This window comes from Rhinatrema bivittatum, chromosome 17, assembly GCF_901001135.1.
Source record: "Rhinatrema bivittatum chromosome 17, aRhiBiv1.1, whole genome shotgun sequence".
In the NCBI taxonomy this organism is placed as follows: domain Eukaryota; kingdom Metazoa; phylum Chordata; class Amphibia; order Gymnophiona; family Rhinatrematidae; genus Rhinatrema; species Rhinatrema bivittatum.
Genome location: NC_042631.1, coordinates 5,930,849 through 6,075,027, shown reverse-complemented (window position 1 = coordinate 6,075,027; position 144,179 = coordinate 5,930,849).

Genomic DNA, 144,179 nt, shown 5'->3' with positions numbered 1-144,179 from the left:
CTAACTCATAACATGGAATCTAAAATCATGTTGGGTTTTTTTTGTAAAATTTTGCATAGTTAAATTTTTTGAGCTATTTTTCTACCTGGCTCATTTTCATGGGCAAGAAATAGGATACAAAATTCCTTCATAGTGCATGCAGGTCGGCATTCTTTGGACCGTCATTGGTTGGCAACCTTGGGATTATCAAATAAAGTCATCCCTGGATCTTTCCCTTTCTCAATCCTCATGACATGTTCCTACACCTCAACTTTCTATTTATTTATTTATTTATTTATTTTCAATTTTATTAGACGCCTCTCCCAAACAAGCTACATTGTGGTGTAGGCGTTCTTTTTATATTTCGTCTATGCTGCTATCCTCAAATCTGCATATCAAGCTTTCTTAAATTCCTAAAAGAAAGAATTGCCATGAGGAAATGGCAGAGCAATCACATAAATATCCACTATTACATTTTTTCAAATCTACGGCCCCTCAATAAAAGATTGCAACAGAGCCTAAAATAAAATTAAAAGGAATAACTATAGAAACACAAATTTAACAAATAATTAGAATGATCGAATCCAGAGTTAGAGCAACTAGCACTCCTGCTGAAACAATTTATTTAGGCACAAGCAGTAATGTTGCTGTACTTCAGTCTTGAAACATTAATTAGACATGATAAATCAATAGAAAGACTGCATGAGCTGATCCATACTGACATACCTCCTTCAGCTTAATGTTATAACTACTGCATATTGATTATTCTTCTCTGCCATATATTGTGTATTACAAGAATTCCATTTACAATTTGAAATTAAACTATTTTAAGCATTTTCCAAGTTTAATTTATGATATGAGAAAATAAAATTAATAATGTTCCTAGTTCTATGACTATTTTACCATAGAGTCTGGGTGGATTGTCATAGCATTTACACATTTTTAATTAAGAAGCCTTCAATAAATGATATTGATTCCTGTTTAGGCATGCCTACGTCAGGCTTGCTCCTCAGCACCTAGTATTAGTCATGAGTTTAACATGAGCTTTCTCTTAAAATGTTTGTATATGAGTCTTATCCCAATGAAAAGTTCACGAAATTTTTGCTAGAGGTTTTAAAAATATTCTCATCAATATATCTCTCACAGCCTGATTAAAAAAAAATATATATGTAACTGGCATCATATAATTGTGACATAATACTAGGCTTCATCAGATCTTGTTCCAATATTTACAGGTAAACACAATCACCTTATATATAATCATTGGTCATAGTGTTATGAATGTCTTAAGCAATCTTTGTTTTTTTTTGCAAATAAAATGAAACTATATGACTTATCTCCACACTGTTATCTATCTCTTCTTAAATCCACAACTTTTTCATGAAAGGAAATCCAAAATAATTTGCATTGATTTTAAAGTCCCAGACGAGAGATACCACAAAGTACCAACAGGGGTCTGCGTTTTAACTGCTAATTCTTCCTCAGGGGACACTTAAAATTACCCAACACTCTTCTTACTGAAATTACAGTGACCATGTGAATATCAAACAAACTCAAAATAGACAGCCCAGTAAATGTCAGTAATGTACCCCATTCTTAAAAAAACCCCCCAAAAACCTAAAACACTTCAACCTTTTGGCTGCAACGCACATTTTTTGTGCTTCTTGAACCAGCAATTCATCTCTATATCAAACTTCTGTTTTTATACTGTCAGTGGCAGAACATTTTGAAAAACAATGAAAAGAGCTCATTTAAAGGACCTATCAATGTCAGAATTCAATCTGTGTGGAGATAGCGTATTTGCTTTGTATATCCAAAGTAACTCTCTTACATTCAGTCTCACTTGGTGGTCACCTCCCTGAGGCAATACTTGTTATATGCTCCATAAGGCACCACTTCAGTTGCTGGAACAAATGTCCATAATCCATGAAGAGTTGGACAATAAGTGCCTATTTTTTTTTGTAGTAAGGTAACTTTGATGCATCTATTAATCATAGGTGGCATATATGAAGAAATTGTTTCATTCTGCCTACGTAAACTTTTGCACATGGACAGACATACTATCAAATAAATAATAAACGTGGATAAGCAATTAGTTGATCCATGCAATTTATATCCCGTACTGGTGACTGGATCCTGCTAAGCTGCACCGGACATCACTTGGATTACTTAAGGAGCAATTTCAAGTTGATATTGTATTTATGACTGGAGGTAAATAAGATTTCACTCCATAATCTCTCTGTTATAGAAACCTTCCTATTATAGGAACATCACACAACATCTAATGCAATTTTAAACAGTCCAACATTTAAAAATCAGAGCAGCCACTGCTGCTGACTTATTGGAATAATGTAAAACACAAAACAGATGTGACGTACCTTCATGATCATTGTCTATTAAGAGCCATTCTCTGCATGCATAAAGAGCCCTTACATATGCTTTATTTATGATTTTAAATGCATAGCTTCACACTAAAAGACATCCAAATAAAGCTTGTGATTGTAATTTTAAATCTTCCTTGTTAGAATATAGGTGGCATATACGAAGAAATTGTCCCACAGGTAAATTAGATTTTAAAATTACACAGATGGAAACTTTCAAAATGCTGTAGGTTATTTCTGTCACTGGGGTTTCTAGACACAGAGGTTTTTAATCTATGTTCACACTTGCTAATGGATAATATGCAAAAAGGATATGACCTCATAATCATAGATCATTGAAAATTCTAAATTTGCATCCAATGAACTTAACCATTCAATAAACTCATGTAATTGTGACAAAGTAGACTTCTGTAAAGGAAAGCTTGTTAGATCCTCCTTAAAAGTCCAGGACTAGGCATTTAGCCTGGTCCACCTTAAGAGAGCCACAAGGGAATCCTGGTTGCAGGGCCTTTCCCATGGGGAAGGGATGAGACGCCAGGGCCCAGAGGGAAAGGGAGGCCCCAGAGAAGAAGAGAAGACGTTTGGTCAGTATCTAACTTTTGATAGTATGCAGTGTTAGCTGTGATCTTATTTCCTGAATGTATTGGCCATAGTTTTGTCCACAATGGCACCACCTTTTTCTGCTGGTTCTATAATCAAGTTACTATTCTGACTTAATGATAGTATAACTTAGTTAAATTAAAAGACAATTTTCTTGATTGAACTTCTATCATGTCCAAATCTCATAATACCAAATCCATAAATGTTTTAATATGTTGATCTATAAGTCCCAATGGACAAAATCAGGGCTTTACCCGAGCAAGTAATCATTTTTTTTGAGAGTATGTTTATAAATTAGAGATTAATTTTCAAAGAACTCTGCACGGCCCTATATGTGTGCATATATGACTTCACAGAGATCTACTGCAGTATTTTATAACCTGCAGGGCTGGTGCTAGTTTTTTTATTGCCCTGTGCTGCTCCTCCCCCCGGTTCATTCAGTGCCTGTCCCCGGCCCATCAAATAAAAACTGACAAGCCGCCCACCCAGATACCATGGATAAGGAAGGGTATTAGGGTGGCGTGTGTGCAAACCTTACAGCCTTGCACACACGCCACCCTTCCCCCACCCTTCCCCTTCGGAGTGAGGAAACTCACTCCAAGATGAAATTTGGGCAAGGCTCTCTCAACCTAGCTTGATGGACTCTCTACCTGGGTAACATCAAGCTAGGTTGAGAGAACCTTGCCCAAATCTCATCTTTGAATGAGTTTCCTCACTCCGAAGGCCATCAAATCTTCACAAGAGACCACTGTTCTGTTCGTAGGTATCAAGTAGAATGTCAAAGTGGCCCCTAACCCCCTACACTCTTACCTAATCCCCACCTCGAGTTACTAGGTGGGCCTACCATAGGGATACAAATACCTACCTATGGGCCATGACATTATGGCCAGGCATGCTCTCTCTCTCTCTCTCTCTCTCTCTCTCTCTCTCTCTCTCTCTCTCTCTCTCTCTCTCTCTCTCTCTCTCTTCCCCCCCCCCCCCCCCATGTCTGGGACCATTAACAATGGTCCCCCAGTGGTTGAATGCAGGAAATACAACAGGTCTGGCACTTATCACAGAATCTGAAAATGGTATCACAATTTGCACTAACTTAGCTCTTCACACAGGTAATTAGCACAAATTGCAATAAATGCTATATTAGCATAAAACACAACCCTTTTGCTATCGCATGCGGTACTTACCGCATTTTGATAAATCCAGGCCTATGAGGAATAGGAGTTCAAAATGCCAGAATCTCTTCTCTTGTTTTAGAAACTTGAAAATAGATTGTTGTGATTGGGCAGATCACATAAAATTCAACTTACTGTGTGCATCTCTGAGATTCTCTGCCTTGTCTCTTATAAAACAGCAAGATTCTCCCTATGACTCATAGAAGCACTAGATTCTGCTTCTCCGGTTGTGGCTTACTGTTTAACCATTTGGAGGGTAATTTTCAAAGGCATTTTTGTGGATACAATAGTGCTTTATCGGTGGAAATGGTGTGTTATTAAATTGTCTGCACAATGTAGTGGTGACTTTCATAGTGATGCGTGTGTGCATATGTGCACGCATTTGCCAGCGCGTGCACATGGACACACCAATTTAATATGCGCATATTTATGTGTGCATGTTATAAAATGGCTACCCATTCATACATGTGCGTGAGCTGGAAAACATGTGCATATATGCGCACGTGCATCACTTTGAAAGTTACCGCTACACTGTCACGCAAGTCACGCACATATCTCCTGGTTTTGCTGCGCATAACCCTTTTAAAATCTATATCTGTATGACTAAGCTTAACAAGATGATATCCTTTATGTGTGTAAGTTTAGCTGGACTGAGCAGAGACGTTACCAGGATTTTGCACTTCTGTGCATATTTTTTCATTTTCAAAAATATGTGTTTAAATGTTCTTGACAAATTCCCATGTACACAATAGCAGGTATAATTTTGTGTGGGTAAATTTGGTGGGATAATTTTCCAGGCTTAGACAAAATGTCACATTGAAGCATTATAAGCCCACTCGAGAGCCAGTCAGAAAAACACATGTTTTCACTGCACAGCTTAGAATGTAAGAAAATAAGCCATAAACGTATGCCTTTTCTATACCCCCCTCCTGCTCAAAACAGAAATCAATCTATAGATGTCTACCAGAGAGAGATGATTATGTGTCTGAGATGTGCTGTTGGCGTAATGAATGATGATTTTTCTGCAGTAAAGAACCAGAATCCCTCATGTAAAAAAATAAATCTAGAACCTTCAGATTCAAAGAGAGCATCTTTCTCGCAGTTTCCTAGCATTTATCTTCTCTATTGTGCAAGGTTTTTATATTTTTAGAATAGATTTTGGTGACACATTCTCAAGAAATTCAAGAAATTAATTCTTCAGCTATTGTTCATGAGGATCCCACTGGAAGAAATAACTGACATTGTAATTTTGTGAAATATCACTTTGAACATATTTTTAGAAAATGGTAGAAAGACTTGAGAAATCAAAGCATTTTTTTTCTAGATAGAGGCTTTAGTTCTGGTTATTGACGCAATGTTTTTACAGACTTATTTTTGTCAATTGTTACTGTGGAAGTCCCACAAATCATGACTACGATGATTATTGTTTTGACTTATAAACTGCCTTTCTGCAGGCATGCGCTCAAGGCGGGGAACAACAACTGGCAATTTTGTTTGTACTCACAGGAAAGCATTTCTTTTCTTTCTGCAGCTAGAGATTTTAGTTCTGGGATTGGATGCACCATGGATGTAAGCACTGCAGTGCATTCTGTCACCATCAGGACCTTCTATAGCTTTCTGGAGCAGCCCTCGATAGTCTTCGCAGCTGGCCATACCTGTGCCAGTGATCACCTGATACCGTTAAACAGTTGGCAATTTCCATACAGTATTCATTCGATATATGTGCTGCCCATTCACAGCTCAAGGCAGCTTACAGTGCTTACCTACATAATGTCAGTTAAAAGTAGCACATTTAAGACTAATCGGAGAAAATTCTTTTTCACTCAACGCACAATAAAGCTCTGGAATTTGTTGCCAGAGGATGTGGTTAGTGCAGTTAGTGTAGCTGGGTTCAAAAAAGGATTGGATAAGTTCTTTTAGGAGAAGTCCATTAACTGCTGTTAATCAAGTTGACTTAGGGAATAGCCACTGCTATTAATTGCATCAGTAGCATAGGATCTTCTTAGTGTTTGGGTAATTGCCAGGTTCTTGTGGCCTGGTTTGGCCACTGTTGGATGCTGGGCTTGATGAACCCTTGGTTTGACCCAGTATGGCAATTACTTATGTTCTTAAAACAAAACAATAAAAGAATAGATGACACAATGGACGAAATCTTTGTGTATCAAAAATAGTATGAAATATTGAAAGCTATTCTAGTCTCTCGGCTATTAAATAGATAGCTAAGTAACAAAGGCCAGATGGAAAAGATGCGTCTTCAACATCTATTTAAAGGTTAGAGTGCACTCAAGGAATTCCACAACGTAGGGCTGAAAACAAAAAGTAGTCTCTTCTCAATATCAGTGAGCTGAACTTGACAGAACGACAGAATCTGAAGTAGGCCTCTGAGCGCTCGCATTGGATAATACATATGCAATTGCTGAATAATCCAGGGAAAAGAATCAATTTTTTGCAACTTGTGAATCAGATATCCAACTTTGAATATACTCATGGACACGCAGCCAATGGAGTTCCTGGAGTACCGGGGTGATATGTACAGATCTTGGCAAACCAAAGATCAGACTTGCCAGAGTTTTGTAATACCTGCACAGCTCTCATCATGGACTTAGGTAAACCAAGGAGCAGGGCATTGCTATAGTCCAGCATGGGAAGCAACATCACCAGGACCACTGAATGAAAATCAGACGGTTCAAGCAGAAAGCGTAAATGTCTGATTAGATACAGTTTAAAATACCCTGATCTTATAACGGCTTTCAGATGACCTGACGTCCTTAGATTGGGATTGAGTGGTACAATCAGGCTCCTGATACTCGAGGTGATCGGGATCGACTGGTCCTTGAACTTGAAGGATGATGGGATGGATAACTTCTCTATCTTCTGCTGTACCATGACCTCCGTTTTGCTCATATTTCATGTTACAGCTCAGCCAACGGTAAATAGCAGAAAGGTAAATAGAAACTATAACAAATGTTTCTGACCAAGAGGAGGATACAGAAATGAAAAACTGGATATTGTTGACATTAGCTTGTCACCCTGCTGTATGCCTACCAACATTTACAAATGTGTGAGAAGGAAGAATTGTCTTCATTTCCTATTGAAATGGATTTTATTAAGGGAGCTTATTTTTGTGAACTCTTTAGCTCCAATCCCACCTCCCCTCACCGATTCCCAGAATATCAGTATTCTTTTGCCAAGAAACTTGGCATCTCCTCGCAAAAAAAAAAAAAAAAAGGATAGTTAAGAATTATGAAAATAGTAATATCCAGGCACAGCTGTTAATATTTTTTTCTAATTACATGATTTTGCCACGACTGCAAACAGATGATGAGGGCAATGGTAAGAGAGAGAGAGAAGAGCAAAAAGTAGCATGGGAGTTGCTAAAATACTATTCTATTTAAAGTCAAAAAAGAGGAGGCTGGCTGGGCAGCTTGTAAACCATTATCACAGAACAAAGGTGCAGTTCCTGTTCCATAGGACTCACTGTCTTACCCCTAGGACACTCTCTACCTGTGGAGAAAGGATGCAGTCTGCCTTACCCTTCAGCTCTTCTCTCCTTCCCTTATTCTTCTTTTAACAATAGAAGATTTCAAACCCTTCTATCTTTATTTATACATTTCCAGTCCACCTTTCTCAATAATATTGCACAAGACGGATTACATTCCAAAACATAAAACATCAAAGCAAATTGCCCAAAATCAACAGACAATTGTTCATGGTCATTTAAGCACAGTTACGTGAAAACGTATGTATAAGCCTATGAATCTGTCTTCTGACTATGAACCTATGATGAGAGGCCTGACTGGAGGACGATATTAGAAAAACAAGAATATGTCTTGAACAGAAGTAAAGGTTTAACAAAAGACACATCTGTTCATTGGTCATTTATTTCCTCATGGATGCGGTTCATTGACAACATTTTCTCATTTGGTTGGGGACTGAAGAAAACCTTAATCTGTTTACTTCTTGGTTCAATACAAGAAACCCAAATCTACAGTTTACAATTCATTATCATCTTAGTAAAATATTCTTCTTGGATGTGATGGTGCACAAACAGGAAGACGGCCAGTCACCATCATTTTCTCCAAGACAACAGACAAACACCCTCCTCCACTTTAACAGTTACAACCCTCACAACCTCCGATCTAATATTCCGGTGGGGCAATTTGTAAGGTTTAGACGCCTGTGCGAATCAAAGAAAGAATACAAACACAGTCTCGACACACGTACAGTAAATTTGTAGTAAGAGTGTGCCAACAGAGACCTCTTGCTCAATACACAGGCAACCCTCTCCTGATCAACCAGTGTGTATTCTGCCTTTCTCAAACAAGTCCACTTCTATTCAGAAGATCTAAGCATTGTCATGTTCTATCGCTACATCAGATTTTTAAGAACCCTCCTCTGTTTGCTCACATGCATGACTGCAACCTCCATGATAAACTAATTTCCACATTACCTTGCTTGAATAATCAGGATACCCAGAACAACAACGGCCAGTTTACCTGCACTAAATATGTGGTTTGTGAAAACATACTTCAGTTGAGAGTTATTTTTTAACATCCTGATTTGCTGATAAGACATACATTGAATGGCCATTTTGACTGTAACACCTCTCAGGTGATTTATGCAAGTCAGTGTCCCTGCTATAAATTATACATTGGCCACACAAAATTAACCATCAAAACACAGATTATGCAGCATAAGAGCTGTATCCGAACCAACAAAGTGGATTCTCCTTTAGTAAAGCACTGGCAGGAATTCAATCACTCTCTAATGCAACTGAAATTCTTTGTTATACAGCATCTCATACAACAGAGGGGAGGAAATAACTCACTACAAATGCAGCATAGAGAACAATTCTTTATTTATTCTTGAAACGCAGTTGCTCCACATGGCTTAGACTCGATGGTAGAATGGGAGGCATTTCTGTAAGAAAATCAGCTGTTCCATGTTGATTTTAAATCAGATGATGTCATTATGAATTGGCATGCATTCATTTTCGTCAGCTGCACAGCGGGGATAAAAAATACTTCATGTATCCTGTGATTTTCAGCCTTGATGTAAATTCTGAAAGTTTAAGCAGGAAGGAAGGCTGTAGTAACTCTGTGCAGATGGTGCTATATTTTAAATCACTTTATGATGATTATATACATTATTAGTTTTTATATCATGAGTTTAAGGGTTTGATTTCCATACAAGCCTTTTAAAAACATTATTTTTAATTTCCATTTTTAGGTTTCTAAAATGTTTATGGTTGTATCCATTAACATAAGTTTTCACATTGTGACACATCTGTTGCTTTCTGGACACTGTAAGTATGTCTCACTGCAACAGTAGGTAATGTGGACTATATTGTTAGTGAGTGGACAAACTTTTTATACATTCAGTCATTTTGTATTACTTTTAGAACTGAGGGGTTTCCGTGATATAAACTCTTCCTCCTGATGAAGCCAGTACCAGGTGAAATAGGGGCCTTTGTAGAGGAATGAATGGACCTTGCAGTACAACTCTCTTGACCCCATTTTTGTGATATTTCTTCAGACTTTTAAAGGGATTGATTGTTTTCCAGCTCCGAAATCATTGAGTTCTACTACTTTTGGAGAACATTGTTTTAGGGCATTGCTTAATATTGGATTTGAACACACTCTTCAGCTGCATTGGATGCATACATTTTAATAGTTCAATAGTGTGTTATGGAAATGTTTTGTTTTCTATAAAAATGTGGGAATAAATGTTTAAACTAATTAACACCTGAGCATCTTCATGCGTGAGTGTTCACTTTGTTTATCTGTATATTTTTTGTGCACAAACACTTAAACGATATCTGCCTTAGCTTACTTTGTACTCTCTATATCTATATAGATATATGTGTGACAGGTGATACCTTGTCATTGTATTCAAACATTTTTTTGAGTAGATTTCAGGAGCTGACACTCCCTTCCTCAGGTCCCAAACAAGAATGAGGAAAAGCTGACAATTGCTAGGAAATTCAAGTGGATCATAAAATGCTTTCCAGTGATGATGATGTGAAGGGACAAAGGGGTAAGGGGAAGGTGGCAACCCAGGTCTCTAGAGCTCCGAGGTGTGTGATCCGTGTTCCTGGATTGTTTAGAATTTGTATTGTTCTGAAATTCTCGGTGACATGTGATCTTGTGTCTGTGTAAGTTAATTCTTGTCTTTAACTTCTGGCCTGTTCCTGCATTAGAGGAGGAAGGGCGGGAATAGGATCTGCTTGTGTTGACTCTCCCGTGTGGGTAACTGTGGGGGTCCTGTGACTTGGGCTGGCAGAGTTGGTAGCAGAAAGCTGGGCCATCACTTCATTTCCTTACAATCCAGTCGCTCTTTTTTTTTTTATTGGGGGGGGGGAGTTGCCCTAAAATTTCCTAACATAACACTAGGGATGTGCATTCATTTGCATTTCAGATTTTTTTAAAACTGTTTATTTTAACAAGGGCAACATAGCACAAGAGCGAGAGCAGTCGTACAGTGCATGCATCACTGCCGCCTAACTGATTACAAACACTCTCTCAGCACATTAGACAACGAAGAAAGACATTGTACGTATCAAATATTTAGGATCCTTTGTTTTCAGTTTAAACCTATTTTCACCCGTAATTTTCTGGATTTTCCCAAAAGTGAATCAGATTAAACTGATTTTCACCTTAATTTTAAGCTGATTTAATGAGAAACTCCAGAGCAACTGCTGGAAGCCAGTGCAGCGTTTCAAATCCCACCCCCAACCAGCAAAAATGCTGACGTGGCATTTCAAGCCCTGCCTCTGCCTCCCCCTCCCCACCAGGGGCGGATTGGCCTATCGGGGGATCGCTCCAGTCACGTGGTCTGCCGTGCGCGGCCGTGACAGAGCCGCGCTCGGCAGACCACGTGACGTGGCCTGGGCGGCGAATACCCCGGGCCGGTCTTCCTCGGGAATCCGCCGCTGCTCCCCACCCAAGCAGCCAAAGTGACTGCAGCATTCGAAGTGGGCCACCCCCACCAGAAACACTTCCTGGCCCTGCAAAAAGGAAGCATCCTATCTGTAGGGCACAGCAGGGGAGCCTCAGCAAGCTGCTGCCACAGGAGAGAGGAGAACCCCAGAGCCACCCCTAGTAAGGAGGAGGAGGAATGCTGTAGCGATGGGGGGATGGGGGAGAGAAAGGGTCATGCTAGGCAGGAGAAGGGGGTTAGAGCTGCTGAGAGGGCAAATCTGCTTAATATTGCTTTATTCTCCTGGCTTCTGTCCGCCAAAATAAACTCTGATACTTTCCCAGAAAAACACCAAGTCTCTTTTCCCCACTGATTTTCTCCTGTTTTTGTTCTTGTCCTAATAAACCCTGATAAATCTCCTTGAAAAGAAAAAAATGAAAACCCAAACTGAAGGTTCCTATGAATATTTCAGTGCATTTTTAAAAGAAGGTGAAAGGAAATGAAAAAGGTAATTTATTCTTTGTGTTGGGTGCACTCCCGGGTGACGAAATCCTCAGTGCTGCCAAAGAAAGCTGGCACCGCCAAGCTCCCTGCACATGTGCTTCCTTGGCCCTCCCCCCAGGCCACAGCTTACTCCGTCCATGGATCTTCCAGGGCAGGAGCGCCCTCAGCCGACTGGCTTTTATTTTATTTTTCTTTGCCTGGGTCTACCTTTTTTTAATTTTCATTTGTTTAGTTGTTTAATTTGAAATAAATAAATAAAGCAAAATAACAAATGAAAGGGGAAAAAAAGCAAAAACATAAAAATGTAATTTAATGCCACCTAGGAACAGCAAGAGACTTTCATCCAGTTGCCATTAAACAGGTTCTCCACAATTACAAGTTGAAGCCTTGTTGATATTTTACTGGAAAAGGGGATGTGCAGTAGATGAGGTGCTGCAGTAGATGACCTTTGGAGACCACGCATGACCTTCCTTCCGATGTCATGATGTCTGCATCTGAAGAAGGGACTGAGATGTGGTCTTAAAGAAACCGTAGTGAATGAACGTTCATCCCTGGTTCTCTGAAAGGCTCCTCAACTTACACAAATTCTAGGATTTTCTTCAGGGCCAAGAGGGTTGCAAGAAGTCTGCAGTACCAGAAAAGTCCGGGCTTGCCCCTGTGTGCTGGTGCATCCCGGGCAGGACTGAGGGAGCATGAATCAGTGGGTTCTGCAGCATATATTGTCATTATCTGTAAATAAACAAAGAGCTTCGGTTTCTGCTGCTAAGCAACTTTTGTGAGCACAAAATTTACCAAGGGTTGCATGAAAAAGAAAACACTGGACAATGTCACTTGAATAAGACAGGAAACGTATCATGCTTCCGAGCAGAGGTAATTAAGGAATGATAACGTCAGAGAGCCCAGCTTATGCATGAGGTCTCATTGGCCAAGGCAGCAGACTTTACTTGTAGACCTGTATGGTCTATCGTCCACTGGCAAATTAAAATCAGACGACTCTGTCTGTACTGCAACCAGCAAATTGTTCTCTCCTACACCCGTTACTAATAAAATTGCCAAATCCACCTAGATGACATTTAAGATAAATCTGCCAGTGACAGCAATCTCTTATTACGCAGTTGAATCATACAATAGAAATCAATCATTTTTTTTTCTTTTACAGAGTTTAAAATAAATCTGCAAAGCCTGAGTGACTTTTTAAAATGCAATGGAAAGGGATCATTTACTTAATTAATTTCCAAACTCCATTCCCTTTGTATTTCTTTTTCACAAGGAGCAAAATTTCAATATTTTATTTTTTTTAAGGTAGCATTGCAAAATAGCATTTTACCTTATCATTCCTCCTTTTCTACCCTGTTCACTGATACAGAGTGTTTTATGGGGCATTATTTTGGTAAACGCCATTCTGTTGTACTGCTGAATTATCAAGTGTCCTTGCATATTTGACTTTGAGACAAGGATGGCAACATCCTTAATATTTATTTATTTTTTTTTACAATACCTAGCAAAGGTGCTAAGATTTTTGGCTCGGTGCTGTAAGCTGTTCAGTTTAACTGGATTTACTGCTTCACCTAGTGACATCATGTGAAGATTTCCAGCTACGGTAATAGAATTACCCATCACGTGAGAACCTTCCTAAGACGACTGAGATATATTTGATTCACTTTATTGTACTGGACAGAAAATTAGAGGCCAAAATGATATCCTCTAGTTTTCTTTCCTGCATCACTTAGAAGTAAACCTTAGAAGAATCACAAAGTCTTTGATTTACATCTCAAAGTTTGTATTCAAGAAAGGCAGTTTTTTTCCTCCTCTACAACTGACGATTAGGAAACAATGGATCAGGAAAACAACATAAAGCAGAAACAAGCAATCATTTTTTAAATGGATTTCAATTCAGTGTTTTTAAAGAGATGACAAGTTGCATTCCAGCATGAAGGTTTTTCGTGCATCAAGTGTTTTTACCAATGCAATTTGGACTACCAAATTCTAAAATCCATTCCAGGAGGAGCACCGGTGATAAGGTTACTGTTGTTTTCCTTTTCATTAAGCAGACATTGGAAATGCTTAGCAGAAGTCTGTCTGTCCATCTCTAACCTGTTGGCGATCCGTCATTATCCTGCTGGCTTGTTGCAGGTTGCCAAGGCAACCCCGTGCACTGCATGGTCTTCGCTGAAGCTGATCATGGGTTGCCGTGGCAACTCCTGGTTTAGCGCAAAATGTCTTAGATTGCTGGCACATTAACACGCCAGCTTGCTATCTGTCATAGTTGGGGTTAGTCCTGATGTAGCAGGATGCATCACAACAACCCAAAGAGACTCGGGCTCATGTTTTGTTTTTATTTTGAACCCAGTTTGTTGGCCAAGGGGGCTTCATAATTTGACACTCAGATGACATCGAACAGTTGTAAAGATTGCGGTGAAATGTCCTAGATTAGGTGTGAGGGTGGTTTAAGTTATGGGAGAGTTTCCTGCTCACTCTTCCCTTTTGGTAAATCTACACCAGTTTACTTTAAAATCGAAGCTGGCCAGGAGCAAGTTAGAGGCAATCAGCTTTGTCTGGAAATTTTGGATTTTAACCTGAATTAGATTACATTCAACTCAGAAGAAAACCTTGAACTGAAGTAGTCTAATACAAACTTGCATCAAAGCTGGGTCACAGCTAGTGCAAGCTTTGCTGAAGGAAATGGATATGTACATCTTAAACTTCAGGTCTGACAACCATGAGATTATGACAAGGAATTAAAAATAAACTGCATTTATTCATAATGCACAGAGCAAAAGTGGAAAGAGGGAAAAAAAATGCATGCCTCCGGACTCAGGTCAAGTTTGACCAACTAGAAAAATCCTAGATTTCTTAAATTCCCATCATAATGAGAACTGCAGTCCTGCTTTTTAATGGGAAAGTTCCTGGAGTGGGGTTAAAAAGAAATCAAGAATGAATTAGCCTGTCAAGCTTGACATAGCATTGGTGAGACCGCTGAGATGAAAATGCACCTATTTTGTGAGAGTCTGAAACCTTTGCAAGTGTATGAAAAGCAGTTTTAGAACAGGAAGCAATCCTCAGCAAGAACAAATTGACAATGGCTCTTTGAAGGCTCTCTGCATGATTTTTTTTTTTAATCGGTCATATTTAATGGGATGAAATTGAGGAAAATAAAATATGCAGTTCTGTTGCCAAAGGCTACATGGAGTTTTGTCATATTCAAGACAAAAAAAAAAATGCAGTGCGTAGTCCAATTCTTTTTAAGAGATAATTAGATGAGAATAAAACAACTCTTTTGTGATAACTATATACTTTTAAATAGTTGATAATGTAATAATATTTTAATGGAAAACCCTATGGTAAAATACAATATAATCTTAGGTCTGTCATAAAATAGTTTAGCTTAAAGGGAATCTAAACTGTAGCATACTTTATAGCTCATGAAATGTTGCAAAGTGGTCTAATTAAGGTTATTTCAGTAAAGTGCCATTATGTAAGAAAAGAAATGCAGTAATTCCGGTCCCTCTACAACAAACAGAGTGAAAGTCAACGAAATTGTTACAAAGACAATTTGTTATGGTGGCAATTGACTTCCTTAACAAATACCATAAACATTAAAAAAAAAACAAAAAAAAAACTATAGCACTCCGACTGAGGGGAAAAGACTTCAACTTACTTATAAAGGGAGTCACTATTAAGTGGACCCACCATGCATATGTACTGTCCATCCATGCTGACTAATATTTTGCATGGGAGGAAGTGGCCTGTCTCCTTCATCAAAATATCAACACTATAGGACAGGCAGACCTGGATTTGTCAATAGGCATACATTAGGCCTGTGCCTAATGTATGCCTATTGACAGTCTGCTGCCCCTAAATGTATGCATTTAGGGGCAGCAGACTGGGTGAAGATTTGCTACCTTCCAGATCTGCTGGAAGGTGCCCTGAAACAGCCCTTTCGGGGGGTGGGGGGTGGAGCCTAGGGCAAAATCCTAAATCCATCGCTGAGAACAGGATTGTATAAGGATTGCAAGAACCTAACTTCCCTACAATGAGGTTTGCACTTCTGCAAAACTTTATGATCATCCCTTATTTGTTGATGGTGCAAATGGAGATGCAGTTCTTCTGTACCTAGGACCATTCCCCGTTTATATGGAGGCGAAACCCAGTTTATGAGACTGGGGGATCATCATCCTTTTAATAAAATACTTGTTGCAAAGCATGGCCCATGTTGAGAGGCCATTCCTAAAGCCAAAGACTTTAAGATATATAAACATTTCTGTTCATCATCATCATCAGGTTCTATCTTCAATACCAAGGATGGTAATGATGGTATCTGCAGTCTCAGCTTTCCTTTTTCTTCCATTCATGCAAAAAAATTAAAATTCCTGGCTTTCAGCCCACATAAGGCCTATTGCATTGTGAATCTCATAGTCTTTCAGAGTCTTCTGTACTTCTGTTTCTGTCCCCTTTTCTTTCTATCTCTGAAAATTACTGTTGACCTCAGTGATGCATGAGAAAGGCTGATGCTGGGAAACTTGGGTCTCTGTCTTTGGGATTAAGTGGGATGCAAAGTTGACTCTTCCCAAAAAGGATCCAAAGGTCAGAAATGCTCATACTACTCCCTACAGAACAGAGAAAAACAGAAAAAATCCATAGCTTTGTTTCTTAGTTTCCAGTAATGAATCTGGGATTGAAATAACATAAAATGATGAAAAGTGGTCTAATGTACTGACCTATGAGCAAGAATGCAAATTTAAATCCCTTTGCCACTGATTCTCTTCATGACCTTCTGAAAGTTACTTTATCTTCTCTTGCCTCAATTTACCCAACTATAATGAAGTAATAATAACATCATTTCTCCTTTCACCCCTTTGGAAGTTTTTGTGCATTCTGGGATTAAAAGTGCTATGCAATTCCAAATTAATATTTATAAAAAAAAAAAATGTAGGCCAGCTTGAAACATGATGAGAAGTTGCATGTTGAGGTTTAGAATCCCCTTGAGCATGATCAGTATGCTATATAGTTGGAATGAGATTTTTTTTAAATCTCTAAGTTCTTCGAATGCCATGCCCCCTTGCTGTGCTGTTGTCCATGAACCAAATGTCTTATTTTCAAAGGTTAATCTCTATAGAAATGAAGTCATCAAGAAGGATTTGTATAAGCTTTTAAGTGACTAGTTTAATTAATCTGGCAAGGGCTAAATGTGAAAGGCGAGGCAGATGGGACTTAGACACGCATTTCTTTCTGCACACTCATATTCCGGCTTGAGATCATCTTAGCAGGGTGTCAGGGTATTAGCCTGCCTTTATCTCTTGCCATTGAAGATTTCACATTGTATAACAGCCTTTTCATTGCAAGCTTGATGAAGGCCACTGCTCTGTTTATGTTGTCATTTTGTTATGTTGTTATATTGTCATTTGTAGTTTTACAAACTATTGTCTTATTGAACAATTGGGCTGACTAATAGGGTAGGAGTGACTTCAGCTTTGGAAAAGATCCAATTCAACCACAGTAGCATTCACTACATTTTCATGAATGTGTGAATTGTTCCTCATTATCTCTTTTTTCAAAGTTTTAACAAATTTCATTTACAGTTTTATACCAGTGATGTCCCCTTGTGTGTGTGTGTGTGTGTGTGAGGAGAAAGAAAGGGTAGTTCAGGTTTTATTCCTTTGTGTGAGGAAGAGGAAAAGTGAGAGTAAGAGGTAAGGTGAATGAAAGAGGAAGGGGTTGGGTTGGGAGGAAGGGAAGTATGGGGAAGGGGGCTGGCATAATCGTATTCTCCAGTTCAGAGAGAGTAAGCAGTAGCTACTACTTGGAACAGGGTGAGGTGGTAGCAGGTCATGGAGGGCTGGCAGAAAAACAGCAGGGACTGGCATGGGATTGGATGAACAAGGAGGAGGAGTCTAGTGAAGAGAGCAATAGGAGATGAAGGGAGAGGGAGAAGAGAAAAAGGAGTAGAGGGGAAGTTGGAGGGGAAGGAAATAAAGGAAGGGAGAGAAAGAGACAGAATTAGAAAGTGAGAGGGGCCCAGGGGAGGATGAAGATAAGGAAGGGAGAAAAAGTTATTAATATATTTCTAGTGTAACTGTCTTTTCCAGAAACTGCTAGAAATAGCAAGGGGCATAACAAAGCCATAAGACCCAAGGGGATTATGCATACAGTCTTTCAAAATAGAAGGGCCACTGCTGGGTGTAGCTCAAAAACAAATATTCATTACTGAAGTGAAAAAAAAAACCACACAAAAAAATCAGGTACAAAAATAGGCAAAAGACAAAATTCAGACTAAAGCCCCAAAATAAAGTTTCTTGTGCTTCTTGAGTCAATTAGTAGGAAACTGGGTCTTCTTCCTCTATCTTTCAATGGGATATATTCCATCTTCACAGCTCTCAGAGCCTGCAGAATCCTCCTTTTCCACTTGGAAAGTGTTAAGTGCCACGCCATTTTTTATGATGCTTATGGCCAGGGAGACAAGAACACTTAGATTTTGGTAGAAAGCATAATTTTTTATTGAACAATATAAGTATTGGGAGATGCTGATGCCATGCCTCTGACAAACTGACTACCAGCATCTCATCATATACAAGAAGTGATCCTTCTTTTATAGATAACATTCAATATTGTACAAGGGTGGAAGATTCTAGAGTGTGTGACTGCCTTAGAGAATAATTTACATTGGTTGTCATGTCAACAGCATGATAAGATCATCCCTAGCTACTCCTGAGTATTTCTCCAAGGTGGGGCCCATTTACCATCACTCTTTGGATAGTCTTTTGTTCTGTTAGAATCTTGCTGGCCAGGGTAATTAACACATCTGTGGCTGTGTTTATAGAAACCCCTGCAAAAGAGTGCCTCTATTGTGACAGGGTAGCCTGAAGGTCCATCCGTTGGCTTCTGCTTTATGTGATCCTATGATTAAGTGTCATAGGTGGAACCAGCTTGACTGCCTATCCAGATGTCCTAGGAATTCTGCAAGTCATTCTCAATAAGTCACTTAGAGTTCATACAGCTAAGGCAGGCTAAGAAAACCAAGGATTCTGGGGCATTTTCCTTTCTCCATGTTGGTTTTCTGTTCAGGCACACTCATCAAAAGTTTGTCAATACTGGTTGATGTCTTCAGAGAAGCTGTCATGCCCTTGAGTCCCAGGGATATAAGAACATAAGAAGTGACATGCTGATGCCATTGAGCCCCAATAGTTGATCTGTTTTCTTATATCTCACTCTCAGGGATAAGCGCTGGCTTTTCCAACTCTACCTTGCTAATAACTAGTTATGGACTTTTCCTTAAGGAACTGGTCCAACAAATGCCTTCCAGAACCCTCCTACTGGAATCCCTCCAACTGCTTCTAGAGAGAGAGAGAGTCTAATCCCCTCCTGCAGCTAAGGAGAGCCACAGCCTTACTGCTGTTTCCATGATCTCTTCATCAATAATCTCCCCCTAGTGACTTGAGAAGTCCCCTTTATAAATTGTAAATAAAGTCCCACCCTGTTAGTTATGGACCTTACTCCATTCAATCCTTCAAGTTACATCCTTGAAACCTCCCATTCCTGGAAATTTCCACATTCTAAAGGTTAATTAAGCCTAATCATCCTTATACTAATTTGTTCTCCGGAGAGACAGGGATCATCTTATATTTGAGGTCATCTCATATTCGGAGAATAGGATGTAACCTTTCTTCAGACATCATCTTAAAATTATGGAATAAAATAGAATTGGGTAAGTAATTTCAGATTAAATCTAGATCCATTCTTGCTTGCTCTATGGGGGTTGAGATTGGGCTTGATAGTGGAACAAAACCTATTCTGGATGTGACTAAGCTATAAGATGGGAACTTAATTTGTCTCACTGTGTATTTGCAAATTGGTTATATTTCAGTGGGAAAAGGTTGAACAGTGACCATTTATCTTGGTAACTTCACCAATGTTTTGTATAGAATCTCAGGGTAAATGGGATAAACTATATGTTTTACATACATGTATGTATGTTTAATGTATTTATGGATGTATAATTGGAATCCGCATTATAAGAAAAGTAATGCCATGCTAGGTCAGACCAAGATCCATCAAGCTCAGCATCCTGCCTCAAACAGTGGCCAGACCAGGTAGGAGGTACTTGGCACATCCCATGAAATAGACCAATTTCCTGTTACTCCCTGGGATAGCAATAGCTTTCTTTAGTCAACCGCACTAATCATGCTTTATAGACTTTTCCGTTGAAATATTGTATAGGATTTTGTGGAATAGAATTAACATAAATAACATTTTAAGGGATTGGTAGTAACCATTTAATCTTATGGCTCCTGATTTATCAAGATCCATAAATCTCTTGCATCAAGTGAAATCAATGTCATTTAATTCATTTATTGAAAATGTTTGTGTTTATTTCCATGAATGGGTCACTTGGTTTTCATAAAGCAGAGAGAGGAAAAACTGAAGGATGACTTTAAAAATATAAGACAAGAAAAGATGGGTTAAGAGTTGTCAGTATCAGCTAGCAAAACATAATGTTAAATGATTTATATTGTATAACTTTTTATGAGTTTGAGTCAGCGAGTACTACTCATGGAGTATTTCAAGATCACTATAAAAGAGAGAGACAACATCTAGAATGCTGGTATTTGACATTGTTAGAACATTTTTGGCCTTCTTATCTTTGAAATGATTGTGGATGACTGACATTTTGGGAATGCAGCTTTCTAGATGTTTTCTTGAAAAAAGAAGTGTGTAGCCAGGTGCAACAGAAATAAATGTTTTCCTACAAGTAGACCACTAGGGAAATCCTATTGAAATGAAGGCCAACTTTGAATTAGAATCGAGGACCTTCTCAAAATTTGATTTGGGCATATTTCGATCTTTATCCCATCCCTTCAGGACATCCCTTCAAGGTAGGTTAGAGTTAAATATAAAATGGTCAACATGTAACAGGAGTAGACTCACAAGTCATAACATCCAACAATATATCAATGAATATCAAACAGCAGTAAATAAGATTTTATTTCATGACTCATTTATTCTAGATAATAGAGGGCTCAGGCTTGGAAAAGAATGAATAATTGGTCTCAATGGACAGAAAGCCATTAGCAATGTTTGAAAAGGAGAATAAGAGACAAGAATAGATGAGAACAGTCAGGAAAAAGGAGTTACCACTGGTTAAAATATTTAAATATATGTTGACCTTCAGCCTATGGAAATTTAGTGAGCATTAAAGCTGCAGTACCATACAGTACCGTTATTCTGTAGAAAAATTGGCTCCCTTCCACCTGAGTTTGAACTTTTAAAAGAGACGGGTAACTGCTGTCTCAGGAGCTTCTGGTTCACATTTGCCATGGGACCAATCTAATTGTCCCTAGGGGTGTGCATTCGTTTGCAACGTATTGGCAATCCGCACCGTATATGCCATATTCGTTGTATTCGTGGGGATCACGAAACGTATGGCGAACCCCCACGAATACAACATATCACTAACGAATAAACCCCCATCCTCCTGACCCCCCCAAGACTTGCCAAAAGTCCCTGGTGGTCCAGTGGGGGTCCTAGAGTGATCTCCTGCACGCGGGCTGTTGGCTGCCAATATTCAAAATGGCGCCGATAGCCTTTGCCCTTACTATGTCACAAGCCTTCAAAAAACAACTCAAAACCTGGCTCTTCAGAAAAGCATTCCCCCCTGACACATAACCCTCATGGATCCACCTGGTCTCCTCCCCGATACCCTTCACTCGTCCTAACTATTATGATCTTCAACTGAAATGTTCCTGATACATCCATTTGATAAAGTGCCTCATTTTAATTATTACTGTTTTTTACTAAATTGTCTCATCACAAGCAAATGCATTTTCTCATGTATTTCCCGTAATGTATAATTTCTACCTACAACGTTTCCTCTCATTATACACCCTATTCCTCAATCATTATGTAAGTCACCATGTACAATGTAAATTACCTAGATACCTAGTAAGTTACCTAGTTACCATGTAAGTTGCCATGTTATAATGTTGCCATGTTATAATGTACCATGTAAGTTGCCATGTTATAATGTAAGTTACCTTGTTTCAATGTAAAATAAGCAGTCCTCCTGCCTTATTAGTTTATTGTTCCATGTGAACCGATATGATATCTCGATCGAATGTCGGTATATAAAAACAGTTAAATAAAAAAAATAAAGGGGCCACTTGTCTAATAATGTCACAGGGGCTACCTGTCTAAAAAAAACCCCATCTCAACCCTTTAAATCTTGTGCTCCTACCATGTGACAGGGGCCGACCAATGGCACCGGTAGCCCCTGTGACATAGTAAGGGCAAAGGCTATCGGCACCATTTTGAATACTGGCAGCCGATGGCCTGAGTGCAGGAGATCGCTCCAGGACCCCCGCTGGACCACCAGGGACTTTTGGCAAGTCTTGGGAGGGGGGGGAGGGGTCAGGAGGGTGGGGGGGTTGTAGTTAATTAAATTTAAAGGGTTGGGATGGGGGTTTTTTTTGGGGAAATGAATACATATGTAACTAATGAATGGATCGGGGTCCTCTGAGAACAGATGCAATGGATTTGGGTCCCGATGAATATGAATACCGAATGGGACAAATCCGTCCCTGCTGCACATCCCTAATGGTCCCTTGTCTTCTGCTAATCAGAAGTCTTCCTGAACAACCAGTGAGTAAAATCAGCAGAGGAAGGTTATTCTGTACAAGTTTTGGGGCTGGTGGAAGCGTAGCAGGTTACTTTCTGATTGAGTCTGGTTTTGTTGGCTGGTCATCTATGAGTCAGGGGTTGCATTGAAGCAGTGGTTGTATGGGGAAGCTCTGGGTAAAGGAAGGGAGCTAGAAGCATTTAAACAGCAGCAGCAGCAGCAGCATGAAGCTATAGAGCTGGGTGCCAGTAATGCTCAATGACTTGGAGAGATAGGACTGAACCAGTGTTTCTCAACCCAGTCTTCTGGAAAGTCGAATATACATGAGATAGATTTGCATTCACTAGGTCTTCAATGTATCTAAATTTATCTCATGCATATTCATTACTGGTATCCAATTAGGACAGGGTTAGAAATCACTGGTCTTGCCTATTCATCACAAAAGCTGTACACAAGCAAAGAGATGTGCAAAAAAATATATATAGTGTAACGTCGAATACAGGGTGTGTGAGCCCTTAGTGTTGCAGCGCAGTTGATGCAGCCTCGAGGGCAAGCCCTCAGCCAGCAGCTGGTGACTGTGCCCTGTAGTGGGACAGTCTGGAGCTTCACCTTTACCAGCTACCTTCTCTGCAGGTTGGGGCCTTGGATTCTGGCGGCAGGCAGGATTTAGGTGGGTCCCTAGTGCAGCGGTGGTAGCTAGAGTCCAGAGACACACCAGAGACAAGGTAGATGGCAGGCTTACAAGAGTCAGAGGAGAGCCAGGGTTGGAGCAGGCAGCGAGCAAGAGTAGTCAGGTTCAGGCTAGAGATCAGGTCCAGGCGGCAAGCAATGTAGTCAGGTCTGGAGCAGCAAGCTGAGGGAGACATGGACACACAGGAGACACTGAGGACACTGAGGCTGGGCTGGAAGACAAGACGAAGTTGGGATAGAAGACAAGATAAGGCTGGAACAGGAACACTGATAACACGCACTGCAGGGAATGCACGAGACTCGTTGCTGAGGCGAGGTCTGGATGTCTGAAAGACCCTTTTACGGGCTGAAGCTTATGATGTCATCCAAGGGTGCCGCAGTCTGTCTGGGTGGCCAGCGCATGCCTAGGAATGGCAGCGTCCGAACCGTGTGAGTGAGGCCTTCTTTTGTGAGTTCGCCAGCTCATGGGGACATCCTGTAAGCCAGCAAACATAACATGTAGAGCCTACTTGCGAGGCCCTAAGTCTGTACAGTCAGAGCTGGAAAAAAGTTTGATTCATCCCAATAGCACTTCATACTGACAGTTCTTTCCCCACATGAAAATGTACATTAATACACAGTACCAGCAGGTCAGGACATCCACATTCTTTCCTAGTCTGTCTGACCATGAGTGGGCTGTACCTGTAATAAAAGCTGTAGGATTTTACCTGCACATGGTTTTATTTCCTTTCCTGTGATTAAAAATCTGGATAATGTGAAGAAACCAGTGGCAGAATTCACGGACATAGAATTCTATATGTTTGGCCACTAGAGTATATTGTAGTGTAGTTTGTCTTAAAATGGAGAATCTTCCAGCCTGGAGGGTTCACTAAAAGTTCAGTGGTGTCCTGAAGTGTGCGCTGTCTTCCAGCTCAGGAGGTGCAAGGAGTGAATAGGTAATTTACTGGACTACAAGGTGGTCCTCCCCCCAAAGGGAATGGAATGAATGAATAGGGGAGTGTAAAGCGCCTGCTATGAGGCACTGGGAGGATTTTGCAGGCGTTTTTGGAGTTTTGGCAGAAAGATGGTGTGTAGTCCTTTGGAGCTGATGTTCTCATGAGCACCTGGGTTGGAGTTGGACTGAAGATTCGATCTGGTAGAGATCTGTGTAGCATGAAGACCTGGAAGGATGGGAGGCCGGCCGACCAGGTGAGGTTCTCCTTACCTTCCTTGCCAGGTATGGGATAGTTCTTGGAAGAAAAAGAAACCAGTTTCTGGATTGTCTGAAATCTGCTCCTGGGAAATGGGTCACTAGGAGAGAATGGGAGGATTTCTGCAGGTTCATCTACTGAAATGTGACTACTGTGTTCAAGAGCAAGAGAGTGTAACGTTTACTGGGGCAGCCAAAGACTGGGGAAGAAAGAGCAGAGGGCAACCTCGGGAGATGTGAATTCTGAAGCCATAAAGACTGGGGAAGAAAGAGCAGACGGCAACCTCGGGAGATGTGAATTCTGAAGCCATAAAGACTGGGGAAGAAAGAGCAGAGGGCAACCTCGGGAGATGTGAATTCTGAAGCCATAAAGACTGGGGAAGAAAGAGCAGAGGGCAACCTCGGGAGATGTGAATTCTGAAGCCATAAAGACTGGGGAAGAAAGAGCAGAGGGCAACCTCGGGAGATGTGAATTCTGAAGCCATAAAGACTGGGGAAGAAAGAGCAGAGGGCAACCTCGGGAGATGTGAATTCTGAAGCCATAAAGACTGGGGAAGAAAGAGCAGAGGGCAACCTCGGGAGATGTGAATTCTGAAGCCATAAAGACTGGGGAAGAAAGAGCAGAGGGCAACCTCGGGAGATGTGAATTCTGAAGCCATAAAGACTGGGGAAAAAAGAGCAGACGGCAACCTCGGGAGATGTGAATTCTGAAGCCATAAAGACTGGGGAAGAAAGAGCAGAGGGCAACCTCGGGAGATGTGAATTCTGAAGCCATAAAGACTGGGGAAGAAAGAGCAGAGGGCAACCTCGGGAGATGTGAATTCTGAAGCCATAAAGACTGGGGAAGAAAGAGCAGAGGGCAACCTCGGGAGATGTGAATTCTGAAGCCATAAAGACTGGGGAAGAAAGAGCAGAGGGCAACCTCGGGAGATGTGAATTCTGAAGCCATAAAGACTGGGGAAGAAAGAGCAGAGGGCAACCTCGGGAGATGTGAATTCGAAGCCATAAAGACTGGGGAAGAAAGAGCAGACGGCAACCTCGGGAGATGTGAATTCTGAAGCCATAAAGACTGGGGAAGAAAGAGCAGACGGTAACCTCGGGAGATCTGAATTCTTGTTGTTTGTCATTCTGAAGGCGTAATTTGAAGGAAGGGTGAAATTCTGTACTTTTCTAGTGCTTTGCTGTGGACTTTGATTGTTGTGGTTGCTGAACTGGTTATTTTTTCCAAGTAAACTCTTTTCTATTTGGAGCACGAAACTCTGTGTGGATTGTATTTTATTTTTGGAGAGTAATCTTTGCCCAGTTTGGTTTTGCAGAAGTGCCTGCCTCCATTTCATAGGACCCTGAGATTTTATTCCCCTACCCTGGTTTTGTGAATCCAGTGCTCTCTGGGGCTGGGAAGGTGATGCCCGGCCGAAGAGGAGGGAGGTGCTAGATAAATAACTCTTCTTTCTGCCAATGTTTCTGTGTAGGGATCCATTCTCTTGCTTTAACTATTAAATTAGCTTTCTAGGTGAATCTACAGCAAATTTACCAAAGTCCTGTCACTCGCTTTTATTATGGAAAAATCCCACCGCATCCCCCAAATACTGGCACTTACCAGGCTTTTCGTATAAAAACTTTCCCTTTGGTTAACATTTTGGTTCAGTATATTTTGACCACATATGCATGGACACAGCATATTCAGTGACTGGAGTCATTCCATGAATTTGTTATCCTCAACTTGAGCTCTAGGCAAGCAGGTCAAGCTGGCACCTGGGACTGGAAAAGAAGAATTTCAGTGCAAGTTAATGTTAACAGAATATGGAGCTAAAAACCTGTTGGCAGCATAGATTACTTTGGATAGATTTATTGCAGCAGCTCAGCCACTGAATTCTGGTTTACTAATTGGCAATGTTTATTTGAAATGTGGATCAAGGGATTTTTAGAAATACAGCTGGCATTTTGTTGTACACAGAAATTTTGTTTTATACTGTACTTGTAGCTGGAAAAGAGTTTAGCTCCTTTTGGTGTGGGAATTTGAGCCTAATAACAGTCATTTTACAGCTTGACAGACAAGCAAATTAGGGACTAGTCGTGAGTGATAGCTACATTGTCAGTCAGGCGGTAGGAAAATTTTCCAGGCACTGCAGAGCTGGTGTCTTCATATACATTAATCTGTCTTGTGCTCTTTGTTCAATCTCTGAAAGCATTTGTTTAGAACAGATATGTCTTTCTCCTAATCTATATTCACACCACTGGGCATAGACCACTCATGGAAGAACAGATTCATTCCATATTGAAGTGGGTATCCAACTTTTATATTCTTAGATAAAATAGAATGCACTTAAAAAAATAAATCTGTAATTCATTGTGCATGGATAGGTATTGAAAAGTGATGAGTGCCTAACTTTCCCTCATTGAGTCTGAAAAGGAATCTATTTAAGTTTCGAAAGCACCAGAGTTTGAAACTCGAATGGGATGTATTTCGCGTTTATTCAGCGAAGACTGGAGTCAACGAACTTGCTGAGTATTGCCTTAGGGCAGTGTTTCTCAAGCCGTGTGCCATGACACACTGCTGGGCCTTCAGACCTGATCAGATGTGCTATGGAAAAAAGTCACCACTGCCCGAGGCACGGATCCAGAGCAGCACCCGGACTCTACTCTCAGCACCTCACAGCAACAAGAGTGAGCAGCGGTGGCTCTTAAACATGCAGGCAGGCATCTCCTTCCTAGCCATGGCATGAGCCACCAGCATGCAGTGCATAGGGAGCCGGGCGCCAGTTTGTTCGGCGCACAGGGACGGTAACTTCTCAAACAGACGCGCGTGCGCACATTTGCATGCGTACACGTTGGCTCTTGCCCAGGAACGCGGTCATTTTATAACAATGCGGTAATGTTATAACATAGCTTGGCTGCGTGCACATGTGGGCGTGTGCATGTCTGCACAAATCCCGCATCTACTGCGTAAATTGGGGGAGTTTAAAAGGGGCGTGCCGATGCCATTCCCAGTTTGCCCAGTTAAGGGAGGTCCCCCAACCCCTCCTGGTTTGATAGCCTTCAGGCCACCAAGTTAGTTCCAACCCTTAAAGCCCTGCAGAACTACCTACTTCTCTTTAAACTTTAGCTCACATGGTATCCATAGCGTGGCAGAGGGACTCGGTGTGCCGGGTTGCGTCAGATCACACCCATGCCCCACCCCTTTTGAGATGTGCATACTGTGGGAGATACGCGGGTATCTCAGTGGCTTTTAAAATCTGCGTGTTGCACTCAAGCCTGACTTCTTCACACGTCCCCTAATTAATGTGTGTGTCAGGCTTTTAACATTCACTTCACAGTGTGCACACCACCTTCTCTTCTTTCCCGTCCTGAGCTTCCTCTTTTGAGTCCCTCCAGCCTTTCTGTTATTTCTAGGGTGAGTGAGACAGGAAGAGTATGTACTGGGCACTGGATGTGACTCATTTTGGTTGGGAGCAGCAGCGGTCTGTCAGCCAAATACTGCAGCCAACGTAAGTACCCAAGATGGCTGTCCACATCATACCACTTGTATATAGAGGCAACTGCATGTTCTGATGGGTTCATGTGTGTGTCTGCTTTAACCTTTGGACGAGAGACTGTGGGGTTTTCAGTGCTTCCCTAGCTCTTCTTTTGACCATAGGAGTCTTCTCCGTGTCTGCGCTGCCTGCCCCATGGAGGCTGGTGTGCCACACACAACAATTTTGTTCATGTAGATGTGCCTTGGGCTTGAACATGTTGGGAAACACTGCTGTTTTTCTTCACTCATTCTTATGCATGCATTTAGTCAAGATGGAGCACACAACCATGCATAAGGACTTCTTGTCCCAGCATTGGAACACTTTCTGTGACTTTGGGCAAGTTGCTTGCTATCTTCATGACGTTTGCAAATCTACAATGCTATGTGCGCAGTGTTAGGCATCTCTAGGGGTTCCCACAGGCCTTCATAGACAGTCAGCCTATGCCGTTTATTCTTAGTGTGGCTGTCCACCGCCCAACAACAGATGCCCAGGTAGCTAATAATAAGCTTTGAAAATTTGCAGGTTCTGCCGGCACATGCATAGCACATACGTGCATAGTGCTTAGGTGTGTAAATGCTTTCGCCATCCCCCCGGAATGTCTCTTTCTAGTGTGGGTAAAAGTGCCTGCATAAACCCCTAAGTGATTTTCAAGGTGCCGCTTCCGTGCATAAAACAGGTTTTTATTTGTGTAAATCACTTTGAAAATCAAGCTCTGGGTGCTACCAGGTGTTTTCAGAGTAACCAGCAAATGACTGATAGTAAATGCAAATGATGCTAGGAAGCACAGGTGCAAATGAGAAACGCTTTGCTAGCTATAGAAAGACCAACCTGTTTATGGGATTTCCATTGCGTCTGGTGGAGGAGGAGACTTTTCTGTTTGCTCCAGACTGAAAGCCCCCTCCTTCCTCCCTCCCTCCAAAGGTGTTTCAAATGATTTTAAGACGCTCAGTTTCTCTGGCACGGATTCAAGGCTCTCAGGAACTCCAGGCGGCCTCTGCAAGCCAGGAGCACTCTGGATGCCAATGTAAAATGATAGGGCTCTTCCATTTTAATTTATTTTAATTGCATTTACTTATGTTTGGGGAACACTCTTCACTGGTAGCTGGGGGCAAGTGCAGCAGGAATCGTTCCTGTTCCCAGAGAATACCAGACTGCTTGAACCTGAAGAGGAACCGAGAAGGGAAGGAGTTCTTCTTCTTTAATCTCACAGCTCGTGGTGAACAGAACCTTCAGGGCCAAGATTTCCATCCCAAGGCTTGGGACCTACGGTACAAATTCATGGAAGGCTTTCATAAAGAGTAATTTTCAAAAAATCGTTTCCTCAGGTCTTTTATTTTAATTTTTTTTTTTTTTTAGATTGCTTGCCCGGTATCAGATAAACTTAAAAACATGTATCCTGTTCACATGTAAGCTTAGGCGGACTGAGCAAAGGCGTTCCTGGGGGAGGGACTGAGGACAGATTGGGTCTCACACACACACTTTTGCATGTACACTTTCTTACAAAATTTCTGCCTGCATTTTAGCGGGTCTAAGTGCCTGCAGGTAGATTTTGGAGGCTAATTTTTAAAGCAAACGTGCACGTAAGCGCAGTAGTTATAACTTGTGCTAACTCATTTCCCCCTTCAATGAGAAGTCTTCTAGCATTTGTTTGAGAGGCAGATTATGTGACTGAGAACAGTGCTGAGGTTTAATTTCTCAGAGGTTTTTAACGTGCTAGCGAGAAAACACCATTAAAAAGACATCTAAAATAGTAAATGGAGAGTGAGGGAGCCAATTTAGCTTGAAATCCTTGAAGACCAATTTGGACCCCTGAATCAAAAATCTTTGTAATGATGACATAAAGGACGTAGTGCTGATTTCTTTAGCAGCTGTGTCTCTGGGAAGCAGCAGATAAAGAGACCCAGTGGGGCATACACCAGCAATAAAGCCTTGCAGCTTGAGGTCTGCGCATGGATATGTAAATCTGCAACATTATTAATATAGATGGATAATAAAGTTAGGGCCTCATTGCTGAAAAGTAAGCAGCCGTGCCCTGCAGTTATGAATGTTTAAAGGGCGCTACCTGTGCTGGCCCAGCATGCCTTTTGGCTACTTTGAAATAAGCTCCTTCCCGGGCAGCGTAATCCCATTAGAAGTTGTGGACCAGCCTGCGAGTGGAAATGCGGCAAGTGTTAAGATTTTCTAATCTAGGGTTTTGTTTTGTTTTTTTTTTTGTGAGAAGATTCTTAAAGGACCCCTAGGTCCCTATCTTCCTTCTCTTTGAAAGAAAAATGGGAATTCTGCATTTTTTTGTTTTTCACTTTTTAAGCTACGTTGCACATTTTGTTTGCCTAACAAATGATTTTTGTTTGGGTCTATGATATGTGCCATGTGCCCATTAGCTGTGCATTCAGCATGTAAAAGCCCATTTATATGTGGTTATCCATTTATGTATGGATGGTTCTTTACCTGCTCAAGTAATTTGGGACAGATGTCCGCAGTGTTGGCAAAGTAGACCCTTGAGCTGAGGGGGAGTTGGTGCTTCCTGTGGGGAAGAGCCCCACAGGTCCCCACCATCGGCAGGCAGAGCTAACTGAGGAGGTGGCCCAACTGGAACTTCGCCAGTACCAGCCCATGTTCCCCTTAGGTTGAGCCCTCGGGTGTTGGGGCCGAGTGGTCTTAGATTCAGGCTTCTGATGCAACAAAGGTATAGCAGACAATGACAGATGTCGATGGTCCAGCCAGGCAGAGGTGCTCCAGGCAAAGGATCAGTGTCGGTGTTCAAGCAATGGTCAGAAGGCAGGCGGAAGTCAGTAGCATCAGGTCCAAGCAGAGGGTCAAGCCAGAAGTCCAGAGCAGGACACAGGAGGAGAGGGACACGGACAGACAAGGGAAAGGAGCAGGAACACAGGAGCACAAAGACTGGAACACAGGAGCAGGAGTTGGAACACAGGAACACGGAAGGCAATTAGTACTACCAGGAAGGATAAATGACCTATTGCCAAAGCACCGGAGAGAGATTGAAGAGCCTTAAATAGAGCCTTAAATACAGCAGTTTCTGCTGCTAGCCCTCTAAGAAGGCCAAGATGGGCATGCGCATGCCTAGGGCGGTACAGGTAGCGTTGGATGCAACTGGAGGACTTGGTGCAGAGGCTGGACTTCGGTCTGAGGCCATGGTAGTTGCAGGCTGAAGACAGGGGCTAACTGTGGCCTGAGTGCAGGGCCTTCCCCAGTGTTGGGTGGTCTTGGGAGCCGGGCAAGGCAAGAGGTGATTGTGATAACTGGTGGGCGGGGACGCCACCAGTCGGTGTGCATAATCCGCAGTCCATGCTAAATTTGAATTGAGTGGTTTTTGTATCTGTGTTGCATGCTTCCTGCCATTGTTGCCTTGCTTCATATAAAAAGTAACACGCACAAGAAATGTACCAAATATTAAAAAATGTATTTGCAGAAAAATAAACTGGAAACCAAAGTTCTTGGCTGTTTGGCTTCAGGTTGTTCCTCAGGGTCATGATGTGCAGTTTGTAATGTGCCTGTCATGTGTTGTGTGTTTCGTAGGGCATTGAACGTTGACAATGGCTCTATCGTGTGAGGCAGATGTTCACACCTTTACCCATCCCTCTAACTTTCTCTGTTAGTCACTTTTGAGTTTTCGGGGCATCCTAGCTTAGGAGAAGAAAAAGCAAAAAACTGACATGGAGTTGAGAAGGGATTATTCCTCCCTCATATACAGCAAGGGTAAGACAAAATGGGCAAAGAATATGAGACTGTTTAGTCTAATCCTTCCTATTTATCTATCTACAAGTCTTCCTTAGGTCCTCTCTAGCATTCTCTTTAATTTTCTTCTCATTATACCATCAGGAATAAGTGCTTTTTATATTCCTATTTCCTCTGTTAATTCAAATGATGATGTTGGGCCACCAACATGGTTTTCATCATATTTTATTGGCTTAATGTGGTGCTTGAAGTAAGCAATTTTGGTTTCCTTGATCTTAGCTGAAGCTGACATCATGGCAGGAGCTGCTAAGCGGGTGGCCCTGTGCTTAATTCCAGGTGGTGGGGGCATCGGGCAGAGTGACTGCATATCTGAAAAGGGATAAAGAGGATCGTGCATATTGAGGCCGCTGTCATGAGATGCATCATACTTAATGCAGCTGATTACTTCTTGCTTTTAGTTCTGAATTTTTTGTGCACTAGAATTCTGGTATAGGAAGGATTTTCACACAAGAAAAGTGTAAACTAGGAAGTAAAGGAATGAGCTCGTTTTAGTGACCTGCGTATGGAATTTCCTCCAGTGCAGGAAAATGCGTTGAAAAGGAATGTAGTTATTTACTTTCTGTTTAGTGCTGAAACTTTACTTCAAACCCAGAGGGGAAGACAAGGTTTAACCTCCCATTGACTTTATTGGAAAGTTAATGTGGAAGTTAATATCAGTCACCTAAAACACGTGATCCTCAAGTTGGGGATTCCTGCAGATAGGATTCCCAATTTGGGGATCCTCTGAGCCCCTGACACATTTTGTACACAACTGAATGTATATTAAAAAAGAAAAAAAAAAAAGAGTGGGGCACAATTCAGTATGATCTCCCTCCCTCTCCCTCCCTCTCACTTCCCCAACAAAACAAAAAACCATTAGCCAGTCTGAGTGGGCAAACGCCTTCCCTTCATCCACCCATATAAGTTAAAAAATAAATAAGTGGCTGAGCCCTAAATCTCCCCACATTCCAAAGGTGTAATTTGTGGGGCACATAATTCCCAACCCCCTCTCACCCCCCAAGCTCCCAAATGTTGCAGGAAGTCCCAGCAGAAGGAGGAGAGGGTCTTGCAGGGCTGCTGTTGGCTGCACTGGCATTTAATATTAAATTATTTCACCGATCACTGGTTCATCCCTTCGCTGACAATGAAAGAACCAATCTCCTTCTGTACAGCTGTCAGGGAAGGGGCAGATCATGGCCAATGAAGAGGAGATGCTGTACCGGTACTGACAGCAGCCCTGTGAAAAGATATGAGATCCTCTCCTCCTCCTGCTGGGGTTTCCTACAACATTTGGGAATTTGGGGGGTGAGGGAGGGTTGGGAGTTAAGTATCCCAGAAAGTCTAACTATGTAATGTGCAAAGACTGAGGGCTTGGCCAGTTTTTTTTTTAACTTGGGAAGGTGGAAGGGAGGGAGTTCACATAGAAACATAACGGCAGAAAAAGACCATATGGACCAATCAGTCTGCCCAGCCATCCAATTCATTTAGCATTATAATTCCCATCACTTCCTTAGAGATCCCAGGCTTTCTTGACTTCAGATACTGTTTTAGTCTCCACCACTTCCACTGGGAGGCTGTTCCTCACAACCGCCAAATATTTCCCAAGATTATTCCTTCCACTACCCCTTTTCAACCTCATCTCATGACCCCTAATTCTAGAGCCTCCTTTCAATTGAAAAAAGCTCCCCTCCTGTGCATGGAAACCTTTGAGATATTTGAATGTCTCTATCATATCTCTCCTATCTCGCCTTTCCTCTGTGTCTATCCCCATATTCTTTAGAACAGTAGTTCCCAATCCTGTCCTGGGGATCCCCCAGCCAATCAGGTTTTCAGGATATCCACAATGAATATGCATGAGAGAAAATTTGCTTGTTATGGAGGCAGTGCTTTAGAATGAAGACCACTGACCATTTTAGTAGCCTCCCTCTGGACCGACTCCATCCTGTTTATATCCTTTTGAAGGTGCAGGCTCCAGAATTGTACAGAGTATTCCACGTGAGGTCTCATCAGGGACCTATACAGGGGCAATATCACCTCCCTTTTTCTGCACCATTCCTCTCCCTTTGCATCCAAGCATCTTTCTGGCTTTTACCATTGCTTTATCTACCTGTATGGCCACCCCAGATCCCACTCTTTCCTTGTGCTTAGAAGAATTTCTCTTCCAATACTGAACCTCTCCCTTGGGCTTTTGCACCCTAAATGCATTACTCTGCATTTTTTAGCATGAAATCTTAGCTGCCAGACATTAGACCATTCCTCAAGCTTTGCTAGTTCCCTCCTCATGTTTTCCTGGCTGTCCACCTTGCTACAGATTTTTACATGCTCAGTCCAGATATATTTTTTTAACAGATGGAAGGAATAGGTTTCGTTTCTTTTGCATGCATAGGTGCTGAATTTATGCTCAAAAATCAGTTTGAGACATCCTTTTTCCAGTTAAAAATGTGCAATCAGCCTTTGCAAAAGACTAGCACACATTTTCACCTTGTGACACATTTTTGTGTTGGTGCATCTTTGTTTAACTTCCAATGCATTATCACAGAGTTTCTAACCTTCTCCTGGAGACACACATAACCATTAAGCTTTGCAGGATATTCATGATGACTGTGCATGAGACAGATCTGCATACATTGGACATCCATTGTATGCAAATTTATCTCATGCATATTCATTATGGCAGTCCTGACTGGATGGGTGTGCCTCCAGGAAAGGGTTGGTAGTTATTTTTAGTGAGTGTGTTATGAAACTGTGCACTGAATTTCAGCCCACAGTCTTAATGCACAATGCACTTCATCTGATATAATGTATAATACAATTCTGAGGGAGTGCAGGCCTATCATATCTCATAAAAGGGCTCCGCTCATTTTCTCCAAGACATGCAAGGCCTTCGGGCTGTGATTTTTAAACACAGGATCTGGTTGTTTTTATTTGCTGAAGTCTCCAAATTCCTTTCTGATGGAAATTTTTGCTAAGCCCTGAATTTGGATGAATTGAGCCCAGCATGCTTAACCCTAGGTCATATTTCATAACGTTTTATTATTCTGAAAAAGTGAAACAAATCTATGACAAAGAATGCAACTTGAAACAGTGTTTCCCCAACCCACTCTTGGACACATATCTAGTCAGTTGGGTTTTCAGGATTGCCACAATGAATATGATGAGATAGATTTGTATGCATTGGAAACCCAGGGCATGCAAATCTATTTCATGCATATTTGTTATTGATATACTGAAAACCTGACCGTTTAGATGTGCCTTCAGGAGAAGGTTGGGATACACTGACTTAAAATATAGCATTTGGATCTTCCCTTTTGAAGTATCCTCATGGCTGATGGTCACCTATAACTTGCAAGTAAAACGAAAACAATGTAATAAATAATTTTGGTTGCACACTTTATCATAAGAAGGCATGGTGTGGTGAAATGTTGGTAGTAGTAGGTACCTTGTGTGTCGCAGATAGGCGATCATAGACTCTCCAGCACGACACTGACATTTGCAGCAGGATATAGTAGTGTTTGGCTGTTGACTTCTGCAGACCACATCACCTGATTGTCCCTGGTGATCTTCCATCCAGGTACGCTGCTTAACGTCTAAGATCATAGCAGCTCAGGTTCTGCCAGGGCACTGTTACTAGGAAGAGAGGAAGGAGAGAGGGGTAAAGAATAATAAAGAAAACCAATTCCTTGTGAACTGATGTGCTTTTCCTGACTTGAGTATCAGATATATCACAAGAAAATTGAGCTATTTATTTATTATTTATTTAAAATGTTTATATTCCTCTGGTTTCCAAATGTGTGATTATGGTGCAATCAACCATACATATCTTTGCCAGCAATTTAAAAAAACAAAAACAAAACATCGTCATATAATTTATACTTCCACTACAAGAAATACAACCTAATTTTTAATTTTGTGATAGAAAAGAAATGAACAATAAAATGTCACTGTACCCAAGCTTCCCTATACAGGATGGGACCCTCCCCAAATCCCAGGAGTCTGGACTGATCTGGATATGTACAGGAAAGGAAAATTGGTTCTTACCTGCTAATTTTTGTTCCTGTAGTACCACAGATCAGTCCGGAGCCCCTCTCACTGGAGGAGTCCAGTGAGAGGGGCTCCAGATATTGAATGTAGAATGCAGAGTTGTTGAGGGATTCAGTGATGTGTTTTTCACAGAGTGACTATTGAAAAGGGAAAGAGTTAATATTTTGCAAAATGCCCGACCCTGAAGGAATGGACTTGAAATCAGCCCCCAGAGACCTGAAGGAGCATTCCATGAACACAAGTGTCAGTGTGGTGTTAGTACCATGGAGCCACAAACGTGTGCATTAAGGAAAGTAAAGCCAAGTAAGTTAGGAAAGACAAATCAGTGAACCCTGCACGCCAGTTGTACATAGAGATGTAGGGTTATCTTTAGGGGTGTGGATTCTTGGACTGAGGTGGAGCACCGTTGGCTGGCAGAGGCCCAACTGGAGCTTCACCTATACCAACCCATGTTCCCCTTAGGTTGAGCCCTTGGCTGCCGGGGCTGGCAGGTCTTAGGTGCAGGCCTCTGCTGATGAGGTGAAAATCTGTCGAGAAGGTAGTGTTGCAGGCCAGGGTCTAGAGCAGATAGAATACAAGCAGAGTCAGAGTCAGGGAGTGGTCAGGGCAGGCAGCAATCAATCACGGTCTAGGTTCAGGCTCTGATCAGTGGCAGGCAGAGTCCAATCAGACTCGGGATCCAGGCAGAGGTCAGAGCAGACAAAGAGCAGTCAGAGTTAGAGCCCAAGCCGGGGGTCAAGCAGAGATCCATCTGAGGGCAGGAAGGGATGGAGAGGCAGGCAGGGAGGCAAAGACAGCACAGGCGGGCAACGACACTGAAGACTGGAGATGAAGAACAGAGGACTGACCAGAGAGGAGCCAAGGAGCTGAAGACTGATCATCAAGAAGATAAGGACAAGAACTCAGGAACACAGGCCAGACTGCCAACAGAAGAACCAGGAACAGAAGACAAAGAAGGCAGGAGCTCAGGAACTAGGATCAGGGACACAGAATCCACAATCAGGAACATGCAGAGGTAAAGAACCTTCTACCGGAGGCCATTTATAAGGCTGAAGAGATGATGTCATCAGGGGATGCCTCCAGATGATTCCTGTCACTGGTCCTTTAAATTCAGGAGGATTGGCACGAGCGTGCCCTAAGGAGAGCAGGGCCCAGCAGTGTCGGTGATGTCCCGCCACATGCGATGAGAGAGGTGTCCTGCAGGAAGAGAGGGGCAACGGGGTCTTGGTAGCCCAGGTAAGCGTGGCGGTTTGTGGGAGGAGCCTGTGAGCCGCTGAACACAACAGTTATTGAATGTGGACCCTGAAGCTCACAGTGTCCAGCCCCACAAAACATTTGTGCTGTGGAAATCCTTAAACAAAGAGGATATTTCTGACCTGAACTGGCACATCTTGGCAACACGCCCTTTTATGTATGGCCGGACTTATTGCTTAGAAACTGGCATGAATATCATTTCATCTATCTTCCCACAAAGCACGATTAAAAAGACCTGAAAGGGCACCCACTAATTTGGTTTTTGTGCTTCGTTGTTCCTGAGACATAACCAGGTGTCAGTGCTATTTTAAGTATTCATGAGCACGGTAATAGAAAGGGCTGTGGATTATTTATAACCTTTAATGCTGCTTTGGATACTCTGAGGCAGCCAATTGTTTAGATTGTATTTGGGCTGATTTTACTTTAGCTTTTGGTTTTCCTGCCCCTTTTATTCGCAAGAAGGATTCTTTCCAGGCAGTGGTTTGAAGCATAGGGAGCATGCCGCTTGTACAGCCGGTTTTGAAGATGACCCATTTGTGCTACTCTTGCACAGACTGGAGTGATGCAGGCATGGTGTTGCTTCTCTTACGTGTGTCCACACAGAAACTGCAAAAAAAAAAAGAGATGTGGTGCTCACAAACCTACCTGAGATATTTTTGCCAGTATATAAAGGTTAAGTGAATAGCAATAGCAGAAAGGGGCGGTCTTATTTTAAACATGACAAAGAGCAAGTGGCCATCATGACTGAAAGCTCTGTCCTGTACCCTAGTTGACTCTCCTCTACAGTGCTCTTTCCTGGCTTGATTCTAGATATCTGGGTACTGTGTTATCTGCCTTCTTGATAGTCCAGGAAGCTAGAACAGTATATTTAGTGCAAGGCTTCTCAAACCTTTAGCCAATGTAATCCCATTTTAGCTTTTGAAAATTCACATGACTCCAGAGGATGACCAAATTGGCAGGGGTATGGTCCCCCACCAACAATCACTCCGTTCTGACCCTAACCACATTCCTGATCTCCTCTCTCAACCTCCACCTTCTCTAGTCAATTCTTTCTCTCAACTTCCTCCACCTCCTTCAATCTCCACCTCCCCTCCAGCATAACCCCTCACTCAGCCTCTGCCCCTCTAGCTGATATTCTCTTATCTCCCCTAGCAAATCTTACCTCTCCAGATCACTCCCTCTCAACTTCTTCAGCTTTTTTTGTATCCCCAGCTGATCCTCTCTCATTCTTATGCCTTTCTTATAACCCCCAACTTGATCCTGTCATCATTTCCCTCTCACCCCATCCTCTGTCCCCTCTCTCTCACCTCCAACCCTTCTCTCACCCCTCTACAGGTCCTCTAATACATCATCAGTCAATCTTTCATCCTCCTTCACAACCAGTCGCTTTCCAGCTGATCCAACTCTCAGATCTCTCCTCCAACTGATCCCTTCCTTCAAACAGCCCCTTCTCTAAACACCCCCCTGGGTCCTGGCCCAAAGGTGGATGAAAAATGGTTAGGCTGATGACAGGGCAACCATTTTTCTCAATGGTTGGTGAGAAGAGAGGAGCCATGACAATCTCCACTGGCCACTCAGTTCTTTCCTGTCCTTATGGCCGGTCCTAAACCCAACAGTGATCTGCAAGCAACAGCAGCAGCATTAGTAAAGAAAGTCAGCACAGAGCTTGTGAGCCAGTGCAAGCACACAGGCCTCGTAGTGGCCCTGATCCCTCCTTGTGCAAGACTGCAGTGGGAAGAGGGTTTAAAATGGAGGGAGCAGTGAAAACACAAAATGGTTCTTTTACATTTTTAAACATTGTCTTGGTTCATTGGAGGAGTCAACTATATATTGAAACCAGTTTTATGGTTTGAGTTTTACATTCTCCATTTTCATGGTCCCACAAGAGATTAGTTAACCTTTCATTTAAAGATCAAGACATGGCTCTTCCCTAACCTATAGAGTCAGAAGTATGTGTATTACATGCTGATAGGGTGCATTGTAAATTATGTCTTTGTGAAAGTTTGGGTGGGATAAGAGAGCTCTAGTTTGTTAATTTGATTTGTTTTATGTGAATTATGCATGGGGTTATTTTGTATGCTGCCTTGGGCGACTCTTTGGAACCAGGGAGGCAGTCAACCACAAATTTAAAATAAAATAAATAAATAAACAAGAGGAATAATTTTGTAAACATTCAAAGAGTAGGAGATTTGCAATGCAAATGTGCTGCTCAAGGCAAGATGGCTTTAAGTACCTTATCTAGAAGTATTTCTCTATATAGTTGGTGATTGAGAGGGGGAAAAAGGAAGAACTATTGCCTTTTCTATTCAGAATTATTTTCTGTTTTCTGCCTCATAACTTTATTGATGTGTGGATAAGAAGTCCTTATGATGAAGGCACTGTAGTCACTTTTTGTGGGGCCTGATTCATCAAAGTATTTTCCCATAGACACAGAATGGGAGAAAAATCTTAGTGAATCAGGCAGTTGGTTAGATGATGGCCTTGGTTTGAATTAATATATTTAAATATTTAAATTTTCTATCACGCTTCAGAGGCTGCACTATTCTAACTAATCTGCTCCATATCAAAATCTAACAAGTCTTTTTTAAAGGGCATTCGCTAGCCCAGTGTGTAGGAAGATGCATGCAGCCACTTCTGAGACGGAAAGGTTGTACTGCTTTTTATAGTATTTGCACCCCATGGGCAGTTCTGGGACCAGAGATGGATTGGGGGAGGGAAAATATATTCTAATCTATGGGCAACATTTCAAATGTGCAAGCAGCAGGTTTACAGACAGGACGGAAAGTTGCATGAGCAATTTTGTGCTTGTGTATCTTATAACAAATTTCCAAAGAGAAGCTACCCGGGCAGTGTCTATGAAAATCAGATATGAGGAATCTCGGGGGCAAAGGATAGCCATGGACCTGTCACCCAGGCGAGCAAATAGACATAAATGATGTGATTGTAATGTATCTCATAAGAGGGGGCACAGCTTGTATCTGCTGTGTGCATTTTGCTTTTGATATTTGCAAATTTTTGGTTTTGGCTATGTTAGGCTCTTGACTGTTCCTACGTAGAGGGTCTCAGCTTTGTTTGCTGAGTGCAGCAAGCCGGTGTGGTTTTCAAGGTGATTTGAAATTTGTTTTGCCGTTATTTGCAATCTGTCTTAACTAGGCTCTATGATAAGGTGGAAAATCAAGTTTAATATAAAATAAATATGCAAACTTGTTTCCTTCACACACCATGGGTATGCAAATAAATCTGATGAGTATTCATTGTGGATAGCCTGGAAAAAAGAGACCTGGTCTAGGGCTTTCACCGTTATGTGATGAAGTCCTGTCTACACTGGTCAGACTTCTACATAAGGCAGGGAAGGAAACATCCCCAAAGGTATCTCAGAAGCAGAAGACCCGTGAGCATTTCTGCGAGTTCCTGATTTCGGAATGAGTCAAATAGTAAAGCTTCATGGACTCTTTGTAGCGGTTGCAGCTGGAACATTGCTGTAATTGCCCTTGACTCTGGGTCTCTTAAGTCAGCTTTGAGTTCTGATAAAGTCAGAATCCCATTATATAAGCGTCCTCGCTCGGGGAGCACAAGTTGGTTCCTTCACTTCTGTTAAGGGGCCAACCACAAAGATAGATCCACCTCAAATTGGGTTACCAGGCTTTTCATTATTTTAAATCTGTCACAGCAATTTGTAGGTGAAGGGAATGAAGTAGTGTATAGAGAACTGGTTTCCAGATCTACGCCAGAGAATGAGGATCGTCTTAATCAATTATGTTAAAATAATGCATTGGTTTGCGGAATGGCTGTCTCCTTCTCCTACCTGCCATCTTACCCTTTTTTGGCACTGTCACCAGGGTGTTCTCAGTTTGGGGTTATTGGAGTCTAAAGGGGTAAGTGACTTTAGGAGATCCTCAACGTACAACTCTTATGAGTTTTGGGGCATACAAAAATCAGCAGGATGACCTTGTAATTCCAGACTGATCTAGATCTGATTTTGCCCCATTGCATACTGGGAGATGTAGTTCTGCTTTTAAAACTTATGCATTCATTTTATTCTTGTTAGAAAAATCAGAGTTATTACTCCATGATGCTATTGGGTAAAGGCAGGACTGGATTAGTCTGTCCCTTGTGACATGTGCTATTTGATCACCCCTATAAACATATTTATTAAATATATTTTTGTAAATTAAACATAATTTTTTTACTGCCCCACCCACAACAACACTGAGATGCAGAATTCAAGCTGTGGAGATTCCAGTTTCACTTGGATCTGAGTTGGACAGTGGAAGGGACTATAGTTCTTGGGTCCCCAAAATCTGGAACTCAGGGACTGCAATCTGATTGGGTTGTCAGGATTTCTACAATGAATATGCATGAGGCAGTGCATGCAAATAAATCTCATGTATGTTCATTGTGAAAATCCTGAAAACCAGACTGGTTTGTGTCCCCTGGTTTGTGTCAGATTTGGGGATGTCTTCTTTAGTTCAAAACAAGTGTATCACCCAGCTTTGTTATCCTGCTATATGAAACTACACTTCAGTGTGCTGAACAAATGAAGTGATTATAAAAATCCATTTCTCTAGGAGATTACAGTGTAAGGGACCACTAAGCATTTTCACATAAACCCAAAATGGGAAACACTCTTTGGCACATCAGGCCCTTTTTAAGTCTGAAAATAAGCAGGTTAGGTATCCTGGTCCAGTGCTTCTCAACTCCGTCACTTGGGACATACCCAGCCAGTCTGATTTTCAGGATATCTACCATCAAGAGATAGATCTGCATGCTCTGACTCCATGGCATGCAAATGTATCCCATGCATATTCATTGTGCAGGCTCTGAAAACCTGACTGGCTGTCTGTATATGCTGAGGACTCGGTTAATGTCATGCAGCATATGGCAAGGATTAGATTTGAACCTGCATCTCTAGCCATCACAGTTTTCAATGTTCCAAGCATAGATGGACGACTCACACAAATTCCATGCACACATTTGAAACTCAAAGGGAATGGACTTGAAAGCTCCTTTGTCTGCAGGTTAAAGGAAGGAAGGAAGCAAGGCTGCTCAGGGAATGCTTTATCCTGCTAAAAGGCATCACTGCAGGCTAAAAGACTTTGGAGGGATTTCACTGCAAAAGTGATTTTGGTTAGAAGAATGTAGTTGCATCCCTGACCTTTGCTTATCTCCCTTCATCTTCATTTATAATCGCCCTCTAGATAGTTAAAAACCAGGTTTTATGCAGTCTTCATTTCCACTGAGTGCACTTGCAGGGCTTAAGGGCATTTGATGATTTCTGATGTCTCTCTTAAATGGTAAAAGACCTTGAGTCTCATTAATACCATTTTAATTTTGTATCTCTCTCTCTCTGTTTGTCTTTCTGTTTCTCCCTCTCTCTCTATCAGTCTGCCTATGCCCACCTGTCAATCTAGCAGTAACCGTTTCAACTCTATCCCTAATCACTGGAGAACAAACACGTTTGAAAAACAATCATGGTGGGCTGAGCCGTTTCAAAACGGTTAAATTATAATATTTATTGTTTATAGAATACTAACTGCATGCGACCTCTACAACGTGCACAGGCAGGTAACCAAGCGACTTCCGAAAGTTGTTATAAATATCAAGCTCAAATATTGAAGATGATGATTATAATCGCTGCATTAAATGGGGAGGCGTATTTCATGCACGTCTCTTATTGAGACAGTTGAATACTTGGAAAGGTCCATTGCCAATCAAAGCGACCCGATTAAAAAAATATCTTTCTTTCCTTAACTCATGGAAAAATCTAATTTCCGGCCTGGTGTTTTATTCCATGTAAATCACTCACTCACACACCGCTGCCTCCCCCCCCCCTATCCCACATCAATTCTCATGCCCATGTTATTATGCCAGAAATATCCCTGATATGCCATAACCGAAATAGATTAATGTTATTAATATAAAAGAAAATAATTCATACCCCCCGAAGGCTTGATCAAGGTTAGGACAACGGAAGCTTGAAAAAAATTTCTGATGAAATCTGCTAATGAGAGTTGCCAAGGAGAAATGTTTTACATATCAAATTATCTTTAAAATGTGGATAATGAAACAGAAGATTTCCAGGAATGAGGTTTTATTACTAATAGGGTGGTTTTTTTGTTTTTTTTTTTCAGGCATCAGCTCTTTCTTCATGCTCCTTCAGGTTTCAGGCTCAGTTGAAACCAACGTCTGTCGTGAGCAAACCTACAGTAAGGTTTATTTACAACTAGCCAGGGTGATATCCTCATTTTTAACCCTGTGTTAGTAGGGATGGATTTACAGCTTGGCACTCAGCGCCAGTAGTGTGACCCTCACAGTGCAGGGAGTGAGCCTGCTCTCACAGGCTCCACCTTCCTCACATAGGTCCAGAGGGGAACAGGGTCTGTGAACGCAGGTTTCATCCCCACGCTTACTGAACTGTGAGGACTGCATTGCCAGAGCAGAGGTCTGGGGGGAAGGAGCAGTGGCATTGGCAGCAGGGGGAGTGCCTTTGGAGGTCCAGGGCAGGATTACGGTGCAGTGGGGAGGGGGCAGGAATTTTGCCATCTCACCCCCAAATCTTTCCACCCTGTGCGTAAATCTAGGTCTGTCCTCAACCAGGGGTAATAGAGGGTCTTTCTCTTCCTGTGCACCCCGAGTCTGGCCATTAGCTGTAAACGCTGCTGCCGCTGCAGCATTACCAGCCCCAGCTGGCCCAAAGAGTAGAAGAGGGGTCTGGGACGTGAACCCAGATCTCCTCAGGGCAGCTCATAGCCCTGGCATTGAATTGAGCTAATAAGATGTCTTACTGTTGGGAACTTCTGCAGGAAAGCTGACAGCTTATGAAAATACTGCATATATGCAAAAGATATCACACGTTCCTGTTTCCAGTGAATAAAATGAACAAATGGAATATACATAAAAACATGCCAGGAAGACAGAAACCAGATTTCCAGATTACAGAAATCCAAAAATTAGCAACAAAACAGAGAAAAGTGCAATCTGCCCCCTCGTGTATAGTGAGCATTAGTTCCTTATGAGAGGTTTCTTTGCATTCTCCCCAAAATATATAAATCTTCGGTGGCTCTCCCTTGCAGACATAGTCACTGGAATAGCTTCAGTTTCAGAACTACTTTTGGCGTTTATTGACAAAGTTTTACAACCGTTTGTAACGAAGGCACTGTCTTAAGATTCTTTTTGCAATTAATTTTTCCAGCAGATACTTGGGATAGCAGTGAGGGCCACGATGTCTATATGTTCGAGGAGAAATGGATTCATTTGTTTGGATTATTGTTGGATGATTGTCACCTGGTTACGATACATCAATGATGTGTTTTTGGTACGGTGAGGGTCTTGGGATGAGTTTGTTTCTTTTTTTGGGTGCCTTAATACTTGTGGCTCTCATTTACATTTCACATACAATCTGAGCGAATCACAAGTTTCATTTCCTGATATGTGGGTTGAGTTTAAACTTGGACATTTTTCCAGTTCTATTTTTAGGAAAACATCTGTCTGTAATAGTTTATTGCAATTTGACAGCTGTCACCTGGGTCAATGGGTCAATGTTTCCAGTTAAGGAGAATTTGTTCTTCTATTTATAAATACAAAAGACATGCCACCAAAATAATTCAATGTTTTTTAACAAGGGGCTATCCCTCGTTTGCTGGTTCATCAGGCTTTTAAGTGGAGTCTATGTATAAATCATGATATCCTCTTTATGACTCAGAACCCAGAGCAGTTTTCTCAGTTAGTATGAATTTTACCTTATTTCTATCAGGCTGGGGGAGATTTTGAAGATTATTAAAAAGTATTGGTATTTGATGCAAGATTTTGTGGGTTTACAACAGCCATCCATTTTTTCTTTTAAATGTTCTCGTAACATCAGGGATTTTTTTTTATATCGTTGGCTTTTCAATCTGCTGTACCTAATTCGAACACTTTGATTAATTTGCTCAATTTGTTTTTTCTCGAAGAATATCTTGAGTTTTTTGCACCCTCTTTTTGGTAAACGTATTTACTTGAAGTCTTGCAGTACATGTGATACTTAATCCATGGTTTATATGATTCGCTCTCCTTGTAACCTGCTATATGAAGCTAAGACAATATGAAAGATCAAGGTGAGGATTATTGAACATTGTAGCAAGTTTCATGGAGGTTATTTGGATGCCTCACTTGTTCTACATTGGATTCAGAAGGATCATTCAGTTGATGACCTTCGGTTTTTTTGTTATACAACTTGTTAACAATAGTCAGGGTGGAAACATGAATCAGTTATTTCTCTGTACCGAGCAAAGATGGATTTTTAAAATCTTATTACAGTGTCACTGCATAGCTGACTTAAAAAAATTGATTGGGCAGTATGTCTTTAAATGCTAAGTGTCTCCATTTTGTAAATATTTATATAAGTACTGTTAGGAATGGTGGATTAGATCACATGTTCCTCTTGGAGATAATGGCATCTAACTATTTGGTGGTTTTGCGATAAGTGTAAGATGCTGTGGGGTAAGCTTTTGTATTTACAGCCTATATTTCTTGATTTTGTTTTTTTGCTATTTTGCTTTGGATTGTATTTTTGTATGTATATGTTCATGTATATTATTATGATTTGATATAGATTTGATACAATGCAAGTGAGTTCGACATTGCCTATGTATGATTAAATAGGAACACGCTTTTTGGAACATTTCCATCTTTGGTGACTTGAGGTCCCTGTTTTGGGCTTTATATAAGTCTGAGGATTTTGAAACTTCATTTATTTTATTTATTTAAAATCTTTTCTATACCGTCATTAAGTTATTTACCATCATAACGGTTTACAGGCTGGCACAAATAGGCAAAACAAATGTTAGTACTTTAACAGAGGTGCCAATAGCTAACCGGTAACATATAATTTCATACAATATCTATTTGAATCATGTCCTATAATGTCCTTTGAATATATGTTTCGTGGTTAGTGTACATGTAATTCATTCTTGTACTTTCAGGTTAAATCTACTTTTATCAGTGAGAGTTTAAAAATAGTTGCCAGTGGCAAGTGTAACTAGTCGTAACGCCAGCTTTTCTTTACTTACTTTCTCTGTTCTCTTTGTAAAAGGCCTGTTGAAAAGCCGTGTTTTCACACTTATTTTGAATAGTTTGAAATTTCCCTGTAATCTTACTTCCAGGGGGATAGTATTCCATAAGATGGGTCCAGCCAGTGACAGTGCTCGTTCTCTGACCTGGGTTAGCCCTGCTGTTTTAACTGACAGGATGGTTAGGAGGGCTTTGTTTGCTGATCTGAGATTTCTATGTGATACATGTACCCGAAGTGCTGTGTTTAGCCAAGTCCAGTGCTGTGCTTTGAAGCAATTTTTGTGGAATATGGCTAATACTGCTATTTGATCTTCATATGATATTTGGCACCTTCCCCTGAAGCAGCTGGTCAAGTGAGAAATTTGGGAATGGTTGCAGATGATCCTTATGACAGGGGTGGCTAATTCTAGTCCTCGAGAGCCACAAACAGGCCAGTTTTCAGGATATACACAATGAATATGCAAGAGATAGTTTTTCATACAGTGCAGGCAGTGCATGCAAATTTCTCTCATGCACACTCATTGTGGATATTCTGAAAACCTGATCATTTTGTGGTCGTAAAAGACCACAGTTGGCCACCCTTGCTTTATGGTTTTCTTTGAAGTTTTGGAGTTTTTTAGGTTTGCGTTTTTGTGTGTTTGTATATTCGTGATGTCTATGTGTCTTGTATTGATTATATGACTATTTTTGTATTATACAAGAAGGAATTATTTATTAAAATTGTAATTTTTTGTTGGAATGTTTTTAACTTCTTGATATATCATTCCTTTGCTATGAATGTTTCAGTTTGAATGATCTAATTGATTGCCAGATTATATTTTGGAGCATTTGATCCTACAAAATTGGGAGGGATGACCATAGAAAGCATCCCTATCTCTCTCTCCTTAGTAGAAAGCCCAACTAGTTTCACCAATTTCCCTACTTCTTCTGTAGCCAGGAAGTTATGTTGAGGCCTTTATCCAAAAGCCATTTAGATGGACAATGTAATAGTTATCCATCTAAATGGATTACCCAGATATATTCGGTCTGTAGCCAGGTAACTGGATAAGTCAGGGGCATTCAAGGGGTGGGTGGAAGATGTTCCAGGAAGGAGCGGAGTTAGCCAGACAAATCTGATATTCAGAGTTAGTTGGTTAACGTATCTGGCTAACTCTGGTTGGGCAGAGTATCCGACTAACTCTAAGATAGCTGGGCATGTTTAGAAGTGTGGCTATGCTGCTGAATATACACCTCTAGTTAACCAGTTATATATAACCGGCTAACTAGCATAGCTCAGCCGTGAGGCGACGGAATATGGAACTCATGATACTTAATTCCTAATGGGTTCAACAATGCACACAGAATGACAGAAACTCTTCTCAAAATACTATTTATGGAGAATGACTAAGAAGATTCCCTGCAATCCCTGCTCCCAACCCTTCTTTTCATGCCTGTGGGAAGACCTTTGTCCTTGGAGTTTTTACTCTACCGTTGAGTTCTCCCTTCTTGTGTCTCTGTCTTAGGAAGCGCACAATAAAGATCCCTTTCTGAAAATGTTGTGGGTCTATGTGCTCTTCCTGCCTTCGCTACGAGTGAATGTAACTTGCCTTTTTCACTTCGTTTTAGGGAAAAAAAAATCTCCCCCGTGTTGTTGTACCACATGCTTTATTTAGGATGAGCAAATTGTCGCAAGACAATGCATCAAGTGTATCCATGGAGACCTTCTTAGATCTTGCATGAATTTTTACAAGCCAGAAGGACCTGTGCAATCACCTGTTACCCATGCTGTCAGGGGCATTTTATTCTGAAAGTGTCAACTCCTACTGAATTAGTCATGAAAAGCTGCAGTAACTGATTCTGACCTTTGCTTACTGACATTGTTTTCTGTTTCCCTCTCCTGTCATGTCCCAAAATGGTAATAAGAATATATTTTTTTTTACAAATTGTTTATCTCCAGGAGAAAAGCACTCGGCAATGATTCCTGTTTTAGACCTTAGGGTCAGGAGGTTTTTTTTTTTTTTATGTGTTATCGGAGGTGATTTAAGAATCTTTCATATCGCTGAAACGCTGAAATACCCACAGGAAGAAAATATCTTTCATCTGTAAATCCAAAGCTATTTACGGCTATCAAAACAGATCATTACAAGAAGGGGAAAAAAGACTGCAGAGACCGTACCAGCTAACAAATACATTCATTATTCATTAACTCTTTTTCTGCTAACTTTCTGGGAAAAAAATGTTGAGAAAGAAATGTTCTTCTCTTTTGGAAGGTGCCTAGAAGCTTGCATTTAGATTAGTCTATTAACAAGATCATTAAGCAGGTAGTGGAGCAGTGCTCCAGACACCATGTTCCTCGGCAAGTTTTTGAAAAAAAAAATAATAGTATTAATAACTCTTTCATGGTGATCAGGAATCCTCTAATTTGTTCCCGCTACTTCCAGAGAGCCATGACATAAGGAAGAGAAGTAATATAGGTGGGTGCAGCCATGGAAAAAGTCTGTCGATGACAATGCGAACCTGACTGTTGTCTTAGATGGCTGGAGACAGAATGCTTGTACCTGATCTACTGTAACTTAATTTTCATTGGAAGCGGAAAAAGGAACTCTCTTGTAATAAGCACAAGAAGTTAGGGGAGTTCAGAGTGATGGAGATAGGTTAAATTACAGAAAGCCACTCCAGAGCAATGGGAAGTTTCAGAAGATGGCATTATGAAATGGTAGCATGCACATGACAGTTCAAAGAAGAACTATTAGGAATGTAATTTGTTTGCATTCTGCGGTAACTGACCAGGTGACAGAAACGAGTGTCGGATGGTGAATTGAGCAGAGTGTAGGGCCTACAACACACATCCTACACACAGAGAAGCTGAAAGTACTCAAAATGCAACATAGTAATATAGATGAAGTTGTCACATAAGGACCATTTGGCTCATTGTGTCTGGTTGACCCTGCTTACACTGCTCTTGTTAAGGATATCTCCCAACTGGCAGCAGTACAAGCTTATCCACCTACAGGTCTCCAGCTCTGGGTATCATCCTTTCTTGCCTATAGGCAGACTGGATGGACCAAGTGGTGATTATCTGCCACCACCTAAGTTTCTACCACAGTGCTAAGGGCACCTCTCAGTAGTCAAGCATAGAAGGCTAACCCTGCTGCTCATTATCCATTATTGCCTTAATAGAGAAGCATGGCCAAGTCAGTCTGCTGCCCATGCTAGGCAACCTGCCCCCTCCCTAGTTATATCCGAGAATGTACCAAAGCTCTGCCCCTGCTGCATGGCCGTTAATCTTGTCTGCTGATTTCGGGAGCTTGATGCAGCCATCTTATCGTTCTGTGCAAGTTGGGGTCTTTTTGGCCCTCTGACATTTCAGGTACATGAATATTTGTGGCCGTGCCTAGACCAATACCCAGGCATCCATTTTTATCCCTACCTCTCTCCCTCATCTCCTTTTTGTATCCGCTCCAGGAATGACTAAATTATGTACAGGCCTGCTTATTAACCCCTTTTCTAGTAGGTTATTCAGTGCATTTACTACTCTCTCAGTAAAAACATCTTTTGTTATATTTACTTTGTCTCCATTCATCCAACTTCATATCATACCCCCTCTCCTTGAATTGATCTTCCTCTTGAAAGTCTTCAAAATAATTGAATATTTCTATTCCATCCCTCGTTTCCTTCTTTCATTTAGTGAGTGCGTTTTGAGTGGCTTAGTCCAGTCTGTGGAGGGCTTATGTTGCATCATTTAGGGACATGCTGTCATTTTAAAATGGAAACAACAGTAATATTTGTTGTACCAGTCCGTGTCATTTCGCATCAGAAATGACACAAAAAACTATCATTTATGTCTCTTCCTTTCTATTAATACCGAGAGGGGAAGCAGCGTGTGATATACATTTGCCTATAACATTGTGGTTTTCCATCCAAATTTTATGAAACTTGCAGAGCAGCATCAACAGGGCAGGGGCAACAGTGTCCCAAGCCGCAGGTAAAGGGGCAGGGCAGCACCAGCAGGTGGCATTAATGCTCCAAGCTGCCATGAGAGGGGCAAGGGCAGGAACAGAGGTAACAGCACCGAGAGAGGGGCAGTGCAGGAGAGAGCGTCCCGAGGTCCTGAGAAAAGGGTAGGAGAGCAGCAGACGTGGCCTCGGGGCGATGCTTGAGGACCTTCATCCTTCTGGGGTCCTCCCATTAGCAAGAGGGCACTGCCGTAAGGAAAGTGCCGGTGCTGACAGGGAGGAAGTTCATGCTTTGCTGAGAAGAGAAATCTCTGCAGAGGGGGCATGCACACAGACATTTTATTTCTTTTTAATGTTTCCTTCGTTTCATTTCTTTAAAAGAAAAAAAAACATAAACCAACAAGAAAGAAAATTCAAAATATAAGAAGAGTATCTTGAGTCTAGAGTCAAAGAAAAAGAGCACCACCCAGTCCTCCCCCATTTCTTTCCCTGTGGTTGAAAATGTCTTCATGTGACAGGAGCCGCTGCTGCTCCATTCTTAAATTTTCTGTACAAAATGGCACTGGCTAGGCTCAGGCTGGTGCCACTTTGTCCTCGGGCACTGCAGCCATTTCTGATAGTAGCAGTGACGGGGCAGGAGTGACCGGGGATCTCCTCTGCCCTATGAAGAAATATTTAACTACAAAGTGAGAAATGCCAGGATGGGGGACTGGAGTTTCAAATCAATGCACATCCCTAGTAATTTTGAAGGTCCTTTTTGTTGGTAGATGAGAATTGCTTGTTTATGAAATTGCCCACCAGACGAGCCGGTAAATTTACGTGTGCATGTTCTGTACACGCAGAGAGGAGGTGTTCCCAGGGGTGTTGGACTTAGATGCTCATGTTTATATTTTCAGGTTTTGTGAGTACATTTTCTTGAAAATGTCCTGGTGCACAAATAGTTTTGATTGGATAATTTTCAAAGCAAAAAATACACACGTAAATTTGAAAATTGATCTAACGTGTTTGCTGCCTTCTTTTTTTGGGGGCTGCTATAATATTACTCCCATAATATATACAAGGCTGAAACTACTGCATCTTGATGCACCTTTGTAAGTCGCTTGAGTGTGAAACACGTTGTGGCTGAACATCTCCCTTCATTAAAATTTCCACCGTGCTCAAGCAGCCCTTGCATATTATGTGCAGGCTTTTCTGCTGCGGCATAGTGATAGCTTCTCAACAAAATTTGTACAAGAACATCCTTTGTTTTCACTGCCAGGAGTCTATTTATTTATTTAACATATTTATATACCGTTTTACCAATCAAAGATTGAACAAAGCGGTTTACAGCCATAAAAATAAAATCAAATGATAATAAATTCAAATAAAAATAAAAATGTAAAGATAGAATAAAAATACAAATAATGTTTTGCCTATTCTGTTGTGGTGCATTCGTGTTATAAAATGAATAAAAATTGTCAAATTCAAAAAAAAAAATACAAATAATATCTTGATCAATAAAATTAAAATCACTAAAAGAATAGGACTAACTATTGCATTATAAAAACAAGGAAAGAGAACTTGAAGAATTAACATAAGAAGCCTAAAATGGATAAATACTACAAATGGCAGAATTCCCTAAGTTGATCCACTATTGTACCTGTTCTAAACTCCCAAAAGAACAGGAGTTTCACCCTAGACCTGCTTTTTGTGGTCTCCTTTCACACCGAACTTTGGGGTCACTTCAGAACTTGCCTCATATAAGAAAATAACACAGAAAACAGTGCACTCTCTTTACATCATGTTTGAAATGTTTCAGAGACTAAATAGTGGAGACTACTGGTGTGATAACAAACTACCCATTCATTTTCACACAAAATAAGAGCTTGCAAATGTATCTTTCTTTTCAATTGCATAAAACTGAATGAAGGGAATCCGAGGGATTTTAGAAACCTTCAGAGGAAAGGGTTAAACTTACATCCAAAATTCAGAGCCACAAGTGCATTCAGCTCTGGCTCTTTCAAAGACAATATTAATTAGATCACCGTATCATCCCTAAATAATTTTAGCAGGTGGAAACGTGGGAATACTTGGTGATGATCCATTGAAGGGCTGCTTTTATTTAATCAGAGGTCATTAGGAAAAAAGAATATTAAACGAAGAGTGTAGCAATTGTGCAAAGTCTTTTGGGGACAGAAGTATCCACTCAGCTTCAATAGTAATTTAACTGACATGAGCACTGAAATATATCTCTGTATCTGTAATATATAATCTTGGCATCAGAGGGGTGTCATCAAGGAAGAAAATCAATGAGCTGGCATGTTCTTTTCTGAGAGCCTGCGTTGATTAAAAGATAACAGGTAATTAGGGGGCCTACATTGGGCAGACATTTTTTTTTAACTTAGCATCAAGCCAGTTAAAGAACAAACATCACTGTAAATGTAACACAGTAACAGCAGAAAAGGACCAAATGGTCCGTCCAGTCCCAGCAAGCTTCCCATGGTGGTAACTGCCGCTCCGTGCAGGTTACCCCAAATTTCTCTTAAGGGTAGCAACTGCCGCTCCGTGCAGTTATCCCCAAGCCTTATGATAGCTCATAAAAAAATGACTGCTAGCCACATTTTTACTGGCTGATGAGCCTTCCTGATAACTCGGACACTGCTGCTTGATGTGCTTGCTTATGACTTGGCCATAGAAGCAGCCCTGTGCTTTCCTCTTATTTCTGCATAACAGTACCCCAGGTTGTAAAAGTCAGGGCCCATGTTGGTTATCACCTGATTTCAATTCCTCATCCCCCACCCCCACTGTCAAAGAGGGCAGTGATGGTGCAGTTGCATCAAGAGCATCAAGGCTTACTGGTTAAGGTTAGTAATCCCATGCCTGCTGCCCTGTGCGGGTTACCCCCATGCAGATCAGTTCCCTGGACCTTAAAAGTCAGGGCCCTCGTTGGTTGGTTGTCTAAATCCAATTCCCCTTTTCCCCTGCTGCTGAAGCGATAACTTCCAGAAATTACGGGGCCAATTTTCAAAGAGTTTAGGCCCCTAACTTTTGTAATTAGTCCCTAAATTGGACTTTTTGAAAATTTACTAGGGCTGAGTCCCTAAATTGTGTACAGTGAAATCCCCTACTTTACTCTAATTCTGAGGAATAGGACTCCAGTATGCACAGGATCCGAGGTGGCATGCTTTTACCAGAGGTAAGTTCAGTCAGACAAATTTAATCAGTTTCCTTGACTGGGTGACCAGAGAGCTGGATCAGGGAGAGTACTAGATGTAGTGTATTTGGATTTTAGTAAGGCCTTTGAAATGGTTATGCATAGGCAACTTATAAATAAATTGAGTGCCCTTGGTATGGGCATTAAAGTGACTGGCTGGGTTAAAAACTGGTTGGGGGTTAATTGAATTCACTCCAAGGATAGGGGCATTACTAGCATTGTGCTAATGTCACATTGTGGAAAGATTGTCAGGAAAGGTTTATTTATTTACGATACTTATATTCCACTTAAATCAATATTAAGTGGATTACATGAAATACATAAACCTTAAATTGTACAAAAAAACAAAACAAAAGCAAAATACAAAATATAATAGTAAATGAAAATAAAAACCTACAACAATTTACCAAAGGTCTTTTTAAATCAGAAAGGCTTTAGTTGTTTACAAAACATTAATAATCTTGAAATAATTGCCTTTCATCTGGCAATGAATTCCATGTCACAGGACCAATGATTGTCTTTATGTGAATGATACCAAACTCTCCAACAGAAGAGACAGCCAGGAAGTTAGGAAACATGAGGATGGATCTAGTAAAACTTGAGGAATGGTCTAGTCTGGCAGCTAAGATTTAATACATTTGGTGCAAAACACCAAGGGAGTGGTGGTATATGGGTGAAATTCTTCTAAGCATGACAGAATGGGATCTGCAGTGGGACTGCTTGTATCTAATGATCTTATCAAGTGGATAAAGCGATGGCAAAAAATTGAAAGTTGCTTGGCTGTATAGGAAGAGGAATGGTCAGCAGAAAAGTGGAGCTTATTTTGCCCCATATAAGTCCCTGGTGAGACCTAATTTTGAATACCATGCACAGTTCTGGAGATCACATCTTCAAAATTATATAAACCACTTGGAGTTTGTCCAGAGTACGCTATTAGAATGGTCATTGGTCTACATTCTAAAGCATGCGGGGACAGACTTTAAGATCTAAATATGTACACCCTAGAGGAAAGGTGAGATAGGGAAGATATGATAGAGACAGTTACACAAGGTTTCCAAGCAGAGAGGTGAGTCTCTTTCAACAGAAAGGAAGCACTGAAATGAGGGGTCATAGGATGAGGGTGAAAGGAAGTAGACTTGTGACTAATGTAAAGAAATAGTTCTTCACAGAGAAGGTAGTTGATGCATGGAACACCCTCCCTGTTGAGGTGGTGAAGACAAGGACAGTGTGGGATAACATGGGGAGGTCAATATTCAAAAGCTATTTAGACAGACAATATAGAAACATAGAAGTGATGGCAGAAAAGGACCTTACGGCCCATAAGGTCTGCCCAGCAAGCTCCCATAGTTATCAGTTACTCAGATCGCCGAGGTCAGGGCTCTTGTTGGTTACTGTTTGAGTCCAATTTCCTCCCCCCCCCCCCCCCGCCGTTGAAGCAGAGGGCAATGTTGGAGTTGCATCAGTAGTATCAGGCTTTTTGGTTAAGGGTAATACCCACCACATCAAGCAAGTTATCCTCATGCTCATGTGTTTTCCCAGACTGTACAGTTCAATGTCTTTGTTGGTTGTTGTCTGAATCCAATTCCTCTTTTCCCCCTACTGTTGAAGCAGCGAGCATTGATGGAGTTGCTTCAACAGTATGAAGACTTATTGGTTAAGGGTAGTATCCACCACACCAGCAAGTTATGTCATGCCTCTTACTTAATTCCCTTCCCTTTGCCTTTAGGGATCCACAGTGTATCCCATGCCCTTTTGAAATCTTGCACCATTTTTGTCTTCACCACCTCCTCCGGCAGGGCACTCCAGATATCCACCACCCTTTCCGTGAAGAAATATTTCCTGACACTGATTCTGAGTCGTCCTCCCCGGAGTTTCACTTTGTGAGAAGAGACTGAAAGCACGGGTTGGACTGTCTTATCAGTAGGACATAGCCGAGGAGGAATCCAATTACCTTCCACAGGCTTTACCATTTCAAAGATCCTTAAACTCACAGGGAAATCAGGGGAAGGTATCCACTAAGACTGCTTTGAAAGTGTCAGTCTCTTTCGAAACAAAGATCTCAGTAGGCTGTGTGGCCGAGCTTCAGAGTGTGACACCCTCCCTAGGCACTTCAGTTCCACATTCTGTACTCACGTGAAAGTTTTAATGATTTGTAGGAGGTCAGTGGTATTATGGGGCAAACAAGGCCAGCAAGCTGAGGTTCTAATTGACAGACGGTGATCCTGGGATTTACTATAATCTGCTTTTTCCAGTCCTGAAGTGATTACTACAAAGGAATGATTGAGGCCACAGCAATTTGAAGAAGGTTGAATTTGACAGACTGCATATCATTTTCTTTCTTTCCACTGATTATTTCTTAAAGGTTTATTTTATTTTTCTTTAAATAAAATGTAGAGTTTTAACTTTTTCACGTTAAATAGACCTCGTGGGGCCCCCAGCTAGCTGAAGAAAATATCAAATGTCCGGCTAACGTGAATTGCAGTGGTAATTGTTGCGTCATTGCATGCACAGATGGTCTTTGAATTCATACATAAATAAATGTGGTAAATAATCTATATTGCAGTAGGCACTGTTACCACAGCAGCCATATCAGGCTTTCCCCCACAGTTTTGTGCTAGTAAATTAAATGTTATGGTTTTACTAGAAGTGGACAGCCTGGAAAATTAGTTAACAATAATGCAGGGGTGGCCAACTCAAGTCCTGAAGAGCTGCAAGCAATGTTTTCAGGATATCCACAATGAACATGCATGAAAGAAATTTGCGTGCACCACCTCCATTGTATGTAAATCTATCTCATGCATGTTCATTGTGGAAAACCAGGCCCTTTTTTTATGGCTCTCGAGGACCGGAGTTGGCCACCCCTGCCATACCAGGACCGGATTTAAATGTCATCTGCCGCTAGACACCCTCTTCCTCCATCCCCCTCGGATGCAATCCTCTGTTCCTTGGTACAGTCCTTAACCTCCCCTCCCCCCATGGCAGGAGGAGAGCAGCACCACTTTTACAGATCCCCACATCGTTCAGGCTTCAGGTGGAAGCTGGCAGAGGAGGAGGCAGATGCAGGTAAGAAGCGCTGGTCTCCATGGCGCCCTGAGGGGGGGTGGGGGGGGTGCAGGTGATCACAGGTAAAATGGAAAAATCCAGCTCTGCCCAAGCTTTCTATGCAGGGAACATTTTAAACTGGGCTTACCATCTAACGCCGCGCCAGCAGGGAGCGGCTGGGCCACTTCCGTGCACGCGGAGGAAAGATGTTTGGAGCGGGGAAGCTTCCGGTGCAGCTTAGCCTGTAAGGGTAAAAGATGCTGACAGCTTGTTCAAACTGCCCCCTAAAGTTTAATTGTAACTTTTTGGTTTGGAGGATGGGAATGGTGGGGAGCTCCCTGCTTTACATTCTGGCCCAGACGTAGGCGTGAACTTATTCACTGAAGACATTTTTTCTGTAGGTCCCACCGAGTACAAAGCAACAATTCAGAGTCACACATTTTTAATGATTGTTCTTTTCTAGTAACGTAAAAGGCACTTTGGGCTTTATTCAGTATTTTTTTTCCCATAGTCACAGAATGGGGAAAAGGCCTTTTTTGTATCTTTTATAATCCGTTTCCTAAAAGCACAGAAAGTTTTAATATTCCTGCCATTACTTTTTCCTGGCTGGAGAAATTCTTAGCATGTTTGCGTGAGGTGGACATTTGCCGGGGGGAGGATTTACAAACCTGCTAATAGTAATTCTCCGGAACTGAAGGTTAACAAATGGTTTTCCTGTTCTCTGAGTAGGACGGGCGTCCCTTTCTCTTGTTAGGCTCACGGAGAGACGGATTGAAAATATCTTAATAATAAAAAAGAGCAGAAAGACTGGAAAATGTCTGCGGGCATTGAGTGACCCAGCGCGAAAAGATGGACGGGAATAAACTCAAAAAGTCATCCACGTGACAAAGGATGGAACTGGGGGCAGAAAAGCTTCATTTATTCTTCTTTGTCTGGATAAACCATTGTTTAGTGCATGTGCAATGTCCTTTGCTAATCCCATGAAAGCCCGGAGGGGGCAGCTGAGCTCTCTTGCCTGTCAGGATCTCAACATTTCAGGGAGCATTGGTCGGGGGGGGGGGGGGGGGGGGGGGGAAGGGGGCAGCGGTGTTGGCAGCAGCAGCAGGGTGGGGAGGGAGAGGGCACCGGGGAATTTTCTCCCCGTCCAATTTTGCCACCCTAGGCACAGGCCCAGTTAGCCTGTGCAGAAAGCCTGGCCTGGTGCTCTGGGAGGTAAATCCACCCCAGAAATATCAGGCCCAACGACCAGGGGTGGTTTTAGTGATTCTGGGGCAAAGGTCAAGGATGGGGCCCCCTTTATTCCCACCCAAACCACTCCAGAGAAGAATAAAGTGCTCAGTTTTCAGAATGCGTTGTCCCTTCAATAATGCATAGCAGTTTGCATTATGAGGCCCTAACACAGCACCTCCAGCAACCCCCGCCCCCGCCGCCCACCGAACAAAAGTGCCACCACCATTAGTAGTAGGAAGGGTGTTTTTCTGTGGTGGTCAGAGGTCCAAACACAACATCTCCTGTCCTGCTTTACAGAACAACAACAGAGGTTTGGTGGCCCCAACACACTTCCTCCCTCCACCACCGCCATCAAAAATTGTTTCCTTCCTGTGGCTGTCTCCGCATCTCTCCCTCATGCAGAGGGGAAAACAGCTTCAGCGGTGTTGGTGGGCTCCCAGATAGGCATTCAGCAGAGCCCAGTTTCAGTGGCTGTAGTGCTAGTGTTGGTAGACGGTAGGGGTGTGCATTCGTTTGCAATGTATTGGCAATCCGCAACGTATATGCCATGTTCGTTGTATTTGTGGGGGTCATGAAACGTTTGGCGAACCCCCACGAATACAACAAATCACTAACGAATAAACCCCCACCCTCCTGACCCCCCCCCCAAGACTTGCCAAAAGTCTCTGGTGGTCCAGCGGGGGTCCTGGAGCAATCTCCTGCACTTGGGCCATCAGCTGCTGGTATTAAAAATGGCGCTGATAGCCTTTGCCCTTACTATGTCACAGGGGCTATCGGCGCCGGCCGTCCATTGCTCTACCATGTGACAGGGGCCAACCAATGGCACCGGTAGCCCCTATGACATGGTAAGGGCAAAGGTTATTGGCGCCATTTTGAACACCTGCAGCCGACGGTCCGAGTGCAGGAGATCGCTCCAGGACTGCCGCTGGACCACTGCCGCCGGGGGCGGGGGGGGGGGGGGTGTCAGGAGGGTGGGGGGGTTATAGTAAATTAAATATAAAGGGTTGGGTTGGGGGTTTTTTTTGGAAACGAATACATGTAACTAATGAATGGATCGGGGTCCCCCGAGAACGGATGCAACGGATTTGGGTCCCTACGAATACCGAATGGGACGAATCCATCCCTGCTGCACATCCTTAGTAGACGAGCTCCTAGGTGAGCAGCCTGTGGCTTTGGTGGGGACTGGGGATCTGAACTACTTAGCAGTCAAGCACAAACCTCAGTCACTGTGGGAGCTGGGGTGGCTCCCAGGCAGTCAGGCAAGCTGTGGTGATGGCGGAGGCTCCCAAGACACATACAGGCAGGTAATGGTGGTAGGAAGTTCCCAACTAGGAGGCTGTAATGGGAGCTCAGGGGTAAAACAGTAGTGGTAGATGGCAGCAGGAGCTCTGAGGAAGATAGAATAGCTTCAGAAGCTCGCACAACAGAGCCTCCTGCACGTACGTCCTGTGTCTTGTGGCAGGGGCATCTCTGTGCCTGCATCTCTACCTGCTGCCACTAGAGAATGGCTGCTCACTTCAGCCAGAGCTAGTGCTCTGGAGGAGGGAGGGGACTGTCACTGTCACTGCTTACTGCAGCCAGAGCTAGTGCTCCGGAGGAGGGAAGGGGCTGTCACTGTCGCTGCTTACTGCAGCCAGAGCTAGTGCTGTGGAGGAGGGAGGGGAAATGCTACTGTCACTGCTTTCTGCAGCCAGAGCTAGTGCTCCGGAGGAGGGAGGGGAAATGCTACTGTCACTGCTTACTGCAGCCAGAGCTAGTGCTCCGGAGGAGGGAGGGGACTGTCACTGTCACTGCTAACTGCAGCCAGAGCTAGTGCTCCGGAGGAGGGAGGGGAAATGCCACTGTCACTGCTAACTGCAGCCAGAGCTAGTGCTCCGGAGGAGGGAGGGGAAATGCCACTGTCACTGCTTATTGCAGCCAGAGCTAGTGCTCCGGAGGAGGGAAGGGACTGTCACTGTTGCTGCTTACTGCAGCCAGAGCTAGTGCTCCGGAGGAGGGAGGGGACTGTCACTGTTGCTGCTTACTGCAGCCAGAGCTAGTGCTCCGGAGGAGGGAAGGGACTGTCACTGTTGCTGCTTACTGCAGCCAGAGCTAGTGCTCCGGAGGAGGGAAGGGACTGTCACTGTTGCTGCTTACTGCAGCTGGGGAGAGTTTGCCAGAAGAGGGTGAGCAATGCTGCCCCTGTGCTCCCCAATCCCAGACTCTTTTACCCCAGAAATATGGGTAGCTCTTAGCTGAGGAAGCAATCTGTCAGGATGTAATTAATAGACCCTTTAATAGCGCCTATAATTTATTATTGCATCTGCTCTTGTGCATCTCCCCCTTTCAGTGTGTGGCTCTGGGCAATAGTCCGGGCTGACCCATGGATCACCACTGATCCGGGTAGTTTGTGTTATGAAAGTACAGAATACCTGCATATTTTGCACACTGTGTGGGTTTTGGGATGTTGCCCCCTTTATAAGCTTTGGTGATGCTGAACCAGTAGATATGTTTGCTTTAATAAATATCTCTGTTAATGGCATGCCCGCTGGCTGGTTTACTCTAACCATTGCTCTTCATAAGTTCCTGGCGAAGATAATTGTCAGGAAGAAGTCTGTGTATTTTATGCACTTGTGCTGGAAGCCAGAACTGTTTTGAATTTTAAAAGCATTGATGGGCCACTGGAGATCCCTGTTTACAGCTTCAGCCAGTCAGAGGGATTCCCGGACTTGCCAGAAATGTATATATATATTTTTTTTTTATGTGTGTGCTGAGTTACAAGATGGCTTGCATAAACCCCAAGATGCTTCCTGCAAGCTGGTTCAGATCTCTGAGGCGAGGGGGATAGAACAACCCTGGGGGAATTTTTTCTTAATTTGGGGGTACAGGTTTGGGTTTTAGTATGTGCTACTGTAAAATAGCCTCCATGAAAACAAAACAAAACAGGAACAAAATGACCCCCTTCCTCCCAATACATCCATAATGCGGGTATTTTATATCTAAAAAAAAAAAAAAGGATTTATACAGGCTGAAAAGTATTTGCATACTTTGAAAATTAGATTTCCTATTGAAATGTTCCTTTGTCTGTCTTCTTTTATGTTTAAATCTGCTAGTGAGGTTTCCCATTATGACCTATTTGGAGTTTTACTCTGACCCATAAATTCAGATCCAGGATAGATTTCAGTACTAGCTAGACCCATTAACTAGCAATCAGCTGCTAAAGCATTTGTCTTAAGTAAGTGTTAACTGATGATAAGCTCATTACTGCACAGCTAGAGTGGGTTAAGTCTGGTAATACAAAATGGTTTAGGAAGTACTACTAACTAGTATTTAACAGTCCTCCTGGTGTAACGCTCTTATTCAACAGCTAAAATGATGCTTGCTAATAAACATTCAGTTTACATTGCAGAGGCTGTCTGCAGCTTTGCAAGGTACTTAAAATGCAATAGGCTGTTAATAACTTGGAGAATATTATCAGTCTATCACTTTTTAAGTGACTGCGTGGACTCAATTTGCTTAGCACCAAGGAGAGAGCTTTCTGGAGACCCTGAACAATTCCAGCTCCTCCCACATTTTGGAATCCAGCAGTCTGTCAGCTCTCACGACCGTTTGCAGAAAGAGAAGCTAGAAAGATGTATTCCTGGGCGTTGCTTGTGCTCTAGTCTTGCATCATCATCATGCAGTCCATCGTTTAGGAAAGTGGGCAGAATGTGTTGGAAAGACCAAATGTTTTCAGTAATAGGACCCAGGCTCTGGATCCACCTTCCAGTCACCAGAGACTTAAAACACAACACAGCTTAACACATTTCTTTTCTCTAAGAATTGAGCAGTCCATATCCACTGCTGAATCTTTAGTTTCATTGTGGGTTTTTAAGGCATGGGGCTGAAGTTTTAGATTATTAGTACATTCTTTTTACTTTATTACTTTCTGTATTTTTTTTTTTTTACTGGCTGAGTGCCTCTCTGAACACCCTTCCTTCTAAAGGATGGGGAGGCAGTAAATAAATATTTAAATAAAAACACAAATCTTCAAGATTCAGAAACCAGGGGTAAAACAAGACAGCAAGTGAGACCGGCATAAAAGTGGTCAAACTGTGTTGGAATTGAGGACCTGGTACTTGATTGATTTAAATCTTTTATTTATGCAAATTTAGAACCTAGAGGCAGAAATAAAGTCAGCATAGCATAGAATTAGGGAAGATAATTTACCAGAGATATTTCTGTGAGTAAAACACTGCTTTACCTTTAGCAATGAGCTTTGTGAAACTTGTTCCTCTGATCCGATTTACTAAGGCTCTGCTCCCATTCTGTGACCATGGTAAGTGAGGTCCTATGTGTGGGTAAACTTTCATGCATAGCACCGCTACACCCAGAACCTCACCCACAGTGCAGACAGCCATTCCTGGGGACAGGATCGGGAAGGGGTTGGAATTTTCATAAGAACGCATGCTTTTTTGCTCAGGAAAGCAACCTGTACAAATTAGCAGTGTACCTGGATTTCAGTAAGGCTTTGACATGATTCCACATAAGTGACTGACTTATAAATAAACTAAGCACCCTTAATGTTAGGCCTATAGTGACTGACTGGGTTAGAAACTGGTTCAGTGGGAAGTGACAGAGTTCACTCCAAGGAGAGGGGTGTTACTAGTGGTGTGCCTCAGGGATCAGTTCTTGGACTGGTTCTTTCCATCATTTTCATAGGTGATATTGCGGCAAGACGATTGGGAATAGTTTGCCTTTTTGTGGATGATAAAATCTGCAACAGGATAGACACCTAGGAAGATCTAGCAAAGGACCATGAGGAATGATCTAGAGCCTGGCAGCTAAGATTTAGTGCTAAAAAATACAGAGTTATGAATTAGGCTACACAATCCTAAGTTCAGTATAGGGGGTGAAATTCTTCTAAGCACAAAACAAGAGCAATTGTATCTGATTGGACGGTGGCCAAACAGGTCAATAAGTCAACAGCAAAATTCAAAAAGATGTTGAGAACATAAAGAAAGGAATGATCAGCAGAAAAGAGGAAGCGATATTGCCTCTGTTTAAGTCCCTGGTGAGAACTCATTTGGAACAGTTCTGAAGACCATGCTTTTGAAACGATAGAAATCAGATGGAGTCAGGTCAGAGGGGGTCTAGTAAAGTGGCCAATGGTCTTCATTAGGAAGCATATGGGAACAGATTTAAAGATCTAAACCTTGCAGGAAAGGCGGAAAAGGGTAGGTGCGAAAGAGATATTTAAATACCTCTAAGGAATAAAAGCTCGGGAGTCGGGCCTCTTTAAATGGAAAGGAGGCTCTGCTATGAAGGGTCAGAGGAAGAGGGTGAAAGGAAGTAGAATCAGGACTAATCTAAGGAAGTATTCTTTACAGAAAGTGTGATGGCTGAATGGAGGTGGTGGAGATGAGGACAGATAAGCACAGGGGATCTCTGCGGGATATAAAGCTGAGCAGGAGATGTGGATGGGCAGACTGGATGGATTGTGTGCTCTTTATCTGTCATCATGTGCTGTGTTTCAATCGCCTATATGGAGCTTGGTGCGGTTTCTGTTAGCATCTGGAAAACCCCCTCTGCTTTTCCTTTTATAGACTAAAATAATTAAGCATTAGAATTTAAGAGTTTATTGCTTGCAGCATGGTCATTGGGACTTGGGGGTTCAATTTTGTGAAAAGATTTTGTAAGTTTTCAGGGGTGGGATAAATAGACCTAGACTGAATAAAAAAGTGGTGTGTGCTCCATTAATAAAGCACATGAGAAGTAGGGGGTAAGAGCAGAGGAATGAATTGCTAAAAGCTAGCAAGCTGTACAGTGCTACTTGTTTACCATTAGGGAGTTCCTGTTGAATATTTAAACTGATGGGAGCTGAGCCATGAAGGGAGTTTGTTAAAAATCTAAAAAAGACCTTAGGAGAGAGCGGAAACTCTGTAAGGACTGCTCCTTGTGTTTCTACAGCACGGTGCATTTTTCTAAACAGGAGGGGAAAAAGGGCACTGGCTTTCTAGTGGCACAGCCTGTAGCCTGAAAGCTTGAGAAGGAGAAAGACGAGGCAAGCATAAGCATTGAACCATGGACAGAGAGTGAATGAGCGAAAGGGAGAAGGAGAAATGAAGGGAGTAAGCTAGATACTACAAAAAAAGACACAGAGGGAAGAAAAGAGAAAAGAGAAAAGAGAGGGGATTTAAAGCAATGGAAAACGTGGAGGGTTTGATAGAAAAGAAAAGAGATTGGTGTGCATGAAGGCAAGGGCCCCTATTAAAAGAGTGTAAAAACCCCAACCCTCAGTTGCAGGGGTGTTTATTTAAGGCATGTTATAGTACTGATGTTAATGTGGGATTCACTAAAATGCATTAATCCTTCTAGAAAACTGCATTCAGCATTTAGCATGGCTGGTAATGCATGGATATTTCTGGCAGCGGGAATGCTAGCCATCCATGCCAGTCTCCTTAAAGAGCTGTCGGTGATCTGAAGTATCTCTTCCCCCACCCAAGGAGCATCAGTCCCACCCCCCTGGCATGTGTCAAAGTCCTTTTCCTTGGAAGAATACCCCACCACTTGACCATCACAACCACTCACCCCAGGAGCAAAACTCACCCTCCTTCCTGGCAGAACTTTCCCTTGACACCATTTTGATGATATCTTAAAAAAATTGGTATTTAAAATAAGATTCATTGCTATTTCCATACTTGTGACTCAGATTGACTGGAGACAGGATGCTGGCTGAGCTCGATGGACTTTGGTCTGACCCAGCATGACCTTTCTTATGTCCTTATGACTTCCAAATCAGGCAGTCTTCACTGGACTACAACTGAAACGGCAATCAAGGCTGCCAGACTTGGAGGTCATAAGGACATAAGAAAGGTCATGCTGGGTCAGAGCAGAAGCACTCTCCCTGGACAGAGGAATAGAGACCTCTCTTCCTTGAGATGACCTCTGTGACGTCTCTCCTTCTGATGCATCTCTGGCGTGGATCTTCAGGAAACTTGGGAATCTTCCTTCAGACCCTTCATCAGCAACTCTCTAGTCCTAAAGATCTGGATATCCAGTCACCTCCTCCAGGACAAGAGGCAGGTGGTCCTTTCTCCATTGGAGGGAGATCCGCCTCCACCAACAGCTCTTTTAGCCAGGATCTCAGCACAAAGAATGACCCTCTCCCCTTAGAGGGAAAGATCTGAAGAACCTGTTTTGAAAAGAGAGGCTGGAAAGATCCTGAAGCACAAAGGCACAAGAGTTTTTTTGTTGCTAGTGCTGACACTGCCCACTGGGGAGTGCTCCTGTTCTGATGTCACTCCCTGCATACAGGATCTGTTGAGACATTGATGCACTAAAGGGGCAAATTAGGGACCTTTTATGGCTATTTATTGTGCTAATCACCAGGCTTCCATTATGACAACAACCCTTGGTAATTGAAATGAACCTTAAAGGACTGAATTGCTGCATTAGGCATAACCTGGGACCTAGATGCCTGCAACTGTTTCTAAACTCATTAAGAGCTCCTGTTTAATTAATTATATTTCTCTTAGGCTATTCTTAAGAGCAATATTTGATTGTTTGATGACTGAGGGATATCTGGGAATTGGCTCATTTGTAAACCAGATATGGGAGCTAAGGAGTGGAGAGAACTTTATTTAATGCTGTTTAATTTTGTTAATGTGCTTAATAAGATAGGTTTTGATCAACAGTGTGAGCACTTTTATTTAAAAATCACCTTGTGGTTGACAGACAGCATATAGAGCTAATTACTGTACTAAAATAACACAAATGCAAAACAGAGTGCAGATTTCCTGGTCAAGTTAAGATTCATGCAGAACAGATGACACCTTCCCTGGCTGCTTTATTGCAAACACTCACTGGCTGTTTGTTTGTCCCAGCTTCATACACATTAAGGCAAGAAAGTGTGAGTGTCCTAGTGGTTAGAATTATAAACTTGTAAGCAGGAGATTTGGCTCAAACCCTGTTCCTGCAGTCTTGATTATAACCCTAAAAACAATAGCACAGCTGTATTAGGCTTCCAGAAAGGCCATGGCTCTAACCAGAACCATCACTGGGAATTCCCCTATGATGTTGTGGGTGGGGGTGGGGGGTAAGGGGGCAGAGCCCCCCCCTTCAATGGTTTGTCCACCCTGGAGGAAGGAGGGGGGTCTGCCTTCAAAGACATGGTCATATGGGAACGTATGTCTGCCTCTGTTGTGATTTGCAGTGGCATGATGCATTGGCATGCCCCCATCCTCCGGTGGGTGCCCATCTTACCTGCCCTTCTGGTGGCCCAGGTTATAACCTTAACATCAGCGAACACAGGGTGGCTGGATTTTTCAAATAAAAGCCCCACTAGTTCTAGAAACTGTATAGATTATCCCAAAACATGGTTATAAGTGTAAGAGGGTCCCAAAACTGTCCTTTACTATTAGGTGAGAGTGTCTCCAGAGAAGGTGCATATGTTGTCAGAGTAGGAAGGTTAGAAGAGGTGAGAGGTGGCATGAGTTTAACAAAATTCCTGTGTCCTATGGTGCAGGGTCTTCGGAATGTCTCTCTCTGGCTAGAAGAGGTGGTAGAGGGTGGTCTCTCTGCTGGTCCTGCCTCCTATCTTTGGAAGGTGACTAGAGTCCAAGGGTGGGTTACTTAGGCCTTCAGGACTAGGCAAGCCTTATCTTAGGGTCCAAGAATGGTTCCTCAGATTTACTGAGGATCCAAGAAAGAGCTCTCTAAGCACATGGGAGTCTCGCCCTGTCTAGGAGATATTTCTTTTGAGGTTGGAGAAAGAGGATTGTCCTTTGTGAGAGTTAGAGGGAAGACGACCTAAGAGTGCAATGGTGCCAAGAGTTGCTGTCTGAAAAAGAGGAATCAGCCCAAGCCTCATCTGCTTGTGTCTGTTGGAAAAGAGAGAGAAATAGGTTGCATCCACAGGAAGAGTTTTCCTGGCAGGTATGCAGCTTTGCTATTAACTAAGACCGTGATGGACTTTATTTTTCTGACTGCATCCTAAGCTAAGGGGTTTGATTTTGGTTTCCTAAAATCAATTTACTAGTAAAGCATTTTATTTTTCAAGAACAGATACGGTGCAGAGTGGTCCTTTTCACTGGACTGTTTGCAGAAGAGCTCCAGAAAAACTAAAGGGAGCCTAAAAGATTGTTGGTTTCGCCTGCCTCCATGTAGGAAGAATCCAGAAGCAAGGGTGCAGCCCTGGCCCATGACTTCCCACAGAGCCCACGAAGAACAGACGTTGTGGCAGTATGAGTTGGATTGACTATGAGATAGGTAAGAACGTAAGAGGAAGACAGGACTGGAAGAGTCTATTAACTAAGGTGCTAGGGGACAGCACTGTAATGGAATTTAAGCATTCAGTACGTGAGACAATGGGAGGAACAGAGCTGAAAGGTTGGGTGCAAGATATGATGGTAGGCATGGGAGGATGAGGAGGGGCTAGTGTAGGTTTAAAGATGTCAATTTATCTGCTCATCTATCCAAAGTGGTAAGAGGATCAGATGAGAAGACAACTGGGCAGACTGGATGGGCCAATTGGTTTTTATCTGCCACCATTTACTATGTTACTTTGTCACTATTACATAACATTACACTTTAGGTTTATAGAAACCAGATGGCAGATAAAGACCCCAGGGCCCATTCAATCTGCCCAGCCACATCTCCTCCTCAGCTTTAGTGAATGTATGGCGCAGACATTTATATGTTGCCTTGCTCCAAAAAGGACCCAGGGTGGCTTACAACATAACATTAAAATACCTCATCAAAAGAGCCATGCAAAGGCAATATAAATACAGAAAGTAATGATCTGTCCATCCCTCCTCTCACAAGGGATCAGGAAAATCTACAAACACTCCCACCCAAAACATAAATCAGAAACCTACCAACCTCTCCAGAAGGAGCTCTCAGAGGGCTGAGTCCCTTTCTTACCCCCTCTGAGAGCTCCCCCTGGACAACATCATGGGGAGGGATGGAGCTCCTGGCAAGAACCAAAGTGGAGTGAGTAGGCAGGAAGAGTGGTGTCTCAGCTGCTGTGAAGTCCAAGGTTCACTTTCGGCTTATTACTGATGTCTTTTGGGCAGCAGAAAATGCTCTTGTAATCCACAGGTGTAACTGCGGAAATGCCACAGATTTCATACGTAAAGCCATGCAGGGATGCAGCCCTTCAGAGCTTTGTCTCTTGTCGTTTGAGTGCTTGCTCTTGGCTTTCTCTTAGCGTCCTCTCTGCCACCTCATTTTATTTTTACACCTTCCTCTCCTTTCTTTATCATTATACCTTCTCTTTGGTATTGTTGGAGGGCCTCTTAAAAGTGCCCCTTTAGAGATAAAACGATGTTCAAAACGGAATTCTTTTGCTTCCGTAGATTTTAATGTTCCATGGCTATTATCTGTTCAGCTTAGTTCTTAAATTAGCTTTTCCCTCCCCCCCCCCCCCCCCAGTTCAAGGGCTGTAAAAATAGAATAAAAAGACCAGGATGCTTTTTTTCTGGCTCTGATACCTCTATTGATTCCTGGGTATGGATTTTCAGCATGACTGCGACTCTCCTGTCAGCTTTGCAGAGACACTGCTTACTGTGTTCTGCCACTGAGCCATCTCACTCTCTTTCCCATTGCCTCAGGAACCCACTTCTAAGCTCTCGTTATACCTCTCCAGGCCCCGGAGAGCCACTGGGCACCAGCTGGGTGGGGGGAAGTATCTCTGAGCCATCTTTATCCCTGTTCCTTTCACTCAGAATAATACTAGGAGGGCAGCTGTTCTCCTGGTTTTTCAGCCACTGCCAGAGCAGGCTTGTATTTCTGTCATTCCTCCAAAGGGACTGGCATCCTGGACATCTCTCCCTCACCCACCCCCAGTTATGGTCCTGACTGACCGCATGTGCTTATAGCCTCTGATTTCTGTGTGGTCATGTTGAAGCTAAAGACTACCAGTCATTGCAGACTCAGCCGGGTTATCCTTTCTTTCTTTTATGTTAGGTTGTTTTTATTGTACCTTCCAAAAAAAATGATAAAGCAACACGAACCAATGCACACATAACTGTTCTTGTCACATATTTGGTTTTTAATGATGTCTTTTCGCTCTCCATATCATAGGTCAGAGGTTTCCAAACCTGTCCTTGGGGATCCCCAGGCAGTCGGATATGCATCAGGAATATGTATGAGATAAAATTTGCATGCTGTGAAGGCAGCACGTGCACATTTATTTCATGCAATGCATGCTGGATATCCTGAAAACCTGACTGGTTGGGGGGGTCCTCCAGAAGAGGCATAGTTTGGTTGGAAGGAGATCACAGAGGTCCACTGAGTTCAGATTATTTTAGTTTGATTTGATAGTCTCAGTTTCCCTTAACACATCTGACTCCTCTTGATCCCTATGTGGTAATCCAAGTGAATGGAAAGGAAAGCACCTGCTGTCCATCCCTAACCAATTCATGTGCACAGTGGTAAAAATGTCCCTGTGGTCAGTACAAGTCCATGGACTGGCATCTTTCCCTGATTTCTAACTATATTATCATATATACTGAATATTATTTTTATTATAGACCGCTTAACTGAATTATCATTCTAGGCAGTTAACAATACGACATATACATTTCTGTTCTTTTTCTCCAAAAGTTTGTCCAGTTGTGCACCAAAATTGGCAAACATTCCTTATTCAACTGCCCAGAGAGGAAAGAATATCCATTCCCCTACATGTCATGAAATCTCTGAGCTTTATGGAAGCCCCCCCCTTTTCTATTGTGTATTGAGAACAAAAGATCCTCTGCTTTCTGTGGGGTGAATTTTCAATACCATTTTAAAGCACATAAATCACAGTTTTATGTGCATAGTTTGTTATAAAATTGCCTGGGGGTTATGCACATATGTGTGTGATCCAATTTCGTACTTATGTTTGTGCAGATAAAAAGGTGTTCTGGGGGGAGAGGAGGTAGAGTTCAGATTTATGTGCGTACTTTAGATTTTAAATAGTATGCACACAAATTCACATGCAAAAGCTGCACATTGCAAACAGCCGGTATAACTTTCTGTGGGTGAGTTTGTACCCATGCTTTTGCATACTTTTCAAAGTGAACTTATGCACACAAGTTTGCTTTGAAAACTGGTACAACTTATCCGCATAGCATAACACAACTGCAGTATAAAATTACCTTCCCTATGCAATAGAAACATTTTCTTTTACGAGTTATTTTCACATACCTAATTCTTCTAGTGGTGGCACGAAGCAGTATCTCTAACTTTCCGTGTTGGTGAATCCAGCTGTTGTGAAACTCTGGATTAATGATAAGGCCAGTTCAGCAGTAGAATGTTTGTGTTACACTTGAACAGTCAGCATGGGTTGGACAGGAGATGCAGTACAGAGCTGCATGGGGAAGTTTGGCCATTTGCATGGCTCAGAGATTTTGCAAAACCGAGGTCTAAGATAATGTTATGGAGTACTGGGCTACAAGCTATGCTAAAAAAAACACTTCCACTCTCATAATGGAACAAGCTGTCGCATAGCCAAAGGCGTCATACATTTGTTTTCATCCATCTCTCTTTTGGTAGGAAGGTATTGCAAATTTGTATTGCTGCTTCCAAAATAAAATTAAAAAAAACCCCTAAAAAAATCCAATGTGGGCACATGTTTTGAGAAGAAAGGTTCTTATTCTTTACATTCTCAATATATGCATCTTGTCATTGTATCTTTACTCTTACACCTGTTTAAGATTTTGGGACTTTTTTTTTGGTTTGTTTTTTTTAAATATCTTACAAATCCTTTCCTTCTTGGAGTATAATCTTATATGTTAACAAAGTAAGTTTGAATACAAGGACCTTTGCCTAAGGCTTGTTAAGCTAAGAGCCTTTGCTCCCGTTCCAGTTACTGTTGTAGAATGTGACGATCTCATAAGCTTAGATACAGCCCAAAATACTTTTCTTTCGCACAAAATCAGGATCATTTATCAACCCTGAGGATACTGTCAGGAGGAAATAAGGAAAGTCAACTGCAGTAATGCTATTGATATAGTGGCTGATGACACAAGAAGATGTAAAACACACCTTGGATACAAAGAAAACATCATGAAAGGTCAAACTCCCCCACCCATGCACCCCCTCAGCAATCACTGCGATAGGCAGGTAGTCTTTCTCAGCCCTTTCAAACAGAGGAGCCATGAGGCACAATGCAAAATGGAAAATTCAGTGTATGAATGGTACATGAAAGGGGGGTCATGTCATCAATGAAATTTCAAAGATAAAATAAAATAAAGTATTATTTTTATTATTAATAGGGGGAGGGAGGGTCACAACCCAAAGCTGTTGGGTCACAGTTAGAAACAGTGTCTAAGCCAGGGCTTCCCAAACCTGTTCTGGGAACCCCACGGTCAGTCAGGTTTTCAGGATATCCACAATGAATATGCATGAGATAAATTTGCATATACGGAGCCTCCATGGTATGCAAATATATCTCATGCATATTCTTTGTGGATATCTTGAAAACCCGACTGGCTGTGGGGTCCCCGGAACAGGGTTGGGGAGCCCTGGCTAAGCACTCTGGATGATTGTTGTGCATGGATTTGCCATAAATTACTGTTGCGAATGGTGTGAGCATGAGCCCCTCTTGCTGTGGCACAGTTGATGGAGCCTCATGGGCAGAGCCCCAAGATCTGTGCTGACCCTGGGTGAACGAGTCTTTGCACAGGCCAGGCTAAGGCTAAAGACCTGCCTGAAGCTGCAGACAAGGCAAGGCTGAAGCTAACGACTGAGGCTGAAGACAAGGCAAGGCTGAGGCTGCTGACTGTGGCTGAAGATGAGGCAAGGCTGAAGATGAAGACGGAGTAAGCCTGAGGATGAGGATGAGGCAAGGCTGAGACTGAAAATGGAGCAAGGTTGAGGATGAAGACCTGTTTGCTGAGGTGAAAGGTAGAAGTTGTAGCTGGGTTTCAATATCCAGCTACCTGACATCATCAAGAGGCTCCCACTAGGAGGGTTCCCATCGTAGGGTCTTCCAAAGGTGACATGTGGCATGCATGTGCACCTTTGAAGATCCTGTAAGGCAAATATCAAACAATGAACTATACCTCTCTAACAAATAATATACAAATATACATAAAGAGAGTAGCAATATATATGAAAAACAATTTACATATTTAATTACAAAAAATCTCCAAAGATACACAATCATATATAACTATTAATAAAGCCCCATTACATATATAATTTATTTTAATTGCATAACAATAAATAAACACGTAGCTTAAATCATTTCACATACCTTATTTTAAATCATGATGTAATAAAAAAAACATGCATTACATATAATATCTAATAAATTGAATCACCGGACTACTGTTAGATGATCAAGGGGTTAAAGGGGCACTTAGGGAAGATAAGGCCATTGCAAAAAGACTAAATGAATTCTTTGCTTCAGTGTTTACTGAAGAGGATATTGGGGAAATACCCATTCCGGAGATGGTTTTCAAGGGGGATGATTCAGATGAAATGAACCAAATCATGGCGAACCTGGAAGATGTGGTAGGCCAGATCGACAAACTGAAGAGTAGTAAATCACCTGGACTGGCCTGTATATACCATAGGCTTCTGAAAGAACTAAAAAATGAAGTTTCAGATCTATATCAATTAATATGTAACCTATCATTAAAATCATCCATTGTACCTGAAGACTGGAAGATGGCCAATGCAACCTCGATATTTAAAAAGGGCTCCAGGGGTGATCCGGGAAACTATAGACTGGTGAGCCTGACTTCAGTGCCAGGAAAAATCATGGAAACTGTGATAGACATGGTTGAATAGGTCACAGCCAGCATGGATTTACCCAAGGGAAGTCTTGCCTCATAAATCTACATTTTTTTGAAGGGATGAATAAATATGTGGACAAAGGTGAACCAAAAGATGTGGTGTATTTGGATTTTTAGAAGGCGTTTGACAAAGTCCTCATAAGAGGCTTCTAAGAAAACTAAAAAATCATGGGATAAGAGACGGTTAAAAGACAGGAAACAGAGAGTAGGATTAAATGGTCAGTTTTCACAGTGGAAAAAGGTAAACAGTGGAGTGCCTCAGGGATCTGTATTTGGACTGGTTCTTTTTAATATATTTATAAATGATCTGGAAAGAGGTCCGATGAGTGTGGTGATCAAATCTGTGGGTGACAAAATTATGCAGAATAGTTAAATCTCAAGCAGATTGGAATAAATTGCAGGAGAACCTTGTGAAACTGGAAGATTGGGCTTCAAAATGGCAGATGAAATTTAATATCGGCAAGTGCAAGGTGAGGCATATAGGGAAAAATAACCCTTGCAGTAGTTACACTATATTAGGGTCTATCTTGAGTTACCACCCAGGAAAGAGATCTAGGCATCATATTGGATAATACATTGAAATTATCAGCGCAGTGTGCTGTGGCAATCAAAGAAAGCAAACAGAATGTTGGGAATTATTAGGAAGGGAATGGCAAATAAAATGGTGGTTGTCATAATGCTTCTGTATCGCGCCATGGTGAGACTGCACCTTGAATACTGTGTGCAATTCTGGTCACCGCATCTCAAAAAGAATATAGCAGTGCTGGAGAAAGTGCAGAGAAGGGCGACCAAAATAATAAAGGGGATGGAATGGCTGCCCTATGAGGAAAGGTTAAAGAAGTTAGGGCTGTTCAGTTTGGAGAAGAGGCAACTGAGGGGGGATATGATAAAGGTCTACAAAATAATGAAAGGACTTGAACAGATTAATGTAAAATGGTTATTCATTCTCTCAGATAATAGAAGGACCAGGGGCGCTCCATGAAGTTAGAAAATTGCTCTTTTAAAATAAATCAAAGACAATTCTTTTTCACTCAGCGCATAGTTAAGCTCTGGAATTCATTGCCAGATGATGTGGTTACGGTAGTTAGTGTAACTGGGTTTAGAAAAAGTTTGGAAAAGTTCCTAGAGGAAAAATCCATAAACTGCTATTAATTAATAAGCAATAGTAGCTTGAGATCTATTTATTGTTTGGGTACTTGCCAGGTACTTGTGACTTTGTCCACTGTTAAACAGGATGCCTTGCTTGACGGGCCCTTGGTCTGACCCAGAATGGCATAACTTATGTTCTTATGTCTAAACCTTATAACAATCATGTCACCTATCTTTACTCAAAAATATCCAAACACTCAAAAACAATCACAATCATCCCAACACATACTAAACACATCCATACATATATATACATCCACTCAAATTAGCTTAAATAACCCCATTACAACTCATGAAGAATACAATGTTATCAAAAGGTCATCAGTGCAATGCTTCTTGTCAACTGCTTCAATAACAGCTTCTAAATATCTTTAATCATCTGTTATGGACTTCCTAGCAATTCTTTATGGAGCAGCAATGTAGACCGCCTTTTAGTATAAGGATCAGTATTAACCCCAACATATCATTCTCTGTTTCGCTGGAAGAAAAATGAGCTTCATCAGGGGGAATTATTGTGACATGAGCTGCACCTATAATTAAAGAGTTCACCATAAATACTATATAAGTATAATCTATACTACTCATTCACTAAATATGTTTACTCATAAAGGCGTCTATTACCAAAGCGTATCCCACTGATTTTAATGCCCTAAAACTCAGAAAAGATTTTACTTGCATCACCAATCGCAGGTGTCCATAGGCTGTTTGTAACATTGCACTTATTTGGCTTTCCAACATCCAGCTAGTATTCAACATCACCCCTTAGGATCTCACTTCCTTATTTGCTGTAACTGTAACCCCTTCAAATTGAAGCTTATAATTCTCCAAAGCTGTTCCCATTTGCAATTCTTCTGTCTTTTTTAGAATTCAGAACCAAATGATTCTCTCTCAACCAAGTACTGACTGCTGAAATACAATGCTCCAAAAGGGCAAGAACTTAGCGTGGGGAAAATCCCATAGGAACCAAAATTTGAACGTCATCCACATATATGAAAGGAATAAAACCAAAAGACCGAATGATACCTGCCAAGGGTGCCAAATATATATTGAATAATAAGAGAGCGAAATGAAGATCCTTTTGGGACTCTGCAAATTACAAAGTACTGTCTCAACAAGAAGTGAGAGCTGAGAGGTCCAGTTCTTTAACAGCTGACCTCTGAATACTCTGCAGCATGTCCCGCGATCATTCAGTTAGTAAGAATTGGCACCCTTATTATTTGTTACTTGTATGGTAGATGAAAAGAGAGACAACAGATTTAACTGAGTACATAAAACCATCAAAGAGATACACATCACTAGAGGTGGGCTGAACTGACTATGCTGATTTGCAATAATCACGTCACAACCTGGCTCTAAGTTTAATACAAAACAACAACAACAACAAAAATATGTTCCTGTGTCTGAAATCCAGGGAAGCCATCCATGATGGGGATGTGTCAGGGTTCAACTGAGCTATAGGCCATCTTGGGAGTAACATTTGCATGTCCCTTCCTTTTTCAGCTGATATATCCCAATTCCTAATGCCCCCAGTTTCTCCCTTTGTCACTGATTCCTTTCCCACCTAAATGTAAGAATGTCCTCAACATGTCCTGCACTAAACACATCAGACTCTTCATACAGTAGAGATATTGAATGTATGAGGTCTGAGAAAGTAGGATTGTGCAGTTCTCCGTGATACTCCCTAGTGCAAGGTGCCTTGCTTAGGAGCAGTGTGGTTTTACAAAACATATAAAGCACTTGGGCTCATGTCTTTTTCATCCAATCTTCTGTCCTGGAAAGCTGCTGAGGTTCAAGGTTAGATCCCTCAGGCCTTCAGGGTGGCCCAAGGAAGATCCTGAGATTGAAGGGACCAAAAAGAGATAGATGAAGAATAGTGAAAAGGGAGTTAGTCCTGTATTCCTTCCATTTCATTGAAGGTTTGCCTTAGGTTTGAAGAATGGATTTCTGGTTGGCGTCAAGGTAAAGACTGGGAAATCTGTGTTCAGAGCTGCTACCTGGAAGGAGTCAACAGAAATTCATATATTCAGGAGAGTGGTTCTCTCAGGGCAGTGTCTCCAAATGGGTTTGTTTTGTACATATCTGGAGAGGAATAAACCTCATTCATTCATAAGTCAGGGAATCTTTGGAATGATCTCAATCTCTCAACTTTCCTGCTAATGCCCTTCTTAGTTCTTGCATTATTGCAAAGCCTCCTCCTGGAATTCATAGGGCGTAATAGCAGGATACACCTGGAAATTATTCTTAATCAGGCCATTTGGGACGATTTCTCTGTCTTTCTCCACATTTTCTTGGTCTCTGATTGCACTTCTTGGAACTTAAGGCTCTTTGGTTCCTCCATGCGATCCACAGAATAGTTTCTGGGTACTACCATCTCTATCAGCAATACTGTCCTTGCATTTTTTCTCCTTCTAGCATTGATCGTCCTGTCAGTGGGAATAGATTCTAGTGCGGTTACTCAACTGCAGAGATCTGAACACCAGAAAGCAGCTAATAAAAGTTGGAGAGCTCGAGGAGGGTCCCATCTCCAAAGGGTACCTCAGAGTTAGTGGGTGGTGCAGGAGAAGAGCAGCTGGAATGAGAAGGCTGTAACTGTATGGACTGTGTATTGTTTTTGGCTGTATAAATTGTGCTGTTCTTCAGCGTGCCACGCTATTGATTTGCGTCACCTGCGTCAATACTCCAGTAAAGGTATATTTTTGAGCAACATCAGACTGTGTAGCAGTGTGTTATTCTTTCTGGAAGTTGTTAGAAGATCTCATAACAGCCTAAGAGCATTTCAACTCCTCCCTCCCCTCTGTTGGGAAGAACCTGGAAACATTGGTCAAAACTTGCTCCCACTACTCACAAGTGAGCCCCTAAGCCCTACTAGCTGGTAGGGATGGGGTAAAAAAAAAGTTGTGCAATTTTTATCTGCCGTTCATTACTTGTAAGGAAGTCTGGGTAAAGTGCAATATAAACATTTTAAGTAAATACGGGTCAGATATACTAAATGATTTTTCCCATTTTGAGTCTATGGGAAAATCACTTAGCACATAAAACCACTAAATAAATAAACCTTCAAATTAATATATTGACCAATAAACCACAACCAATCAACCTTATGGTATGTGGTATTGCAGCAAGCAGAGAAAGAAAGAGACCACATGGGATTTATAAGTTGTTTACTATCATTGCCTTGGTTTTTTTGCTTATCTAGCTGCACCTCTGAGGCAGGAAAAGAGACGTTTCTGTTTGAAGAATGACTGATTCTACAGAAGAACATGTTCTGTTATTCACGGCTGGGTTTCTTTTAATCCACTTTTATTTTAGGCATAGTAACGTGATAGCCCCTTTGCTACAGCCTGGAAATATGGTTCTGACAAATTCCAAGGCATCTGGAGACACTGTTTTATAGTTCATACTGACTTTTTTTGGTTGCAATTAGTTTTCCATCTCCTTAATTAATGGTTTTCCTCCTTTGCATAAATGGGCAACTTTATTTTCCTGCTCTTTACCACACCAAAATAAAATAGTAAAGACCTAATGCAAATTGATTTTGTTTTGCAAAAGCTTTTCCTGTTCAAAATAGAAGGTAAGATGACAGATGGGATTAGAGATGGAAATGTGAATCAATGGCTGAGTGGATGGTACGTGCTGTAGAAGGAAGAGAGAGAGAGAGAGCCGTGGTTAATAAAGATCCTTGGTTGTATCCTACCTCTGTTTGCAGTTCAATACTATGAATAATATTACTGCCCTAATTTTAGTGAAGGTCTCCCCGGCACTGTAGTGTGAAGATTTCTGTGGCAGCACGTGGGCCACGCCATGCGCAATAATGTGGGTACTTTTGGGTGCTACCGCAGTGCTCTGTAAGAATCCTCTGTAAGAACGTGTAAGTCCTGGCATGCTGGTGCCATCAAGCTTAGGGTCTTGTCTCTGATAGTGGTCAGTCTGGATCACTAAGAAGTACCAACGAATATGTCCAATGCTTATTGTCCAGGGACAGGATCGTTTATGGATTTGTCTTCCAAGCACTTGTCCAAACCCTTTCTAAGATCAACTTCCTCTAGCAACAAATTTCACAGCTTAATTGCGTACTGAGTGAAAAAGTACTTTACAGCTATTTGTTTTAAATCTGCTACCTCTTTGTTTCCTGGAGTGTCCCTAGTGCTATATGGAAGGGTAGATAACTATTCCCTATTTATCCATTCCACCGGGTTCATAACTTTATAAATCTCTATCATATCCTCTCCCAGTCATCTCCTCTGAAGAGCCCTAACCTACTTAGCCTTTCTTTCAGGGCCAGATTTAATAGTAGGCAGAAGAATGAGGGTGGAGTATTTTTGCCCTGGAAATTAAAGTGCAGCAGGATTGAGTCCTAGTTTTTGGGTGCCTTCAGTATTTGGCATCCTAGGCACTTGCTTATGTTGCCATTGGCTAAATCCAGTTCTTCTCCCTTCACAAGGAAGTTGTTATCCCCTTTCTCCATGCTTTTTATAGGTTCACTGCTCAAGATATGTGAGGTGCAGTCACAGCACAGATCTATCCTCTTCTTTCTCCTCTTGGGATCTTCACAAGCCAATTCGGTCACGGTCATACTGCATATATTTCCTTTGGCATTCTGACAGGGTCAGGAAGGGGGAAGAGTTCTTGCTGACTCTATACAATAGGATATTAAGGCGAGAACTGGGTAGACGCTATTGGGGGTTTTAGTGGCAGATGTCAGCAAATTCAAAAGTGAATTAATGTGTTCTAGGTCAGGGTTTCCCAACCCTCTCTTGGAGGCAGGTTTTCAGGATTGGCAGAATGAATATGCATGAGATTTGAGTAGAGGAGTAGCCTAGTGGTTAGGGTTCAAATCCTGCTGCTCCTTGCGACCTTGGGCAAGTCACTCCACCCTCCATTGCCTCCAGATGGTGAGCCCTCTCGGGACAGAGAAATACCCTCAGTACTTGAATGCAATCTGCTTTGAAGGCCTGACAAGTGGAATATAAATAAAATAAACATGTTCATGCAGATCTCTCTCCTGCATATCCATTGCAGAGACCCTGGTTAGGAGTGCCTCCAGGAGAGGGTTGGGAAGCACTGTTCTAGGACATCATTACAAGCCACTCCTAGTTATCATCCCGATAGGAGTACGAGATCTGTGCACCATGACTGAAGAATCTTCTTTCATACCTCAAACCGTCAGGCCTAATTACTTCTGGCCTGCTATAGTGGAAGAAACCACAGAACTCAGAATTCAGAATCCTCTGTTTCCTATGCTGAGACAATTCGCAGAACAAGGAAAAACTGGGATTCATTTACCAATATTTTGTTTGGAAAAAGAGTTAAGGGATACGTGGAACAATCCAAGCTTGCCACCATCATTCAATTAGAATACCTTTGAGGTGGGCCAGGCGTGGACCCAGTGGTTCTGTAATCCGCACTGGACAGGTTTTTGGAAGTAGTGGACTATAAAATATTTTAAATAACTGGGCCATGATTTTGGAGAAGTTTTGGAACCTGTGTTCAAGGCTCCCTTTCTAATGCTGACTAGTTTGGACAAGTCATTTTTTCTTCCTGCTCGACTGGGTCCCAGTTGAAAATAAGATGTTTGTCCTAATCTCACTTTCCTGGTCAACAAAATTTAAACCAAAAATAGAGCTCCCCTCTCCATGCACACGCACAACGCTTTTACTCTGACATTGCTTTCTACACCCTTGAAGATAACTTCACCCTTTGAAAAGGATGGGAAGGAGGAAGGAGCACACTGCTGTGTGGCTGTCAGGATAAGACTGAGGGATAATGTACATTCTCTTTACCACCAGTTTGAGTTATTGATTTGTTTCCAATTGCAGAGCTGCCAGCCTGCTCCTTGCAGACCAAAACATTTAATTCAGGATGTCAGTGACACCTCTTACCCTGCCAGTGTTTGGCACTTTGTGGATCAAGGAAGGTCACCCACTAAACCCAATAGGGAAAAAGAACACTAACAGACTTCTTTTTTTTAACTCACCTGAGACATTATCTAGCAAATAGGTGACACGGCTTGCTCCTTTGTACAGATAAACTGAAGTGATTGCATGCACAGTGGCAACAGGCACCCTCAGGGGACACTCAGGGATGTGCTGGGGGTGGGGATGGGGGGCTCTTTGATCACAAAGTGGGTGATTTGCACGACAGGTGGCAAATACACTCAGAGGGAATAACTCAGCAGGAGCCAAACAACACAGAATCCTGGTAATTGCCTTCTCCAACGCAGCCACTCTGAACACAAGCAGGTAGCTCCCCAGTTTGTTTTGCAAGATAAGGCACAGCCCCTTATTGTTTGTAGCTACACTTTTGTCCCTTTCCTAGGTAAGTTTCACAACTTGCTTCTAGCATTGGCAGACACATTCTCCAGGATTCGCTGAGAATGCCCACCCAGGCTGCTAACATTCATCTTTGTTCAGTCTGTCTTCTAAGACTCAGGCAACTGGTCAACTGCTGGCAATTATCAGTTACCAAGAACCTCACCAGTAACTCCTGTGATAGCCAGGGAGCAGAATTCAACAAGGCGATAATTTCTCCTGACATCGCTAACACCAACAGCTCACAAACTGAGGCTGTCTGATCACAGACAAAATAGAAATACAATGTTCTGTCTCACCAGCTCTTTTTTTTCTCAGGATACGGTTCACACATGGATGCTGTTAGGGATAGTGGCCACCATGTAATGAGCGAGGTTTGTGGATTATATCTGTCCAAATAAAACATTACTCTCCTACCAGGACAGGGAAGAAGAGAAGAGATTGAAGGGCAGCTGAGCTGGTTTTGGACCATCTCACAGAATTCTCCCAGGACTCCACTGGTAGGCAAAGGGTTACAGGTGGAGCATCACATCCATGGAAATACAGGAGTGGTAGATTAGGAGATAAGCCACTCTGGTTAGAACTAGTACAGGCTACACTACATAGTAACATAGCAATGATGGCAGAAAAGGACCAGCAAGCTTCTTCTGGTAATATCTGCCGCTCCATGCAGGACACCCCCCATGTTTCTCTCAAGGGCAGCTACCCCCAAGCCTTATGAGAAGGGTAGTAATATTTAGAATCAATCAAAACCAAGTAACTGTCAAACCCATAAATTACTGCTAGCAACGGTTTTACTGGGTGAGGAGCCACCTGGATAATTCAGTCAATGCTTCTTGATGTTCTTTTCTTTGGGACTTTGAGACTTGGCCGTAGAAGCAGTCCTGTGCTTTTCCCCTTATGTCTGCGTGTCAGTACCCCACACCGTAAAATGCAGGGCCCATGTTGGTTATCCGTGTCCAGTTCCCCTCCTCCTCCCCTGCCGTTGGAGTGGGGAGCCACGTTGCAGTTACATCATACTTTAAAGACAGGTCTACAACTTCCATGACCACCATTTAATGCCAAAAAGGTTTCTGTTTTCAAAAGAATTTCACAGAGTTGTGGAAAAATATCCTTCAAAGTGTAGCACCCAATGAATCTACACCAAATCCAATTACTTCCAGTTTCAATGGGGCCTGTGGGATGTTTTCTACTCATCCTGGCTTCCAGGCGTACTTTGATCAATGATTCGTATGGCAAGAAAAATGAAAGCTGGATGTCCTTTCTCATGTTTTGTTGTTTTTAAATTTTAGCAATTAACCCCTTTTCTATTTGGCCTGACATTTCCTCTTGCTTCCAGTCTAATCGGAACCGGTGCTGGGAACCTGGTACAATAGGAATTCTCTCACAACTCTCTGGGGATCTTACTCCTATATTAAACCCCCTCCCCATGGAGCCCAATCATTCAAGCCAGGGGCCACAGAGCAGAGTTTCTTCCAGAGTCCTGCAATCCTGGACCCTGTGTCTGGTCACCAAGTGCCACTCTTGCATGACACTGACTTTCTTATTCTCAGTGCTTGTGAGTGCTCACTCTTCCAAGGAGCAGAGCCCTGGTCCAGGAATCGAACTGGGGGTCCCTCTGCATGGTGGTGCACAGCACAAAGGGATTGTGCTAGACCACAATGAACCCTTCTAAGGTTCCAGTTGATAGTTAAAGTCTACAGTTGATTTGAGCTGTTAGTTGGTTCCAGTTGATAGTTAAAGTCTCCAGTTAAAGTCTACAATTGATTTGAGCTGTTTTCTAAATCACTAGTGGACAAGATTCATTATATTGTGCAAAACTTTTTATATGCTTACTGCAAATGGAATCACACTGTTAATTCACGAGTAGCTACCATAATTCAAATGTGCAATGTTTGCACCATAGATCAAGCAGCCACTGTAACTCCGATCCAGAGTCCTTGCACCATAGATACAATCTGAGCAGTGAAAGGAAGTGCCATAGCTACAGGCACTAATTATAAATTTGTCACAAGGTTGATATGATATAATGTAATTTAATGCCACCAGTATTCTTTCTGAGTAAGTTAATGGCTTCCGTTTAACTCGTTTTATGTGGCTTTAGTCTGTTCAGCACATTGCATTCAAATGACAACATTACAGTTTGTCTTGTGCAGCTGCAACATCTCAAAGCACTTTTAACCTATTCCGAATGTTTGTGAAGATTTCAGCAGGGATTAAGGTGATATTATGTATTATGCACACAGATCACTGTCTTTTATTTTAGTTCGGCATAACAAATGTCTTGCATTTTCTCAGGCCACTGCAGAAAGCTGCATCGAGCTGAACGCACCTTTCTGCCTGCACTTCAGCGTTCATTTCCTGTGCACAAAGCTTACTGCTGATGCAGCAAGGAGTTTTGCGTGCAGAAAATGCGCGTTTCTAAATGGGAGTACTGCTTAGCTCCCTCTCATGGAAATCCCATGCAAATGATTGCATTAAACGCTACTCCCCCATGCAGAGAGACTGAATCCGGGGACCGATGCAATAACTGTGCGCAGAAAATGGGCGCCCAGTGTTGAGAGCCTGCTTAACTAACGCGCGCCAGCCACCTCTCCTGGATGCATGCGGTTCAATATTGAAACGAGGGGTTGCGCCAAAAAAAAGAGTCGCTAGGGAAAAATGCGTGTCCCTAGCGCCTCCTCGGCGTCAGGCGCACAGGAGAGGGGGCTGTCAAGTAGATTGGGAAAACGGAGGCTCAACCTACGAGCCTCCGTTTTCTCCTACTACCGGCATAGACACGCACAGGATCCGTGGCCTGGACCGTGTGTCTTCTGTGTGTCTTGTGTGTATTGGGCGTCCAGAATTCTTTTTTCACAAACTTGTTTTTAAAACTAAATGCTGCTTTATTTGGTTCCTCATACTTAGTATTGCGATGATACTGATAGGAGGAATCTCAGGAAAGCAGGATTTTTCTTTCTTTTCAATGCACTCTAGAGAGTGGCCTACGTTTACTCCAGCCCTGGGCTGGCATAAAGCTTGCTGCATTGTAAGGGCGCCATTGGGCGCGTGGAAAATTTATTGGATCATGGGGATTAGCCTCATCCACATGAACTGACATGTGATAGCGCTATTAACTACGCGGTGATTTGGACGCACGTTTTGGATGTGCTGATTTCCGAATCGGATCAGGGGTTATGGACACGCATCCAAAACGCTCATCCAATAGCGTGTTGAGCCGTGCGCAGCGGCTAGCGCACCGTATTGCATCGGCCCCCTGACAGCACACCTTTTATAGTGCTCGAAACATAACTCCAGGTCAGAGCTGGAGTTATTACTGTGCTGGCACTTTCAACCCCTATGAAAGGGGAAAAATGTTTTTAAAAAGTTTAAAAATGTCCACGATAAGTACTGAATTGTACTGACTTATCTGGTTATCTACGTGGTTAATAAATACCTACCTGGCTAAGAGGCGATGACTTGTGCCAGAGAGCTGAATAAATCAGTATTAATCTGGCTGTGGTGGTGGCTGCCGTCACTTCTGGTCTATCAGGGATGCCTCCTCACTACTTCCTGAGTTAAAATATACATTGGACCGGTTCCCAAAGCACATTTTACTCTAAATGGGTGTTTTTTAACTACCGATGCATGTGCATTTCATTAGCTTACTGCATCGGCAGTTAAAAAAAACAATTAATCTAGGTGTTAAAAATGAGCGCGGAAAACCAGTGCACATTTTCTTAGTGCCCAGATTATTGCATCGGCTTGTCAATCCGCACAGCACAGACCCAATCAGAAATAGTCTGGGAATCCTAACTTTGTTGACAATGTTCCTGCTGATTTTTCAAAGGCTACATGAGCAGAAATTTTCTTTTGTGCAACCTTTCATAAGCTGAATTACAATTTGTGCACTGCAAGGTATAAATGCAAATTATATTGGGAATTCTTATGTGTGCTATGTTTTGCCTTGTGTGCGGGGTTCACAACCTGTGTGCGTCTGCCTTAGAGGAAACAGTAGTTGAGAGCTAAGCTGGGGAAAGTAGGTTCCCTTGCTAAGTAAGAACCTGAGAGTATAAAGCAATGGACATAGATGGATACATTTATGAAAATCTGCTATCAAGTAGCTCATGTTAACCAGAACCTTGCGTGGCTGCAAATCCCTCATTTTTTGTTGCATTTTTCCCTAAAAAACATGTTTTAAATTTCCACCCTAAATTCAAATTTCAGAAGAAGTTTTGAATAAAGTTATCTGTCTGCCATGGTAATCCACTCACATTCATGGAAATGAACCAACGATTTGTAGAACCTGGAGCCTGGCATCCCGTGGAGGAGTGGCCTAGTGATGAAGTGGGCTGAGAATCAGGGAGAACAGTTTAAATCCCACTTCTTTTCTTCATGCGCTTTGTAACTTTGGGCAAGTCACTTTCATCCTCCATTATTTCAGTTTAGGCTGTAAGCCCTCTGGAGAAGGGACATATCTGCTTTGTCTGAAGTGTAACTTGCCTTCAGCTTGAGTGTGGAAATGTGAGTAATTCACAGGGTATCATGATGATTTCAAATATGGTTGTGGGTGTGGACCCTTGGACAGAAGTGGAGTTGGCGCTGAGGCAGATTCACAACTGGAGCTTAACCTATACCAGCCTCGTTCTCCTTAGGTGCCGGGGATGGCAGGTCTTAGGCAGGGCCTCTGCTGATGAGCTGGAGATCCATGGAGAATGGTCAGGTCACAGGCCAGAGTCCGGGGCAGGCTGTTTGGAGAGCAGCAAGTCAAAGGCAGGCAGAGTTCACACATGGTCAGTAGTCAGGCAGTGGTCAGAGGCAGGCAGAGTTCAAACATAGTCCAAAAGCAGGCTGAAGGCAGAACCAGAGATCCGTCCAAGGGAAGGCAGACTGGATAGGCAGGCAGGGAGCTGAGGAACAGCACAGGCGGGTAGATGAAGACACGGAGGAACCGAAGACCTGAATGCTGAACACAGACTAAGATCACACAAAGAACTGAAGATTGACCACAGAGGAAGACCACGGGAACAAGAAATGAAGAAGACCAGGAACTGAGCAGGCGAAGTCCGGGAACAGAAGCAAGAACGAGGAGGCTTACTCACGCTACTTTTCAGTAGTGGATCTATCGCCGAGGCATCTTTCTGCAGGAGAACTGCCCTTATATAGGGCAGCATGGAGGACATCACCCGTAGAGGCCAAGGAGGCTTCCTACTGTGCTCCCTTTAAATCAGGCAGAGAGTCAAACACGTGCACCTAGAAATGGCACAGTGCATGAGAGACGGCATCGCTGGAGGCAGATGGAGCGTTGCAGCCCACCGCACATTCCTTCGGGGGCCTTCCCTGGTGTCAGCATTTTCCCCACCAGGCTTGGGGCTGGGTGTAGGTGTGGCAGTCTGTGGGCCAAATTCAACAAAAATATTGATAGGTAGCATTCAGTGAAGCTATAGAACTTAAATGAATTGTATGCTAATCTATATGTTAACAAGCACAGTAAATTTATGTTAACCTCTCAATTCAGTACCTTTGTTGACAGCTGGGGATCCAGAAAAAGCTAATTTTCAAGCTAGCATGAAATCACAAATGGAAAAATAGAGAGGAAAAAAGGTAGATAAATATGATAATTGGACAGTGAAATCAAGCTGTATATTAGCAATTGTGCTGAAGAAACAAAAAGGAATGTATTCTTAGCCTGAGTTTTGAATACAGATTTATTGGTTTCCTGTAATTTTTCAAAAGTGAATTTTTCTAATATAAATTAGTACATATGGGACACAAACTGATCTGTGTAGTAGTTGAATATTTTATTTGCACAGAGTCATTGGGCTGGAGGAGGGTTCTTGATTGAAAGGGTGTGGACTGTAGGGGGTGATCTCAGTGACTTAACCAGAGGAGTTCAGATTTGGAGGGGTTGAATTTGAGTTTATGGTTGCTGCGTCATTGGTCTATTGCTGTGAGACAGTTGAGACTGTTAAAGGGAAAGATTTGGTAGGTTCCAATTTTGACATAAAGTTGGATATCATCTGCAAATAAGTGACATTTGATGTTGTAAGATAGAATCAGTTTGCAGATAGATGAAGAGACTCAGGGAAAGAACACAACCTAAGTGACTCCACAAATGAGGTTTTTAGTGGTGAACTGTTCATTGATACACATGACAGATTGGGTTCTATTGGCTAGAAAGGTTTCGAACCATTTAAAGGCAGTCCCATTGATGCCAATATTCATTAGGCACTGAATCAAGAGACTGTGAATCAAATGCTGCAGAGAGATCTAGTAAGACTAGAAAATTCACCTTGTTGATCTGCATTTAGGTGAATACAATTAGTAATATCCAATAGAACAGATTCAGTGCAGTGGCTTTTTCTAAAGATGGACTAATGGGATTGCATGACATTTCTCTCCCTGAGGAAGTCAAGTAGTTGGGAGTAGACTACCTAATGTACTAGTTTGGATAAGAAGGGGAGCTGGAGATTGGGTGATAGTTATCGATTATCTTGAGGCCAGAGCCTGATTTCTTCAGGATAGGTTTGATTATTGCTTTGTGTAGTATGTCAGGAAGAAAGCCTTGAGATAAGGTGGCACTGATTATATTGGACAGCCATGGTGCTAGATCATGCTTTAGATTGCGAATGAGTTTTGGTGTATGTGTATGTGTTTGGGGTGGGGATGCAAGAAGAAGGAATGTGTGTGTGTGCCTATAAGGAGGTGGGATGAGAGGAACATGTGTGTGTGTATGTGTGTATAAGGAGGTGGGATGAGAAGGAATGTGTATATCACTTTTTTTTTTTGTTCAGGTGAATTTTAATGCTTACTTGCCAGTTTAGCCTAAATGGACACTGAAGCCTTCTGAAGCTTGATGGTAAGACATAATTGTAGTAGGGTGGGGGAAAATGAGTGTCCTGTTAAAGCTAAAGAAGCCAGTTCCATGATGAAGCAGGATTTTTTGTCAGGAATATCCTGTAATAGCATTAACTTTTTGACCAATGCTAATGACACTGCCTGCGGGATGTTCGTATATAAAGCAGTGACATCTAGGTTTGCCAAAAATGTCTGATCAACGACTACTTGTACTGATTGTAATTTCAAGCTGAAATCAGCCAAGTTTCTGATGTATGATTGACCCAGTTTTACTAAGGGACTAAGAAACGTGTCTACATACTTCGACAATGGTTCTAAAATAGATTGGATGCCCGACACTGTTGGACGTCCTGATGGTGAAACTAGCGATTTATGAATTTTGGGCACTATATAAAATACCAGAATAGAAGGATGCAATTCAATCAAAAAATCTCTCTCTTTTTGAGTAATCAGTCTTTGTTGTACAGCTGTCTCCAAAACCCCAGCTATCCGCTCTTATAAGTCCTTCGTAGGATCACCTTGCAAGGGTCTATAAATAGTTGGCATTCCACCTCACTATTATAGGCTTCTGTGTCCCCTTCCCTTGTCCACCGGGTGGATCGTTATCGAGCTATCCTGTTGTAACTTAGCACATGCTGAACGATCATCTGATGTAAGATTGTCTCTAAAATGGCAAGGTGTTCGTTCCAACTGTTTCAAATCTCACAAGACTAGATTCTCAAAGACTGCGATGATAGGATCTGTCGGTCCCGGTGGTATCCATTTAGATGGTTTATATAAACCCTGCATCTCTTTGTTTAGAACCACAAAAGAACTGTGTGATCCAGAGTTTGCGGATATATTTGTGGAAAGCTACCCTCATTTGAAAAGAGTCATATTTTGTAGAAGGTACAAATGAAAGCCCTTTTTGTAAAAGAGATAGCTCTAATTTTGAAAGTACCTTAGATGACAAATTAAAAACCAGTGGTGTCTCTAATATTGGGTTTGGGTCTTCCGCCGTTCTAAAGGGAATTGCCCCCGTGTATTCTGTGTTGTGCCTGTCTTCTTCCTAGTATTGTTTGATTGTTGTATTGGCAGTGTGAGAAAATCATTCGGTAACTGAGGATTTTCACTTTGCATTGGCATATTAAACATAACTGTTTTAGCTGCAATTTTTGGAGGTAATGGAACCAAATTGTCATCATCTGATGAATCACTAGATGATGACGTATCATATGATCGCGTTTGCCGAGGTGGTCTATTTTTATTTAGCAATGGATAGACATAGCCTTTAGTGTAATCGGCTTCATCTCGGTGGAATTTTTTGATTTTACTCTCATTTTTAACTCATTCCAATATTTAACCATATATCTTTATAAGTAGCCAATTGCACTAAAAAAATCTCTAAAGTTGTCTGGGCCTTTAATTCCTCCATTTGTGTCTGAATCTGTGTTTCTAGCTCTTTAACTGATACATTTGATGTTTCTATGATCAGGAGCATAAGATCATATGATCACTTGTTCAAAATTGAGTTCCATTTTTCTATGAAGGCTTCATTTTGTGAATGCAAAAAGGGTTCTTTATAAATTCGGAGACCTCTTGGGATCCGCTTAACCCGACAGTACTCATTCAGTGAAGCAGAATGTAGTTCTGTCCTAATAGATGTCTTCTTCAATTTAGTTATAGAAGTCCAATCACTAAATCCTCCTCCTATTTCTGAACTAGGCTCAAATAATCTCATGCCGGATAGTACCGCTGCTGCTGCAGAATACGTGTAGCTAAACATAGGCATTTCTTTTTCTCCATACTGCCCAAATGTACAGTACCTTCTAAATAGAAATATAGTGCCTACATTTTGGGTTTGTATATATATATATATATATTCTCTGGTTTTGATTTACTTGTTCTATGCATGTACTTTCTTGTATCTTATCTTCTATCACATTTGTATTTTTTCCTTGTTTACATTATACCTTATTCTTAGGTGCTTTGCAATTTTTGTTAGTCCTAGATTATTATATTTATTTTATTTTTTATTTATTTATTTAAGGTTTTTATATACCGGCAATCATGAGGACATATCTTGCTGGTTTACATGAAACGGGGTGATCTTGCTGGTTTACATGAAAGTAATTTGAGTATGAAAGTAAAACATGGTTTACATGATCTTGCTGGTTTTACATGAAAGTAATTTGAGTATATATATATATACTCAAATTACTGGGACAATAAATGTGAAAATTAGCTAAGTACAGTGTGAAGATATTTTCTGTTTGTCAATGGAAATTAAGAAAGAACTACCTAGTGACCTTTTAACCACCCCCCAGCCATTACATCATTGTAAATAAATGTGCTGGCAAAATTTGTTTTAACGGTTTAATTAACTTACGTTTAAAAAATGATAACCTAACTACCTGTTTAATCTGTGATTTTAATGTCATTTGAGAATCCAACACTGTTCCTAAATAACGGCTCTCTGAGAAAATACTGACTGTTATCCGTTCATAATCTAACAAGGGTAGTTAACCCTGTAAAGATCTACCAATCCACAAGGTAGTAGTTTATGCTATATTTAAAACTAAATCATTCCCAGTAAACCAATTGTCCAATACCCCTATAATGGACTTAAAATTCACATCCAGTGACACATCATTTCTTTCTGCCGAGATAGAAAACTGGATATTATAAGAACATGCCATACTGGGTCAGACCAAGGGTCCATCAAGCCCAGCATCCTGTTTCCAACACTTGCCAATCCAGGCTATAAGTATCTGGCAAGTACCCAAAATCTAAGTCTATGCCATGCTACTGATGCAATTAATAGCAGTGGCTATTTTCTAAGTCAACTTGATTAACAGCAGGTAATGGACTTCTCCTCCAAGAACTTATCCAAACCTTTTTTAAACCCAGCTACACTAACTGCACTAACCACATCCCCTGGCAACAAATTCCAGAGTTTAATTGTGCGTTGAGTGTAAAAGAACTTTCTCCGATTAGTTTTAAATGTGCTACATGCTAACTCTGGAATTTGTTGCCAGAGGATGTGGTTAGTGCAGTTAGTATAGCGGTGTTTAAAAAAGGGTTGGATAAGTTCTTGGAGGAGAAGTCTATTACCTGCTATTAAGTTCACTTAGAGAATAGCCACTGCCATTAGCAATGGTAACATGGAATAGACTTAGTTTTTGGGTACTTGCCAGGTTCTTATGGCCTGGATTGGCCACTGTTGGAAACAGGATGCTGGGCTTGATGGACCCTTGGTCTGACCCAGTATGGCATTTTCTTATGTTCTTAACTTCATGGAGTGCCCCCTAGTCCTTATATTATCCAAAAGAGTAAATAACTGATTCACATTTTCCCATTCTAGACCTCTATCATATCCCCCCTCAGCCGTTTCTTCTCTAAGCTGAACAGCCCTAACCTCTTCAGCCTTTCCTCATAGGGGAGCTGTTCCAGCCCCTTTATCATTTTGGTCACCCTTCTCTGTACCTTCTCCATCGCAACTATATCTTTTTTGAGATGCGGTGACCAGAATTGTACACAGTATTCAAGGTGCAGTCTCACCATGGAGCGATACAGAGGCATTATGACATTTTCCATTTTATTTACCATTCCCTTTCTAATAATTCCTAACATTCTGTTTGCTTTTTTGACTGCCGCAGCACACTGTACCGACGATTTCAATGTGTTATCCACTATGATGCCCAGATCTTTTTCCTGGGTGGTAGCTCCTAATATGGAACCTAACATCATGTAACTATAGCATGGGTTATTTTTCCCTATATGCATCACCTTGCACTTATCCACATTAAATTTCATCTGCCATTTGGATGCAGCTTTGCAAGATATCCATTATGAATATGCATGAAAAACTTTCATATGCTGGAGTCCAGTATATGCAAATTTATCTGATACATATTCATTCTGGATCTCCTGAAAACCTGACTGGTTGTGGTGGTCACCAGTACAGGTTTAGGAAGCCCTGTTAAAATGAATGAGAATTGCTGAATTAGGTCACATTATCCACCTATCTGAATACTCTTTTATTTCCTCTGATCTGATGTACATGTTCAGTGTGATCCAGTAATTGTCCTTTGTTTTTGATTCACCTAGACGTTGCAGTTCATTAATGACCATCTGTGTGATTTTTGCAATCCTGGTATGGCTGGAGAATGCAGTCAAAAAGGAATGCATGAATAGGCCTATTGAATTACAATGGAACTCAGATGAAATCCAATATAGAAACATAGAATAGGGTAGCAATAAAAACTTCAAAGTCTACCTGGCTTGGTCAACTATAACTAGGTTTCCTCTGGGCTTATTACAGGCCTTCCTGTTACTGTTTCAGTCTGTGCATAATGGGACGACTGTGGAATACTAACCCCTAGGAGTCCAATACAAAAAATAGGATGGTGCGGAAAAATAAAGGTGTCCAATCAGTGTCCAAATTGATGAATAACTTTATTAATCAAAACTGAATGGATCCCAGCAAAGGTGAAAAAATAGTCCCCCGACACAGACCATGTTTCACGGTAGCTGTGTTAGGAAGGACTCTTTATCTATAAGCAAACACGATAAAAATGCTAAGCATACATATGAATATAAACAGAACAACTAGTAATAGAGCAACAAAAGCATCAGAGAAGAAAAATAAACCATGTCACAAGAACATAAGAAATTGCCATACTGGGTCAGACCAAGGGTCCATCAAGCTCAGCATCTTGTGTCCAACAGAGGCCAAACCAGGCCACAAGAACCTGGCAGGTACCCAAACATAATAAATTCTTACCGGAGAGATATAACACACAATTTTAGGCTGTCACCAGAACAAACCAATGTCAATCATGCATGTGATTAGCGCTATTAGACTCACTCCGCGTCGGACGCGCGTTGAATAGGCGCTAATTCCCTTATTGCATTAGGGGATTCATTAGCGCCTATTCAACCCACATCCGACTGCGGGTTATACAGTGCAGCTCGGCTGAGCGCACTGTATTGCATCGGCCCCTTTGTGAGTGAATAGCGTTGATGACAATGGCTTTCTGTGGGGGTCACACGCTGACGTTTTTGCCTTTCGTAAACAATAGTTAATCTGCTCCGAGTGCTGCGGCTGAAACGGAAGGCCTGCAAGCCTGAATTATTATCAGGACATGTCACCTGCCCCCTATTGCTGCTTCCTCATTTACAGAGTGCTGCCAGGGGTAATGCAGAATGAAAGAGCCAGTAAACACGGGTAGCAAGATTAAATCCTAATGTTTGATGCTGGATGTCACACAGCAAGGGGTGTTTATCATCCACTGATCGGCTGCTGGAACTTCATATAGAGAAAGGAAATTAGTTTACGTTAGTACTAGAAGAGGAGAAGAAGAGCAAAACAAACGGACACCTTCTTATACATTTGTGTAAAAGGCATAAATGAATGGGTCAATTCTAGATGGAACGCGTAGTAGTAGTAGAAAGGCATATAATGTTTTTTTTCTTGCAGCTAAGATGCAAAAGTCTACACAGTGTATTTAATTTATTCTAGGCTGTCATCCAGCCTGTCCCCAGTTACTTGTATTTTATCTCAGATGCTTAAAGAAGTATGTTTCAATTTTCTTGCCCAGAGTTTGAGCAGTGCACGAGATCCCTTGTGGATGCAGAAGCCTAGGAAACTGGTCATAAAGTTCCAGTGTTCTGCTGTCAGAGATTCATTATATCATGGCTGTGATATAACATCTTTCTTCCAAGCCTTGTAGCCTGGCCCTCCGCCTCAGTTAAGGGATGGTGGATTGTTTTGCAATGAGCACATTTCCCCTACAGTCCTGAGTCTGAATCTAATCTAAACCACTGGGATTTGTGGTTCTCTTTCCAGGTTTGGACACCTTTGGTAATCATGAGGAGGATGATCACTGAGAAACTGGAGGGATCTCAGACAGGAAATTCAGTGTAAGTCAGTGCCGTTTGCACAACAAATGGTTGGAAAGTAGTAACTGGATGCAGCCCCCTTCCCTCCCCCCCCCCCCCATCACAAAACATGCGCTATTGGTTTGATTGTAGTTTTCTGGAAGATAAATTATTGGCACTTACATTTTTGCTTTTTGCTTTTTTTTTTTAATTTGTGATTTGTTTTTCCTTTTGCTTGAAACAAAATAAAACAAAATGAAAAGGGGAGGGGGGGGGGGATCAGGTTCCCCTCCTGCTGTCAAAATCTGAAAACTAAAGTCCACCCAGGCTTTCCCTTCCCAACCTCCACACCCAGCCCAATCCATCTCACCCCACCTAGGGGGTCTAGATGCCCAAATGGGGCAAGAGCGATCCTCAGTCGGTGAGCCCTGATGCCGGCATCATTTTGCTGTAGGGCACTTTTGGGGGAAAAACAGTCTCCGTTAATTGGGTCGGTACCGAAGTGCAGACTTCACTGGTGTGTTAACGCGGATAAGCGTAAGAAGCAGCTGCTGCTGCTGAATTATCGGCATTTTGCCCAGACAAAGTGACCCAATGTTTTCCTACAAAGAAAATGTTGGGTGAGCTTCTTGTGAATCCTACTCAAGAAGTCCTTGGAAGAGCCTTGCTGATGAGAATCTTCCCAGGGGTCTCGCCACGTTGAAACAGATGGATGTGCCCGGATGGGTTGATAATGAAGGCCACCAAAGGGAGGGGGGAGAGGTGAGCAAGATTAGGGCAGGAATAAGGAGGCTACGTTCCCCCACGTTACTGCTGGCTTAAAGCCCCTGTGGGGCCCGCCCTGCCCCAGTTGTGAAGGGGGAGGCTGCGTGCAGCCTGGCCCGGGAACTTGCTGGCACCTCGGGCTTTTCAAATCTCCTCCTTTCTTTGGTTTTACCACCGAAGATGAAGGAAGCACGGCAGCGGGGGTTCATATTTTAGTTGAAAAAAATAGATAAAGCCTATGAAACCCAGAAAGACATTTTGTTCGCATCAGTCATTTTCTGAGCAGTGAGAAAAGAAGGAAAGGCAAATGGGCAGTTGTTAGTGTAGAGCGGCGAGACGGCAGCCAGGAGAACGCTTCCCCTCATTTACAGAAAGCCAAGCTTGCCTTACAGTTCACTTATCTCTAATTTCAATCACCACCTTTTGTAAAATTAGCAGTAGGACCTTGAAAATCTCCGTGTTTTGTCTTTTAGGGTTCAGCGGTTTTGACTGTGGCAGATGAATTGATTGTGTGGCAGCCTCGGGGTCTCATTCATTCCCCACGAAAGAGAAAATTTAAGGAGCTATTTCTTTTCTTTTTTTTTTTTTTTTTAAATAACTAGAGGTTTTTTTTTTTTCGGTTTTTTTTAAGCAGAGCAGAATTACTTTCATCATTCCAATATTCTCAGTGGACAGATTTGGCATAACTTGCCTTGCAAATGGTAGAAATTAATTAATCTATTGTAGTTTAAGTGCCTTAGGACCCAGAGTTTCATCTTTCAAGCTGGAGAATATTCATGAGAGGTTGGTCACTTTTCATAGAGAGAGGGAGCGGAAATGCCAGCGCAAAAGAAGCATGCATAAGCCTCGAGTCTATTGTTTTCCAGCAATAAAACTAAAGTTTCTCTTCCAAAACACAAGCGCTGTAGATGAAATTTGAAGAATAAGTGATAAACAGGGCCAACCCGGTGGCTCGGTGGCAAGTGCCATGCACCGCTTTGTGGTTGAACCTGGGTTGGATTGCAGATTTTCCATTCCCTGGATGGGCTGGGGCTGGGGATGCTACAGAAGGGAGAGTAGGGAATCCCAGTCACGGCTCAGTGGCAACTCCTCGTGGCCACGTTAGCTGGGCTCTGGGGTGAGCCGTGGCTGTGACCCCCAGCTGCGATCTGACCATAGAGGAGAAAGTCCCAGAGTCATTGCAAATGAAGGCTCATGCCACCATAAACTGAGGAGGGTTCCCATTGAGTTGGTAACAGAAAGGAAGAGGAGGAAATGGCCAAGCCACAAAACAAAAAAGAGTGAAACAGTCGTCTAGGGCAGCGATGGTGAACTCCAGTCCTCGAGTGCCACAGACAGGCCAGGTTTTCAGGATATCCATAATACATATGCAAGAGCTTTACCTGCATGCACTGCCTCCATTGTATGCAAATCTCTCTCATGCACATTCATTGTGGATATCCTGAAAACCTGTCTTGTTTGTGGCATTCGAGGACTGGAGTTCACCATGAGTGGTGTTGGGTAAAATATTAAGGCTACGTGAGAGATCATGTAAGGAACTCCCTCAGAACACCTTAAAGGACTGGGTACAGCTATCTGTACTGATCCTCCTTAATCCCAAAGGATTAAGGCATAGGGTGGATCACTGCAAGCAGGGATAAGAGACCAGAGCCAGAGGGATAAGAGAGGCCCAGAGAGAAAGAGAGGCAGAAGCCTTGAGAATACGAACTGTAAGTTACAACTGTTTTGTTGAATTGCACAAAGCAGCTAACTTGTTTTGTTTACTATTGCTCAACAGTAAAGAAGCTTATAAAGATTGTTTCCAGAGTCCAGCCTGGAGTCTGTTCTCTGGCTAATCCGGACCACTTGGCTTCTCCGGCCTAATATTGTCAAAGGGGAGCAGATGTGCTTTAAAAGAAATCATATGAACCAGATGGCATAAGGCCTAAGTGATAAACATTTTCTTTCATTCTGTGCTGACTGGAAAAATTCTTAATATTGTTCAGCAAGGGAATGTTATTGCAATAATTTACTCCAGGATTAGAAACCTTTGTGTGTGTTTGCATTCATTTACCATATATGTGTTGTATTCAGAGACAGTGACAGACAAGTGCTCAGTAGAGTCTCTCTTTTAAAATGTCGGATGCACCTCCTGTACCTGATGGTTTGGGGTACAGGATGAAGGCTTGGGGACTAATGATTAGAACTGTATAGTGGGCAGATTGACTATAGGTGTGCATGTTGTGTTTTCTTTTCCATTAATTTCATTTATTTTGGTTTGCTTTCCCCATCCATATTGTTCATGCAGTTGTCTTTCTCATACAATGTGCATTGGCTATTTTTGGGAACAGCATGCCCTGAAACACTATATTCCCCCACCCCCGCACTAAAGCGACTTAAAAAAACTAACAACATATCATTTTTGTTATGTTGTTTAGCATGGGAAAAGAAAAAAAATGATGCATCATGTGTCATTGGTGTTTTCATCCCTAATTAAAGCTAGAAGTGGCTCATCACTCCCGTTGTCTTTGACAATCTCTCTGCCATGGCACATGGTAGTAGCACCAGCAGCCTCTCTCCCACTCCCCACGCTGGAAGAATATGGCATGAGAAAGTGCCCTGCCCGATGTCCCACAGAACAGTTCTGGCACAGAGCTCCCTCATGTACCATATAAAGGTCCTTTTCTTCTCCCGTTCTGCAAGGATTGCTTCTAGTGCAGATCAGCTAATAAACAACATCGCGTGAGAGATTGTTTGTGATGTGAGAAGTGGGACGGAAACCTTCACCTCACTTCTTATACAACGCTGGTAGTTATTACACATTAATAGTTCTCTTTTTCCACTGACCTAAATCTTTTCTTCTTGACGCTTGGAGTATTTGCTTCTCCCATCTGATCTGCACAGGAAACTTTATCCATTATTGTCTCTGCAAGTGACAAGCCCGGGACAGTATGGAGGACGCTGGCACTGAGCTGACAGTATAAACGATGGGATTACCAATGAGTCCCTGGACAGAATGAGCAATTATAATTGATGTCGGTCTTGCCACTTTGAGTGTGCCATTTTGAATTCCTACTCCTCCAGGGATGGCATCTATTTATACTAGTTTGGAATTTTGCAAGCAATCCAATTACACGCCAAAGCTGAAAGTAAGATGAAATATCTAGCTTGGCAAAGAAGCAGTGGAACATATGAAGAAGATGGCATATGTATTAAATATCTGAGCAGCAGATGCATGATATGGAAAAGCCAACTTCAGTGGGAAGAACTGGTAGACGGGCACTATTTTATGAGATCAGAAAGCAGAAAGAGCAACAGTAGTAATAGAAGGCAATGGGACCCAGAGTGCATGGAATCAAATACAAATTTTTTCTGCACTTTGAAAGTCCACATATTGTAAGATTAGTTGTGACACTGTGTGCCTGGGTTTGATTTTCTTTTATCCTGTTGCTTTATATCTCGATGTTCCAGAGTACTTTGAGGGGAGGGGTTGAGCAGAAAGAGGTTCGCCTATGGTGGAACCAGAAAAGATAGAGAGAAGAGTGACCAAGATGTTAAAGTGGATGGAACTGCTCCCCTATGAGATGAGGCCAAATGGATTAGTGATCTTCAGCCTGGAGAAAAAACGACTGTGGGAAGGTATGACCTGCCCCCTTGTGATGTCATCCAATCCCAGCGTCGAGCCGGTAAACGGCGCCATTCCACCTGGCGTCGCGTGCCGGGCGTCGCGTGCCGAAGGGGTGTGACAAAGGGGCACTCCCCTTTGTGCACCTCTTCGTGCAACCCTTGGTGCTACCTTTTTTTTTTTTTCCTTTTAAACTTCTATGTTTCTTCCTCTTTTGTTTACCTTTCTCTTTTTTCATAGTTGTTATCCCTTGTTAACAATTTTCATTGTTATTAATGTTAAATGTTTTTGACAAAGGTAACTTTTTTCCTGCATCTCCTGTTTTAATGTAAACCGGTATGATTTGTATATTATACAAGAATGTCGGTATATAAAAATTAAAAATAAATAAATAAATAAATACATGATGGAGGTCTATAAAATCTTGGGTGGAATAGGTAAACAAGGAATAATTATTACCCTTTGAAATAGTACTAGGACCAGGGGATACTCCATGAAGTTAATAAGTAGCACATTTCAAACAAATCAGATAAAGTATTTTTTCACTCAACACACAATTAATTAGTGGAATTTGTTGCCAGAGGATGTGGTAAAGGCAGTTAAATTAGTTGGATTTAAAAAGAGTTTAGACAAGTACCTGGAAGCAAAGTACATAAACTATGATTAGGCATGTAGATTGGGAAAGCCATTGCTGATCCCTAATTATGAGGAAGAAGAACTGGACCTATTTTTTTGGGATCCTTTGGGTACTAGTGACTTGGATGGCCGCTGTCAGAGACAGGATGCTGGGCTTGGTGGATCTTTGATGAGACTCAGTATGACATTTCTTAAGTTCATATGCAACTTCTTTCTGCCCAGTTCTTCCCTCAAACATACTTTGCTTCCCTGTGGGCTTTTCCTTAACTTTCTTTTTTTTCATTATCTCATAAGCTTTGGGGAGCAGAGAAGAACTTCAGCCTTTTCCTCTCATATCATATCGTCGGGCTGTGTACATCTATGATGATTGTTGGGAACATTTGTTTTGGTCTTTCGGTCTATGTCCATTACATGGAGGATTTGCACAGACAGGGCGCTGTTGGCACATTTTATGCAATTCAATGTGCTTATGTTCTTACTTGTGTTTGTCCGTCCTGTCTCTGACGCTGACATCAGCCCGACAAAAGGGAAAACGTAAATGCTGGAGCACCGCCCTGGGGGAGAGGAAACACGCGCAGCTGGGGGGGCTGGAAGGGCTGACAAGGAATCTAGGTTTCCAGCCACCAAAATAAAGGGGCAGCCCTGGCATGGGATTGCAGGAGAGTCCGTGTCCTGTCCGGCCACGGGTGGCCCAAAGAGCACTGCTGGGGGGGGGGGGGGTGGGGAAGAAGAGTTGATGGGGAGTGAGGAAAGAGTGAGGTTTTCCTTTGCAAACAGGGGCAGCCACGGGACAGGGCTGTCTTTTCGGACAGGTGCGAATGTGCGTGGCAAAAGTACACATGGGGCTATGAAAATGAAAGTCCGACTGTACCTTTCCTCCCCTGAGGCTCTTTTGCCCTGTCTTGCCGGTGAGTGACCCTCAGTGGGGATGGGTTTTATTTACGTGGGCAAACCCGCGTACAAAGCTTTTAAAAATCACCCTTTTCCGTGGAAAGGATAACTAGTGAGTAATCAATACTTTTTCCAAAGAAATGTTTTAGAAAAAGTAGTCTTATGCATGGTACCGTGATGTAATATATTTTCTTAAACTAATATTGAAATCAAGTCACTGATGAATAAGGACTGTGAACTTATGATGAATTGGAAGAGATTAGTGGTTATTAAAACATGTGAGGCTCCTGGAATTCTAGAGGCACTTGGAGCAGTTAACATACATCTACTTTTAGAGAGCTAAGTAAATAAGAATAGAAATTGGAAAAGCAATAGCAGACTTTTTACAAGTTCAGTCCCATAAACATCCCTTAGGCTTGCTGGTAGTTAACACAGCTAACATAAATCTGTTATTTAAAAAGCAAGAGCCAGAGGCACCCTGGGAAACTGTAAACCAGCCAGTTTACTCACTTGTGTTCAAAGTCAGAGAAGTCATTGCAGACAAGGAGAGCTCGGGAAAAAAAACGAATGTTATTGTGGTCTCCGAAAGAAATCATGGGTATTTTGCAAAATATTATTCCCGTTCATGTTTACTTATTTATTTATGTGTGCAAATGTGATTGACTGCCTTTTGCTGTTGGCTGGAAGGTGGTTAACAATAAAACATATAAAAGCACCTCTGCATTAAAACCAATATACAATGCACACATAAGCATCTATATTGAGCAAAATAAAACAGCATCTCAAATAGCAACACATACAAAAAGCAGACATTCCCATTTATTGCACAAAACTCGTGTCTCTACCTTAAATTAATTGATTTCAAAGATTGTTAGTCCTCTCTGATGTAAACCCAAGAAATAAGGGTGATAACTTTCTATTGCACAAAATCCATTTGTGACTAGCTTTCAAGATCTGATGAAGGGAATTTAACTCCTCCCAAATGTATAAAGTTAGGCCATTAAAAGTGTATCACCTACATCTTGTTTGTTGGTCTTTATTTCTGCGTATCCCAGTAAACAAATACAGAATTCATTCCCCCCTTTCTGATTTTAAGGTGAGTTCTCAATTCTTTTTCTCTTGCCTGCCATGGTGGTTGTATTGTTTTTTTCTCTAGCAACACCTTAATTACAACCCTAGTATGTTGCAAACTTCCAGAAAAGCTCCCTTTAGTGGCTAGGACTGTTTATCTTTCTAAGTCATTTCCTAACCTAAACAATTCTCCCCTTGAGAGTTTTTGTTAGGCAGTTTTTGGGAAATATTGAGCATGGTGAATGTATACCATACTACAGAGAGGGATTAGGTATTTTTAGATTTTAAGGTTATGCAAAGGCTGCTTTTCTGAGAAAAACTGAATGATGTTACAGTGTTAACCAGCTTAACTATAAAGATGTGTAGGCCCCAAACTATCTTTTTATTGGATTAATCCCATAAGAACAGTACATAAGATCTGCTATACTGGGTCAGACCAAGGGTCTATCAAGCCCAGTATCCTGTGTCCAGTAGTGGCCAGCCAAGTCACAAGTACCTGATAAGTACCCAAACATTAAATAGATCCCATGCTACTAATTCTGGCAACAAGCAGTGGTTATTCCCTGTTGATTAATAGCAGTTTATGGACTTCTTCTCCAGGAACTTCTCCAAACCTTATTTAAACCCAGCTACACTAACTGCCTTAACCACATCCTCTGGCAATGAATTCCAGAGCTTAATTGTGTGTCAAGTGAAAAAGAATTTTCTCTGATTTGTTTTAAATGTGCTACTTACATCATCACAACCTTTATGCTGGGCAAAATGGGACTAGGTGTTAATGGGACAAAATCTAGATTAATTTTGTGCATAACAGCTGACCTGCAGCCAGTTAGTCATGCTACTACAAGTCATTTGCTGAATAGATTTAATTTGTCTACAATCCATTTATGTTGTACAATAGGGTGGGGTGAACTGGATGGAGGTGATAGTTAGGGATATGTGGGCCAAATATTTTCATTTCAGTTTGCTTCAGTAGGGATTTTCCTTTGTTTTCTGGTTTTTTTGTGTGTGTGTGTTTGATGGTTTGCGCATGTGATTCTGTAGTTGCACACAAACAAAGCACTTTATGCATACATATCAGAATTTATCACATAGTGGATAATACATTGAAATTGTTGGCAGTCAAAAAAACAAACACAATGTTAGGAATCATTAGGAAGGGAATGGTAAATAAAATGGAAAATGTCATAATGCCTCTATATCTCTCCATGGTGAGACTGCACCTTGAGTTCTGTATACAATTCTGGTTGCCACATCTCAAAAAAGATATAGTTGCACTGGAGAAGGTACAGAGAAGGGCTTCCCTGTGAGGAAAGGTTAAAGAGGTTAGGGCTGCAGCTTGGAGAAGAGGTGGCTGAGGGGACATATGATAGAGAGTTATAAAATCATGAGAGGTCTAGAATGGGTAAATGTGTATCCGTTATTTACTCTTTCAGATAATACAAAGTCTAGGGGGCACTCCATGAAATTAGCAAGAATCACAATTAAAACAAATTGAAGAAAATTCTTTTTCACTTAGTGCACAATTGAGTTGTGGAATTTGGTGCTGGAGGATGTGGTTAGGGCAGTTAGTGTAGCTGGGTTTAAAAAGGTTTGGATAAGTTCCTGGAAGAGAAGTCCATTAATTGCTATTAACCAAGCTGATTTAGGGAATAGCCACTGCTTGTTGCTGGTATTAGCAGCATGGGATGTATTTAATGTTTGGGTACTTGCCAGATGCTTGTGACTTGGATTGGCCACTGTTGGAGACAGGATACTGGGCTTGATGGACCCTTGGTCTGACCCAGTATGGCATATCTTATGTTCCTTTGTCCATGCACAAAGTTCTTTTTGTGCACCCAGCAATGAAGTGCATGCACAAACTTCCAAAAACAAATTTAAATAAAAATTTCATTATTTTCCTTTGGAAAAAAACAAAAAAGTGACTTTTCATTCTGAAAAATGCATTTGTTTCAAATGAATGCACATCCTTAGTGGCGATTCTTCAAAATCTGTAATTCAAAGAAAGTTACAGAACACTCAGCTGTCTGGCAAGCATAAAAACACAGTCAATGATCTCAGCTTTTTAAGTGCTTTCTCAGACAGTCTCACCTATCTTTTGAATGGAAGAGATGCAGATAAAGAAAAGAGTATGCAAACTTACTGTAGAAATTAACAGTAAACAAACATTATACAACTACAAACTATGCAGCTAGTTGTTTCTATTCTCTTAAAAAAATTCTAATCTGAGGGAAGATCATTATGGTCCCCGGTAGACTGTTTCATTAGCTTGTCGAAATGTTGACATCATTAGGCTGTTATCTCGTCAAGGAAAGCTGCGTTTGTTCAGTGATGTGCTAATGGAAATTACATTGAAATAAGTATGTGTTTTTCTCTTCATTTTATGAGCATCTCAATTTTTGAGCTTGTCAAGCATGGTTCACAGTAAACAACTTTCCCTCTTTTGGAAGATGACTTTCACTTGAAGATACGGTTAACTGTATACCCTTTATTAAATCCTAAAGACTGTTATATGTCTTCCTAGCCATGTCAGCTAGAATAGCAGCCTGGCCCCAATGACAACCAATTTGTTTGAGAAATATTCTAAGGTGAGGATGTTAAAAAATGGTACATTATTTTTAGATATGAGGTCATCCAATAATTATGGAGAGGTTAGGTCAATCTAATCGCGTCCCTTTTAAATGCTTTCTTTTTGCCTACTGTAAAATCTTTAAAATAGTAATAGAAATATGGCACCTCATAAAGGAAAAAAAAAAGGATAACAGGAATGATATGACCTTTACTTTGAAAGGATTTGTATTTTAGTCCTTTCTACTGTGATGGAAAATCCACTAATTATGTTGTAGTAGAATTGAAATGACACTTCTAACACCTATAAATATATATTAATTCACCACAGAAGTGATAATTAACTGCAGTGAAGTCTTTTAGTACTGAGCAAGTATTCATTGAGAGTGTAATCTGATACCTATTCACGTTAGCTTTGTGAGGCAGGGCAATGGAAGGACCCCCACCGCTGGAGCCTGGTCACCTTGGAAATCTTAGAAGCTGCAAGTCTATTATCCGTAAAGGCCAGGAGGTATGTCCGTTTTCTGGCTAGCTCTTCAGTTTGTGAAGTATCTTTTATTTTGTTCAACCAGGATGGAATTTTAGATGTATCAGAGGAAAATCTCCCACCCTTAATGCAAATATTTTCCAGGAAGTCTGAATTCTTCATTAGTATAATTGTGATTTTCACCCACAACTATAATTTAAAGACGTAATTTGCAGATTGAAAAGTGAATTCTTGATCAGTGCCTTTACTATTTTGTATGGACTACTTAATGGTTATTGATGCTTTTTTTTTTTATCAATTGTCATAAACTCATCATAATTAAACTTGGCCTTTTGGCTTGGAAGTGCTTTCCTAGAATCTCTTTTGAATGTGTAGATATAATATGACCTTTAATAGGTACTATTACTTCTTTATTTCCCACCCTTTATCTCTCTGTTCCACATACAACAGTAAGCAAACAAAATGTAGGAAGAAACCGTTTTATTAGGAAAACAAAGCCGAATTCCTGTTCTTTTATTGTCATTTCAAGTGAAGGAGTCTTATCTAATAAGAGACACAGCTGACTGCAGATCTTTATTCCCCTTTCTCCTTCCTCCCTCCCCAATGTTTTTTTCAGTCATTCCCCATTAGTACCAAATATATTCCAAACTGGGAGGATACCTCCCCCCTCCACCCCCCCCCCCCCACTGTATCTTATGGCAGAATCACTAAGCTTCAACATTATAGGTGTCCTAAAAGCAACACCATTAATACGCTTAAAAAAAAATCATCTTTTTTTTTTTCCTATAGCAAGGGCACCCTTGAAATGCCAGAAATTCCCTAGACTAGCTGAAAATGACTCAATGTGAATCTTCAAATATTTGAGCATAGCAAGTTATGGCATTGTTTACTAGTAGAGGAAGCGGTGCATACAAATCTATATCATACATATTCATGATATGAGAATATCCTGAAAACATGACTGGCTGGGTCTGTCCTGAGGACTGTGTTGAGAACCACTAGAGTATCTTTTGTCCAGAATGATCAGCACCAAGGTCATTTCAGATAATGGACTTTTCCAGAAAATGGGAGCTCCCAGAGTTGGCAACTTCCAATCCTTGTTGACATCAATCTCTTTTTTTCAGGATACCCCTAATGAATATGAATGAGAGAAATTTGCATACACTCTGCTTCCATTGTATGCAACTCTATCTCATGCATATTTATTAGAGATAATCTGAAAACCTGAGCAGATAGATGTCCACAAGGACTGGAGATTGCGTATCCTATGGACTTTCCCACCATATATGCATGTTCTACTCTTACTGTCACCTTAACATTCCCAATACTGCCATCTGTCTGCTCTGACCTATTCTCAGTGCCAAAACTACCATTTCTATTCTGCTGCTCTGTTTGCAGTGGCCATAGCCAGTGATGATGTTGTTCCAACATCAGATCTTTCACTAATCGGAGAAAATTATTTTCCACTCAGCATACAATTAAGCTCTGGAAATTGTTGCCAGGGGATGTGGTTAGTGCAGTTAGTGTAGCTGGGTTTAAAAAAGGTTTGGATAAGTTCTTGGAGGAGAATGCTATTAACAGCTATTAATCAAGCTGAGTTAGTGAATAGCTACTAGGGATGTGCAGAGGGACCGCATATGTTACATTCGGTATTCATATTCATGGGGGGGCAGATACGTTGCATTCAGCAAGACGGGGCCCCGATCCGTTCATGCGTTTCATTCTTATTCATTTCCCAGCTAAAATTTAATTAACTACAACCCCCCACCCTCCTGACCCCCCCAAGACTTGCCAAAACTCCCTGGTGGTCCAGCGGGGGTCCTGGAGCCATCTCCTGCACTCGGGCCGTCGGCTGCCAGTATTCAAAATGGCGCCATTCCATTGCTCCTACCATGTGACAGGGGCCGACCAATGGCACCAGTAGCCCCTGTGACATAGTAAGGGCAAAGGCTATCGGCGCCATTTTGAATACTGGCAGCCGACGGCCCGAGTGCAGGAGATTGCTCCCGGACCCCCGCTGGACCACCAGAGAGTTTTGGCAAGTCTTGGGGGGGGGGGGGGGTCAGGAGGGTGAGGGTTTTGTTTTAATTCGCTTCTTTAGACGGCCTAATAATTCGGTGAGGATTCGTTGTATTCGTGGGAATCGCGATACATTTCGCTTCCCCACGAATACAACGAATATGGCCCTATATACGTTGCAGATTGCCAATACGTTGCAAATGAATGCACACCCCTAATAGCTACTGCTATTACTAGCATCAGTAGCATGGGATCTTTTTAGTGTTTGGGTACTTGCCAGGTTTTTGTAGCCTGGATTGGCCACTGTTGTAAACAGGATACTGGCCTTAATGGACCTTTGGTCTGACTCAGTATGGCAAATCTTATGTTCTTATGTAAATATACTCCTGATTTAAAATTCCAGAGTGTCTGCTTGTGTGCCCATACATGTGTATATGGATGCCTATATGCTTGTTTTAAAGTTATTGTCCCTGCCGGTTAGAATACTTATCATCGGCAATCATTTCTTTCCAACTGTCCCTCACCGACATGTTTAAAATGTGAGGATGTGAAGTCGAATGTCAATGCTCTTGAATGCTGCAGTCCAGAAGACTATACATGCTGTGGTTTGGGTGGGGGTTACAGACAGAAGGCTGAACAAGGTGTACACATAAGGTGTTCTTTAGCTGCATGTTTGACGTCCATATATAAAATTCCCTATTTGTTTGAAACTAAGTGCTGGCATGTTTTGAGAACTTCAAGCTGCTTGGCTATCAATGGATGTTGTGACTTTGATAACGGGAATCTGAATGTTTATTTATTTATTTAATTTATTTATTTAAAAACGTTTTTATACCGACATTCATTTTCATATCACATCGGTTTACAATTAACAGAGGGAACTAGAACATGGTTTGGAAAGGGAGAAATTCAAGTTACATATAACAGGGAGATGAAGGAACAAGATGGGGTGAGTAGAGGAAAGACAGGTCCAGGAGGACTTAGGTTGTGCACTTAAATACGAGATTGATGTGAAGATGGTCACAGAATAGCGGGTAGGCTTTATGGCATTCTGCTGCACACATTCATGTCATAGCAAGAGGATTCTTCCATTGTTGGTTATTTATATTTTTTGTATATATTTTATATTTGTTTACCTGCTTTACATCATAAACTCCCAAGCCGGTTACAATAAAACCATACAGAACAAACATAACAAATTATACCTCAATAGGATATAAACTATACCCCAACCCCTCCCTCACAGTTCAAATCGTACAATTGCACCCTCCCCCCCAATTAACCCTTCCTTACTAGACCCCACCCTGTAGTAAAACATATAAAAGCTAAGGTAAAATAAACTACAATGAAACATCACCTGAAGGACCTGCAGTTCCTCATCAAATTTTATTTTATTTATTTATTTATTTATTTATTTATTTATTTAAGGTTTTTATATACCGGCAATCATGAAAACATATCTTGCTGGTTTACATAAAACGGGAGTGCAGTATATACAACAAACTATAACTGTGGTGACCGAAGGTACAGTTACATTTAACAAGGGTAGCAGAACTTGGAGAAAGGAGGAAGAGAGAGGAAAGAATAAATGGTTGAACAATATACAAATTAAATGCTATATACAAAAGGCATGGTTAAGGGCTGAATGTTTTGAGGAGTCATTAGATTGTGTCCGGGAAAGCTTGCTTTCCCGGACACAAAATGCAAAATGCAAAAATGATTTAGAATGGGTCCCAAATCATAAACCCACACTCTAATCCTAAATCTCTGATTGCCCTATTCAAGTCAAACGATCTCTTCTCTCAACGGCTATCCAAAAATTTACTCAAACAGCCATGTCTTCACTATCTTATGGAATATCAGGTAGTTTCAACTGAGCCTCCAAGGGAATTGAATTCCACAATATTGGGCACCATTTTTGGTGCGCATCACTTTTACAGGTAGAAATGCAGGTGCTGTTAAGAAGACCTGTTGAGTAGATAGTAACTATCTTTGTGGCTCATATTGAGAAAGTGTCTCTGACAAGCGTAGCAGCTTGACTTCATAAAGGCATCTTTCTGTGCTGTTTTTATGTGCCTTTAAATCTTACCCACTGTGTTGCAGCACCTCAAGGCTGTTTATGAGTTGGTGCAGTGGGTCACTTGGTGAGAATGGATGACTTGTAGGCCTCAACAACAAACAACTTGGCAGGAAGTGAAAAGCAAGGCAAGTTGACTTTGATACGCTAAAATCTTCTAAGAACATGGTACAATGCCAAGCCATTCCTCCGAGAGCAAGAATGAGGCTGAGGCTCTGACTTACAGCATCTGTACAGCACACCAATCCCAGACAACATAAGTTGTTTTTTTTTCTGGATAATGGATCAGGGCCCAGGCATTGTGATTTGCTTTTCCCCAAATAAGAAGAGTTTCTGCATAACGAATCATCAATGAAAAATGGTCACACTTAGCTTATGGCATTTCTGTTGGAGGGCCAGTGAAGACAACTGGTGAGTGTGACTAGGTAACACTCATGGAATAATATAAGAAAAGCGTAGCAAAATCTGTGCTTCTCAGTTCTTCCCTTTGAGGATCACACAGACAGTCTGACTTTTAGCACATCCAAAATTAAGAGGCATGAGAGAGATATTTTCATGCACTGCCTCTACTGTATACAAAGATATCGCATACCTATTCATTGCGGATATCCTGAAAACAAGATGGCAGGGTGGTCCTTGAGGACCAAGAAAGAACCACCCTTTAGATTATTAGAGATGTCCTTATCCAACTTTAGCAAAACAAAAAGAAGAGAACGAGGAACGGGCCTTTATACTAAACTTGGGCCTGTATGTCATACTTGGGCATTAATGCGGATTTATTTCTGGTTTTATTGCCCAGTGTATTAAGAAAATCCAGTGTTGAAACCAGAAAGAATGATTATTATTGCCGGTAACACTAATGCATGATCAGCTGCAGTAACACAAGACCCAATGTGGTTCATGATCTCAGGCTCCCACAGCCAAAAAAGCAAGCGTCCCCCACCCCTGGCAACCAATCCCTTCCTCCAAGACAGAAAGAGGCTCAGAGGCAACATTGATCTTATTTATTTATAAGCATTTGAAATTCCATCTTTTTCAAAAGGTAGGCCCATGGCGGATTGCATTAAGTAACAAGTCAACAAGTACAGATATGGATAACAAATATGAGATAGATCCCAAAAAATATACTCAAGAAATGGGTGCATTCAGCATAAATTGCATATATAGAAACATAGAAACATAGAAATGACGGCAGAAGAAGACCAAATGGCCCATCCAGTCTGCCCAGCAAGCTTCCCTCATTTCTTCTCTCATACTTATCTGTTTCTCTTAGCTCTTGGTTCTAATTCCCTTCCACCCCCACCATTAATGTAGAGAGCGGTGATGGAGCTGCATCCAAGTGAAATATCTAGCTTGAGTAGTTAGAGGTAGTAGGGGTAGTAACCGCCGCAATAAGCAAGCTACACCCATGCTTATTTGTTTTTACCCAGATTATGTTATACAGCCCTTATTGGTTGTTTATCTTCTCCCCTGCCGTTGAAGCAGGGAGCTATGCTGGATATGCGTGAGGTATCAGTTTTTTTCTTCTCCCCTGCCGTTGAAGCAGAGAGCTATGCTGGATATGCATCGAAAGTGAAGTATCAGGCACATTTGGTTTGGGGTAGTAACCGCCGTAACAAGCCAGCTACTCCCCGCTTTGTGAGTGTGAATCCTTTTTTCTTCTCCCCTGCCGTTTAAGCAGAGAGCTCTGCTGGATGTGTGAAGTAACAGTTTTTCTTTTCCCCTGCTGTTGAAGCAGAGAACTATGCTGGATATGCATTGAAGTGAAGTATAAGAATGGAGTGATCAAGCTAGTTGAAAGGCATCAGGAATAGAGGAAGGTGGAGGTAGTAATTTGGATATTTGGTTTGGGGTAGTAACCGCCGTAACAAGCCAGCTACTCCCGTCTTTGTGAGTGCAAATCCTTTTTTCCACATTTCCTCTTGCTGTTGAAGCTTAGAGTGATGTTGGAGTCACAGTAACCATGTGTATGTTTATTGAATAAGGGTATTGTCTCCAGGCAGTAGCCATCATTCTGGCGAGTCACCCACTCTTCATTGGTGGCCTCTTGACTTTATGGATCCACAGTGTTTATCCCACGCCCCTTTGAAGTCCTTCACAGTTCTGGTCTTCACCACTTCCTCCGGAAGGGCATTCCAGGCATCCACCACCCTCTCCGTGAAGAAATACTTCCTGACATTGGTTCTGAATCTTCCTCCCTGGAGCTTCAAATCGTGACCCCTGGTTCTGCTGATTTTTTTCTTATGGTAAAGGTTTGTCGTTGCCTTTGGATCATTAAAACCTTTCAAGTATCTGAAAGTCTGTATCATATCACCTCTGCTCCTCCTTTCCTCCAGGGTGTACATATTTAGATTCTTCAATCTCTCCTCGTACGTCATGCGATGAAGATCCTCCACCTTCTTGGTCGCCCTTCTCTGTACCGCTTCCATCTTGTCTTTGTCTTTTTGTAGATACGGTCTCCAGAACTGAACACAGTACTCCAGGTGAGGCCTCACCAAGGACCTGTACAAGGGAATAATCACTTCCCTTTTCTTACTCGATATTCCTCTCTCTATGCAGCCCAGCATTCTTCTGGCTTTTGCTATCGCCTTGTCGCATTGTTTCGCAGACTTCATATCATTAGACACTATCACCCCAAGGTCCCTCTCCTGCTCCGTGCACGTCAGCCTTTCCCCCCCCATCGAATACAGTTCATTCGGATTTCCGCTCCCCATATGCATGACTTTGCACTTCTTGGCATTGAATCTCAGCTGCCATATCTTCGACCACTCTTCCAGTTTCCTTAGATCCCGTCTCATTCTCTCCACTCCTTCCGGCGTGTCCACTCTGTTGCAGATCTTAGTGTCATCCGCAAAAAGACAAACCTTACCTTCTATCCCGTCCGCAATGTCGCTCACAAAGATATTGAACTGGACCGGTCCCAACACCGATCCTTGCGGTACACCACTTAAAACCGCTCTCTCTTCAGAGAAGGTTCCGTTTACCGTCACACATTGTCTTCTGTCCGTCAACCAATTTGCAATCCAGGTCACCACCTTATCACTCACTCCCAAGCTTCTTGTTTTATTCACCAGTCTCCTGTGCGGAACCGTATCAAAAGCTTTGCTGAAATCCAAGTATATGACTTTACTGAAGACTTGATCTCCCCATCCCCAAACTCTCCTCCCCCATATCCATGATCAAGGGACAGCACTACTCCAGTTCATCCACTGGGCTCCTTTGTATCCCTGCCCAGCACCTGTCCCATCAGAGTTATTTCTTTGAAAGCTGGGAGACGGATGGAGAACTCTTCCCTCTTCCTATGAGACCAGAAAGGATACTGAGGGAGCTCAGAGAAGTGCTGCTGGGGCCACTGAAGGACCTGTTCAATAGATCCTTGGAGAATGGCGGTGGTGGTCCCGCTTCACAGAAGTGGTAGAGAGAGAATGTTGGTAACTACAGGCTGGAGTGGTTAGCTTGACTTCAGTGATGGGAAAATTAATGGAGACTCTGCTCAAGGGACTTAGGGTGAGTTATGTATAATCCAGTGGTTTGCAGGATCTGAGGCCACATGGATTTATTAGAGGAAGTTTGCGTCAAGTGAATCTAATTGATTTTTTTTGACTGAGTGACGAGAGAATTAGATGAAGGGTAGGCACTTGATATGGTTTAGATTTCAGCAATGCTTTTGACACAGTCTGGATTAGTAGACTCACAAATATAATAAGCAGCCTGGGAGTGGGTCCCAAGGTGGTAGAATGGATTAGAAATTGGTTGCAGTAAAGGGAACTCATTCTGAGGAGAGAGGAGAGATGAGTGCAGTGCCTCAGGGATTGGTTCTGGGGCCAGTTCTGTCCAATATCTCTGTGAGTGATATTGCGGAGGGGCAGAAGAAACGTTTTAATATAGAATGTGTACTTTTGACATGAACTGCTTTACGTCTCTGATGTACAGTAAACAAGCTCCTGGGAATGCCTCTTTTTAATCTGGATAAAAGTATGCATGCTCTGGAGGTCTACGCGCACTTTTTACGCAGGCAAATGCGGGCACTTTTCAGTGAGGCAAGTGACTTGCCCGGTTGCTTAAATAACAGAGGTTTCTGATTCTTTCTCCTCGAAGCTCTGACCACGCATCTTTCCATGTCTCTTCCATTAATGCTGCTGCTCCTACCCTGCAGGTCAGTCCAGCTGGTTTTAAACCCTAACAGTGCCACCTGGACCTGCGAGAGAGCGGCGTTCTTACAAGGTTTTGACCTTTGATGGAATGCCCTCTGCTCAGCCCCCACATCACTGATCCACAGCTCCATCTTGGCGAGACAGGCAGCGAAATTACTTTTCCATCAGATGGAAAGTGATAGCAGCTGCAGGGGAGGAGGGGAAGGAAGTGGTGGGGGTTCCCACTATCAAACTCAAATACTACACTGTAAAAACTCATCAGCTATCTTGCAAAGAGAAGGCCCTGCATTGCTGGGATTCTGTCAGGCAGCAATTGGGATTCTGATTACCTAAAGTCACTTCATCTGTCTCCAAGGGCTGCACTGCTGGTAGGAACTTAGCCCCTGTTCTGAAAAGGTTATTTGGATGGGCTGTCAATCTTTTCTCTTTTCTAACATTTGTCAACTTGTGTGAGTTTTCTTTAAAAGAAAAAAAAAAACCCCAGACATTCCTTCTCCTTCTTCCTCCTGCTGCCAGATTCCTACCCGGTAAGCACACAGCGCACCTTACTGCAAGCAGCTTTCCAGCACGGACTCGTTTTATGGCCAAGTTCAGAATCTCAAGCAGGAGTCCTTTGTTTGAAACGTCAGCTCTGGAAACGCTACGGCAGATGATATGTGAGGGTTTTTTCCTCTTGCTGTCATTTGGCGATGTGCTGGTTTTAGTCGGGCATTATCTGTGTTTACCTCATTGTAGTGTGCCACCCCTTCCAACTAAAAAAGCAAACATACAAGGAAAAGTAGTTTGTTGCTCAGCAGAAGGTCAACAGTCAGGATGGGCTGGTCAAACGGATCAGATCTGGAGCCCTCTGACCCAGTGCCTTGGGCTTGCTTTAATCTGAAAGAGCCCAGAAATTTCTGGCTTTGAATTTTTCATAATGTCTTTCAAACAGAGATTTTGAGGCTGAAGTACTAAAGTGTGAAAAATGTTTGCAAAAATGCTAAAGGCTGGGTGATTCTGCAAATTATTTTGCAAACACCCTTATGTGAAAAAGTTTTCCAAAAGTGGCCTTCTCAAGAATATACGTTCCCGTGCAGCTAGCTCTGTACAAAAGTGTTTTCAATCCCCCCAGTGAGTTTCTTAAAAGTAAACTTGTACAAAGCCGCGCATTAGAAGGGCATTTTGTGAAAATGGGCAGGCAATAAAGGCTCTGCGGTCCAGATTTTACAAAATACAAAAACAAAGCTACACCTTTAGTTTAATTTATTTTATACTTGGTTAAAATTCAAATCTTTACCAAGGCAACCAATACGATGTACAATAAAGGCAAATGAATCCAACATAATAAACTACATAATGTAAAAAATTAATACAATATTGAATAATAAACAACAATAAAACAGCAAATAAAACAGTGTATAAAAATAAACAAACAAGACTCCTTGAGGTGTCTTGTTTGTTTGTATGAAGCCCCACTGCCCCCAGTCTGACCTGGGGGCAGTGGGGCTTCATACCCCCCCCCCCAAAGTCAAGGGAAATGCCTGGTGTGCCAGTGGTCCAACTGTGGGGTAAAAAAGAAGGTATGGTGATGCTTCTACAAGCTCCACCCCCCCCCCAACACATTAAAAAAAACAAGAACCTGTGGCTCATCTTGCAATACTGACTCGCTCCTGCTGGCTTACCTAATTCACTCACATATGCAAAAGGAGTGAATGGGTTCGGCCGGTCAACCAATACCATTTTGAAAAATTGCAGGTGGAGGGGCAGAAGCAAGTCTTTTACCTCCCCCCCCCCCAGAAGACCCTCCCCTAGCTATTAGATAAGTTTGGCAGAGCTAGATGAAGGTGAGGGAAGGGGTGCCACAGCTTTTTTTAAATGTGTTGAGAGGGAGTGTGTCTGTGTGTGTGTGTGTGTGTGTGTGTGTCTGTGTGTCTGTGTGTGTGTCTGTGTGTGTGTCTGTGTCTGTGTGTGTCTGTGTGTGTGTGTGTCTGTGTGTCTGTGTGTGTGTCTGTCTGTGTGTGTGTGTGTCTGTGTGTGTGTGTGTGTGTGTGTGTCTGTGTGTGGGGAGGCTTAAAGAAGCTCTATTGCACCCATACCTTTTTTCCTTACATGGAATGAGGGGCAAAGGGTGAGGGGGCAGCTGGTTCATCCAGGACTTCCCTTATCTTTTGAGGGCTGCGCCACCCGTTTACAACTTGGAGGCACTGTGGGGAACATTTTACTAGAAATGTTCCTATGAATGCAAATGATCTCCTGTGCATCTATGGCAAAATTTCTGCAAAAATGCAGCTAACCTGTACTAAATATCATCGGTTAGCACATCAGCAACTTTAAAAACTGCTACGTGTCTGAATCTTTCTGCATCAGATGTCATAAATAAACATACATAGCTAAGAAAACCAAGTATCTAGATTGTGACCAAACAGAGAGAGTCACTGATGGGATGTTAGTAGGAGAAATAAACTTGGGATCTGTGGCTTTTTCTAGGAAGTACACAGACATTTAGACATTAATAAAGAATAAACCATTTCAGATTAAATATTCCGTATATCTTAACCAGAAGGATATATTCTTCAATACAGAAGTGTTCTCCAAAAACAGGATCCTCACTCATGATTTTAAAGAATCCCGAGCCCAGTCCAATGTACTGAATAGGCCATTTTTAAGAACAGTAATAGAATTGATAACAAAAATCTGTTTTTCCCCTGGACAAGAGGAATGTCTCCAGGAATTAGCGAAAGCATTTGGTGCCTTGTATTGCTCAGTGGTTGAACAGCACAGCTAAGCTGCTTTCTTCAGGCCATGGGAGTCCCTGTTTACAATGCTTATATGGAAAATAAATAATTAGTGTATTTATTTTCTAATAAGCAGTCTGGTATCCTTAAAAAAAATTGAAGCAAAAACAATTCAATGGAAGTAAATTGCTAGCCCCAGGTCTTCTCGGTTCAGTTTAAATGCAATTTAAAAATGCAGCAAGGAATTGATGTTTAAGCATCATTAAAGTATACTTCACAACAAGTGACAATTTTCTTTGTAGCATTTTAACAAACTGAAGGGGAATGTTACCTGCATATTACTCCTATTCCCAGATTTGTAATTCATTTGAAATTCTATACATTTCATTGTACCTCAGTCCCATAAAAGCTTCATAACAGTGAAGTGAGCAGTAGAGTCATGGGGAGGGCAATTTTCCCAAGCCATTCACGTGGGTTTATGACTATTTAAAGCTGCGTAAATTGTCCACCCTCCCTGCAGGTAAAAGCACAAAGCACAGGCTTCTCACCCATATTCAGAGGAGTTGTTCCTGAGGGTGAGGTTAGGGCGCTGAATGCTTTTGCTACCATTGGCAAGTGTCTGTCGGCTGCAGTCAGCCAGTGGATGGCCATAAAACCCCCTGAACTTATATTATTAACTCGAGTCTGCCCTCAGATAGTCCATCTTTTTTTACAGACTGAAAGTATGAATATTCCTCTATCCTTTCAGAAGTGGAGTTTAGTGCTCAGATTGGCTCTGCTTTCTCACTGTGACTTCAGGTTACATCCGTTGTGAGGAATGCCTTCTTTTTAAATGACATAGTTTGAGACCGAACCTTTTTTTTTTTTTTAATGAATGTGATTTTAGAATAGGGATGCAAGCTCTAGTGATCTCAGCATTAGACAATTGCAATACGTTTTATATAAGGCTTGCCACGAAGGTGTTAAAATGCTGCTACCCACATCATCACTGTTCCCAATCTCAGAGATCACATTATGCCTATTCTATATGATCTGCACTGGCTTCCTATACAAAACAATTATGCTGGTTTATAACGTTTTCAGGGGTTTGCTACCTATGGAGTAGATTTTCAATCGCGTGCATATTATAAAATCCGATGGCCACGCACATATGTGCCCAGGATTTTATAATCCTCGCACGTATGTGCAGACGGCACATACAAGGGGGGGGGGGGGGGGAGAATTTCTGCAAACTCCATGTGGTGACGCATTCAGGCCTTCCCCAATTCCCTCCCAGTGCGCTCCAATTAACTTCACTACCCCTACCTAAACTCCCTCCCTCTTCCCCTCTCCTCCCCATCTTTTTCTTTGGGTGTGTTATAACTTACTTCAGGTCCCCGGGCTGAAGTAAGTTGCAGCCGGCGCATGAGTCTTTGAAATAGCAATCAATGGCGCTGTCCCGGCCCGCCCCTACCATCCAGACCCCGCCCCCTGGAGCGCCCCTTTGAAGGAGCATGCCAGGGGGCGCATATCGGGGGTTATGCGCATGGCTGGGCCTCTTTGAAAATTCACCCGGCATGTGCAAGGCCCGGCCACGTGCATAAACCCCGGGATTTACACGCGTCAGGCATTTAAAATCTACCCGTATGTGTTTTAATTCAGTTTTAAAGATTTATCAACCCTCTAGAACATTGGTGGAATTATCATCTTGATGATTTAAAGGCTGAAGCTTATATCTGCAGATTTAGGGAGCAGTTGAAGGCTTTCCTTTTCAATCAGGCCTTTAATGCTTTAAATTAAAATGGAGATAATATGCTTGCTGTTTTTAAATTGTATAATTACCTGTAGGAGATGCTATATTGAGGATTAGGCTAATCATATTCGATTATGCTAGGTTTTATTGTCATGTTGGTGCATGTACGATAAATGTTGAATTGTATTTATGCAGTGTTTTGATGAAGGTTTGGTAAATTTCATAAAATCTTATGCTAGGTTTTATTTATACTGATGTTATGTTTGTTTTTTTTCTGTATTAGTATTTATTTTATCATGTTTTATTATGAGTTTGTTTTTATTATGTATGTTTTACTGTTACCCATTTAGAATGGATGGTGGAGCAGAATATAAGTATGGTAAATATATAAATAAAATAAATAATGGACAGTATTCCAGTGTAAAATTGTGTGTGCATTATTTGTCAGTTTATTGTACATTATTTAGCTATTGTGAACATTGTTTGCAAAATCTATGCAAAAATAGGTAATGAGCTAAACAATGCGTTAAAATGTGCATGAATGTCAACATACAGTCATTATCACAAAAAACTTAACTACATTTCAGGGAGCTCTAATTAGTTTTTTCTGTGATAATGGCTGCATTATGACACAAAATGTAATGCATGCTATTTACCTCTAAACTCATTTGCATGGAATAAACATAGAAACATAGAAACATAGAAATGACGGCAGAAGAAGACCAAATGGCCCATCTAGTCTGCCCAGCAAGCTTCACACATTTTTTTCTCTCATACTTATCTTTTTCTCTTAACTCTTGGTTCTATTTCCCTTCCACCCCCACCATTAATGTAGAGAGCAGTGATGGAGCTGCATCCAAGTGAAATACCTAGCTTGATTAGTTAGGGGTAGTAGGGGTAGTAACCGCTGCAATAAGCAAGCTACACCCATGTTTATTCCCTTTACCCAGACTATGTCATACAGCCCCTATTGGTTGTTTTTCCTCTCTCCTGCCGTTGAAGCGGAGAGCCATGCTGGTTATGCATTGAAAGTGAAGTATCAGGCCCTTTTGGTTTAGGGTAGTAACCGCCGTAACAAGCCAGCTACTCCCTGCTTTGTGAGTGCGAAACCTTTTTTTTTTTTTCTTCTCCCCTGCAGTTGAAGCTATTCTGGATATGCGTGAAGCCTCAGCTTTTCTTATTCCCCTGCTGTTGAAGCAGAGAGCTATGCTGGAAATGCTTGATGTATCAGCCTTTCTCCCATGCCATGAAGCAGAGAGCCATGCTGGATGTGCATCGAAAGCGAAGTATCAGGCACATTTGGTTTGGGGTAGTAACCGCCGTAATAAGCCAGCTACTCCCCGCTTTGTGAGTGCGAACCCTCTTTTCTTCTCCCCTGCCGTTGAAGCAGAGAACTATGCTGTATATGCTTGGAAAGTGAAGTATTAGGCTTATTTGGTTTGGGGTAGTAACCGCCGTAACAAGCCAGCTACTCCCCTCTTTGTGATTGCAAATCCTTTTTTCCACATTTCCTCTTGCCGTTGAAGCTTAGAGCGATGTTGGAGTCACAGTAAGCATCTGTATGTTTATTTAATAAGGGTATTGTCTCCGGGCAGTAGCCATCGTTCTGGTGAGCCACCCACTCTACATAGGCGGTCTCTTGACTTTATGGATCCACAGTGTTTATCCCATGCCCCTTTGAAGTCCCTCACAGTTCTGGTCTTCACCACTTCCTCCGGAAGGGCATTCCAGGCATCCACCACCCTCTCCGTGAAGAAATACTTCCTGACATTGGTTCTGAATCTTCCTCCCTGGAGCTTCAAATCGTGACCCCTGGTTCTGCTGATTTTCTTCCTACGGAAAAGGTTTGTCGTTGTCTTTGGATCATTAAAACCTTTCAAGTATCTGAAAGTCTGTATCATATCACCTCTGCTCCTCCTCTCCTCCAGGGTGTACATATTTAGATTCTTCAATCTCTCCTCGTACGTCATCCGATGAAGATCCTCCACCTTCCTGGTCGCCCTTCTCTGTACCGCTTCCATCTTGTCTTTGTCTTTTTGAAGATACGGTCTCCAGAACTGAACACAGTACTCCAGGTGAGGCCTCACCAAGGACCTGTACAGGGGAATAATCACTTCCCTTTTCTTACTCGATATTCCTCTCTCTATGCAGCCCAGCATTCTTCTGGCTTTTGCTATCGCCTTGTCGCATTGTTTCGCAGACTTCATATCACCACATGGAGCATTATCATGTAATAATGGCCCATTTTATCACATCTTATACATTGACCTCTGCTTAGGCTAGGTGTATGTTTGTTGCAAAGCTCCCAGTGAGCCTGATTGTTTGCTGGGCTTCCATCCAACACTGCTGGGCAGGCAGCAAACAGACTTTAGCCAAAATACCTTTAGTATGCTCCAACAGGCGTCGAGGCAGACAACTCAAGCTCCAACTGGATGACCAAAAGGTTACGGTATCTGAGAAACACCCTTTACATTGTTCCTTAAATATGAAATATATACTTTCTCTCTCCCAAACTAACCTCTCATTTTTATCATCAGTAAAAAGGGGAGGGGGGTGTTAAATTTCAAACTCTTGCAATTAGATACAATGGGATGCTAGTTTAAAGCGCTTCTATCCTGCTATACTACTCTGCATGTACTTTTGGTTTACAATCATTGGAGCAATAGCCACTGTCAGGTTCTGTAAGTAGCATTATCATCTAAAGTGCCATATTCAATATGAAGGTCGGCATAGCAACTATGATGTGCAAATTCTCTCTGAGCTCAGCTCTCCTCTTTGCTTTGCCTATTTCTAGATCTTGGCCGTTTTTTAATGTTGTCATCACAGAGTGCTTCCTGCTTTTTCCTATATCTCCTATGCCCTCTATCATGCCCTCCTGCACTGAATTAGCTAAATTTCTACCAGAGCTCCAAGTACTTTATCCTTCTACCAGGGGTCTTCTACCTCACCTCATCTCCTGTGCCCTTCTTTTTCAGATCTGTCAATGGAACAGCAGTTTAGTAAATCAAACCCCACAGGTTTTATCTCTAAACTTCAGAAAATGAGTCAGAAAGGATCAGAAAGGAATAATTTCTGAATATATATTCTCTAAAACAGTTTGCAGTGTCTTGTGTAGTTAACTTTCTTGGTCTTAATTCTTTGAGTTTCTGTGACTGTCTTCTCTAAAATGTTCTGTTTGTTAAAGGTAGTAATGAAATTTCTGTGTTTAAGTGTGTGTGCTTTCGCATTGCAAAATTGCAATTATGGCATCTATTCTAGACGAGTGAAGACATCACTTTGATTTGTTCAGAGACTAATTGGTTGATAAGTGAATGATGCACTTAAAGTGGCACTTTATCTAAGATGCAGATGCATGGATAAAACTTAATTAATGTTAGAGACTCAATCAGGAATCACAGAAGCTCTAGGTTCCAATAATAAAGTACTTTTCGGAATTCTGCTGCCCTTTGCCAGGAAAATAATTCTTTTTGTGCCATTGATAAATGTGATTTCTGTGTAGGTTCCCATGTGTGTGTCTGTGATGTTGTCATAATATAGACTTTTCTCTGAATGGGATAGGTCCTGCTCTTCAGAAGAGAGTATGCAAGGAAATTGCAGAGAAACCTTGATAATGAAGTCATTTATCAAGTTAGAAAAAACTGGGTGTGAATCTAGCCTTTATGTGATTGTCAGTTGACCTTTGCTCCACTGCTTGTTGTTTGAAAAGCGATCCCTTGATCGTTTTATTTTCCTCTCTTGCACTGAATGCTATATCGGATGGTAAGCTTTCATCCTGCCTGGGTTCTGTCACCTCCCAGTGGTGTTTTATGAAGAAGAACCTCCATGGGTTCACATGGCCAGCTGACTTCATGATTAGGGAGGCATTTTCAAGCGTGCTTTTTAACTCTTGTGTCAAAGCGCATTTTCTGTTAACATATGATTAGTATCTCTAGAATGATTTGTACAGAAATTAACAAACAATAAAATTCAGGAACAAATGAAAATATCTTGGCAATCTGATCACCCAAAAGTGGGAACTTGACTGGCAAAAGTGTAGTCTTTTTATCACATAGAACAATCCTTTGTTCTGGGTCAGACCAAGGGGTCCATCAAGCCCAATATCCTGTTTCCAACAGTGGCCAATCCAGGCTACAAGTACCTGGCAGGAGCCCAAATATTAAATAAATACATCCCAAGCTACTAATTCTTATTGATTAATAGCAGTTTATGGTTTTCTGCTTTAGGAACTTATCCAAACCTTTTTTAAACCCAGCTACATTAATTGCCATAACCACATTCTCTGGCAATGAATTCCAGAGCTTAATTATGCATTGAGTGAAAAAGAATTTTCTCCAATTTGTTTTAAATGATCTGTTTGCTAATTTCCTGGAGTGTCCCCTAGTCCATGTATTATCCAAAAGAGTAAATAACTGATTCACATTTACCCATTCTAGACCTCTCATGATTTTAAAGACCTCTATCATATCCCCCCTCAGCCGTCTCTTCTCCAAGCTGAACAGCCCTAACCTCTTCAGCCTTTCCTCATAGGGGAGCTGTTCCATCCTCTTTATCATTTTGGTCGCCCTTCTCTGTACCTTCTCCAGTGCAAGTTTATCTTTTTTGAGACGTGGCCCTATTTAATTCCATATATTTTTTAAATTTATTCTCTGTCCATCTAGTTAGCTCATGGCAGAAATATTGCTGTTGCATAAGGAATGGAAGGCTTTGCCTGCAATGCTTTGAATGTTGTCTCTGCAGAGTGCCCAGCCAGACTGGACAGCAGAATATCTGAGTCAGGATTCCAGTCCAGGTCCCTCCACATGGCATTTCCCTGAGCCAGCTTGAATGACTTCATCCTGGAAAGGATTTCCCAAAACATCAGGCACCTCAAAGCTTAATCATTACAATACAAAAGTAAAAACCACAAAACCCCTTCAGAGCAAAAACTCACTTGGATAAGGAGCGATAGACATCATACAAATACTCCAGCTTCTCTGACTGTCAGTTGGGATATTTCCTTCGCAGCTGTGACAGGACGCGGCCTATGTCTGGTCCTGGACCGCTGTCAGATTCCAGGAAGCACTGCACACACACATGCAGGTGCAGTGAAGAGTGACTTTATTTCTTGTGCAAGCTTGTTACTCCATGGATAAAACGGTAGGTTATTCCCTGAGGCAATGGCAATGCCAGCAGATATTCAGGTGAATGAAACACCAGGCAGCCACGTAAAACCCCCTTCTGAATTGTACCTTACCTCATTATCTGTTTTCTCTCACTAACTCTTTAATTAGTCCCCCCTGCATTCCAGAATTGATATCATAGTTTCTTTTTTTTGATGGTTGCCACCTTCCTTCTGATGGTTATGGGCTTGGCATCCACCCGACTCCTGTCCCTCTTGGATCTATAGCGACTTCCTGCTCTCTCCTTCTCTCTTCCTTGAAGCAGCAGCATTGCATCTGTGGTCTTTTCCTACCTTCCTGGCAGGCCAACTCCCTGTGTCTCTCTGGGTTGCTTCTGTCTGTGTGAAGCCCCCCTCTCTTCAGCATAGCCGTGCAGACCTGAATAACCTGGATGGGCCAATTGGTCATTGCTGTCATCTGTACATTCATACGTTCGCATTCTCCAGTTTTCTCTGTCCTTTATTTCCTGGCTACCCTAGCCCCCAAGTTCATTCTCCCTGTTATTTGTACCTGCGCTTCGGCCTTCCTGTTATATGGTTATGTTCAGTTAATCCCTATGTTTGATGTAAACCGGCCTGATATGAAGCTTGTCATGAAGTTCGGTATAGAAAAATGTTAAATAAATAAATAAAAATAAAATCTGTTGTGACCCTGTATGAAAGGATTATTAACATCCCACAGTTTTAAATCTTCTTGAGCCAAGAGTTCTTACTTGAATGCTAACACTAAACTTAGCCAACATGTACCTAGATATAATAAAACAACTTCTAAACCAAATGGAACTAGTTATCAATATAGAGAAAATGGAATTCTTACACCTTGAACGAAAAAACATAGCAATAATTCAGAACCCAATTACACTCAATAACCACCAAAAGATACAACTAGCTGAGAAAGTACGAAACCTGGGAGTGATAATCGATTCAAAACTAAATATGAAACAACACATTTCTCAAAAAGTAAGAGAGGGATTCACCAAACTTATGACTCTTAGGAAACTAAAACTACTAATGCCTACAACTTCCGCTCAGTATTACACGCCTTAATCTTTTCCAGTACTGGCTACTGTAATGCCCTACTACTGGGCCTACCATACACCACAATAAGACCACTACAGATACTACAAAACACAGCTGCAAGAATTTTAACTGGTAAAAGTAGAAAAGAACATATCACCGAAACTTTACTAGAACTACACTGGTTACCCATTGAACAAAGAATACAATACAAGACTCTTTGCACCATGCATAAAGTAATACACGACGAAAAAGCAGAGTGGCTGAACACAGCCCTCCGCGTACATACACCCCACAGAAACCTGAGATCAGCAAACAAAGCACTGTTAACTATTCCCTCAGTTAAGACGGCCAGACTAACTCAAGTAAGGGACAGGGCCCTATCCAATATGGAACACCATGCCTTTAGAAATCAGACTGCAAAGAAACATCAAAACCTTCAGAAAAAGTTTAAAAACACGGCTATTTAAGCAAGCATACAACAAAGAGAATTGAGAGGAGAACCCAGGGAAATGTTGGTTGCGGTCAGTCAAACTCACACGCACACACACATTTTTTCTTAATGCGTGTGTTTCTCATTTTTATACTCTAATTCTCTTTTATTTTTAAACAACAAGTAATACTTTATCTTATAGCTGAGACAGAGAAAACTGGACATGACTTACAACACCCACCAAATAATATTGGTTATGAAACTATGTTACAGTATTTTTGATGGCACCTGTGTAATTGTTAGAACTCTAGACACTCTATACAACATATAGTTATGTGCCCTATTGTGAACCCTTGTGATGGCATCCGCGTAACGATGGTATAGAAAAAATTTTAAATAAATAAGTAAATAAAAATGTTTCAGTTGTTTCACAAAGATCTCCACCTCTATCATTCATGATGCTCACATTTAAAAGCTTTGGAAAGAGGGATACTGAGGAGCAGTGAAAGAGAAAAGTGTTTGATCTGCTACTGAATGGAATAGTGAAAACAATACTTTTATTGACCAGAATATGAGCCATTCCCACTAAAGAATTGACTCTGCCATGTTGATATATATTTTGCATAAGGGATGAAAATCTGTACTAGAAAGGACCCACACAAATGTTTCCTAATATTATTGTACACCTGCTATTTACTCAGGGGCAGATTTTATGAAACTACGCGTGCGCGTACTTTTGTTCATGCACCAGGCGCAAACAAAAGCATGCCGGATTTCGATCGATATGCGCGTAGCCGCATGTATATGTTAAAATCCGGGGTCGGCACGCGCAAGGCTGCCCAAAATCGGCAGCCTGCGCACGCCGAGCCGCGCAGCCTGCCTCTGTTCTCTCCGAGGCCGCTCCGAAATCGGAACGGCCTCGGAGGGAACTTTCCTTCCACCCCCCCCCGCACCTTCCCCTACCTAACCCACCCCCCCAGCCCTATCTAAACCCCCCCACCTTTGTTGCACAAGTTACGCCTGCCCGAGGCAGGCATAACTTGCGTGCGCCGGGCCGGCCGCCGGCTCACCATGGTCCGGTCTTGGGGCTGGTCAGCAGGCCGCGGCCATGCCCCCAGAATGCCCCCTATGATGTGCCAGCCGTGACACGCCCCCAACACGTCCCCAATGATGCGCCAGCCACGACACGCCTTTGATTTGCCTCCCCAGGAAAGCCCCGGGACTTACGCGCGTCCTGGGGCTTTGCGCGCACTGGCAGCCTATGCAAGATAGGCTCGGCACGAGCAGGGGGGATTTGGGGTAGGTTTTCGGGGGTCACGTGCGTAACCTACGTGCGTAACCCTTTGAAAATCTACCCCTCAATTTTTACGGTACTGCAGGATGTTTTTCTATTTCCATCTAGCACAGCCTTCATTTTGACCTACCTTGCCCTTCCCAGGTACAATGAGGCTTCGCGTCTGCTCAGACTGGTAGTGCTAGTCTTTGCTTGACTGGCACATGCCGCTATAGAAGCAATAACTGGCCGCATTTACCTAAGAAGCTATGACACGAACGCTGGGCTGGTGAGATAGATTTGTGTGCTTGAGTTTTTCTTTTTGATAGGAGTTCCAGGGATGTGCTTCTCTTGTAAATCTAAAAAAAAAAAAAACCAAACCAACATTTCAATATTAATTTGTGGACTGATTTTGTTTTATTACCACCTGTGTTACGGCTTAAGCAGGGAAGTGAAATGAGAGACTTTGCCAGAATGTTGCAATGCATCATAAAGTATACATTTTTATTAACAGAAATTATACTGTATATCACGATCTCTTTCTCAGCAAGGTCCTATTTGCCGTGAAAGAATAAACTACTTTACAAAATTTTAATGAGTCATGAGTTAGCGGTTTCTGATTTTCTATCTGAATTATGATGGAAACAGCACGGTGGAAGCTTGTGCTTAAGCCGTTTTAATCACTTTATCCAGGATCATATTCAGATAGAAGCTTGCTTGCTATGACAGTGAAAGAAAAAAGAAATAACTGAGAGAAGGAGAAACCAACAGATGCCAGGGGAAAGGGAGGAAGAGAACAAACATAAACACAAATGTAACCCCTTCCTGTGTCCTCCCTGGCCTCGCCGGGCTTGGCTCAACCCAGCCCAGGAAGGTACCAGACTCAACTGTAGTTAATTTGTAGCATCAGGGCAAAATGGAGGTTCCAGGGGAGGCCCCTTGACCCAAGGCACTGGCGTTAGGACCTTTTAAATGTTTTTACATTTTTCTTATCAAACTGAAAATATATACAAATTTTTGAATATTTTTGGGCAAGCCTATTTGTAACAAAAAAAAAATACTTTTCATTACAAAAAACACATTCTTTGAAATCAAATTCACATCACTACTTCAGACTGCTGAGAAACTGAAAGATACCAAACTGTCCCCAAACCTCTGAATCCTTCTAGAAAACTCTATGGGGGTCTCTCTACTGTTTACAGCACAATCTTCCAAAAGGGTGCTCTTACAAATAGCTCATACCAACTCCTTACGTCATAAAAACATGCCCAGTATGAAGGGGACACATTCATTCGCTAGGAATCGAAGGGATCCCTACTCAAAAGGCCAGGTGCATCAAGGGATCGATTTCCAGACTGCTCACATTGAGACTTTATACTCATGGACTTTGCACTACATTTTCAAAGCAAAAGTATTTACTTACTTATTCCCCCAATTCTGTGCCTGTGGATAAAACTCTTTAAGGAATAGGGGCCTACCTGAGATTTGGGCTACTGGGCATCCACGGGCAGAACACATTTTCATGCGAAATATTGGTTTAAAAATGGAGCTATCCAATGGGAGCCATAGTTGCGGCACATCCATGACCTGGGGATCCCACCAGTTTCATACACAAATCAGTCCTTGGGATCCCGCAGTCGGTCGGGTTTAAAGTTTATATCCACGGTGAATATGCGTGAAGTACATTGCCATACACTGGATCTCCAATGTATGCAAATATATGTCATGCATGTTTATTATGGGTATGGAGTTATGAGGACAGGTTTCAGAACCACTTCTTCATTGCATTGCTGAGTACAGCAACCTTTATGTAAATGTCAATTGAAACTCCTGAGAAGGCCATTCAATTGCTTATGTCTGCAAGGACCATAAGGTAATACAACTGATGTAGCTCTTTATGGGGGTGATCTTCATACTGACTGCTTAGCTGCAAAGCTCACAAGCATTCTTTTTTTTACCCACTGATTCTGCACATATGTTCACTTTGAAAATCACCTAAGGGAAGATTATTCCACAGACACGTGCACCTATTTTCTAAGAATAAAGGTCTCTTTTTTACACCGATCTTGTTTCCCTTGGTCGCTACATAGCCATCTTGGATCGGCTTCCGATTTGTTTTATGGGTCCAATTTTCAGAGAGTCTAGTTTCATGGGTAAATGTTGTTTTATGTGAGGAAATGGCTCTGAAAATTGGCTTCTCCACGGGTAATGAGCACGTATCACGGATTCTGACAGCCAGAGGCAACCGTTGTAAAGACAGAGGCTGAGTCCACTTTGTGACTTGGCTGTAGGAAACCAAAATTTGGTGGAAAGAAGCCACATCTTTTTCTTTTTAGTTGGCAAAGTGAGGAAGGAAGGAATTCTCTGCCAAGCTGTGTTCTCCAAATATTAATATATCTTAATTCTTCCTCAATGGTTTCTCATCTCACTGTAATAATGATAGTGGATACAGAAAGTAACTCCATCATGGGATGTTCTTAATAGGTGTTGAGGAACTAATCCTTTAATATGCTGTATAAAACTGCAGTATAATGACATTTTGGGCTCAGGAAATGAAGCCAAATGGCTAATACAATTTTGATCTAAGCTCTTTTTACATTTATTCTTCACTCTGTTAATTTTTCATGGTTTTTTTTTATGAAATGTCTTTAAACCCAGGAAGTCAAGTCTGTCACTGCCTAGAGAAGACCTTATTTTACTGAAGAACAATGCTTTGATTTCAGTTTATTATAGTTTGACATACGTCATAATGGTTAGATTTAGCATGCTCATGATAGTCCCTTAAACTCAGGCAGTGCTGAGAAATAAACCAGTTCTAACTGGCGAAGTCTTTGCACCCATTTCTGGGTTGCCAAACTTTAAACGTCAAGAGAATCTTGGAGGCTAAAATGTTACCTGCTCACCACTGATCAGGTTTCAAAGGTTTTGATTTAGCCAGCTAAGTCCTTGGCCATCTAGATCCCTTTGAAAATTGACCCCTAAGTAAATAAAATAATGCAAAATACAACCAAGGGGTAAATAATATGGTTAATTGAAAATATGTAAGGCATGCCCTTGTGAAACAATTGCAGAAGGCAGTATAAGGGGTGTTGGTAATATGACTAATATAAACTTATTTGAAGTGGAGCTCAATTACAGATACTGTGTGATACAGGCCAACAAGCACAAATTAACGATTATGCACAGGTCTGATTTACTACGAGAGAAAAGAATGACTGCACAATATGCCTTCATTTCTGAGCAGTCTTCTCCAACAAATGTCTAGTAGATATCCGGCATACTCCAGGATATTTCTTATCTATTTATTTATTTATTTAGGGCTTTTTTATACCGACATTCATGATACCAATCATATCATATCGGTTTACAAGAAACAATGGTGAAAAAAATTAACATCAACATGAACAATAGGCGAAGAGAAAACAAGTGAACAAAAGTTATAATAAAACAGGGGTACATGAACTGGGAGGAGGAAGAGCCCGAGACATGGCTAACTCAGAGATAAATAGTATCTAGTCGTAATTCAGGATTATAGTAAAATATGTACTCAGGGACTAGATTATTTCAAATATATAAATACTATATATCAGGGCTGTAATAATATCAAATGTTCCTGACTAAATGGTGTCAGTTCATAAAACTCGGGACTAATTAATGTATAGTCAGAAGCCAAGTCAGGGATGTGGTACGTCAACTGGAAAACCATGGTGAGTTATTATAGTTGTGGCGGTCATAGATCGGGGAAGGCTTGTAGAACATATAACAAACATGGTGAGTTATTATAGTTGTGGTGGTCATAGATCGGGGAAGGCTTGTAGAACATATAACAAACATGGTGAGTTATTATAGTTGTGGCGGTCATAGATCGGGGAAGGCTTGTAGAAATAGCCAAGTCTTGAGTTTCTTTCTGAAAGTCAGTATGAAAGGTTCTTGTCTAAGTTCTGAGGGCATGGAGTTCCAGATGGTTGGGGCCGCTGTTGAGAAGGCTCGAACTTTGGTGGATGAGAGATGAGTGGATACTGCTGGTATAATGGGCAATGCAGTAATACTGGCATTTTCCTTGAGACTTGCAGTTTGGCTCTAATCTTCCCCATCAAAGATACAGGCAAACTGGTATTGCTGCATCTTGACTTTCTTTCATGGAGCAGCGTCCAACAGTAAAGTGATGGGTAGCGAAAGATGGCATCTCTTTCCCTGACTGCTATAGAAGGCTGTTGAATCTCTCTAGCTATCTTTGCTTTCCCCTGCTGTGCTGTTATACTCCCTAGCCAGCTTGTTCTTCTTTGAGTGCTACTTGGTGTTTGGTGCTTTCCTAGATATGATTTATTACTGGATTTGTGGTGTGAAACGTTGCTTGAACTGTGTCACGCTTTAGCAGGCTTTTCCTTGCTGATGAAAGGCTCTGTCTGCCAGCTGGTAGCTGCTGGCAAGCTTTCTAACTGTTCCCTCTGTGGACACAGGCAAATTGAATTCTCTGGTCAGGGTTTCTGCCTAAACAACAGCAGAGGCTTATCTTTCTCCTTTTGGCTGCTGAGGAGAAAAGATCCTTTACTTCCTCCTTGAGTCTTTCTTCCTTGTGTCTAAGGAAAGGTTTATCTCAGTCTTCTTCCACGCACTTTTGTTCGGCTCCCCAGCCCTCTTTTATATAACGATTGAGCTTCTTGGGTTTTTGCTTCCTTCAAGACATTACTGTTTGCACACAAGGTTATTTTATTTATTTATTTATTTATTTAATTTATTTATTTATTTATTTATTTAGTGTTATTTATTTAGGTTATGTATGACTGGCAGACCAATAGTACTGAGGTTCCCCTTGCAGAATGCCACAAAGTGTCTTCATATACTACACTGATTAGACTGGCTAACTGGTCATTTGATATTTGCGTCACTTCTGTCCTAACCTGTTTTAGCCACACCTAGTGGATGAAGAATTAAAACTGTTTCTGCAGATTGCTGTATTTACATAACTGCGCTTCATATAAGAAAGCAATAAAAGATGAAGGCAATAACAATGCACTGCATAGTCGGTTGGTGTCTTTTTTGATCAACTCTGATTGACCAACACCTTAAAACAGTATGGTACAAAAATCTGTTATAGAAATTCCAATATTGTCTGGAATCAATTAAACATCAGTTGAGTTTATGATGGTAACTCCCAACAATCAAAGTAGAATGATAAAAGTGAATCTTTATTAATAATTATTTTAATACAAAATGAACACATCATGCTATAGCTATTATTTGTAGCAGTAGTGCCCAATGGCTTTAGTGCTCCTAACTATTCTATGCCTGTGCTCTGTAAGGAGGTGTGTGTCTTTAAACCCCTGCATTTAAAGCCTGGACAACCTTGACATGTAAGTAAGTGGTAGAATCTCTAGGGGAAGGTTAGATTTTTGGTCTAACAAGTCTGCAGAATCAATCCTTTGAGTCAGCGCCTGTTTTACTCAGCTCCTAGTTTTCCCATCATGGAGAGTGCCAACTCCTAGGCCCTAGCCTGTATCAGCAGCAGCTAGGAGGGTTCTGCAGAACATCTAATGATGATCTGATCTTTTGGAAAGGTTCACCGATCACTCCATATGGAGGAACTGAGTGAATTAATAACTCTAACATGCTTGCTTGGGTTTGCATGGTGCAACTGAGGAGAGAAAAAGACACTGTTCCATGTGCTTAAATGGATAAAGACTTCAAACCTTTGAGTTACAGAAATTCGCTTACCATATTGAGACTGGACTTCTTAATAGTATATTTTCTGTCAGAGAGTATATTTTGGGAAGTATATCTTTCTGCTATTGTTTTGAAGCTTCCAAATGTGCCATGTGGATTTTCTGTAGATATGCTTTCTGTTTTTTCAATGACTTATAAACAGACACTATTGGAACCATGAGCTCTGTTTCCAGAGTATGTGATTTCCTGGAACTGGACATGTGTTTCTATGGCTCTTTCCAGTGGTTTTCCCAACTTGTACTTCAAAGTCTGGGTCAGTCAACAGTTTTGGACCACAGAGGAACGTGATCATCCCTATTCAGTGGAAGAGACACTTCTGGCCTGGTCCACTACCACATCTGCTCAACCACGTACCTTAAGAACCCACTCACCAGCCACCGGTTACATATTAATCACCTGGCAATCGTGGTTTGGTAGCACTAAATGATAATGTTTCTCTGGCAGCAAAGACAGTGACATCTGTAGAAAAATGTTCCATTGTAATCTTGCATATTAATTTGATTCTCTTTGCATCTGTCACAAACCCACTGCTCATCTGGTAAACAATCTAAGTTCTTTATGGTAGGAAGATAATTGGGTGATGCTCTCACACCAATCCAACAGAAGATTTGTTACTTCAGGTCAATTATTACTTGATTTATCAATTAGCTTTGCTACTGATGGTAATAGAAGTAGTGCCTATAATTTAATTACTTTAGAATCTACTATAACAGGTTTGGAGGCAATGAAAGAAATCTCCTGTGCTTAATAAATATAGGCTGGGTAAAATTTGGAAGTAAAATTAAGATTTATTTTTCAGCAGATTACACTTTGCATTTTAACTATAGAAGGTTTGGAATATTTGCTGTATCGTTCTTGCAGAGGTTATTGCTCTTTAAGATAACTGTGCACTTCAACAGGGACAGCTTTCAATAGTTTACATTAGTGTTATTTAGCACAAAGATATGACAGAATTGTGTAGGTGGGTCAGTTTATTAAAGCTTAAGACATCAGTGTAGTGACCTCTCTGTCAGAGAAACAGATCCGTCTTTAGACTAGGGTGGGGGTCTGGTGCTGTAATGAAATGCAGGGCCCCTCAATTTAATATGCATAAAGTTCCTCCCCTGCACACTTTGCTTTCACCCATCTCACCTCTATCTTACTTCCTTTCCTCATCCTTACTTTCACCTCTCATACTCACCCCTCACTCCTCTTGTTCTTGCTTGTCTCACCCCTTTGCTCTCATCTCTCCCTATCTTCCTTGCTCTCAAATTTCACCTCATTTTCTCTCCTCTCTCTCACCCCCTTGCTCTCAACTCTCCCCACCTCTATTTTATCTGTCTCCACTTCAGCCCCTTAACTCTTATAGCCCTAGTATGCAGGCTGTAGGAATACCTTTATTTGTAATTAACTTCTACTGTTTGACATCTCCTATTAGCATTAGGGTAGATTTTAAGAAAGTGCGCCTTCGCGTACTTTTGTTGGCGCACCAGGCGCAAACAAAAGTACACTTGATTTTAGTAGATACGCGCGTAACCGCGCGTATCAGCTAAAATCCAGGATCGGCACGCACAAGGCTGCCGATGTCGTGTAGCCGGCGTGCGCCGAGCCGCACAGCCTGCCGCCGTTCCCTCCAAGGCCGCTCCGAAATCGGAGCGGCCTCGGAGGGAACTCGCTTTCGCCCTCCCCTCACCTTCCCCTCCCTTCCTCTATCTAACCCACCCCCCCGGCCCTATCTAGACCCCCCCTACCTTTGTCGGGGGATTTACGCCTCCCGGAGGGAGAAGTAAATCCCCGCGCGCCAGCGGGCCGCTAGCGCGCCGAGACGCAACCTGGGGGCGGTTCCGGAGGGCGTGGCCACGCCCCCGGACCACCCCGGGCCGAAACCACGCCACCGGGCCCGCCCCCGAAACGCCACGTCCTGCCCCCAAAATGCCGCGCCGATCCGACATGCCCCCCGACACGCCCCTCTCAAAAAACCCCGGGACTTACGCGAGTCCCGGTGCTCTGCGCGCGCCGGTAGGCCTATGGAACATAGGCGCACCGGCGCGCAAGGCCCTGCTCGTGTAAATCCGGGCAGATTTACGCAAGCAGGGCTTTTAAAATCCGCCCCATTGTGCGTGAAAGGTCCTAAAGTAAAAGATAGCACTTATTAACCATTTCTTTAAATGAATATATTAGGGAAGATCACCTCCAAAGAGAGTATAGCCCTGGATATATAAGTCTGAGTGTGGAAAAAGATGTGATAGAAAAGGAAATAAGTGTAAAAAGAAGTGCAAGGGAACATCCTTTTTGTGTTTTGAGTCCAGAAGGGCCTTTAACTATGGATGCTGGTTTGCCAAGGAACTGCTCCTAGGTGCAGATGCCTAGTTTCTTATGACGAGCCCTGAGAGGGACAAGGACAGAACTATCTTATGAGGAGAGGCTGAAGGACCCAAATATGTATATCCTGGAGGAGAGGAGGTGCAGGGGATACAGACCTTCAGATACCTGAAAGATTTTAATGATGCACAAACGTTGAATCTTTTCTGTTAGAAAGGAAACAGTAGAGCTAGGGGTCATGAATGAAACTCCAGGAGGGATGACTCAGAACCAACATCTTAAAATATTTCTCCATGGAGAGGGTGGTAGATGCCTGGAATGCCCTTCTGGAGGAGGTGGTGAAGACAAAAAAAATCTAAGAATTCAAAGAGATATTGAATAAACACTGTGGATCCCTAAAAGCTGGAGGATGGAAATTAAGAAAAAGGTGTAGAGGATAAAATGCATGGTGCGGCAGTTACTACCTTTAAGAGAAACATAGGGTAACTTGTGTGGCACGACAGATACTACCTTAAAAAGCTTGCTGGGCAGACTGGATGGACCATTTGGTCCTTTTCTGCCATCATTACTATGTTACTATGTTATATTGCTCTCGGCTTTGATGGCAGGGGGGGAAAGTAAATTGGATTCAGACAACAACCAATGTGGGCCCCGACTTTTATGGTCTGGGGTAATGATATGCATGGGGGTAACCTGCACACAGTAGCAGTTACTACCCATAACAGAAGGTATAGGGATTAATATCCTTAATCAATAAGTCTTGATGTTTTTGTGTTATGTTTGGCTGACTGTGGGCAGGCCCCACAATCGGCTGCACTTACCCCAAGCATGCCAAGACCCTGGAAGCAGTTGAAGAGTGCTGCTTGGCAGTGATGCCATCAGGACGTTGCTCCCCCGCATCTCGGTACAAATCTTAGGCATGCGCATGCACAACTGCATGCACCTTAAAGGTAGCAGATGTGCAATGCCCAAAACAAGCAGTTCTTTGGATGTGCTTTTGTGGTAATGAAGGTAGTATTTGCTCGAACTGATTCAGAGGAAGAATTTTGTCTGGGATTCTCTGAATCAGAAGATATTGAAGAGCTAGTAGCCAAAAAGAATTTGAGAAGTATTGTCAGTAGCATTTTAGCCTCCAGTTTGGTGAGAAGGTGAGAGATGATGCTAAGATGTTGAAATCAATCTGCAGTAAGAGCAAGCAGCACAGGTAGAGAGCATGAGGGATGCCCCTGGCATATTTCCTCAGGGTATGCTCTCTACCTCAATTCCAGTGCCAGCATCAGCCTCCAAGGTTATAAAGAAGAGATTGCAGAAGACATTCCTGATCAGAAGGAGGCACTTTAAAGTGAGGGAGGACCTGTGTTTTGCTCAGTGTATTTACTGCAGGAAAGATATCAGTTGGGGGAAGCAAGTGGGTCATCTCACAAATGCTGGTATGCAGCATCACCTCAGAATCAGCACTCACTAGCACTGGTGTCGGGGGAGGATGGCAGAATTAGCCTCTGGACCTCTTCTACCACTGCAAGTAAAAGCCAGAGGAAAGGGGTTAAAAAGGAGAAGACTTTATCCCATGGCAATAGTCAAATTGCAGGCCATGTGTCCAAAGTGGCAACCCACCATAGAGAAAATGGAGTGGTTTTCTATAGCACTGTCTGGGGGCAAGAGGTAGACAGCCCCTAAAATACTAATGAGGAGCATTGGGGAAATGATTGGCTTTGATGACCAGCCCCTGCAGGAAGTGGAGAATCTGGGCTTTAAGTATCTGCTGTATGTATTATCTCCAATTAAGAAATGCCCATCAGAATTACATTTAGTAGGAAGGTCAACCCGACCTTTACAGCCAGTGCCCAGTTGCATGCAGGCACAACTGAGGCAGAGGGAAGCAGCGCGCATTTCACCAGCAATATCTGGACCAGCATGGATGCTCTGCATGCTTATCTCTGCCTGATGGCACAGTAGTGGGACCTGGCTGAAGCAGGGGCTGGCAGCAGCTCTAGCAGAGACAGGGTGCAGGTGGGATTTGCTGCACAACCAGTTGTTGCATAGCCCCCATACCTCATGCAATATTCTGTCATTGAAAAGAAAAATACTGGAGGCTTGGCAGCTAGACGAGAGCTACAGAGACTTCAGGCAGACTGTGTACAAATATGGTAATGAGGAAAGATAGTGTCTTTCAGGGTATATGTTGCTTTGCACACTAGCGAGTGAGAAATACTCTGGAATTCATTCCTAAGGAACCTGATAGAGAGGTGCAGGGAATTTTCTGCTTCGCCCTTTATCAGTTCTTTGGAGGGTCTTCTGCTTCGTTGTGCGATAAGATGTTGATGCCACTCTTGGTACCACTTTGCCTCTCATGTTGTCAGTGCCCTCTTTTGAAGCTGTGGGGTTACCCTCTCCCCATCCTGTTGCTGCTTTGCTCCTTTGGAGAACTCCTGCCTCTGCTGGCATCCTTTTGCCCCTTTATGATGCCTTAGCCTATTCTTACCACTTTTGATGCCCTGCTGACATAGTGTCTTGCTATCTTGCCAGGCCTTCAGCCTTCTGAGGATGATGATGTCTAAATGATGAGAAAACCCACAAATATATATTTTTTTGTTTTAAACTAATGAAGCAAATGGAACGAATGAATTGAAATGAAAATCTTTTCATGCCAGATTACAGAAGAACTTGCTTTGGGAAGTTTAATATTGACAACAAATAGGGAAATAATTGTGAAAAGTGTCCACCTCTTGCAAATTTATTTGTGAAAAGGTGCCTAGTTGACTTCATTTTCTTACCCTAGACCAGTGATGGCGAATGGCAGCCCTCAAGTGCCACAAACAGGGCAGGTATTCAGGATATCTACAATGAATATGCATGAGAAAGATTTGCAGGCACTGCCTCCACTGTATGCAAATTTATCTCCTGCATATTCATTGTGGATTCCCTGAAAACCTGGCCTGTTTGTGGCTCTCGAGGACTGGAGTGTGTCATCACTGCCCTAGACTCTGAGATGTACAATATAAATAAGTAATTGACTTCCTAGCAAAGGCTGGATGCACTATGCAATACCATTTTTCCCATAGACACAAAATGAGAAAAACCCTATAGTACATTTGTTGCGGGGGAGGGGCAAGCTTAGTAAATCAGGCCCTAAGTTCAGTGCAGATTTGTTTTGCCAGGTCTGGAACCTTTTGTTGCTGACCTGGAACCTTTTTGAATGTTTTCTTTCCCCCGTTGCATCCAGAGTGGAAACTGGAGGCTATTATATTTTTTTAAGAAAATTGGCACTGCCTAAATTTTTATTTCTCCCAGACATTAAACTTTGTTGTTGCTTTTTGTTAAGAGTTTGTGCCCAGATTTTGCCTTTTTGCTTGGAAGATTTTGCATTAAACTATGTGTCATGTTGTCTTCTCTAACGATGAGCAGTGCCACATCTTGAAATTATTTACAAGGTGAAGAATATGCCTTCCTGATATCCTTAGGGTTAGTCAGGGCAAAGATTCCCCTTTATGTATGATTTCACAAACAAAAACAGTGGCTTTTGTGGAGAAAAACTAAACTAAAAACATTTAAAAAAATCATAGGCTCATTGGTTTCCAGATTGTGATACCAGGATTACGAGAGCTTAAGTCTCTTGACTGAAAACATAAACCATTTCATGACCTGAATATAATCCACTTTCAAGTGCCTGAAAAAGCAGAATATACATTGAATAATAAGATAAGACATATAGTGCTGTAATATTATGTTACCCCCTCATGAGCCCTCAGGTCTGCAAGCAAAAATCTGTTAGACACCCCCTCAGTAAAACTGGTACATTGTGTGAGAGCAGGGAACGCCCTTTCTCTGTTGCTGGAGCATTGCTATGGAACGCCCTTCCTCAGCCTTTAAAAAAAAAAGCAGAAACATTTTCCACCTTCAAGAAAAGCCTGAAAACTCATTTATTCAAGCAGGCTTATGAGTAACTCCCAGAGCTAAGTGGTGTTTCAGTTTGTTGCTGTTTTTTATTTTTATTATTTTATATTGAATCTCATGCTTAAGTTTTATTATTCTATATTGTGTTTTGACTTGTATGTATTTTTAATGTGTACACTGCATAGACCTTTGGATCTACAGTTTATAAACTTATAAACAAATAAATAATATATTCTATAAAAGCAGGTAGATGCAGTTGGTAATAAAGTAACATAGTAGATGACGGTAGAAGACGACCAATTGGCCCATCTGGTCTGCCCAGTTATTCCTAGTCCATCCTGTAAAGATACATACCAGCTACCATCTGTAGAAGTTTCCTCACTGTAGAATGTTACTCCTTTTTCACATCAGTTATTGTTCTTCCTTATCTCTACCATCCTGGGCATAAAGATCCCATACATAATTATATGTGTTGGTGGGGAGGATGTAAATTCTGAGCTACATTTAGCTCTGCAATAGACTTTAACCTCTTCCTGTGTGTTAGAAGAGACCTTAATGTGCTCCTTTATGGACTAAAGGAAGGGATATGAATGTAAAAGGAAAGGGGAACCCATCAAATTGCAGGCAGTTACATCCTGCAAGTGCTGTGTTGTCTGCCTGCACTAGGTGTCTTCATCAGAACAAGAAGAAACCAAGCAAACATAGGGTTGATTGCCAGAGTCAGCTCTGTGCTCCTCTGAGCCCAGCTGACTTTGTTAGCCAATGGAGACGGCACTTCCTGTTTCTTCCCTCTTCCCCTGTGGAGTTTCAGGAGTTATCAGACCTGGGTAGGCTTTTGGGGCAAAGAACCAGAGCCATCTTGTGCTGGGGTAGATAGAGAATCACTACCTGTTATCACAAAGCAGGAGCCGGAGGTGAATTTTAGCCTTTCACAAGAGCAGGGAGGCTGCACTGTTGAAAAGTTCCATGCTGGGGCTGTTTCAGGAGCGTCACCTGTGCATTTGCAAGACAGGGAAGGCAGCCCCCGAGCAGGAGAGCCAGCCCATACAGAGAGAGGTGCAAGGCTGGATGATTGTTGCAGATTGAAGAGCAGCACCTGGCCAGTGAGTACTCGCTCAATCTCTGACTCTTTGGGGTGTAGAATTTAGCATCTGTTATTTTGGTGAACTGTTCCTAACCTTTGAATGCTTTCTCTTTATCTGCCTTGGGGATATCGTTGTAAGAGCCGTTTACCCTTGATTTGCAGGCGTGCACATCTGCATAGCCCCTCCAGTTGGTTGTGCTTTTTCTTTTATTCCCCTGCACCGAGAGGCATTAGCTGCCTAGGGAAGAGGAGCAATTCTACGGGGGCAGGGGGATTGTTCCCTTATCCAGTGTGACCGACTAGGAGCTGATGGGGCCGGTTTTCTCCCCCTCATTAGTCTCTCATGTGGTGTTTTTCTGATACCATTCCTGTATATTCACTGTGGTTTGAAACCTGCTTAGTTGATTAAGCTCATTTCCCACAAGTAAAAGTGGTTACCTGAAACTTTGTGCAGCATAGAGTTTAACATTTCACTACTGCAGGCATGGGGGTGTGGGATGAGGCTTGTTTGAAGCAGACTCAGAGGAAGCTAGGAGACCCCCCTCCCCCCCCTACTCCTCTCCTCCCCCCCTCCCCCCCTCCTCTCTCTCTCCCCCCTCCCCCCCCTCCTCTCTCTCCCCCCCCTCCCCCCCCCTCCCCCCCTCCCCCCCCCCTTTGTTCACATTTAAAAAATCCATAAAAGAATCATTTTCATTCTATGAAAAATATGTTGGGATAAATTCCATTTTAGAATTGTCGAAGTCAAATGATTTATATGCAATAATTTCAATGAAATGTGCATGCTGTGGTCACCATGGGTTCCATATAAAGGTGTTACTATGCTCTTAGCTTGTATTTAAATGTATAATGTGTTTTTTTTCAATAGCAAGTGAAGGAATCCAGCCTATGAAAAATATTCTATAGACTTCAAGGATGTTATACTTTAATTAGTGAACCTCAATTGGCTCTCCTGGTATCTTCATTTTGTCATCTTTTGTATGCTCAGCTCTTCAGAATACATCTTGCATGAGCTTTTGAAACCTACTATTATTTGGAATATTGAACTTGTATTTTGGAGGGTTTTTATGCAGAAGTTTGATAATAATTGGTAACTCTGTTACATCAGACTTTGATACGGCTGCACAAATCAGAGTATCAACTATTGTGGCCATGGTTTTGAACTCTTGAAAAGCTCTCTTCGTCATCACTACCATCATCATTGTCGTCTTCCATTGATTATTTATATCATTCTCAGTATGTTATATGTGCAGATCCATTATTGCAGGTAGACAAGTCAGCCATCTTGGTTTCATCTGCATTTCTTTCAGACTTCCCTTCACCACATTTTGTTTTCTGGCTCATCCGTGCTTTCTAAAATCAAATCTCAGACCATTGGCAAATCTAAAATGATTAATTCTTACATGTCCCAGTATGGGTTCCAAAATAAGCCACCCCAAACATCTTGGGAAGAATATTGATTTGATGTCCACCAAAAGACAATTTCATAATATAATAGGAGACTGAGCTACAACATACTGTATAGGAGCAGAGATATCTACTATTATCACATACCTCTTTCTGTTGTGGGCATTCTTCTTTCTTTTCTGTGAGCACCCGCTGTCATCTACCATTATGTGCTCCTGTTCTTTCCTACATTTTATCTTAATAGGAAGCCAAAGCAGCAAACTTTTCATTCAATAAGTGCATTATCAGCTTTGTAGATGATCCTCCTCCTATAACAGGTGTTCTCACAGTAACTAATATTATTTTTTTCAGTCCTTTCTTCCCCTTCTGAATAGCTAGCTACGTTTTGATAAAATCATCTTTCTTTGCAAGGTACTCAGCATTTTGTAAAGGGTTTATTTTTTTTTTAAATGGATATAGACAGGAAGGCAATCCAGTAAGTATAAAAACTAGCAAATTCTAGAACAAGATTATCTGTCAAGCTTAATTAAACATCTCTGTCTATGAACTGTACCTTTCTCTCTCATATATAAAACTTTCTGGGTTTACTGCAAGAGCTCATGGAGATAATCCAGGAAAGATTATAAAACTTCTGTCCCGTGGCGTTTCATGTATTGAATTTTTAGCTTACAGTGTCAGAGTACCTGTAATCTCACCACTACCTGAGCATGGATTCTCACTGTAGAACTGCATGGATCTCCCTATCAGGCATTATATTATTATTCAGCTCTGCGGTGGGCCTCTTGTCTTGTTTTGCTTTATGAAGCTTCACAGAGATGACATACTCTAAGTTCATTTGTAAACAGTGACCAAAATGTGATCACATTTACAGCCCTGCTTTGGGAAACCAGGCAATTTTATTTAAGCAAGTACATAAAGGAAATCCAAATCAACAATTAGCAGAAAATAAATAACACAGGGATGTAAGTACAGTTTTTCCCATTCTCCTTTTCCAGCTTTCCCCATCTGTTTGCAGAATGAGTTGGAGGAAAGAAGAAGGCAGGGTGGGAGTGGGTATTCAAGCTCGTCTACCCCTCCCCAGACCACCATTCCAGCTCTGAGGTTCTCAAGTCCTTTACTATTTGCTTTTTGTGAACATTAGGGGGTCGATTTTAAAAGCGCTGCTCGCTCTAAAATGCCCACATGCACGCGTATGCGGACTGCACGTGAGCAACATGGATTTAAGAAGCCGCAATTTATGTGCGTGTTTGTAAGGCTGCAGATCTCACATTTTTGGGCTTACATGTGACAGGGTAAGGGGTCCAGGTCAACTAGGGGGCGTGCAGGATGAAGAACCAGAGGGGTCTGGGTGACCATGCGCACATGATTTAAAATTCAAGCATATCTCCACTCGTGCACGGATAGGCATGTGTAGGGGCACATGCATGCTCATTTTAAAATTAGTCTGTAACTTTTTTTCCTTTGCAGAATGGTAAACAAAAAGAGTAAGCTACAAGCTCACCCTTCTGAACCTCTGATACCTTTTGAGGCCCGATGGATAACTTTGTAGAAGCTGCAGCTGGCTCAGAGGTCCCAGGAAGTTGAAGATGTGGTGGATCTCTTGAGCTTAGGGTTTCTGTCTATCCTGGTATGCAAACTCATTCTTTGCCCCCTGCAGCGGGTTATCAACCCGATCCTTCCTCTGTATTCAAAGAGTTCTAATACTACTAATGCCAGTAAAGCAGTGGCTATTCTCTAAGTCAACTTGATTAATAGCAGTTAATGGACTTCACCTCCAAGAACTTATCCAAACCCTTTTAAGCCCAGCTACATTAACTGCCCTAACTACATCCTCTGGCAATGAATTCCAGAGCTTAATTATGCGTTGAGTGAAAAATAATTTTCTCCGATTTGTTTTAAATGTGCTACTTGCTTACTTCATGGAGTGCCCTCTAGTCTTTCTATTATTTGAAAGACTAAATAACTGATTCACATTTACCCATTCTAGACCTCTCATGATTTTAAAGACCTCTATCTCATCCCCCCTCAGCTGTCTCTTCTGCTCTTTAACCTTTCCTTATAGGGGAGCCGTTCCATCCCCTTTATCATTCAGCTTTTTACGGAAGGCATTTCACACCTATGCTCTTTTATGAGGAGTACATCAAATATGTTTTAAGAGCAGGATCTAATATTTCAGGAACATGACGGGGGAGATCAGATCTCATTGACTCTTTCCTGTGACTAATTAAAGACAATGTGGTTTTTCATAGTAAAACTGATCAACTGGGTCCTTTCTTGCCTTTGTGTTCCTTATCTGGTTCCTCATGCTATCAAGGCCTTCTGTGCTTGTGCATTGCCTTGCCCTTCCTACCAGCGTATTTCTAGCTTACTCCTGTCCTGTGCTAGGCCTTTTTATGGCCCTTTGTCCATGTGGTTCCCTAATTCTGTCTTTGGTGTTCTGTGCCTTGTCTAGCCCCTTGTTTTTCCGTGGTCCTACGTTGCCCTGTGCTGACCTGTCCATTTTTGTCTTGGTGTATTTCCTGTTTGTGTTCAGTGTGTCCAGGCACCTTCTTGGCTCTTGCCTTCTGCTGTCGACAGGTCCCTGTGGGTGCCCTGTCCCTGATCCTGTGCATTGCCCAGGACCCACCTATGACCTGCCAGTCTCCAGCATCGGCGGGTCCAACCTGAAAGGAAAGTGGATGATAAGGCAGAAGACCTGACGCCTGACCTGCCTGCTCCTGACCCCCCTATATTCCCTCACCTTAGGGGTATCACCAAATTGGCTATCCAGTTAACAACAGAATTCTCCAATTTTATTTTCTCACAAAAATAAACAGTCCAAAGACCCCGCTTTCCTCGTCTAACTCTCCAGATCTTACAAAGGGGGTTCCTAGTGGGGACTTGATCTTCTTATCACTGCCTCTCTGATGGTATAACCTGGACTTCTGGTCGAAGAAAGTCCCAAAACATTTTCAAAGACCAAAATATCACTTCCTTCTCAGTGGGCAGGAACTAGTAGCAAACAAATTCCTCCCAAAACACAAGGATAAAAGTCTCTGCAAAAACACTTTTTTCTCTATCAGGTCACTGCAGTCCCTCCTTAGCTGAGCGGCAGAGAATCACAGCATCTTACCCTGACCTCCCAAGGCAGGGGTGAAAATCCACCGTAGGCAGCTCCAGGCTCCCAAAACCCAAAATTGTTTGTAAAATAAATAAAGAACTCTTCCAACAATTCTTTTTGCGCTCTCATCAAGACAAAAATCCCTTCCAGACCTGGTTGGTACAGGCTAGGGCAGGGGGACCCTAAAATCGGGACCAAAACCCACACAACTCGTCCTCCTCTGAAAACTCAGAAATGAACCCCAAACCTCGCTTCAAGGCGCTGGCTAACCAAGCTTCTGTGGAGGTGCCTGCAAGGGATGGTCTGCAAACTACTGAATCCAGGAACAATTTAGCTAGTCAGGCACGTAGCAGGTCCCCTTAAATGTTTGTATTTATTTGAATTTGTATTGAGTACAAATACATTACAAAAGGAAAGCAGACTTCGGATTAGTACCTCATCTTATTCCATTTTGCTGTATGTGAAGCTGAAAGTATGGATCGAGAGTGAAGGAAGATGCACAGATGCAAGAAAAAGCTCAGCTATTCCCCTTTTGTTACTGTGCACGTTAACTTTTGGGAATTTCCTGAAAACAGATTCTAGGTGAGTTTGTGACTGTGTCTGGCAGGCAAAGCATTCTTTTGGGTGGTGTTTCTGATTTCATGCAGAATTATCAACACCTCTACAATTTTGCCTGCTGGACCTGTTAAATAAACAAATTCTGCAACAGTGAAATTCAGAATAGGCTCCGGCTGGATAAAGGTTTGATCATTGTTCATGAGTGAGAGTGAGGGAGTGATAATTCAGGAATGAAAATGCTAACACACACACAAATTATGTGATGCACATAGCCTTGAAAAACTGTCTTTGGATATTTTGTCACCTGGGACATTGTATCTTCCTGACTTAGGGTAGTATTGATAGGTAACATAACTATCTGACTCATCGGTCACACAAAAAAAGAATTTATAATATCGGGGGGATTTCTGCTTCTTGGCGGGAGGAGAACTCTTACCCTCTTCCTTTTGCTTGCAGAACACAACATGGGACACAGTGTATGTGGGTCCTAAAGTCAAGTCTGTTTACTAGTGGAAGAATAACGAAAGACAATATTGACAATTGAAGATGCCTGTTTGAATTTCTTCAACTTACAGAGCAGAGTTCAAAGTGTAGGAAAAATGGCTTTAGGAAACAAGTTATCTCCCTCTCACTATATTTTTGACTCTCTTCTTTAGAGGTTTTAGTTACAGTTCAGATTCTCTTGCAAACCTGCTGATCTATCAGGCTGAGACTCCTTCGGAAGCTCACACTGATCTTCACTTCTCTGTACATTGGGGGAAACACTAAAAGGTGAATTTTAAAAGCCTGATGCACACCAAACTGGGAGATATGCGAATATGTTGGGCCAAGCGCATTTTAAAAGCCGCCTGAGTACGTGCATATCTCCTGCTGCACGCACAAATGAAAAGTTACAAAAGGAGGTGGGAAGCGGTATGGGTGGAGCATGGGCATTCCTGGATTTCAACTTCAAATTAGCGCGTAAATAGTTACCTGCACAAGTGTGTGCTGTGGTCCCCTGCCTCGTAACTTTACTTCTGCTATGGAGGATGTGTATGTAACCCCTCATTAAAGAACAAGTCGGGTACAGAGGGGGACATAAAGTTATTTGTAAGTTCTTCGGGGCAGGGACCCTGGCTAGCTTTTACTTCTAATCCTATCCCAAGGTAGACGTCCTTTGGACTAGGGGTGGAAAGGAGTCTTCTCTGGTCCCAGTGCGGGTGACTAGCGAGCTGTGCTGGAGCTCCCTCATTCTGCTATGTGTGTGTTGTGTGCCAAACAAACCACACTTGGACCATGTAGGCAGTGTCCAAGACAATGCTTTACTGATACAGTTTCATTGAGTGACGCAATTAAATATGGTAAATCACACACCACAGTCTCGGCAGTTCCTCTCTTAATTACTGATCCTTTTTTCTCTGTCTGTGCACTAGACTTTAGTAAGCCAGGAATCCATCCACACTTCTGGATTTGATGGTATGGAGGATCCCCATGGGTTAGGCCTCCTTTGGTAGCAGGAAAAAAACAAACCCCTCCCAGATGGCACAAAATTCTATCTTGGCCCAGAGAGGTAACGTCTCTATCCCTCAGGGCTCTTCCTTGAATGCAGATCTTTTACTCACAATTAGTAGATTAATCTGGTGGTAGGAATCCTTGTCTCTATCCCTCAGGGATCTTTGTGGACAGCGGATGGGTGTCCTCCCTTGAATGTATGTATTTTATTTATTTTTGGCTTTTATATACTGATCTTCTTGCATTAGATGCAAATCAAACCGGTTTGAATGCAGATCTTTTACTCACAATTAGTAGATTAATCTGGTGGTAGGAATCCTTGTCTCTAACCCTCAGGCTCTTTGGGGACAGCTGATGGGTGTCCTCCCTTGAATGCAGATCTTTTACTCACAATTAGTAGATTAATCTGGTGGTAGGAATCCTTGTCTCTATCCCTCAGGGCTCTTTGTGGACAGCTGATGGGTGTCCTCCCTTGAATGCAGATCTTTTACTCACAATTAGTAGATTAATCTGGTGGTAGGAATCCTTGAATGCAGATCTTTTACTCACAATTAGTAGATTAATCTGGTGGTAGGAATCCTTGAATGCAGATCTTTTACTCACAATTAGTAGATTAATCTGGTGGTAGGAATCCTTGTCTCTATCCCTCAGGCTCTTTGTGGACAGCTGATGGGTGTCCTCCCTTGAATGCAGATCTTTTACTCACAATTAGTAGATTAATCTGGTGGTAGGAATCCTTGGGGACTGCAGTTCTTGCCAGTGCCCTTGATGGGAGGTAGAGGGACAGAAAAACCCTTCCTCCCAGATGTTGGGAAAACAAATCTTTCTTCCCCAATTTAAATAACAGCAGGAATCCACTGCAACGGGTCACCACCTTTGCTGGGCAGATCTTCCCTTAACACTGGGCATCTTCAGCCCAGGGTTCCCCATTCCCTGGGCTTTGGAAAGGCCCAGGACTTCAGCAGGGCTCCTCTGAATGAACGTTCAAAATCCCAAAATTAGTCCCAGAGCAGCCACACTGCACCTTGTGTGGAGAGTACAGAAATAGAGCCCCTTTGACCTATCATGGAGGGCTCTCAGAGGTTTTCTGAGGATCCAAGTAGGCTCAAAATGTTATAAAATGGCTGCGTCCCTGGACATGGGCCAACAAATGCGCACACATGTGCACCCGCGTGCAGGTTTTAAGGGTACTGTCTTAGAGGGTAATTTTAAAAAGCATTTACACATAAGAACATAAGAAATTGCCATGCTAGGTCAGACCAAGGGTCCATCAAGCCCAGCATCCTGTTTCCAACAGAGGCCAAACCAGGCCACAAGAACCTGGCAAGTACAGAGACACTAAGTATATCTCATGCTACTGATGCCAGTGACCCAGTCCTAGCACACTCTGCCACCCCTTCCTCAGTCCGACCCAACACATACTGCCCCCTCCACTCTGCTCCCCCTCTCCAGGTTGAGGGGGGGACACTGAGTGCTGGGCTCAGCTAGCCTGCCCCAGGGCCGGAACATCAAAAGGATTTGCATGCTTAAATTGGGTGTAAATGGACTTTAGCCATGTGGGAGGGCTTTTGAAAACTACTGCAATATCTGCCATTGAAATGTCCATGGGATAGTTACATGTAAGTGCACTTAACTTGTATAAATGGCTTTTTAAAATTGCTACAGTAGTATGTTACATCTACACATATAACTCCTCTGAAAATTACCCTTCATATCATTAGTAATATAATAAAGTAGTAATGATGGCAGAAAAAGGCCAAAATGGTCCATCCAGTCTGCCCAGCAAGCTTCCCAAGGTAGTAACTGCCGCTCCGTGCAGCTTACCCCCATGTTTCTCTTAAGGGTAGTAACTGCCGCGCTGTGCCGGTTAAGCTTTTTTATTTATTCCCTAGTGGCCGTAGACGCAACCAATGTGACATTGGGGGATCTCTGGAGGATGATGATTAAATTGGACTCTAATGTATCACAGATGAATCTCTCTCTTGGAGCTGTAGTTAATCGAAATAAGATACTTATTCAGGGGCAGGGAAAGCATTTAAATGATATAGAAACATCGGTTCAGAATGTAATTACGGAAGTTGAGAGTGTAAAG